General features: G+C 32.9%; 10 protein-coding genes, 1 non-coding gene and 1 pseudogene across 13 annotated transcripts in view; 3 read left to right on the top strand and 9 right to left on the bottom strand.

The window, feature by feature from the left end:
- Window positions 1-5,860: 5,860 nt before the first annotated feature.
- LOC113000439 (uncharacterized) lies at window positions 5,861-7,969 on the bottom strand. The gene is made up of 4 exons (XR_005890008.1): window positions 7,659-7,969; window positions 7,306-7,536; window positions 6,974-7,197; window positions 5,861-6,138 (listed from the first exon to the last, which is right to left on the bottom strand). It is a non-coding gene; the product is annotated as an uncharacterized protein (transcript).
- Window positions 7,970-15,517: 7,548 nt separating this feature from the next.
- Window positions 15,518-18,294, bottom strand: LOC100788276 (cytochrome P450 82A4-like; annotated as a pseudogene). The gene is made up of 2 exons (XR_419718.3): window positions 17,071-18,294; window positions 15,518-16,292 (listed from the first exon to the last, which is right to left on the bottom strand). The product of XR_419718.3 is annotated as a cytochrome P450 82A4-like (transcript).
- A 9,450-nt stretch (window positions 18,295-27,744) lies between these two features.
- LOC113000468 (uncharacterized) lies at window positions 27,745-28,914 on the bottom strand. Its single transcript, XM_026127186.1, has 2 exons — window positions 28,893-28,914; window positions 27,745-28,772 (listed from the first exon to the last, which is right to left on the bottom strand). Exons 1-2 carry the CDS (start codon window positions 28,912-28,914, stop codon window positions 27,745-27,747), a joined length of 1,050 nt encoding a protein of 349 aa, XP_025982971.1.
- Window positions 28,915-36,297: 7,383 nt separating this feature from the next.
- Window positions 36,298-38,561, bottom strand: LOC100803451 (cytochrome P450 82A4-like). Its single transcript, XM_014771725.3, has 2 exons — window positions 37,399-38,561; window positions 36,298-37,017 (listed from the first exon to the last, which is right to left on the bottom strand). Exons 1-2 carry the CDS (start codon window positions 38,341-38,343, stop codon window positions 36,394-36,396), a joined length of 1,569 nt encoding a protein of 522 aa, XP_014627211.1. The 5' UTR covers window positions 38,344-38,561; the 3' UTR covers window positions 36,298-36,393.
- Window positions 38,562-41,002: 2,441 nt separating this feature from the next.
- On the bottom strand, window positions 41,003-43,832 carry LOC100779366 (cytochrome P450 82A3). Its single transcript, XM_003554026.5, has 2 exons — window positions 42,703-43,832; window positions 41,003-42,160 (listed from the first exon to the last, which is right to left on the bottom strand). Exons 1-2 carry the CDS (start codon window positions 43,654-43,656, stop codon window positions 41,531-41,533), a joined length of 1,584 nt encoding a protein of 527 aa, XP_003554074.1. The 5' UTR covers window positions 43,657-43,832; the 3' UTR covers window positions 41,003-41,530.
- Window positions 43,833-59,227: 15,395 nt separating this feature from the next.
- LOC100776699 (metalloendoproteinase 1) lies at window positions 59,228-60,365 on the bottom strand. The gene has a single exon (XM_014771465.2). It carries the CDS (start codon window positions 60,301-60,303, stop codon window positions 59,410-59,412), a length of 894 nt encoding a protein of 297 aa, XP_014626951.1. The 5' UTR covers window positions 60,304-60,365; the 3' UTR covers window positions 59,228-59,409.
- A 15,669-nt stretch (window positions 60,366-76,034) lies between these two features.
- Window positions 76,035-77,147, bottom strand: LOC100802398 (metalloendoproteinase 5-MMP). The gene has a single exon (XM_014771432.3). The coding sequence runs from the start codon at window positions 77,098-77,100 to the stop codon at window positions 76,222-76,224; it is 879 nt and encodes a 292-aa protein (XP_014626918.1). The 5' UTR covers window positions 77,101-77,147; the 3' UTR covers window positions 76,035-76,221.
- A 12,931-nt stretch (window positions 77,148-90,078) lies between these two features.
- Window positions 90,079-91,003, bottom strand: LOC100801869 (metalloendoproteinase 5-MMP). The gene has a single exon (XM_003554808.3). It carries the CDS (start codon window positions 90,976-90,978, stop codon window positions 90,079-90,081), a length of 900 nt encoding a protein of 299 aa, XP_003554856.1. The 5' UTR covers window positions 90,979-91,003.
- Window positions 91,004-94,770: 3,767 nt separating this feature from the next.
- Window positions 94,771-96,061, bottom strand: LOC100801327 (metalloendoproteinase 1). Its single transcript, XM_006603775.4, has one exon. It carries the CDS (start codon window positions 96,022-96,024, stop codon window positions 95,038-95,040), a length of 987 nt encoding a protein of 328 aa, XP_006603838.1. The 5' UTR covers window positions 96,025-96,061; the 3' UTR covers window positions 94,771-95,037.
- An 11,941-nt stretch (window positions 96,062-108,002) lies between these two features.
- Window positions 108,003-115,896, top strand: LOC100800252 (CRM-domain containing factor CFM2, chloroplastic). Its single transcript, XM_003554806.5, has 12 exons — window positions 108,003-108,696; window positions 110,296-110,827; window positions 110,898-111,028; window positions 111,798-112,091; window positions 112,172-112,328; window positions 112,464-112,753; window positions 113,354-113,413; window positions 113,509-113,565; window positions 113,824-114,111; window positions 114,265-114,481; window positions 114,830-114,960; window positions 115,079-115,896. Exons 1-12 carry the CDS (start codon window positions 108,058-108,060, stop codon window positions 115,367-115,369), a joined length of 3,087 nt encoding a protein of 1,028 aa, XP_003554854.1. The 5' UTR covers window positions 108,003-108,057; the 3' UTR covers window positions 115,370-115,896.
- A 1,659-nt stretch (window positions 115,897-117,555) lies between these two features.
- LOC100799724 (CRM-domain containing factor CFM2, chloroplastic) lies at window positions 117,556-124,545 on the top strand. 2 transcript variants are annotated; one of them, XM_003554805.5, is made up of 11 exons: window positions 117,556-118,235; window positions 119,322-119,850; window positions 119,924-120,054; window positions 120,839-121,132; window positions 121,224-121,380; window positions 121,534-121,829; window positions 122,464-122,523; window positions 122,607-123,095; window positions 123,250-123,478; window positions 123,853-123,983; window positions 124,106-124,545. In XM_003554805.5, exons 1-11 carry the CDS (start codon window positions 117,654-117,656, stop codon window positions 124,289-124,291), a joined length of 3,084 nt encoding a protein of 1,027 aa, XP_003554853.1. In that variant the 5' UTR covers window positions 117,556-117,653; the 3' UTR covers window positions 124,292-124,545. The 2 variants fall into 2 exon arrangements, with proteins under 2 accessions (XP_003554853.1, XP_025982893.1); XM_026127108.2 differs by having other exon boundaries at window positions 118,071-118,235; window positions 119,300-119,850.
- A 19,433-nt stretch (window positions 124,546-143,978) lies between these two features.
- The window catches only part of LOC100499945 (ferredoxin-thioredoxin reductase catalytic chain, chloroplastic), a 4,388-nt gene continuing 4,187 nt past the window's right edge, over window positions 143,979-144,179 (top strand). Inside the window, exon 1 of the mRNA NM_001251465.2 lies at window positions 143,979-144,163. Within this exon, the coding sequence (NP_001238394.2) occupies window positions 144,070-144,163 (94 nt within the window). The 5' untranslated portion in view covers window positions 143,979-144,069. The remainder of the gene's footprint in view (window positions 144,164-144,179) is intronic.

Raw genomic sequence — 144,179 nt, 5'->3', positions numbered from 1 at the left:
GTACAAAAGCCAAATTGTTTTTAACTACCGAATTCATTGAACCCCAGAAATTCAATACATTGAACAGAACGTAAAAAAATACAAGTCACTCGACTAACATACATAAATCAACGATTTGAACAACTCCCACACTCAGATTGCATTGGACAGCGACGCCTGTTATGCCCTTCGGCTCCACATCTACTGCATTTTGTTCGGTGCTCAGATGGTTCGACCCAATCCATCTCATTTCTTATCCTTGTTGATTTTGGCCGACCTTTCGCACGAATTGTAGTTGGGTCAGGGATAAGTGTCCATGCGTCATCAGAAGGAGGAATAACCGCTTCATTCCCAAGAGGCCACCATTGTGCGGAGTAAGCTTTTAAGATGTGCTCGTTTGTATAAACAACATCTATATATTGGTAGTAGTTCATGCTCACGTAACCACAAGTTGCAATAATGTGTGAACATGGATAGTGAAGCGCAGAATACCTTCCGCATTGACAATGACGACCATTCAAGTTTACTGCCCACTTTTGTTGCCACGTTGCGTTATAGGGTTGAAGGTCTCCTCTACTTCAAACCTTGTGGAGTGGATATCATACACGCGAACGATGTGCGTACAAGCTTGTTCTTGATTTTTCCTCAGTTCTTTAACAAGCTTTGAACAATATACTTAGCCTTCATTTAACTGTCTTTGGGCTTGGCGACCACGCTCAACAAAGTACTTTCGACACCTACTGTACGTTGATTTCACCAATGCTGTTATGAGAATGTTGCGACAATCCTTTAAACCTTATTGATACATTCTGAGAGGTTCGTTGTCATGTGGCCATATCGACGTCCTTCTCTATCGTAAGCCATCGTCCATTTTTCCTTTGAGATGCGATCCATCCATGTGCTATGGCTGGACTCAGTTCACGAAATTTTTCTAAATTTTGATAAAAAAAATGTGCTTGCAAGGAGTGTAGGCTGCATAAAATTAGTTATGAATAACAATTTTAAGTATAAATGAAAGTAAAATAAACGTGACCATCAAATATGAAATCTTACCCAATTTCTTCAACATTTCTTTTTGTTTGGCATTATTGAATTTTCGATTGAAGTTACTTGCTATGTGTCGCACGCAGTATACATGATAACCGTGGGGAGGTTGCCAGCCAAGTGCTTCGTTAGCGACAGTGGACTTCATACTCGCGTGTCGATCAGATATCAGACAAATACCATTTTTATCTGTGACATGTTCACGCAAGTGTGCCAAAAACCATGACCACGCTGTCAACGTCTCACCTTCGACCATGGCGAATGCTAAAGGAAGGACACCACCATTTCCATCTTGTGATGTGGCCATTAAGAGGGTCCCATGGTATTTGCCGTACAAATGTGTGCCGTCAACTTGTATGATTGGCTTACAGTACTTGAAAGCATCTTTACATTGGCCAAAAGTCCAAAAAACTCTATGAAATTGGCGGTGTTCGCGACTAACCGTATTTCCAACGACAAAATCGTCATGTAGTATTTGAAAATACGATCCAGGAGAATGATTTTGCATGTGTGTTAGTCACGACGAAAGTTTCGCATATGACTCATCCCAATCACCATATTCAGTAGCAATGGCTTTCTGTTTCGCCAACCAAGCTTTTTTGTACGACACCTTGTACGCAAATTGACTGTTAATCCTCTCTTGAATCAATGAAACTTTTATGGATGGATCTTCTCTGATCATGCCTGTGAATAGAATAACAAAATTTAAATGACAATTAAGGCTAAACAATAAGATAATATGAACATAAAATACGTACCTACTACACAAGTGACAATTAAATCTGAATCAAGTTTCTCGTGATCTTGGGTCATGGTCATATTGAGACATGTGTGTGGTCCACCCCATTGAGTGACTTTCCATGAATCAGTTTTTTTAGATAGAATTTCCCTCATGTAGAAAGGGCAAGGACAATCTGCATATTTATTCACGCAACAAACCACATACTTGTCCCATTTGCTTTCAACCACTTTGATACTTTGATGCACCTTCATAACATATTGTTTGACCTCATTCTTTACCGCATCTTTACTATCAAATTCCATGCCAACATATAATTCTTGGCCAACATTAAAACTGGATGGCATCTCCAAACCATAAATGTCCTCCTCATCAAGATGACTCCAGTTGATATTATTATAATGCAAAGCATCATTCCAAAATGGATTCTGAATTCCTTGTACACCTTATAGTCCAAAAAAAAAAATTCAAATCATACTTATTTGGCCTTTAATACAATTGTCGTTAAATAATAAATGTATTGACGTATTTTTTAAGAGGAAATCACACCTTCTGCTGGATGAACAATTCTTACTGGTGGAATCATGTCGGGGACTTCATTGTCTGTATCTGATATACCATCAACACTGTCATCTTCGTCTAACGACTCTTCAACGTATGAGTTAGACACAAGATAATCATCATCATCATGATCATCATCTTCGTCAAGATTTAAATTGCTCATATTTGTTGGCGATTGTGTGTCATCATTAGATAAATAATTTCCACATGATGTAAGGGAATTTGCAGAATGAAACATTGAACCACTAGCCACATCCTTTTCTATGTACAATTCTAGAACTGACATTTCTTGTTGTTGTTTAAAACTTTCCAGCATCATATCAACGTCTTCGTCATCGCAAATTAGCAAGGCAATATATTTTCCTGACACTAAAAATCTACAACTGATAGCAGAAATAATTTCATTATTTTCTAACTTTACCTTGTCTCTAATTTTTTTTCTTCAAAGCATTGAAACTAATTCCACGTTTAATCTGAATCGCTTTTTTACTACCTTCAAATATTACACCATCGTTATCTTCATATACCCTTCCATTGAAATACAACACTGTTATAACCGAATTCATCGTGTACCTACAAAAACAATATTTTAATGAATTATTCATAATAAATTCAAAATAGTCAAATGTAATCACAAAAAGTCTTATGAAGCAAATTTCAACCTTATGCAGACAAATTTAAATCTCAAGAACGCTCACACTTTTTCAAAGCTGAAATCTAGTTTTTAATATACTCCAACACTAAAGAAATTTAATTAAAAAATTTGATGACACAAATCATTTTACTGAAAACTAGTTTTAATTAAAAATTACTTAAAAAAATTATAATACAAATTATTTTACTAGAAACTACTAAATAAAATAAATTACTTAAAAAAAATTACTTGAAAGCTTAAATCTAGTTTTATTAAAATTACTTAAAAAAATCATAATACCAATTATTTTACTGGAAACTAAGAAATAAAAAAAATTACTTAAAAAAAATTATCATATAAATTATTTTACTGGAAACTAAGAAATAAAAAAAGTTACTTAAAAAAATTACTTGAAAGCTGAAATTTACTTTTAGTTAAAAATTACTTCAAAAAAATTATCATACAAATTATTTTACTGGAAACTACAAAATAAAATATAAAACTAATTTAATTATAAAATTAATAAAAAATATACATTCAAACTGCTATAAAAAATTACTTACATAAAATTACAACACACATTATTAGTTTCCAAAAAGGAACGAATTATTTTTACTTCCAAAAAAGGAACGTATTATCAATTATAATTTTATTGAATATATATAAGAACATATTATTTTTACTTCCAAAAAATAAAAGTATTATTTTTTTAGTAATAATATAAATAATTTACACTAATAATGTTTTGATATTTAATTTATTAAAAAAACTTCAATAACCTATAAATAAAGTAGTATGTTTAAATTTAACATAACTTCAAAATGCATGTTTTTTTTCTAGTCAGACCTAACCTATATTAATGATACTAAAAAATTTGTTGTATGGTAAGTACTATTGTTTTTCTTTCCTCCTTGTCAATAACACATTAAACAAATTTATTATGACAATTTGAAAATAATGCAAACATGGATAGTAACGGTGTGAAGTTGAGCACAAAATCAAATAAGGCTATCTGCATGTGTAACAGGCATGGATTCAAATATTTAACCCTCAAATATCAAACCTTATGCAGATAAATCCCTAAACACTCACGGTTATGGAAAAAAAATTATAACAGAAATTATAGCAAATTCCATAACCTTATGCGGACAAATCTTAGCAAACAACAACATACTTAAAAACAAATTATAACATAAATTATTAATTTCGAAACTACAAACTTGATTAAAATATAGACTTAAGAAGCAAATAGAAAACCTTGCGGAATTCCTTAACACTCACAATTTTTAAAAACTGAAGTTTGAGTAAACAGGCAACAGCGTTGAGAAACTGAAATTTGAGTACACAGGCAACAACGTTGAGAAGTATTTCGTGTATTTATAGCCCTTAAATCGCCATTAGAAGTGGCTATTTTCTCTGCCCTAAATCGCCAGTGGGAGTTGCAACTTGCACTCAAATCGCCAATGACAGTTGCAACTCCCCTTTAGGCCTGCACCCCTGCAAAAGCAACCTGCAAACACTGCAAAAGCAAAACCCTACGTTTAGGCCTGCACCAGCCAACCCGCCAGTTTGACTGGCGGTTTCCAAAGCCATGACCAGACTCGCCAGTCATGGTGGCAACTTCCACCTGCAAGGCAACTCGCCACTACGAGTGGCGTTTTCCATGCCACGTGGCTTTGCACAACAAATTCGCCATTGGCAATGGCGGTTTGCTAAAAAACCCATGCAATTTACGTAGAAAACAGCCTCCCCATGTAAAATTTTTCAAAAGAACCTCATTTGGGGAAATACTTTTTAAAAGAATCCCAGATGGGGAAATTTGCCTAAAAATTTTATCATGTGATACATGAACGTACTATTTTCTAAGTGCATTAACTAATATTTCCAAAACTTCCCAAACAAAGGAACTGAATAATATTCAAGGCTTGACGAAAGGAAAATTGTCAATTCACACATTCACATAAATTTAAAGAAAAAAAGAGAGACAGCAAAGATAACTGTTAATGACAAAGAACGGTCATACAATTTCAAAAAAGTGAATGTATATGTCTAAATCATATTATGTCGTGAAATGCACCTCATTTTTGGCTTCCTGAATGACCAATTCAGAAGGTAAAAAAATATTCTGGGAACCGAAGTAACTTGGAGGTGTAGCAAGCAACAGCCACTAATTTACTATGATATGAAAATACTTGGGAATGGACCTATGTTCAATCCAAGTCGCAATTCAGGCCCACGACTCTTGGAAGTGGTTTTTAAAACTTCTACTATTCAACAATTTTATTATATATTTTTACATTTTCACTAATTTTTCCCCAACATGAGAAAAGTCTCATTTCATATTCCTCTTGGAAAGTTATTAACATGTACTATAAAGTATGCCATTAAGCATGTGAGCATAAAGAGAAGATTTCTTTCCAATATAAAAAAAAAGGAGAAGATTTCTTCTTTACAAAAGTAATGTAACTAAGCACGTGCATAAATACACGTTGAGACTTCAATCATATTCTTAATTTAAAATTGAAGAGTTATCTATACATGTTCGTAACATGTATTATTTGAAGACGTACTCAACGGATAACAAGGGTACCAATTTGCATTCCAAGAAAATTCCAATGTAACCATATGCTAGAGTACCTGTTACTCCAAGTATATATATTCCATATACTTTATGTTTATAGCTTCTAGATTTAATTCCTAAATTGAGGTGATGTATTATGAACTTTAATTCAAATAATCAATTAGAAATATTAACAATACACTCTTAAATATCATTTTTTGAATACAGACTCTATTACTGATTAAAATTTATTAAAAATAAAAAATAATCTAACTTATTTAATGAGTGTTTCTTCTAATTTTTTTAGTTTTTAATAAATTTTAAATAATAATAAAATGTGTGTTAGAGATAATGTTGCTAATACTCCTAGGTGAACAATATATTTTAGAAAAGTTTAATGGATAATTTCTATACCCCTTAAATGAGCTGCACAATATTAAAATGGAGACAAGTAACATTTTAGGAACTCAGTTGGTGTGGGAAATTAAGCAGAGAGGATCATAATGTAGGAAATTTCACTCTACAGATTTCTCTTGATCTCACTGTCTAGTATGGACGTACCTGTCTTATGCTTTCCAGTGCCATTTCAAAATTCTGCTTTGTCTTCTCCTGGCGTATGACCTTGGCATGAACCCCCAAATTAAAGCATTATGATACACCAAAATAATTAAGTAAAAGCATTATGATAAAAATAAAAAATAAAAACAAAGGGAAAATGGTTGAGAACCATCAGCTAGTCCAATTATTTGTATTGATTCTATATGTAAAAACATGTTTTTTTTTTTCTATATGAGCTTACCTGCCAAAAGTAGAAGAAAACAATTCCTTTGATGCACAAGAATTTAGCTAGAGGTTTGTGTGGTGCCAGTTCTTTAGCAAACACATGGTAAAAGACCACCAGAGAATACAAGGCTAAATAATATAAGTTTCACTATTTGGTGGACTGACTAAATAATATAAGTTTCACTATTTATTCAATAACACAAATCTTTCCGGTGTTCAATGATGATGATAATGAGATATAAATCTAAGAATTCAGGTAAATTACCAAAACTTCTTACTACTAAAATCAATTATATTCAGTCAAATGTGATTAGAGGTATACATGAGCAAAACAACTTATTTTCTATGTTAAAATAGCACCTAAAAGTAAGGGGTAAGCAGCTGCTTCAGTGCCATCAAAACAAATAGCACCTTAAAGTAATTACCCAAACAAATAGCAGCAGCTTCAGCCTTTGATTTTAATGTTATTCTTCTTTTTGATTTTTTATTTCTTTTTTGCAAAAGATAATTCAGCTTGAATAACATAACATATCTAGGTTCAGTGGGAAATTAATTGACAGGAACAAATTAGGATTTAATTACATAAATGACCAGCATTGAAGAATGAATACACAAAGCTATGAGCATTGAGCACAAACAGTGAAGCCATATATCAAGTACAGGGGCAACTCACCCAAATAATTTTATTGGAATTTGAAGATTCAGAGTCCTTGGCAATAACGCTGGATTGTAATCTCTGGTACAATGGCACAAGTGCTCCTTGACCAGCAATCTCAAGAATGCTGGAGCTCCCAATAACTAATCCCTTTGGCAAACCCTTCTTATTCATGTACTCTGTCAAATTATTGGCAATTGTCTCTGTTGGATTCTTTGAAACTCCATGCAATTTCTTAAATCCTGTCACATGAATTGTTGTCGTTGTTGTAGTAAAAACATAACAACTAGATAAAAGTGAAACACAAGGACATTTCATCGAACAGGTAGAAGGGAGTAAACAAAGCAAACCTGTGAAGATTTATTTTCATATCTCCTCATCTAAATGCTATTCAAAATAGAGCAAAGATGTTTAAGATGTGAACGGCCATCGGCTCGAACTCTTCCGGCAGCCAAATCGGAAAAATCCGCGGCAGCACTGCGGCCACATCGACGACGAAGATCCCAGAAGAAGGCAAAATGACACATAATTTTCCTCTCTGAGCGACGATTTGTTCGACTCCTTTGAGTCTTTGAGACGGACTGTGCATTTTCAGGTTGAGGAAAAACGATAAAAAAACAAACAAAAAAAGATGATTCACGTTTGGCGAATTAGAGAAAAATGGTGCGTTTTGGAGAAAAGAGCGCAAAAAAGGAAAACGCACCCAGGGTCATGATTGAGCATGTCGCAGATCTTGATGTTCATGGCCCAATCAGGCCCTATGAGCATGTCGCCCGTGGCGCGTTCCACCATGGAATTCACCATCTCCTCCGGTCACCGGTACGATTCGAAACTCTCAGTGAGATCGGCGATTCTCCGATGACCATAAATTGAACCAGCGGTGCAATCAGAGAACATGATTCCGACACCGCGTGCTCTTTCTCTCTCTCTCTCTAAAGAAACGAAGATTGATGCGAGAGTTTGGTGGATTCCGTTGCTGAGGGAAAGGTTTGGAATCGAGTTAGAATTAAAAGTTTGAAGTTGGAAAGACGAAAGAGGTTTATAAGCACTGAGCTTATGAGAAGGTGTCACGTGTCCGCTGAGGTGCGATTTGCATTTTCAGAGGAGAGAAAATATCTAAAGACAAGGATGATTCTTAAAAACCGTATTTGAAAGGTTGTTTTCAAGGCGGTTTTCTAAAAACCGGCGTTGAAAGGTTGCTGCATTTTTTACCAAAGTGGTTTTTTAAAACCGTCCTTGTTTTAGTGTCGTAAATTTACGCTTTTGCAGTAGTGCCTTTTAATTTCAATTTCTTTCTTTCTTCTATCTGTTGCAACTATTTTTCTATTGCTTACAAATTGGATATTCATCAACTCAAGTATAAACAAAGACCATGTGGATTCGACACTCAGTCTTACGTTTTAACTTTACTACTTGTGACAAATTGATACACTTGCCAATGAGTTAACAATTCATATTGGGAATTTGAATTTTATCACTAAGGTTTAGGTTGCTTAAATGCAAAGTGAAAGATTGTATTTTACTAGATGAACCTTAGTTGAATGGATGCATTGGAAGTTGTTTTTGTTTTAATTTCCAAGAGAGTTTATATATCATAGTTGGTAATAATCTTCACTATAAATAGAGAAGAGAATTAGTGGAAAAACACAACACATGAAGATAGAGTGTGTGAGAAAAGAGATTGTGAAACAAAGTCACTTTGTTAAAAGAAAAATGTCATTGTGTAAGAGTGTTATCATTTCTTGTAACCATTGAGTAAAGTACTCGGGTTTGTATAGTGATACACTATTTTGGGTGGGTTACAATCTTGTAATTATTTTTGTGATAGTGAAATATTTTTGAAACAGTTCTGTGGATGTACGCAAGAGGTACTGAACCACGTTAAATTCTTGTGTTTATTATTACTTTTCCTACAGTGTAATCTTTGTTGTGTTCTCACGATCCTTTGTGGGTGTGTGTAATTTTTTTTCCAGTTTAGTCTTTTATTTTTTAAAAAGTTTATTTTGATCATTTATCTTTTTAATCTAATTCAAAATTATTCTTCCGTCCATCTAATGTTGATTCCATTAATGAGAAAAATATTAATGGCTTTAAACTGCCACAAAGTGTAAACTTTTTCTTCCTTCTCTTCTTCTCCTTCTGCACCACTTTCACCCCTCACAACCACTCAACCACAATGCACCTAACTACCAAATCCTTTTGACCTGTGCAACCAAGGTAGATACCACCACCATCAACTGACCTGCTTCCCGAGAATGGTGATGTTGCCTTTATCACGACCCATGTTGACCTCCACACTGTTGTTTTAACTATGTTTAGTATGAATAGAAAATGGGAGATGTTTTAGATTTTATTTTACTCATTCTCAAACAATAAGAGTTTTTGAGCTTTGCATTGTGCAAAGGATAATTGGGGTTATAATCTGTATGATTTTTGACCTCTTTCATTTTTTATGCTATTTCATACATTTTTTTGTTGTATTATGACAATGCTTGGCTAAACTGTCAAGGCTCAAATTATAATGTAGTTTCACCCATGTAATCTGATTCTGAATTTTAATTAAGTTCTCAAATGTTATTCTGTAAATTGTATTGTTTTATTGTCTTACCTTTTACTTCTGGAAACAAAGTGGCTTTACTTGACAAAGTGGCTACTTTGTATCTCTGTATTGTGTTCCTTTAGCACTTCTTGTGCAATTTTGTATACACATATTACAATTACCTATTAAAAAAATTATGTGTTTGTGACCATCTACACATAAAGGACTGATCTATAGAACTATAGGATTCATAAAATTTACATGATTCAACTGGTTGCATGATATCTCATTTTGTGTGCCTCTCTAATTTATCCTTAACCCTAAATTAAATCTCAAATAACTAATTAAGGTTTGATTTTGGGGGAAGAGTATTTTTAGACCTTGAGCATAGGCTGACAATTAATTTAAGAGGTAATCAGAAATAAATCGTTTGATTTAGGGTTCTTAGTTATAATTGGGATTAGGGGAAAAGGGTGTATGCGAATTCATAATCCGAGGTTGTTTTTATCTGCACATTTCTCTATCAAAATTTTTTGTTTACTTTATTTATATTTCTCTGGTGCAATTGGTGAATAAGTTTCAAACTTAAGATAAAAATCCCTAAAATTATTTAGTTTATGTAAATTAAGTTAATCTAGGAACGCAATTGATCTCTAGGGTACAATATCCTGAATTTTAAAAATGAAGTTCTACTCACTTAAGCCTAGATTGTTGTGCGCTTAAGCAAGCGAAGATAGAATTAATTGGAGGAGTCACTGACTTGCCTTACTCAAGCGAGCTTCGATCCTTAGTGCTTGAGTAAGGGGAAATCAGAAGTTAAATGGTGGAGTCAAACTTGCTTGAGCGAGGGGAAATCAGAAGTTGAATGGTGGAGTCAAGCTTGCTTAAGCATGGCATCGCTTAAACGAGCTAAGTCAATGAGTAGCTATGGGATTATTGGAGGTACTCGCTTAAGCGTCATATTTTGTGCGCTTAAGTGAGGAGAGTCCGCAACTGAGAAATTTAGGACTAGTGGACCTCGCTTAAGTGAGCTTTTACTCATGCTTAAGCGAGCTAGGTAGTCACGTTAGGCCCAAGCCCACATCAAAATATAAAAACTAGGGCGCCATAAATGAGGGGATTCAGAGCGTTTTGGAAAACAACTTTCTCTGTGAGAGAGAACCATTTTTAGGGCTCTTAGCTTTAAATCTTTATATACTTTTTATGTTTGGGTTTGATTATTATAATCAAGCAACTAATCTCCTTCTCTGTCGAAGTTGGAAATGGCTGAATCCAATTTCATGTAATACTCTTCTTTTAATACTTCAATTTTATTATTCTTCTTCTTCCCTTAATGCATGTTCTAGATTGGTCATATATTACTTGATCTTAGGAATTGATAGTTTAGTCGATAAACATTCGTTTGATTCTCGAACTGAGAAGAGAAACTAATTGAGATTTATTCTAGACATAGGTCAATACCAATTAGGCTCCTTTAAATTCTTAAACGTTAATGTTGGTCATTTAGAATAATTTGCCAAAACATTGAAAATTAATCCAAAGGACTTAGACTCTTCTGCCTAAGACATCAAGGTTAGAAACTAAGATTAATTGATGTTGCTTCATTGAAAAAGGGAGAAATCAAGTCCTACCCTAATTGTTCAAACTACTCATTTTCACAACAATATTGCAAGTATGCTTCATTTACTCTCTTTCAATTACTTGTTTTTATTCTTATATTGTTCTTTTATTATTCAAACACAAACCATTGAGAAATACTCTTACAGAAACTTAGTCTTGTTATTGGAATTGCCTTGAAATTACTAGTCTTCTCGGAGACGATCTGGACCATGTGTTCACATGAAAATTCCCTAACAACATGCACACACATAAGTATTTCATCTAGTAAGTGATATTTTAACATGAGTATTACATAGGATAAAAATTGTTTTAAATAATTATAATTATAATTTAAGATAAATAGATATTTTTAAATTTATAAATTATATTATAAGAAAAATTGCTTCATAATAATTAAATTGGAATTGTGATATAATGTTATTTTAAAATTAAAATGCATCAATGGTTAAGAAAATCAATTATAAAAATAAAGAAAAATGAAAATAGTTTGAGTTGATATGATTGGAAGAGATATTTTGTAGTTTTTGTGGATGTGTACACAACTCCCACTAAGAAAAGAGAGTGTATTGGGAATATTTAATTAAGAGAGTAAGAAAAATGAGAGTATTAATTAAAAACATTTAAGAGTGTAAGGAAAATGCAAATTAAATATTTCAATTTATACTGTATGACTCATAAGAGTAGACGAAACATAAATATGAAAGATAATATAATGTGATAAAAAAATATAATAAAATAAAAGGAGAACAATATTAAGTGCTAGAAACAATTTTTTAATACCATTACCCAAACAAACAAAATTTCATTGGCAATTTATTAGGTATCTGTTTTCTTAGGCAATCATGTTTGTAGCCACTAAATATGGATACAAGTTCCAGTAGATAGTCAATCCGTGATTCATCACTACATTGTGGAAGGCTAGTCTATTTTGCTAGACTCAACTCATGTAGGTCATCACCATCATTACTCTCTTCAGTCTTGACCTTCTTTGATGGGTTATAATTAGTTTCTTCGTTCATGTTTTTTCTTTTAAGGCCCTTCTCACAGTTGATTAATTGATTACGCTGCTGTAAGGCCAGAAGCATCAACTAAGCAGCAGAGTTATCTGCATCCTTTACCTTAGATTTTTCATCTCCTGACATCTGAACGATACCATCTCCAGTCTCTATTTGAAGGACACGAATATATCTCCTATTATGAGCGGGACCTCAATTAATCTCAAAGCTGTACGTGAGCCATTGCAGAGGAGATATTAAAGAGTTAGTCAACAAGAAAGATCAAAAGTTATTATTCATTATCATTCATTTATAGTGAATAGATTGCAACAACACTAAACAATAATCTATAACTGTTATCATTTATTATCATCCCAATGGATTTACAATCATGGTGAGTGAGAGAAACACTCTCCATTAAGGAGGAGTGAAAAGGGCTTCTACTAGAAGCTCTTTCTTTCGGAATGTGTAACCTATTATGTTCTGCACTTGCTGAACCAAATTTAGTTCCATCTCCGCAGATGTAGTGGTGATACACTGGGGGAAATATTTTGACCCTTTGTCTTTGTTGTATTTTGTTATATGTGCCTTGGACACTGATGACATTGTATCACTGCAAGTGAGGAACAATGGTCTTTATAAGCCTCTCCAGATTCTGTATTAATTACCAGAATCCAATTCGACAAAAAATAATCAAAGTATGATTTGACAAAATTAAATAAGTTAATTCTGATAGAAGTCAAAAGTAAATATTTATTGAAACTGTGTATATTGCCACATTTAATCTAACCATCACAAAGGAGCAGTTTGATTTGAAGATATTTTTGTTGAGGACGATTCTGTAATAAAAGAATTTGGATTAAGGTTGAATTTTTTAATTCAACTCCAATTCATGTTTTGATGATCACCAACTTTTTTATTAATTTATTTTTATAATTGATATTTTGAACTGTAACTAATATGATTTATTTCAACAAATCAAAAATTTAAGTTCACAAACGACTCTTATTCCAAAACATGAAAAAGTTTATTAAATTACTATTTTTTTAACATTAATTTAGTCAAGTTGATTAATATGCTCATTTTTTAGACAAAAAATGGTGTTTTCCATCCTTTTGAGACACACTAGCTAGATACATGACACTTGTTTTTGCTAAAAAAAGAGAGTAGAAAATGTAACCTTAGGGCGTTAATTAAAAAGACTGAATATTTTAAATTTTTCATCAATTTCTTGTAGTTTTACATGAAAATTATTCTTGAAATAAAATATTGTGAGATATTTAAAATAAAAAAATATCCAAGTATCATTATCCAAGTTGTAATATGGTTTGTTATGTTATCAGTCAACACGTCGTATTAATAATTAGCGTGTCATAACAGCAACACTTTCATTAAAGAAAACAAATTTCAATGAATGGAGGAATTAAAACGAGTGATTGCTCGTTAAATGCTTAGCAAACATACTAACTCTCGCAAATAATATAAAGTGGGAAGTCTAAATATTATATCTATAGGGATTGGCATAATACTCGATAAAATAATAATATTTATCAATTATGGCTTTTGAAAATAACAATTGTAATGATTGGATTGTATAAATGTAAATAACAAGAGTATAAATAAATAAAAATTATTTTCAAAATTTTTATGAACATATGAAGTATGATAAAAAAAGTAAAATAACAAAGAATAATGAAGTTGAGATTGATTTACTAAATGACTTCCTCGCGTAACAAAATGTCACTAATATAATTCAAAATCTAACCCCTTGATCAAAATACTCAAATCATAGTCCTTCGGACGAAAAGAATTTAAATTTCTTGACCAAAATATTAATTCCTTAACTAGCCTAATCAAATGATTTTTTTAAGAGCAAGAATTAAAAGATGATTAACAAATTTTATTCCATCGCTAAATATAAAATCCATTAGATGTTTCTTTCCATTTCTAAGTTCAAAAATATTTTTCAATGACAATTTAAATCACAACATCAAATAAAGAATGATCAAGTCAAAGCAAACATTAATTCATAGAAGAGAACATTTAATAATGAACAATAAATATAGATTAGTAATCAAAATATAATCATAAGAATGGGTTCAACTACATCAACATCCAAAATAGATAAACCTAACTACATGATTGCAAGAAGAAAAAGAAGAAAATAAATGAAAAAATAAATAAAAAATGGTAAGAAAGCCATAGAGGACAAGAGAGAGCTTCCCAGCTGTAACCTAAAATTGTAGATAATTCCCCAACTAAATCTATCTTCTATTCACATCCATGTGCTTAAATAAAGCCAAATGTACTTCATTATTGTTTTTGTGTAATTGAGTTGTGCGCTTACTGCACACAAAAGTTGTACTGATTTAAGTAATAGTAATTAAAATAACATTAGACAATTATCAATGATGAATATAGTTTCAGGATTTTTTTTTTGTTTTGTTAGTTTTAGGAACTAAAGTAACAAACATCACAATTTTAAAAACTAAAATAATCCCTTATTCTTTAACTAATGTTTTGGTAAAGATTTGAATGGATTGAGTAAATTATCATTTTGGGTCTTGAATTGGAAGACATACTCACATTAGTCTTTGAATTGAACGAAACATTTAAAAAAATAATCATTTGAAACTGTAAATCAGCAAATAAATGGGTAATTAAAGTGATAATATTAATAATAAAATGATAATAAATAGTTAAATTTAAAATTTTAGTATTAACATTTTAATTTTTTTTAGGATTAATATGACTGTTTAATTACTCGGAAAAAAAAGGGATAAGTATGATTGTAATTATCACTTTCACATACCAACATAACTGGGATTAGGACAGGTTTTGTTGGGCGGTGCATGTGGTCAAATGAATGAAGCATCCGGCATATACAAGGGGCAATTGATTGATACGTGTCAATATGAGCAGTGCAGAATTTGTGGTCAAATAGGTTGGCACAGTTTATCAGAAAAAAAAAAACATAGAGCTGTGAAGCTCAATTGTTAGGAACAACACAACTTCAATGGATTTTGGGCAGCTTGATTAATACCATTACATGTGGTTTGGAGACAGCTGCATCGAATGTTATAGTAAAGGCTTTTGGTGGAGGCGATTAGGGATAGTTAATTTTAATTAAAAGACCAAATTGATATACTACTTTTACATCTTTTAGAAATCAAACTAATATTTTTTTATCATTTAAGAATCAAGTAATATTATCAATCTTAAATTATTAGTCAACAATCGAAATAATGTTTACTTGTATTTATTACAATTTAAAATATTGATGTACAATTAAAGTCAGAAAAAGTTGATAATATTAAAAACATAAATTTGGTTTAATTAAAAAATTCCAAACTTCATTCAAATTCTATTATAGCCGAATAATCCTCAACAAAAATCTTTAGATCAGACTTTCCCTTAACAATCCATGGTAGAATTAAATGAGAGACAATTATACATAGTTTCGACATAATTTATCAGGCAAACCTGATTTAACTAAAAGAAGATCACATAGTTTAACAATGAATTTTCCACAAACCGCTAAGACAAGAATCACATGCTTTCATACATAACAACTAGAAGATAATCGTGGCTTAATTAAAATCTCAAGTGGAGTAGCTTTAGTATTGGTTAATCCAAAGGTTTCAGTCATATCAATAGGTTCATTTGATGGATTTAAGAATGAAAAAGAATGACAAAGACTGGCAAGAGTCAAATGAACCATTTGAAGGCTAAAGGATATTCCAGGGCACACTCTTCTACCACCACCAAATGGTAATAGCTCAAAATGATGTCCCCTAACATCAATGTCTTTATGGGTGGTTAGAAACCTTTCTGGTTTGAACTCTAATGGATTTGACCAAACACTAAGATCTGTGTGGATCTTCCAAAGATTTGTAATTAGACGAGTTCCTTTTTTGACATTGTAGCCACCTAAAGTGCAATCCTCTATGAATTCACGAGGTGCTGAAAGAGGACCTGCAGGGTATAATCTTAAAGTTTCTTTGACCACAGCTTGAAGGTATGTTAACTTACTTATATCAGACTCAGTTATACATCTTTCTTTTCCAACTTGAAAGTCAAGTTCTGCTATAACTTTTTCCAATACAATAGGATTTCTCAATATCAAACATACTGCCCATGTAAGAGTAGTAATATTTGTTTCAGTTCCTCCTGAAATTACTGACTGCAAATCAAAATATAAAAAAAAAATGTTAAACAAAAGTAGAATGTCGTATAAATGAGAGCTTAAATAAGTCAAAGCAAATGGATATGATATTTGCATGCTTAAGATCTTGTAGTTACACATCCTTCGAATCTCTAGTACATGTCTCTCTCAAAATAGACATTTCCAATAAATCATAAGTAAATTAATAAACTGTGAACTCATCTACTATAGTCGAACTAATTAAAATTTATTTAAATCATTCAATTGATACCCTTAATTAAACGTAAATGTGTTTCTATAAGTGGTTTCTCACTTTGTGAAAAACTTAAACCTGTTTCACTATATTCATATTTCATAGCCCAATATTCTAATCATAAAATTATTAGTCAGGCTAAGAAGAATCTTCGATTCTTTAATCTTTACTTTAGCAAAATCACAGCTTACTTCTACAACATCAATAATTGAAATTGAAGATTTTATATAGTTAGTCCCATTTAAAGTCATCTGTGCTAACAACCTAATTATAACGTACAGTATAATGCATATTTGGATTAAAATTTACAAACTATAGTTTGAGTTAAATTTAAATTTACAAAGGCTATTCAATTCTTCCTTTTATAAAACTGAGTAGTACGTAAGACAAAATTTTCATTCCAAGCACATCTTTGGTAGTAACCAAACATGTTACCTAAATGAATTTATTTTCCAAAAATGTATTCACCATTTAAAAGTACTTCTTCAATTCAACTGTTATTCTGTTAACCAAAGATGTTCATAGTCGGTCCAGTATACGTACCAGTAAAGTGGATTTGATGATGGTATCTGCATCTATCCCATCAATTGTTTTTCCATCAAACAAGGAAAGCATGACGTCCATGAAGTCTTGAATTCCATCAACGTTGTTCTCACCAAAAGCCCTATTTTGTTTGTGCTCCTCTAACCACTCACCAAAAATCTCATCCAAATCCTTGGCAGTTTCCTTCATGGCCTTCTCATAGCCACCAAAATCAAACCATCTCAAGAAAGGAATAGCATCTGCCACCGTGAACACCCCCATCAGACGCATGAACTCCTTCACAGCCTTCACACATCTCTGAGCCTTCTCATCATCCATAGTTCTAGCACCGAAAAGTCGCTTTCCGACGACCATTCGAAGAACCGTGTTGAATGTCAAATGAGAAAACCATTGTTTCAGCTCCACCAACGCATAGCCAGACTCATTATTCTTGTTGCTTGACCAAACATTGAAGAGCCCTTTGATCAAACTTTGAACTTCGGAGACACGAACATTCTCTAGTTGCTCTACTCGGCGATTGGAGAGGATTTCTAAGTTTACAATCTTTCTTAGTTCGCGCCAATAAGGACCATAGGGTGCAAACCCAAACATGGCTTGGTTGTAGCACATGAGTTCAATGGCCAGAAGCTTGGGGCGAGACGAAACGACGATGTCGTTTGTGGTGAAGCATTCCTTAGCAATTTCTCAGTTGCTGATTACCAAAACCTTTTTGACACCATTGTTGATGGTGAATATGGGTCCATACTTATCAGCCAAAGCATCCAAAACCTTATGGGGTGTCTCTGAACCACTCAATAGTGGTAGGTGACCAAGTATTGGCCATGCACCTGCAACTTTGGGAGCCTCTTTTTTACCTAATGCAAATTTGAAGGGATTATACAAAAACAAAAAGAAGAGGGTTAGAGAAAGAACTCCAGTGACAGTGGCATTTAGGTAATTTAGAGCAAACTCCATTTTGGAGAGAGAAGATTATATTGTTTATTGTAGGGGCTGCTTCTACAGAGATGTGTGTATCATCCTCAAATAGATTATTCATTGTTAAATAGACCATTCATTGTTGGATGGAGAAAGGAGTGTGATAATTTTGGATAGATGACTTTATTTTCTATTATTCAGCAAATGCGGAAAATTTTGACCCACTAAATTTTGTCCTGAAGATAAATTTTGACAGAAACGAGATTACTATATTAAATGAATGAAGAAAGGGCGGTGCTTCGGGTTTTTTATTCAATATGCAGTAATTGGTTGTGCGAAAAGTAGTGATGTGTTGAATTTTGATTGAAATATAATTTTGTTTATTTATCTTCTTTGAATTAATAATCACGTTATCGTTGATCACAGTTGGATTCTAATTTGTGATGTGTCGTGGTGAGCTGTTTGGTAGCAACTAGCATTGTTCGTATAGTACAAAGTCAAAAATACTGCACTGAAATGTCAGATTGTGTCGTTGAAAAAAACAAAAGCTTCGCTGGTATTGTTTTAACTTTTGTACCTTGAAACGTGTGTTTCTGTTTAATATGAGCTTTAACATTTAACCAAATACACAGATTGTGTGAGATTTACTTAACAAAATTATATCTCTTTCTAAGATTTATCAAACACTAGATTAGAGTATAAGAGGTGCTCACTTAACAAAAGATGAAATTATTTATATTTTTAACGTTTAACTAAGTACACACAAGTCGTATGAGATTTACTTAATAAAATATATCTCTTTCTAAGATTTATCAAACACTAGGTTAAAGTATAAGAGGTGATCATTTAGCAAAAGATGAACATAATGCCCCACCCAAAACCATACACCCGACGAAACTCATCAACAGCAAGAGGGATTAAAATAAGACATACCCCATATAATGTACAAAATAGAAGATTTTCAATTCCCCAATAACATGTCAGAAGCTAATCTATCTTTTAAATTATTTCATGTAAATATTTGGGGGACCGGTTTCACTTCCTTTGTTTGTTTAGACAGAGATATTTTTTCTCATTATCATTGATGACTCAACTATACTTACACGTGGCTCTGGCTATTTATCAAATTTAAGACATTTGTTGGATCTCTTACCTTGACTAGTGATATGAGGTTAAAATAATACATATTAAGTAAAAAATAATTTTGAACTTGAAAGCCAATTTTATAGAGTTAATTTCATATTCATCATAGAATTTGTAGTAATTGCAGAATTTTAACGATCTAATTTGTGACATTACTCTAGGTTTTTTGATTTGCATATATATTTAGATACTTTTGAATTCATATATGTGTTAACCCAAATCATGTCATGGTTGATTTTATTATGATATTTTTCTTTTTTGCTGGTTTGGGATTATTTTGCAGCCTTCTTTGTTTTCTTCAAGATCTCAATTGACTGCAAAATGGCTCATATCATTTCATTTATAAGAAGAACATTGATACAATCAGGTGGATAATCAAAAAGTTGTAAGGTGTGTGATAATATACATGTGTAACTTGTTAATGGATAGAGCTTTCAACGAAAGTGGAAGGGGAAATACAAGAATCTTTCCCTAAGGTGTACCACCTCTATACAAAAAGAAATTATATTTTGGCCCTAAGTTGTCTTGCTTGTAGAGACAGGTTCCTTGGAGGGATTGTTGGTGAAAGTGATGGAGTTCGTGCACAATATTCATTGCTTAAAATAAATATAGCAACTACTTTCAAGAAGAAAATTCGTTGAATGCATTCAATCATGAATATACTCAACAGTTGTTTAAAATCACTTTCTCTTTGCCCATATTAGAATGGGAGTTTCGAAACCCTAAATGAGAAAATGGGGAAAAGAAGCACCCTTTTGTAGTTAATGGTGATCATTTTAAAGGAAGGGTCGAGGCTAGCAGTGTGGGGGAGTCCTTGCTCTAGCGGTAATGTGGCAAACAAAGTTGTAGTCGATGTGAATGCAGGAGATCTTGAATTCAGTGTTGTCTTAGATACATGCATAAGATGATCAACGATTTGAGGTCCTCATTTTGAGGGGCCATAACTTTTAAAAAATCTATAAAAAATTATTAACTTCATTTTGGTGAACTTTTTAATATACAAGGTTTTTATGTTTTATTTATTTATGATTAAATTTATAAATTTATGAAATTTTTTGTCAATAAATTATTTATGAAATACGTTTCGGTTGTTTAGGGATCCATTTTTTATTTTTTACTCTGAACCCCAAAAAAGTCCAATACAACACTGAATTAGTACTTGAGATCGAGGATGAATCATTCTTGGAGAATGCCTATGACGACCACAAACGATGGCATCAACCTCATCATGGGTCTCCCCTCCTCCATGAGCTTTGGCAAGGTGTAGCGGCAAAATCAAAATCTACCATTGACAAGTCACCTTCAAAATCTCATCCCCATCACATGTCAAACTTCTGGTAGTGTCAGTTTAGTTTAATCCTTCATCTTTTAGAAAGTTTATTTTGATCTTTTATTTTTTTAAAGTTGATTCAATATGGTCCTTTTGTGTATATAAAGTTAATGTCGTTAATGGCATAAAGGTATTAGTAGTTAAAAACTACCACAAAATATAATTTTTCCTTCGTCTTCCTCCTCTTCTTATCCCTTCTCCCCCCTCCTCTCTCTTGTCAATCCTCCCTTTCTTCCTTCCTTGGTGCATCCCATCAAGATTTGTCCCTTGGATAACACCCAAGAAGTTCACATTGACAGTGGTGATGGTGGTGCATTGGTGGTTTCATATCTGAGTTGTTTTGGATGGATTTGGCCTGTGATTTGTGTTTAGGGGGTGTTTGGGTTATAGTTGGTGGTGTTGGGCTTGGCAAAGATGGCACAATGGATTGGTTATGGATCTAAGTTGTTTTGGACAAATATGAGTGACTAAGGTTGATGGTGCACATGATATGGTGTGGTGGTTTGGATGGTACCTGGGATTATCGGTGTTTGGGTGGCTATGGTGGTCATTGGGTGCGCATCGACATTTTGGTAGGAGATGGTGACACACCAGTTGATGGTGGTATCTAACTTGGTTGCATGGATCATAAGACTTTGGTTGTGGGTGTACGGTGGTTGTGAGCGGTGGTGATGGGTGAGGGTGGTGCAGTGGGAGAAGAAGAGAAGAAATAAACTTACACTTTATGGTGATTTTTTTCCATTAATATTTTTATCTCATTAATGGAGTTAACATTAGATGGGCAAAAGAATAATTATGAATTAATTTAAAAGGATAAGGATAGAAATATTTTTTTTTAAAAGATAGAGGAATAAACTGAAAAAAAAAATATCATTTGACATTATTTTTATTACTTTTGGCTTTTGATTTACCTTCATGCTTTTGGAGTAGAATTGGACAGGGTATTTCTTGGCAAACTAAATGATTTTAGAATTTGAATTCATTATTTTAGTCATTATTGTTTGAAGAAATTGTCCAATGCTTATGTGCCTTCGTTATCATCCATTGGAGAGTCTAATATGTGATCTAAATTTTTAGTATAATACGCAAACCAACAACTCATCACCATCAACACTCTATGTGACAGCTATACTAGGAATGGATATGCGCAGTTTTGAAAGAAGAATGAGAGAACCATTACCATCCACTAAAAAAATAAAAGTTTTAGGGACCAAATACACAATAAATGTAACAAGATAAATGACTTATTATAACAAGTCATTTTTAATGACTTCCAGCAAACCAACTATATATGTGGTGGTTCACCCTAGCTGGAGCCACCAAAAAGCAAACAAAATGTAAGGATACACTGCCAAAAACAAACGTACTCAACAAAAACATGGCATTTACCTCAAATAAAGCAAGTACTATATTAAACATATCAACTAAAATTATATATATATTTAATATCAATATACAATAAGACAACTCAATGTCATAATCACCACCCACAACTTTTCAATGCACACCAATTATTGAGAGACCAACGAGACTATATCAACATGCATGTGTCAAAATCTATTTGATCGATTTTGGTCCCGATTATGGACTTTATATTAGTTAGGATATGCATAGATGGGGGGTTTCACCACAACAACGCGGGGTTGAAAAGTCATGACTTCTTGGGGAATTGTGCCATCCACATTATCTCAAGCTATTGATCTATTTATTTATTAGGAAATTCCTAAATTATTTATGTTAACTCAATATTTCATTAAAATTCTCAAAATTAATAAGGTAAGTGATCTTCTTAAGTAACATTCATTATTGTCAGTGGTAATATATATGTCAGCATGTAATATCTCTATTTTTTCTAGATTACAAAATTCAATATTGTTTATCTGCCTTAAAATAAATATTAAAAAAATTATTTAAAAATCAGAAATGAAAGGATAAAAACAAAAAGGAAATATAAGGAAAAAATCAAGATTTGCTTATATTGCAAGCACGAGAAATAAAAATTTCAAATTTAAATAATAAAATAAACAAAATACAACGATAAAAATCAAACCTCAAATTAAAAACAAAATTGTAAAGTCGAGTAGATTTTTTATGAAAAATGCATTGAATGTTTACCTGTGATTTTATTGCATTTTTTGTCCTTTTGCTACATGGATAGAGAATGAAAATGTCCTTTCATTTTGTTTTATAGTCATCTGATTTCTGTCAAACCTTTATCCTCAGAACAAAATTTAGTGGTGCTCGTTTGCGGGTATTGTTGTAAAATATAAGAAAAATATTATGTGGAATGAATTTAATATATATAAATTATTTTAATAATAATAAAAATATATAAATATATTAAAATATATATATATATATATATATATATATATATATATATATTTAAAATTCAAATTTTCAAAATGTTAAAATTTATGTTAATTAATAAAAATCTGTTTTAATGATTAATTGTAAACTATATTATATAACATGAAGCAAATAAATTTAAATATTAATTACAAAATATTAAACTTTTAGAAACTTCTATTGAGTTTTCAATAATGCTAAATTTTATATTAAAAAGTGATGCTAGTGTAAGATTTCAAGAATGACGTTATTATGCTACAAGAAAGTACCAATTGCTAAAGCAGCATCAAGAAACTAGTGAGTAACAAGCAATCAGCATTGAGACGTAGTTATCAGAGAATTAAAAATGAATTGATAATATGTAGCAAACAGTTAAGTGTCTGAGGGTTCGTTTAAATAGTGTTAACTTACAGAAAAGCTCCATATAAATTATTAAGAGGCTTCTCAAAATATTTTTAATTTTTTTTATTAAGTTTATTAACTTAAGAAAAACCAATTATCCAAGTGGAGGCCTGGAGGATTGATACCCGCGTAGTGTATGTACGCGTGCGTGCAGCTAGAAATTTGATTCGAGCGCGGTCAAGGAAAAGGAAAACATAATTTATTAAAAATTAAATTTTCACAAGCATAAAATATATATAAAATTTTAATATATTATCTATATTTAATATTTTAAAAATAAAATATATACAACTATATTGCGTAACAAATAATAATATATGAAAAAAAGATATAAATTAGATGAATAAAATAATTTTAGATAATTATACGTGAACTTCTTCTCAACATTATAAATACTTCATTAACACCTTTAGTTTTCATTACCTCTCTTATTTCTATTAAATTATGATACTTATTATATTTATATTTCTCTCTTTTTTCCTTTCTCAATGTTAACTAGTATAGTAATTTTTTATATAATTTCCAATACTTTTGTTATAAATTTTAGGGGGCTGTACTTTTTTATATACTAATTTAAGTACACTTAAATTTTTTGGAGAGATCATGCGCCTCGAAGTCCTCCTTTCCTCCTCCTTGCCTTCATATTATATATATATATATATATATATATTATGAAAGATAAATCTATTTGAGTTTAGCCATTACTATAAAATATAGATTTAACATCGTTATCTTAACATTGATTTTTGATAAAACCGATGTTAACAAAAACGTGATGACATAATTGGAAATAACGTGACTTTGTTAACATCGATTTTTTTAAAAATCGATGTTAACATGACTGAGTTAACATTGGTTTGTTGAAAACTCGATGTTAATGAAGTAATGGTAAAATCGGTTTTTTTGAAAAATCGATGTTAATAAATGATATGTTAACATCACTTAGTTAACATCAGTTTTTAGTAAAAATCGATGTTAAAATCTATATTTAAAAATATATGAACTGTCTCTATGAGCCCTATTTTCTCTCACACACTCTTCCTTACGTTCTTGTCTGTTCGCGTCTCTTTGCCTCTTCGCCGTGTTTGCTCCATCAGCAGGTAAGTCCGTGAGCAGGTAACTCCCCACGCCTCTTCTTCCTCGCATTCCAACATTTTGTCGTCACCACCTTAGCTGCGTTTTGTCTTTTCCATACCTCGTGACAAGTAAGTCCTATTTGGTTTCGAGAAGACGAAACACGCTTGAGGTGGTGACAGCATTGCAACGCGTTTGCTTCATGTCTGAAAATGTGTTCTCTGAAATTGATAATGGTGTAAATGTTGGTGTTGTTGTTATTGCGATTCTCTAATGAAGTTTGTATTCGTAAGTGTTAACTCGTTGGCAAGTATATCAAATCGTCACAAGTAGTAAAGTTCTCGGAAGTCCGAGTGTCGAATCCACGGGGACTTTGTTTGTACTTATATTAATGCAAATCCAATTTAAAAGCAAAAGATAAATTTAAAATAACAGATAAAGAAAGATAGAAGATAAGATAAAGAAAGGATAAAAGATGTAAAGATAAAATTAAAAGATAAAGAATTAAAGATAAAATTAGAAGATAAAAAAGATAGAAGATTAGAAAGATAAAAGGATTTAGATAAAAAAAAAAAAGATAAATTCAAGATAAAATAGTGTTAGGAACTGACTTGCCTTGTCTGCCTAGGATGTATGAGTTTATGATTTTTTTTTTTACCAATTCAGATGATTTTATCCTACCCACATCTATTCATTTACTTGCCCCTGATGTCTCACGATGACAAGCCTATTTTACCTATCTATCTCCCAAATGCCTTTGCAAAGACTCAATAAATAAAATGCATGAAGTTCTAATTCTAGATGTTTGCTTTGACGCATGGGCATAATGCAATCACTCTATGCCTAGCAATGATTTTATTATGATATCTTTTCTTCTTGTTCTATTAGAAGTTATCCTCTCCCGAGCGTCTAACCCTTAAAACTAATGCATGCATATGTTCTTTAAATCTTATTTAGAAGTTACCCTCTCCCGAGCATCTAACCCCTAACAAAATATAAAGATGAGTATGCAAGATAAAAACAGAAAAGAAAATAGGAAAGAAAAAACCTGGTATTACATTGATAAATAGTGAAGAGTACATCATACATCACATTGGCTTCTAGGCTTGCCAGACCCTAACTAAGGGTTTAACCACTCATGACCATTGAGGGCTTTACAATGAGAAAGGGGTGAAAGAAAGAAAGGGAATAAATGAAACCCCTAGGAGAGGGGGTTCTGTCGTGGTGTGTTCTGTCCCTTGGACTGACTCTCTATTTATAGCTGCTGAAGTGGGCTTTGGGCCTTCGTAGGCGCGCTCAGCGCGTGTAGATCGCGGGCTTAGCGCACGTGTTGCAGGCTTAGCGCGCACTTCTGTTGGATCATGGGCTTAGCGCGTGATGCGCGCTCAGCGCGCGTATTGGACTGGGCCTGCTTCAGATTTTCTTCTTTTCTTCAATTTTTCTGGCCTTTTTGCTTGTTACACCTCCAGTTTTTATATCTGTAGCCAAAATTCAACAAAACATTAATTCTTTAATATTTAAGCGCAAATAACTGTTAAATAATTATTTTTAAAGACAATTTTGCCTTATTTTCTATTATCAAAATACAATTATTTAACAGTTATCAAAATCCCCCAAATTAAAACTTTGCTTGTCCCCAAGCAAATCAAATTAAAAGCAGGCTCCGAATGCTTCAACACTTTCAATGGGTACAATTTCTCAGATTCCTCCAAGTGGTCCTTTCCGCATTTGTCATAATCCCACAATGGAAGCATGAATTACATTAAGATGAAATTGGTTAGTATCGGAAATCAATCAAGTTGGTTTGCCTCACTTTCCTCACAAGGTTAGTGTTTATCTCTACGCACAAGTGTCTGGGGTGAGTGTTTAAAATTTATACGACCTGCAACTAAGATTCCTAAATTTTGCACTTCATCTCAATTAAAGTTATTCTTACTTACATTTGGTGGATCACTAAGGACTTTTATTGGCTTGTAATGGGGCCAGGCTAGACAAGAAATCATGGTTTTTCTGGGATTTCAAACTTAAGGTTATAAGAGAGCATTCATCCTAGAAAAACTTATACTTAGCCTAGGCTTTATTTGTTTTTCAGCCTTAACACATATGCAATCTATTTTTCTTATTTCCAACCTTAGCACTTATGACACCTCTTTTTTTTTTTTCTGCCCTTATTTTCTTTTTTCTTTTTTTTTCTTTTTTTTTTTGGAAAGAGACTTTGGGCTTACAAGCTCTTTTTTTTTTTGGGTGCCTTATTATGTGCTACTTTTACATTCCCAAGACCATCTTCATTCTACCCATCCCCCAAATTAGGGGTTTATTATGACTAAAACCTTTATGCTCTCTTAGAACCCTAAAATAAGGTTAGAGATATCACAATTAGGCTCAGGGGTTTTTTTTTTAAAAAAAAAAAAAAAATTGCTAATTTTGGCTCAACAAGGGTGCAAGGGATAAATTTCATCACAGGTTGGCTTTTTGGCTATGTGGCTAAAATAAAAAAATAAAAAAAACATGGCCTTGATCATATCCACCTTATGTAAATAATCTAACAGTCTAAGAATGATGCAAAATTAGGAATTTAAAAACAGACGTTCTCTCATAATTAAGTTCACACAGCTCACCGGGACAAGATAAAGTTATTGGCTTACCGGACCATGATCTCTTTCCATCAAGCTAACCTTTTCTCTCTTTGTGATTCATGTCTCACTGTTTGACTGACTCTTGCTTCCAGGAAACCAGTATTTTCACAATTGTCATGTAGCATTTCAAGTGTTGAATCCTTCAGAAAAAACCTAAATAGTGACTTCACAAATATCATGCAATTTTTATTCAATGACTAAATTTAAACTACTGAAATTAAAATGCATAAAATCAAAATGCACAAATTCAAAATAAAGAAAAGAAATAACACAACTATCCTAAAAGAAACAAATTGCAATTAACTAAAAGAGATAAAGTTAGAAATCTTGGGTTGCCTCCCAATAAGCGCTTCTTTAACGTCATTAGCTTGACGGGTCAAATGCCTTCAAGGTGGCATGAAGGTCACAAAGAACACATCTTCCTTGCATTTTCGTCTCTTAGCTAGAGACGCCATGAAACTCATGTATGCTAGAAACACCTTCCATATTGTAGCAAGAAAAGTGCTGGTGGTCAAGGAGAGAAGGACACTTAAGGGTTTATCATGTTTTCCATGTCTTTCTTCCTTGACAATCAGTTGATGAGGAGTGGTATTGACTTGGAGAATACTTTCTTGTTGAATTTCTACTTGTGAGTACTTCTCCCATTGTTGTGCTTTCTCCTCATTTCTTTCTATCTCTTCCTTCTTTTCTTCTTCCACATCTTCCTCAGTTAAAATTACCTTGCACTCCTTTTTGGGCTTCATCTTAGTATTTACCGTAAAGGTTTCGGTGGGCCTTTCAGCAACTAGCTTAGCTAATTGTACTTCCAGATTTCTGATTGCTGCATCAGTGCTCTTCTGATGTGACCTTGTTTCCTGCATGAATTGCCCTTGTTTTTTGGATGAAGCTTAATAGCATTTCCTCTATACTGATAGGTTGCTTCTCTTGCTGACTCGAATCCTGGCTAGGATGCTGATAGGGTGAACCCCCTTGGTTGAAGTTATTACTTGGATAATATCTCCAATCGTGGTCCTGCAAAAAATTATCGCTCTGATAGAATCCTGGTGGTCCTCTTTGATGAAATCCTTGATGATTATGACTGCTCATGTAGTTAATTTCATTGGATGCTTCATCTTGGACCATGCATAAGCCTGACGCATGTGTTCCTCCACATATGTGACATCCCCTTACCTGCATAATAGAAGAGTGAGAATGACTTATCGCTTGTAGTTGCTGTGGAAGCTTGTTGAGGGTCTCTGTCAGGGCTTCTAATTGTTGGGACAACAACTTCTTTTGAGCCAAGATTGCATCTTGAGTGGTGAGTTCTAGAAGGCTTCTCTTTGTTGGTGCATATGTGTGATCACGAAGAATGGCGTGATCACTAGCTGCCATGTTTTCTATGAGTTCCATTGCCTCCTCCGGTGTCTTTAGCTTGATCTTCCCTCCTGCGGATGCATCTAGTAATTGCTTTGATTGTGGTCGCAGGCCATCTATGAAGATGTTTAGTTGCACCGGTTCACTGTAGCCATGTGTAGGCGTCTTCCTGAGTAACCCATGAAAGCGATCGAGTGCCTCGCTGAGGGATTCATCTGGAAATTGATGGAATGAAGAAATTTCCATCTTCCCTTCAGTGGTCTTTGACTCTGGGAAATATTTCTTCAAGAACTTCTCCACCACCTCGTCCCATGTCCGCAGGCTATTCCCCTTAAATGAGCGAAGCCATATTTTTGCTTCCCCTGCTAGTGAAAAAGAGAAAAGATTGAGGCGTGTTGCATTTTCAGGAACTCCGGCTATCTTCACCGTGTTGCAAATGTCGATGTATGTGGCCAGGTGTGCGTATGGATCTTCACTTGGTAGGCCGTGAAATAGATTCCCTTGAATCAGCTGGATCAAGGAATATGGATATGAGAAGTTGGCCGCCTACACCTCTGGTCTGGCTATGCTGGTGAAGTATTGAGGTATAATAGGACTAGAGTAATCATCTAGTGTCATACTCTTTGGACGATCTTCTGTCATGATGCGTTCTCTAGAGAAGGAATGTGCACTATTCACAAAAGAAATAACTACCGTGCACGTTATCACAGAATAAAAATTAAACTTAAATATCTTTTTATTTTTATTTTTTATTTTTTTATTTTTATTTTTTTAAAAAAAAGAATAAAGAGAAAAAATTGAAAAATAAAATGAAGCAACTAAAAAAATAATAGAAAAAAGAAAGTAAACTAAAAAATAAAAGTGAAAACTAATTGCTTTAAAATTGGAATATACAAATAATCAAGTACGAAAAACAAAGTCCCCGGCAACGGCGCCAAAAACTTGTTAACTCGTTGGCAAGTGTACCAAATCGTCACAAGTAGTAAAGTTCTCGGAAGTCCGAGTGTCGAATTCACAGGGACTTTGTTTGTACTTATATTAATGCAAATCCAATTTAAAAGCAAAAGATAAATTTAAAATAACAGATAAAGAAAGATAGAAGATAAGATAAAGAAAGGATAAAAGATGTAAAGATAAAATTAAAAGATAAAGAATTAAAGATAAAATTAAAAGATAAAAAAGATAGAAGATTGGAAAGATAAAAGGATTTAGATAAAAAAAAAGATAAATTCAAGATAAAATAGTGTTAGGAATTGACTTGCCTTGTCTGCCTAGGATGTATGAGTTTATGATTTTTTTTTACCAATTCAGGTGATTTTATCCTACCCACATCTATTCATTTACTTGCCCCTGATGCCTCACGATGACAAGCCTATTTTACCTATCTATCTCCCAAATGCCTTTGCAAAGACTCAATAGATAAAATGCATGAAGTTCTAATTCTAGATGTTTGCTTTGACGCATGGGCATAATGCAATCACTCTATACCTAACAATGATTTTATTATGATATCTTTTCTTCTTGTTCTATTAGAAGTTATCCCCTCCCGAGCGTCTAACCCCTAAAACTAATGCATGCATATGTTCTTTAAATCTTATTTAGAAGTTACCCTCTCCCGAGCATCTAACCCCTAACAGAATATAAAGATGAGTATGCAAGATAAAAACAGAAAAGAAAATAGGAAAGAAAAAACCTGGTATTACATTGATAAATAGTGAAGAGTACATCATACATCACATTGGCTTCTAGTCCTGTCAGACCCTAACTAAGGGTTTAGCCACTCATGGCCATTGAGGGCTTTACAATGAGAAAGGGGTGAAAGAAAGAAAGGGAATAAATGAAACCCCTAGGAGAGGGGGTTCTGTCGTGGTGTGTTCTGTCCCTTGGACTGGCTCTCTATTTATAGCTGCTGAAGTGGGCTTTGGGCCTTCGTAGGCGCGCTCAGCGCGTGTAGATCGCGGGCTTAGCGCGCATGTTGCAGGCTTAGCGCGTGCTTCTGTTAGATCGCGGGCTTAGCGCGCGTGTTGCAGGCTTAGCGCACACTTCTGTTGGATCATGGGCTTAGCGCGTGACGCGCGCTAAGCGCGCGTATTGGACTGGGCCTGCTTCAGATTTTCTTCTTTTCTTCAATTTTTCTGGCCTTTTTGCTTGTTACACCTTCAGTTTTTATATCTGTAGCCAAAATTCAACAAAACTTCAATTCTTTAATATTTAAGCGCAAATAACTGCTAAATAATTATTTTTAAAGACAATTTTGCCTTATTTTCTATTATCAAAATACAATTATTTAGCAGTTATCAGTAAGCTATGATAGTGTTGTTGTTTGTGTTTTATTTTTGCTTGGTTTGCGGTTATTACCGTGGATGTTAAATTATACATGTGTTTTTAAGCTATGATAGTGCATCGTGTTGTATATAGTTGTGGCCTTCTGGTTCATGTATATGGTAGTAGCTTCATGTACACACTGCTTGAAAATAGGCTTTGGTTGCACAACTTTGTTTCTGATTTGCATGGTTTTGTATGTATGTGCTTGTTAATAGGACTTTGTGTTGTTGTGACAATTCTTTCATAGCCTTAGGCCCCCAAAATAGGAATATCATATAGGTATGTCAAATGTATCATGCATATGAATGTCATGTTTATATTATAAATGGAGTTTAGAAACCATGGATGAACATCAACAAAATTGGAAGGAAATGGCTAACATAATGATAAAGATTAACAAAGAATCAGATGAAATGTTCAACACTATTCATGTTATTGATTAGGTTAGAAATTATTTCAAGACTATTCTAAAATAAACACGACTTGATATATAATAATACTTTTGCTTATATTAATTTATTTGTTAAATATAGTCTTACAGTGAAATGAATAGGTCATTTGCTATAAGATGAAAGGATGAACTAGAGCCTACGTGACATTTGCTACACTCTAGTGGTAGCATGCACTTTGTCATATATAACCAAGATTTAGTGAGTCCAACTCTAGCTACTTGTTGGATGGACAAAACTTAGAGAGTTTTATAGGCTCACTGAAAATCATCAGGTCACCTTGACCTACTATGGACAAAGTGTTTTATTCCTCACCATCTTCAAAAGCAACTCTGAATCAAAAGTTTTTCCTAAATGACATTCTTTGTACCATTAAGTTCCTAACTCAATCACTTTTAAATTCTTTCTCACTGAGTACAAAGTGACTTACAACAATTTAATGAGTAATTAAGTACTTCTTTTTGTATGTCAAATTTTGATATCATATAATTATCTAATATGAATTTCTTTTGCATTTCAGGATGTGCCAAATACCATTTACTCATTTATAAAAACTGCAAGATTCACTCATCTGAACTTGGAAGGGATAGAGTGTAGAATAATTTATAATCATCATAACAAGACCGCAAAAATTGAAAATGGATGAATGACTTTTTCACAAATACAAAATTTGCTTCTTAGAACTCAAATTATATTTGAGTTCCCAGATGTAATTTCTAATTTTGTTTTATGTTGGCTTTGTTTGTAATTAAATTATATTACTACTTTAATATATTATCAATTTGTAAATTTTTGTTTACAATATATTATTTTGTTTATAAATGTTTATAACTACCTTTGGTGCATGATATATTGATATACTTTATTTATAACTTTTGGTCCATGGCTGATTTTATGCGTTTTTATACAACTTTGAACGATAAGTGATATGAATTAATTACTATAAATTACTGATTAAAAAACAAATACAATATTTAAAAATAAATCATAAAACAACGTTGGTTTTTAGGATAACCGATATTGTTAGTAAAAAATATCAAATTTTTAAATAACCAATGTTATTTTCTTTATACCAACATCGATTTTTAGAAGAATTGTCATAGAATGTATTGTTCTTTATGTTATTTTTTGTTTTGATTATTACCTATATTACAATGATTCATACCAATACATTTTGATTAATTGTCACTTAATAATTGGTAAAAAATCTACCATTTTACTCATGTGTAACAATAGAAAGCCACACATACATATACATATATACATACACACACACATATATATATATAGTGGCTACAAACATGATTGCCTAAGAAAACAGATACCCAATAAATTGCCAATGAAATTTTGTTTGTTTGCGTAATGATATTAAAAAATTATTTTGTTTCTAGCACTTAATATTATACTTCTTTTATCTTATTATATTTTTTTATCACATTATATTATCTTTCATATTTATGTTTCGTATACTCCTATGAGTCGTATAATATAAATTGAAATATTTAATTTGCACTTTCCTTACACTCTTGAATAAATGTTTTTAATTAATACTCTCATTTTGCTTATTCTCTTAATTAAATATTCTCTATACTCTCTCTTTTCTCTTAATGCGAGGTGTGTTTACACATCTCCACAAAAACCATAAAACTATAAAATATGTCTTCTAATCATTTCAACTCAAATTATTTTTTTATTTTTATTTTTATACTTGATTTTCTTAATCATTGATGCATTTTAATTTTAAAATAACATTACATCACAATTGATTATGAATAAACTTTCTTATAATATAATTTATAAATTTAAAAATATTTATGTATCGTGAATTATAATTATAATTATTTAAAACAACATTTATCCTATGTAATACTCATGTTAAAATATCACTTATTAGATAAAATACTTGTGTAATGTGCATGTTGTTAGGGAATTTTCGTGTGGACACGTGAAATTAAGTTTCGAAGTAGTGTTTAGGACACATGGGTCTAGGTCGTCTCCCATAAGACTAGTAATTATTCAAGCAAGTCCAATCACAAGACTAAGGTTTTGTAAGAATATTTTTCAATAGTTTGTGTTTGAATAATAAAAGAATAATATAAGAATAAAAACAAGTAATAAAAAGAGAATAAATAAAGGATAGTCGCAATATTGTTGTGAGAATGAGTAGTTTGAACAATTAGGGTAAGACTTGATTTCTTCCTTTTTCAATGAAACAATATCAATTAATCTAGTTATTCATGTAATTAATTTATTTCACATTCAGAGTTATTTTCTAACCTTGATGTCTTAGGCAGAGGAGTCTAACTCCTTTAAATTAAGTCCCAATATTTTTGTAAATTATTATAAATGACCAACATCAACATTTAAGAATTTAAAAGAACCTAATTGATATTGACCTATGTCTATAATTAATCCCAATTAGGATCTCTTTTCAGTTCAGAAATTAAACGAATGTCTATCAACTAAACTATCAATTCCTAAGATCAAGCAATATCTGATCAATCTAGAACAGACATTAAGGGAAGAAGAATAATAATAAAATTGAATAGTATTAAAAGAAGAGTATTACATGAAATTAAATTCAGTCATTTTCAACTTCGATAGATAAAGAGATTAATTGTTCATAGATTGATTATAATAATCAAATCCAAACATAAAAAGTATATAATGATTTAAAGCTAAGAGCCCTAAAAATGGTTCTCTTTCACATAGAAAGTTGTTGTCCAAAACGCTCTGAATCCCCTCCTTTAGGTTTTTATAAAAGGAGATATGTTCGTGTCATTCAAATAGAGACTGGATATGGTATCCTTCAGATGTCAGGAGATGAAAAATCTAAGATAAAGGATGCAGATAACTCTACTGCTTCGTTCATGCTTCTGGCCTTACAGGAGTGTAAGAAATTAATCATTTGTGAGAAAGACCTTAAAAGAAAAACTTCGAGCATACAGAAAGGAAATGAAGTGGAACATTACCTACAGTATGCTTTTCTTTGGTAAAGTAAGAATGAAATTAAAAAGACAAAATTACAAAAGAAACAAAATCACGCATAAAAGCATCAAACAAACACTTGTATGAAATTTGGATCATGTAAAGCGAGCTTCGATCTCTTTTAGAGGGTAAACTGACCTTATAAATATAAACACCGTTTAATTGTTTATCAGTTTAGATGAGTTTTTATTTATTGTTTTTAAAATAAATCAACATTTGGATTAGTTTTTATTTTTAAGAATTAAAATTATTGTCAACAACATCTTTGTTTGTGAATAGCACCTCTAGAATCCGATGGAGTCTTTTTGACCTTCGAGTACTACGGTCATCGTTCATGGCTGTCCCGTCATGGTGAAGAGACCACAAAGGCCTCTTGCTGTTCTTCCAAAGCCAGGAGCAGCCATGGTAGCAGCCTCGATAAAAAGTCGTGCTTGTCGTCGATCTGGTTCTATCAAACCCTTTGTATTTTTTTGGAGAAGAAACCAATATACACCTCTTTTGAAAACACACCATCTGAGTTCACTCCTTTTCGTTCATTGCCACTTCTAGCATTCGGAAGATCTCGTTCATGAATCAGTATTCTCACATGCTGCTTGTGTCCAATTTGTCACCACCTTTGTCGCTTTCGGCGTTTGCCTTTGTTTAAGATTTTGTTGTTAGTATTGAATTGTTTTTAAACCGTAGTTTGCGTGTCTAAACTGCTAAAAATATATTTAAACCTTATTTTTCTTCAAAAATATTTCTCTATCCACCCTAATTTACACCCATTTTTTAGATGCACGTTTCTACCATCAGGTTCTTTGGCAAGAACAAGTATAAAGTAATACACAATAATGTAATTTATCAGACAACAGACAATAGTAAAGTGTGCGGCACTCAATTTTGTCCTGAATACAAGTGAGCTTGTTTGACAAATTCTCCAAGTAGCAAAATAAGGACAAAACACACCAATAATCACACATAAACAATCAATTTAATTTTTTAAAAAATTCGTTTGATTTAACTTGATGTTGAACTGGCAACCAGGCAAACTTCTTCTTTCCCTCTATAATTCCAAATATATTAATGGAAAGTCTTTTTTTTTTTTTACAGTCAAATTAATGGAAAGTCTTGTAGATGTTTAACTTGGCAAACACGTCAAGTTCTAAAGGCAATCTTTATAAGATTACAAATTGACTATACATGTTAGATATTTTTCCTGTATGAGTGTTATAAATATACACTTTGATCATTTAAACATTAAAAAGTTAACACCATGAGCAATATATCGTATGTAATTATCTATATATTTTATTTTTTTAATACTTTTAATGAACACATCTAAAAATATATCCTAAAATGAAAGGAATAACTCTTTGTTGTCCTATTTTTGTATTCAAAAATAATTTTCATGCATAAAATAGTAGCAACTAGCAATTGCTTGACAAGTAATTATATATTATCACACTCTTCTTATTGACTGAGGATTTTTCTAGTTTTTTTTCTTTACAAACACACTGAGGATTTTTCTACATTCTTAGCAAAAAAAACTAGTCATATGTCTTACGTGTCTCAAACATATTTGATAGAGTAAAATAGCTTTGTGATTTCCGAAAGATTAACAAACTGTCATATTATATTAAAAACTAATTGATATAAAAAGATTAATAAGTTATAAACTTTTTTCTTTTAAAAATAAAAATAGTGCTTTTATCATTTAAGAACTAATATTATCAATCTTAAATTTTGCAATAATGGAAATGAAGTGGAACATTTGCTGGCAAAGATATAAAAAGGATTATATTTGAGTGGGTTAAACAATAAGTTGGTTGCCCTTATCAATGTTGTATCCTACACACTGAAGATAACATACAAAAAGTTACATCAGCATCATTCGCAAGAGGATGGAAGGTGGTCATTGATAGAATACTAACAAAGGAGTACCTACTTAGAAAGGGGATTCTATCACACTTAGATCAATAACTTTGTAAGTGTGAACTAGAAATATCAATATAAATTATAAGAAATAAGAAAAAAAACTACAGTTTAAAATATCAATATACCAATGAAATAAGAAAAGGTTTGCAATCACAAGAACATGAATTTGGGTCGAAATAAATAATTAATTCAGCTTTAATATAAATGATATTGTGACCAAATAATCCTCAAAAAAAAATCTTCAAGCAGACTCCCTCCTTCATGATAGTTAATAGTTAAAAAAACTTGACAATTATACAGGCATATAAAATAGAAAGAAAGTAACAATTATACATTGTTGAAATAATTTGAGGCAAACCTTATTTAATATAGAAGTAGATCGAATAGTTCAACAATAAACTATACACCAATATCACTCAGCTAACACATGGATCGTATGCTTTCATACATAACAATTAGGAGATAAATATGGTTTAATAAGAATGTCAAGTGGGGTAGATATAGTGTTGGTTGATCCAAAGGTTTCAGTTATATCAAGAGGTTCAATTGACATATTTAGGATTTGAAAGGAATGCAAAAACCTAGCAAGAATTAAATGAACCATTTGAAGGCCAAAGGATATTCCAGGACAAATTCTTCTACCACCTCCAAATGGTAATAGCTCAAAATGATGACCCCTAACATCAACATCTTTGTGGGTGGTGAGAAACCTTTCTGGTTTGAACTCTAATGGATCTGACCAAACATTAATATCTGTGTGAATCTTCCAAAGATTTGTAATTAGACGTGTTCCTTTTTCAATGTTGTAGCCACCTAAAGTGCAATTCTCCGTGAATTCTCGAGGTACTGAGAGAGGACCTGCAGGGTATAATCTTAAAGTTTCTTTGACAACAGCTTGAAGGTATGTTAACTTACTTATATCAGATTCAGTTATACATCTTTCTTTTCCAACTTGGATGTCAAGTTCCGCTTTAACATTTTCCAACGCAAAAGGATTTCTCAACATCAAGCATATTGCCCACGTAAGAGTAGTACTGGTTGTGTCAGTTGCTCCTAAAATTACTGCCTGCAAATCAAACATATGTAATGAAAATGAAGAATGTCCCATAAGTGAGGAGTTTAATTAAATAAAACACAAAGCAAATGGACATGATATTTACATGCTAAAGATTTTTGTTTTTTTTTATTGTAGTTTCACTTCTTTTCGATCTCTGGTACATAAATTTAAAAGATATCCCTCTGATCAAAATACATTTCCAACGGATCTCAAATCAATTAATAAATTAGATTTTTACTCATCTACTATACTCCAACAAAAAACTAACCTCTTTTACTATATATATATATATATATATATATATACCATTCTAATCATAAAATTATACGTATTAGTCACGTTTTCTTGGCTTTAATCTTTAATTTTTCAAAATCATAGCTTACTACATACCAGTACAGTGGATTTGATGATGGTATCGGCATCAATCCCTTGAATTGTTTTTCCATCAAGCAAGGAAATCATCACATCCATGAAGTCTCGATCAATACTTTCACCCAAAGACCTGTTTTGTCGGTGCTCCTCTAACCACTCACCCAAAATATTATCCAGTTCTTTCCCAGTTTCTTTCATGGCCTTCTCATGGCCACCAAAATCAAACCTTCTCAAAAAAGGAATAGCATCTCCCACTGTAAACACCCCTATGAGACGCATGAACTCCTTCACAGCTTTCACACATCTTTGAGCCATCTCTTGATCATCCACAGTTGTAGCACTGAAATATCGCTTCCCAACGACCATTTGAAGAACCATGTTGAATGTCAAATGATAAAACCATTGTTTCAGCTCTACCAATGCATAACCAGACTCGTTCTTTTTGCTACACCAAACATTGAAGAGATCTTTAATCGAATGTTGAACTTCAGAGACACGAACATCTTGTAGTTGCTCCACTCGGCGATTAGAGAGGATCTCTAACGTTGCAACCTTTCGTAGTTCGCGCCAATAAGGACCATAGGGTGCAAAGCCTAACATGGCTTGGTTGTAGCCCATGTACTCAACGGCAACAAGCTTAGGGCGAGACGAAACAAAAATGTCATTTGTGGTGAAGCATTCCTTAGCTATTTCCCAATTGCTAATTACTAAAGCCTTTTTGACGCCAAGTTTGATGGTGAATATGGGTCCATACTTGTCAGCCAAATCACCCAAGGCTCTATGGGGTATATGTGAACCATTTAACAGTGGAAGGTGACCAAGTATTGGCCATGCACCTGCAACTGTGGGAGCCTCTTTTTTACCTCGAGCAAATTTGAAGGGATGATACAAAAACAAACAGAAGAGGATTAGCGAAAGAACTCCAATTGTATTGGCATTAAGGTAATTTAGAACAAAATCCATTTTTGCTAGTTAAGGTTGCTTCTTGTAGCTGGAGTCTGGAGATCGAGATGTGCAGTAATGCTTTTCATTATGCTTAAATAGATCAATCATTGCTATATAAAGAAAGAAGTCTGAAGAATCATGAGGGTGAAGAGAAGATTTACGATTGTGCCACCATTTTATAAAATGAGTGTTGATTTTGCTTTCTTTTTTAAAAAATATGATTTTCATATATATCCTACTCACTTCTCCTCAGGTTTAGAGTATATAAATGTATAATATGATGCCTTCAGGAGAAATTTTCTAACTGCATGCGTTATGGGCTCATAATTGCTTCACATTTAATTATTAGCAATTCTGTCCAAATCTTCTGGGAAATCTTAGACACCTCATGTCAATTATATTTTATTTTATGCTTTGGCATCTTTTTCATTGTTGATGTATCAAACATTGACTTGGCTTTCTCGTGCGTCATGTTATTGGGGATTTATTAGAAGCCGTTCACCAGCTAGCTGTTGTTAACTTGTTATGCTATTATTATGTACAATTCCTTTTTTCTTTTTTAGCTTTATGTTGGATTTGGAGGCAACGTATGTTCTTTGCTGGGGAGGAGTATTTTTGGATGGAGAACAACATCGTGCTTCCTGTACAACTCTCTTCTTAAAAATAAACCTTTTTGCTTATCTAATTTTATTATATTTTTTGAAATCACTGTTTTTATTCATGTAAAATGAGTGACTTTTAATTTTGATTCTTGTAAATCATTTTTTTCATTACTCCAAAATTTAAAATTATTATTTTTTGTCCCTAACAATTAATGACTTTTGACGTAAATAAATAATATATATTTTAGAGTTCTAAAAAAAATAGAGGTGTCACATGCTGACATCTTAAGCAGACACTATTGCACTTCTTCCTAAACTTATAAATATAATGTTTAAATCTCATTTCTCTTCGCTGCACTTCTTTTTTTTTTTTTTTTGAGGTGGGTTCTCTGTTCTAAGACATAACACATGCAAGTAATACACTACTATTTGACTTCTGAGATGCTACAGTTGGCAGACTTTTATGTTTTATATGTATGTATAAAGCTTTTGATAATGTCAAAAATGTTACTTGATGAACATGAATTGAATTAAGTTAAAAATCAAGTAAATCTAAGATAAGAACTTAATAAATTTGTTTAAAGAATTTTAATTTGATTGCTTTACTTTGGTCTCGACATCTTTAGTATCAAAGACTCTTTTATCAAAGATTAAATCAGTTCAAAAAAAATATTTTTGAATTCGTAATCGATTACCAGACTGTGTAATCGATTACTAGAGTTTGTGAAGATACTTTTGACTAACGACACAAAATTGTTTGAATTTTGATCTATGTAATCGATTAGCAGTGAAGAGATCTCAAAAAACTTTTGAAAAGTCATGATTCTTCAGAAATACAATTTTGTAATCGATTGTCAGAATCCTGTAATCGATTATTAGTGAAAATATTTCAGAAAAACTTTTTGAAAATACACATCTCTTCAAACCATTTTGAAAAGGCACAATAGGCCTATATATATGTGTGTCTGACTTCGAAAAATAAGAGAGATTTTAAAAGAGAACTTAATTGTCAAATACTCTCTAAACAACTATTGGCCAAACACTTGGAAATCAATTGAGTATTCTTCTAAGATCTTCAATTTGTATTATCATCTCTAAAAGAGAGAAATCCTTCTGTACATTCTAAAAATATTGTTGTGATCAAAAGATTATTCGTCTTTTGACTTGTGAGAATCCTGAACACAAGGGAGAGGAATTTCAAGGTGTGTTTAGAAGTTATAAAGAGTTTACAAAGATAGTGAAAAATCTGAAATGGATTGCTTAAGGACTGAACGTAGGCACGAGAAGTGACCGAACCATGATAAAACGACTTGGCAATTTTCTCTTCCCTTATCTCGGTTATTTTATTGCAGTTTACTTTGTCTTACCGTTAAAAGAACATTATTAAATTGATTACTTCTTTTTCTTCTTCTGCATTTTGAGCCTATCATATATCATTTAAAAGGGAGTTAAAATTTGTTAGTGGGATAATTTTGAAACTTAATTCACCCCCCCCTCTAAAGTTATTGAGGTCATTTGTCAAGTAAGATTCTTGTCTAAAGTTTAAAAACTTCAAGAATAATTATGGTCTCATCTAACTTTCCATTTCCTAAGGAAAATTTTATTAATAGGCCTCTTATTTTCAAGGGTGAGGGTTATCACTATTAGAAAATTCATATGCAGATCTTTATAGAAGTCATATATATATATATATATATATATATATATGAGAAACAATATAAATTGGTCCCTTCATTCCTACAATGATAGTGAGAAATACAATTATAGAAAAACCTAGAAAATAATGGGATGAAGATGAAAGAAGAAGGATTCAATATAATTTAAAAGTCAAGAATATAATTACTTCTGCATTAGGCATGAATGAATATTTTAGAGTCTCAAATTGTAAAAATACAAAGAAAATGTGAGATACATTACAAGTAACTTATGAAGGCACAACTGATGTAAAAAGATCTAAAATAAATACTCTCACGCATGAATATGAACTTTTCAGAATGAATCAAAATGAGACCATACAAGATATGCAAAAGAAATTTACACATATAGTTAATCATCTTGCGTCATTAGGGAAAATATTTCCTAATAAAGATCTTATTAACAAAATGTTGACAATGACAGCCAAAAGTAACAACAATTGCATAATTAAAAGATCTCACTAACATGTCTCTTGCTACTTTCTTTGGAAAACTTTAAGAACATGAAATAGAACTTATGAGACTCTATCAACATGAAGAGAATGACAAAAAGAAGAAAGGAATTGCACTCAAAGCCTTATCTTCTTCTATTCATGAGAAAAATGACAAAAAAGACTCAAATGAAAAGAACTTAGAAGAAGATCAATTATGATTTCAATCTCTTTATAAAGAGATTCAATAAATTTCTGAGGAACAAAGAAAATCAAAGGAGATTGAACTTCAATCCAAAAAAAAAATGAGAAGATTCCTTCTTAATTCCAAAACGTTATGCATGCGATCAAACCATAACATGCATGGTTACATAACCTTTTCGAAAGCAGACACAATTTAACTTAGAATAGACCTCAAACCATAACATGATATGAACAATGGGGATCACACAATCGGATCAAACGACTAACATAAGGATTACAAAGTTTCATAATAATTGGGAGACTGACGTGGTTTAACCAAAATCTCAAGTGGAGTAGCCTTGGTGTTGGTAAATCCAAAGAATTCAGTCATGTCAATAGGTTCAGCCGATGGATTCAAGATGTCAAAGGAATGCAATAAATTAGCCAAAGTGAAATGAACCATGTTTAAGCCAAGGGACATTCCAGCACAAACTCTTCTCCCACTTCCAAAGGGTAACAACTCAAAATTGTGACCCCTAAGATCAACATGTTTGTGAGTGGTAAGAAACCTTTCTGGTTTGAAATCTAGTGGATTTGACCAAACACTAGGGTCCCTGTGGATCTTCCACAAGTTATGGATAAGACGAGTTCCCTTTTTGATGTGGTAGCCACCTAGGATGCAATTCTCTGTGAATTCACGAGGTGATGAAAAAGGAGCTGGTGGATACAATCTTAGTGTCTCTTTAACTATAGCTTGAAGATACACAAGTTTGCTTATATCTGACTCACGTATATATTCATCTTTGCCAATTTGCATATCAATTTCTTCTTTGGCCTTTCCCAATGCAAGAGGATTTCGCAATAGAAGACTAAGTGCCCATGTAAGAGTAACAGCAGTTGTATCAGTTCCTCCCAAGATCAACTCCTGTAAATAAGTTTAAACTTATCATAAGAGTCGTCCAAAATTATCTAAGAAAAAGAAATACAATGAAAATTTATATTCAATCATTAGTATTTAATTGTTTAATATTTTATATATACATTATAGTTCAGAAAAGCCACTGTAGACCACCGCTTGAGATTCGAAGGTAATGCTTATCTTAAGCTTTTTAGAATTTAAAAATTACTGTAAAGCTACTGTTAAAAAATAATTAAAGTTAGTTATATAATATGTTTATGCTATAAATTACTGTAAAGCTTAAATCTTGGAATTTAAAATAGAGAAGAAAAAATAGTAAAAAAAATCAGAGACTATTTTTCTTGACATTTTCTTCGTTACAAAAAGTTTTTTTTTTAACTTGCTTATAATGTTGTTTCTTTATAAAAATACACTATAATTCCAAAATCAGTTCAACCAATACTCCTGGTGTTAATCATGCAGAGAAGTTTGAAACGTCATAAAAGTGTAATTTTACTGACTCATTAGAAATTAAAATAGAATTAATACTAATTTCATAAACTACTTACCAAGGTTGTCGCTTTGCATATGGTATCAGCATCAAACCCATCGATTTGTGAACCATTAAGTGCTGAAATCATCACGTCCATAAAGTCTCTATCACTTTCAACCTTTTCACCCAAAAGCTTCTTCTGAAGGTGCTCCTCCAACCACTCACTCAATAATTTATCAATTTCCTTAGCGGTTCCCTTCATGGCCTTCTCATAACCCCCCAAATCCAACCACCTCAAACAAGGAACCCCATCTGCCACCGTGAAAGTCCCCATCAAATTCATGAACTCTCTTATATTTTTCATAAACCTTTCTGCTTTGTCTTTGCCTTCAACGTGCATGACACCAAAATACCTCTTCCCAACGACCATTCGCACAACCATGTTGAAAGTTAAATACGCGAACCATTGCGTAATATCCACCAAAGTATAACTAGACTCGTTCTTATTTCCACTCGACCAAACGTGGAATAGCTCTCTAATCGAAGTTCGAACTTCGGAGACACGAATGTGGCTCCGTTGTTCGATTCTTCGATTGGAGAGAAACTCAAACGTAACAATTTTACGCAACTCGCGCCAATAGGGTCCATACGGTGCCAAGCCAACAAAGGCTTGGTTGTAAGACATGACTTCGACGGCAACGAGTTTAGGGCGAGACGAAACGGCAAGGTCGTTTGTGGTGAACAATTCCTTGGACATTTCCCAGTTGCTGAGTACCAAAGCCGGTTTCACACCAAGCTTGATGGTGAATAAGGGTCCATACTTGTCAGCCAAAGTACCCATCATTTTGTGGGGTGCTTGTGAGCCATTCAGCCATGAGAGGTGACCAAGTATTGGCCATGCACCAGCCACTACTGGAGCATCTTTCCCACGAGAATTTTTGCTATGTAGAAACAAACACACGAAAATTAGACAAATGAATGACGCAATAGCAATACTGTTTAGGTTTATGCAATTTAGGAGAAGGTCCATTTTTTGCTTGATATGGTGTAATATTGTTGCCTTGCTCTTCAAACTCTATCCTTTCTTCTTTTATAAGTAGAAGATGCGTCTAGGGTTTAAGGGCATGACCGGCTGCATGGTTGGACCAATATGATGTAAATTTTTATTATAATGTATTAATTTGAAATAGTCAGAGAATTATCGTAATGTGCATAAAGTATGAGATATTCTAAAATAGGCAATATCCTAACTTGATCGGCAAGGATTAGAATATTAGATGATACTGCATACTTGAGTCCAAAATCCGATGTATGATGAGTTTGAATGCGATTTGACTTCTTTTTTCTTTTTCAAACCCGGCTGCTGCTCACTTTTGTATTTGTTTCCGCTTGGTGTAGTATTATAAAATGCAAAGGATGACAGAATGGATAAAATATATATATATATATATATATATATATATATATATATTATTTTAAAAACAATTAATATTTTACATAGATAAATTATATAAAATATTTTTTAGTTAATACTTGCACGTTAGTATAGTACTTCTGACAAGTATTTCTGTATAAAGTATTACTAGTATAAAATCATTTGAACGGTCAATATCACAACCTTGGTAACCAAGGATTCTTGACGACCAAGGATTCCACTGTTGCGGCTGTCTCCATGTAATGAAAATAAGACAAACGCTAGCTTATGGAGTCGGTATCGGTATTCGGTAGTGACGGATACACTTTTTGGAAGAATCAATAGAAAATAAACTGGAACGATAAAAATAAAACAAATATAAAAAATAAAGTAAAAAAACTATTATTTAGATAGATAAAAATCAGAAGGAAAAGGTGGTGAAAATTTTCTTCTATCCTTTAAGATGAATGAAATATAGAATATAAGCGTTTGTTCAAGAGTCCAAACTCCAATATATGATGAGTTTGAATGTGACTCTTCTAGTTAAAATATCTTCCGAATGATCTCAGGGTATTTTTGGCTCAACTTTGGCCATGAAATCTTAATTTATCTTGGATAAGACATTTTTATCTTGACCTTGACTAGGGTATCTTTGGTTTCGTCTCAGACCAAGACATCTTTGGCTTGATCAAGGGTGGACCAATGTATAGAGGAGAGGGGGCCTTGGCTCCCTTGATTTATATATATATTAAATTAATTATTTTTATATGAAGATTTTGATTATAAAAAAACAAATCAAATATTATATTAAGTTGTACATTAATCAATTGTTGGTTTGAGTAATAGTAGGTTCAAGCAAGATTTTAGGTTTAAATCTTGTGATTGAAAGAAACAAAATGGAAGAAGAGATTCAATAAAGATTCATAGACAATTAGATTTTCTGATAAAAATTAATCATTGATAAAGTCAATAAGTATTTCATATCAATAACATGATATAATAAAAAGAAATATTAAGTTGTACAAGACATTCTTCAAAATTTATTTGAATAGATTTTGAATTTTTTTTCTTATAAATAAATAGTTAATATAGATTTTTATTATAAAATTATCTAGGTTATATTTGATCCCTAATTTTTTTCTGGATCCATCCCCTGGGGTTGACCTCAATTATGGAATCTTTAGTTTGACTTTGACTAGTGTGTCTTCAATTTAACATGGACCAAAGCATTTTTGGTTTGATTTCAACCAATGCATTTTAACTCAACTTCGACCAATGAATGTGTATCAACAACAACCAAGGGAATTTCAGCTTATAGCCTCAACCAATGCATGCATCTTAACCTCAGCTCCAGCAATAGCATCTTCACCTCAACCCATCTTCCATATGACCTAGGCCGAACATCTTTGCTAAGCCTTATGCCAATATTTTTTATTTTTTATTTAAAGCATATGGATTGGTCCTTAACCCACAGAATCTTGTGGGCTTTTCATGAGCTTTTTTATGTATGCCTCGTGGCCATTTGGGTGGCCTTAACCCACATGAGCTAAGGCTAAGTGGGGTTGGTCCAATCTAATGAACTATTTTTAAGATTTATTATATTTTAAGATATATTAACTTTAGACATACTGAGTTTTATATTTGAATTCCTACTTAAAAAAGAAAAAAAAAATACTTGATGACATTTTGCTTTAATTTCAAATTTGATTTAATAAATGATGTGAATTAAATAAATGTATCGAATCACACAACAAAAAGTAGAGTTGATAAAACTGTTATTTTAAAGGATTTATGAAAATAATTGGTGTAACTTAGTTGACAAACATGTTAAGCTTATAGAAAAAAAAATTGAATTTGATTTTTGCATAACATTTACATGGGGAGTGATAATGAACTTTAAATGTAACAATTAAGTCTCAACTTGAGAATTAATTTCATAGGCCATCTTTATTTGATTATTTTAGGATTCCATTCTTTTTCAGTTCTACAGATTTTATAGTCAATTATGTCAATGGTTATGTTTTAATATTTCTAAAAGAAAATAGGTTATGCACTAATGTAAAATAAATTATATTATTATTCAATCACATATTATCATAAAATAATAAGTTTATTGATTTTTATAATAATTAATTTAAAAATCATACAAATAATAATTTTTTTATTAGTAGAAAGTTTAAAAGTTTTTACACTTTTTTTACAAACAGCGAAAAATGATATATAACATGTACCAGAAGTACCAAAACAATACACGGAAGGGCTTCAAAGTTCCACAAGTAACAAGGGTTATGAAGTTGTTGGCAGCGTGAGATTTTTCTACTGTCATAAGTATCTTTGAAGATTTTGTGATTGCTTGTAAAATTGGTTAAATGTTACTTGTGCTTAGATAAAACAACTTGTAGTTGTAAGTCAATAATCTCTAATTTAAGGTAGCCATAATATGCTGTTTATTTCACCCAATGAGGGACTTGTTAGTTCTATATTTAAAGCCCTGTTGTAACAAGCTTAATGTGTGTGCAAATTTTGAGTTCAATTTTGGATCAGTTTTGCTTCACCCTTTTGTATGTTGCTGTCCCATATGAGAGCTCCATAATATATGAAAAACCAGGCTGCATGTCGTATATGACTGCAGTGATGCTGCTTCCACATGTTGTTGTTCTGTTTTCATGTTTTTTTCTTCTTCTTTTTTTCAACAGAAGTATATATATATTATTGTAATATAGATACCAGAGAGCATTAACCAAACTGTCCCAAAATACAACACATATAGAGGCAGCTCCCCCGAATTGAATAGAAAGCTGCCCAATACCAGACCATAAATAAAACATGATGCACAACACAGTTTAGCACTACATAGATTGATCCCATCAATATCTCCTCTTCAGCTCCACCAAAGTAAAGCTTGAGGCAGCAATGATGTAAATAAAGGGACTTTCCTCTTACACATGCTGACATGCTCTCGGGTTGCTTGCACATTGAACAAAAGATCAGCATTGAAAACAAAGGAATCCATTAGCTAGGTAACCATTGAAATCTTTTTACAGTGTATAACTATTAAACTCCTTTTTTAATAACTCTATAACTTGCCTGATTCATTATATGACAAGGAATCGATTTTGTTGTCAAGATTTGTTTGGCCAATATTGAGGCAACTGATAGTCTCTTCGAGTTTATGTGTGGTAACCTGGCACGTGTGGTGTTCAGGCATGGCGGATGTGGTGATTGTAATGGTGGCGATTGAATGGTGTGGTGGTGGTGATAGGTCGGACCAGTTGATTGAGGACTGGAGTTAGAGAGAGAGGAAACTACAATAAGAGCTAAGTTCGGATTTAAACTTCTCATCATTATTTCTTTGTTGCTTTTGCGAATTTATACAAAAAGGAATTCTAACTTGAAGCTTTTACAATTTGTTGCACAGGGGAGGGAACTAGCTGGGATTTCTTGGACTGGGATTCCTTATACAAGACTCACACATACTCCTGCAAGTAAGTGGATTTTCTTATGACTCTCCTTGGCCTGTTACTGCTGCTAGCTAATGCCCTGTTCCCCGTTGTCTGATCATCATCTAGCCTAGCATTGCTATCAGCTATGAGCAATTTGCCCTTAACAAGTTAATGTCAATCATGTTATCAATCTTACACGGTGAATTTTTTAATATTGCGAGCTTGATACTATGGTTGTGTCCAATTTCTTGGCTTAGTAAGATTTAATTTCTGTTACATTATGATGAAAGGAAAACAAATATAATGCATTGGTGAGTTTAAATTGAAGAGTGAGGTAGAGGTCTAAACCCCATTTGCAGTAAAACCCCGAAGTTATATTTGTTTTCCTGTGTATAGAAGCGTTGAGCATAACCCTAGTGCACTAACAGTAGACCTCTATCTAGAGACGTGGTCTGAAACCCCTGCCTAGGTTCACTAAGCAGTAAGTGCAGTTTGAGTGCTTTATGCATCGTGTTTGTAGCGCTAAGTGTGACCTTGCCAGCACATAGCATAAAACCCCGAAGTTGAATGTGAATGATTAAATTGTCATGATTATCTTATAAATTCCACATTCTTATTTATAAATACGTACGTATTGAATGATGAGAGGTCTCCTTTGGCAGGAAAGAGTAATAAACCCTTTCAGCCTCCAAAGGAACACAAAAGATAAATGTTAAAACTTAAAAGAAAGCATGCATAAGACTTATAGCATGCTCTCTTTGGGAAGATAAGGGTTCTATCCCTTTTGAACCCTAATGAGTACTGGTAAGAGTCATCGATCAATAAGGGAAGAATGTATGGCAAAAATAAAATGAAAGTCACATGAAGATTATAAGCTCAGATATGCCAATAGGATGGAAAGTTAAAATACATATTTAATGCATGCTAAATGTTATGATTTCTCGGACTGAGTGTTAATGGTCTATTTGAAAAGATAAAAGTGATGATTACATGTTAAGTATCTTGAGACTTTGTCTCATTAGTTTAAGTTTAAATATTTTGGACTAATTAAGTACGTCTTGGAGCAACAAGAAATGAACATTCTCTTATGCTTTATGGCTTTGCAAGGCTATTATATATATTTAGGGCATCATAGGTCATTGAATTTAATAACCTCCTGCACAAGGCTTAGTTCTTTATTGATGATTGTCTTCTAATATTATTTCAGAAAAGATTGTACAACACCTTAGTATACCCTTGTTCAAAGTTGTACGCTGAAGACAGGTTTTACTTTTATGTCTTATGGCATGAAGTTCTTTATATATATATATATATATATATATATATATATATATCCCTTTTGAGTCGGTTAAATTACACATTTTATGACGGTTTTGAACCGTCGTAAAATAAGGCGTCGTAAAAAGTAAAAAAGTTACAAAGACGGGTTATAAAACTGTCGTTATATAGGTTAATTTCTACGACGGTTGATACAAAACCATCGCAATATATCAAACCAATCTAAAACAGTTGTTGGCTTAACTGTTTTAATATGTCTATATTGTGACACTACTTTCTACGACGGTTATTGTATAACCGTCTTAGAATGTTTTAACTACTACGACGGCTTATGGGGAACCGTCTTTGTATGTGTCTGTAGATAATGGCTTTTTATGACGGTTATTGAACAACCATCGTAGTATGTCTAATATATTAAGACGGTCATCTAATAACCGTCATAGTATTCATTTACTTTTTTATTTTATTTCTTTTGGAATGGCCTTCTTCAAGTCTTCTGCTTCCTTCTTTGCAAGTCAAAGATATACCCGAAAATAATAATGTTTTATAGCATCAATATAACAACAAAATGCAGCTAATAAAGACATTTCATACAAGGCTAGCCTCTTTTAGTCCTCCTTAAACTTCTATCATCACTTGGCAGAAGATGTTCCATAAACAGCAGATTCAGCAGTAACTAGAAAACAAAATGTGAGCATAAAACCATGTAGGAATAAGTGGCTGCTAGTTATAATACTTAAACTGACAACTTAAACAACTAAAGTCTAACACTAACATTTAGATGCAAAAAAAATGGGCTAGCATGATGGTATTTGTGGATAAAATACAACACACCAATTATATTGCATATGTTAACATAGACATGCATTTTCTACAAGGTTGACCATAATATTGCATAAACAAGTAGTCAAGTACTAATGGTACAATAGTAATCAGCCACGTTATGCAATTGAATCACAAGTCAATGCAGGTTTTGCTTCCCGATGCCTTCCAAAAGCCAAAAGTGCTAACGTCAACCTTTGATGATCAACACTTGGAGAGAGAGACCCACCTTCAAAAATAGTGCAGCATGAAAAGAGATATGGATGCCAAAAAGTATTGAGTATTGATCTACATAAGGAGTTTTAATCATTGCAGTGCATAATCATCTCTAGAAGGAAAATTTAAAAGTAACTAATTCTTAAGTTATGGTCAATTTTTCTCTTGTTTAAGCTAAAGATAAATTAAATATAGCTTCAGAACTTGAAATTCTGTTTATGTTTTAACACTATAAAAAAAATGCAACTTTTCATCTATGGTCCCCTATCATAACTGTGGACCGTAATATGATTCAACAATGACAAAACAAAAATAGTAACTAGCATGCTTTGTCTTAATTTAATCCAACCTTAAATAAAAATTGTATTTGGTCATGATTCCCTCTCTTGATTTCCTATTTATAACAACAGATATCACCAATCAATTAATTTGTTTCTGCTGAGTCTCTTTGACAGATTTTTTTTAAACAAAAAATGACCCAAAATGTCACTAGTATTAATGCCCCAATTTGTCATATGGCCCATTAAGGTCAAGAGGCAGGTGTAACATAAACATGAAGCAAAAATTTCATAACAAATAACACTATTCTTGGAAATTGACTAGAGAAGAATCATAATAGAAGCAGAAAATGGAATTGTTCCTAAACTTCATTTGGCTTTGAAATTGCTTCAAAACATGCAGAGCAGACTGAATATATATATAATCTTAATTACCTAAAATCACATATAGGAAATAATATTATAAAAATATTATATTTATATATTATAATCTATTTGTTTCAAGATTAGATAAGAAAGCCACATAAATAAATGACACGTTGTGGTTAAGCAAGTATACAGAAATCATGTTGCGATTATTAACAATGAAATCCGATAATTTGTTAAGGAACAGATAGGAAATTTACTAATTTACTATAGACTAAATCAAAATATCAAAGAATAAAATTAAAATTATTGTTTTATTTAGAACTCAACACAAAATATGGGATGAATTGAATTGAAATGAAGAGAGAGAAAATAAGGAAAAAGAAAAATATAAAAAATGATTTAGCTAAAATAATGTTCATAGGTAGACTAGTTAATTATACTTTTTACCAAAAAAAAAAGCATTTTAAAATATTACTGCTCTACTAATACCTTGTAAGTCTAGACATACAAAGACAAGTCTATTGTCCCATTGTTCAGTCCCTTGATCTTCACACTAGTTAGTCCTGCCCCTACGAAGTCATAAAATGGTCCACGCGCTGTCTAAACATAAAGGAAAAAATAGTATGAGAGGGGAATGAGAAAAATAGTTTTAATATACTTTAATATTGAAATTGCCCATCATTAATTATAATGTAGTAATATAGCTCAATTCCTTCTAAGTTTTATCTTGAATAATAGGTAACTTCATGAAAAGTGTTTTAAATTGGAACTTAAATCCTGTGCGGTGCTTCCTTTTGGCAAAAACAAGGCTATCATTGACAATTTTTAGTATAATTATCTTACAAAAATATATTAATGATAATTGAACTTAAATCCTATGTGGTGCTTCCTTTTGGCAAAAACACTTAAATCCTGAACAACAATATATCCTAAATATTTCAGAATTTATAATCAATATATATTAATTTAAACTGCAGTAAAAAAAATATTATTTCAAATCACTATTGATATACATTAGAATTAATCTATAAATTTTGGGCATGTCTAAAAATTAAAATTTTAAATACCTGTACTTTAATTATCATTAAAATTAATCTATAAATTTATTTTACACATTTTTTATAAAATTATATTTTCATTAGATGAGATAACTAATTTCAAATAAAATTAATATTCTTTTAAAAAATGATCAAACAACTTTTAGCATAAAATGGGATTTTAAGTAAAAAAATAATAAAAATTGACATATTAAATAAAAAATTATGAATATTGGTAGGCGTAAACAATTGTATTATTGAAATAATGAATTCTGCATGCTTACCAATTACACGAGGAGGCGCCTATGCAAATGGAGTATTTTGAAGTTAGTACCATTGTTTCATGATTTATGGAAATAGAATGTTAATTCTAACATTTATCAAGAAAATGCAGGTCCAAATCCTGCAACCAGCAAACTTCAGTTCCTTGGAGATCACTAATCATATATATCTTGTAACAACAAATTAAAGCAAGAAAATGCAGGTCAAAAGCAGTACAGCTTCAGAAATTTCATAACCAATGTAATTCATATATTGGTACAAGAAAAATGAATGGCATTGACAGAATAAAACTATGTGAAGAGACATTAATATTACTACTTAAAATTGTGTGAATTAAATTAACCTTATCAGAATCATTGCAGTGAAGTGAAGACGTTGAAATTAATTGCATTACAACCCTTACCTTCTTAGGTGCCTTGTGGACAAAATTAACTTGCTGCTTCACATCACCAACCTATCATAGACAAGATACAGTAAGCAATCCAATTACCCAGTCTAAAAATAAATGGAATGCCATCAATAGTAAATACACATTTAAATTCTCAGTTCATGGTTTCAAGTACTTCCATGCTACCAGCCAAACATGGGGGCAAATTTACTTCTAATAACCTATAATCTATAATCCATTAAATTGTTATGATCTTGTAGTTTCTGAAACCTGAGGACAATGGAATAGTTGAGTTGTAGATATACAAGAAAAAACAGTTTTCTCGGCATCCAAGGATTAGAAAACTAGATACAACCATAAAACATCATAGCACCAAAGAGAAAAGTAGGGAATAAATGCAGTAATACTCCGACAATCCTACTTAATAACAATTCACGATTTCATAAAGAACAGAGTAACCATCCAAGAAAGAAAGCATTTAAATCAATGCACCATGCGGAGCAAACAAATATCTTATGGTAGAATGCAGTGACATGATTCAATTCAAAAAATGTTTGCCAACTAATCAAGCGTTGCAAGACTGTTTGATTTTCACTAATAATTCATGCCTTGAACCATGACAAAGGACAAGTTTCTCCAATAATCACCTTGAGCTAACAATTGGATGGGGCTGATTTTGCTTAGCCAACAGACTAGTAGTAGGTTTCATTAGTGTTGAACCCTTCATCACAGCAGATTTAACCTTAGAATTCAAATTGCCGCCAATTGTCTTACTGCTAAAGGTCATTCCTAAAAAGACATAATTACATATCAAGCTTAGGAAAAATAAGGTTTAGACAGAAGGTAAAAGGAAAAATACACAAAGAAAAATGCAAAAACATAATGTTATAAGTAATAGAAGCAAACTGCAATGAGTTATAAATTACGAAAAAATACTATAGTTCAGAACAAAAATGCTGCAGTCAACATCATCTATAATCACATTATCTATAAGATTGGTTACCTGAGGTTACCTGTAACAGTTGCATATTAACATCCCGCGGAACACCACTCAGCAAGGCAGAAATGTTCCCACTCCCACCCCCTCCTTTTGAACCTGCCAAGTCAAAAGCATCAATAAAGTAAGCCACGAGCCATGACCCTTCCAACATAACATATAATAGAAAATCAGAGTAAACTCTCATTCTAGTTCCGAGATTGCAAGTGTAGGTCATTTTAGTTCTTTACAAAATTCTCATATTAATCCCCTAATTTTTAGCATAAAAAATTAGATTAAAGTAAATGTTGTTTTGTAAAATCAGGATTATGATGAGCCTAAATCTAAGGATTGAGTTTAGACTGTGGGTTTAGCAGTGCGAGAGTAAAATCAATAAAACAGGGGAAGAAGATTGCATACCGTCATGGTGAAAAACGGGGCGAGAAAATCCAATCCCGGACAGAACATTAGAATTGGCAGCGTGAACAGTGGTTGCACATTCCCTAATGTCGTCCTCTCTCGCCACTGACTTCGCCACAAAAGCTGAAACCAAAAAAAGAAAGAAAGAAAACACAGTGATTACAAAACAATGAACATTTATGGAAAAGAAGGAAAGAATAGAAGAAAAAGAGGGTTAAATAGACGAGAAGGAGGATAAATGAGGTGCTTCTTGCCGCTATGCTGGCCGTCTTCTTGCTCGAACACGATGCTCCGAAGCCGCCTGGCGCGACGTTCCTTGGTGGAGATGTTCTTGTCGGAGGCGGCGCGGGGGATGGCAAGGATCGTCTCATCGTGGTTGGGATCAGGGTGGGGGAAGTCATCCAGGTAGGTGAAGGGCTCCGGCCCCGGAGCCCGGAGGATGATGACGGCGGAGTGGGTAAGTGGTTGCGGAACCTCACTTGCTCGCTCACTCACTTCACTAGCGTAAGCTAAGGCAGAAGAATGTCAAGCAACTAAGTGTTTAAAAGCAGGGCCAGAGTATGAGACGCAATTAAACTAAGACGGGCTTACGCAATAGCCGTCGTTGGCTTATTAATCTTAATTACAAAATTTTCATTACCTTACATTCTAAGACGGTCCTTTCTAACCGTCTTAGAATGTGCGACGTAAAAAATATTATTTCTTCTCCAAATTACAAAATTACCATCGCCTCCTATTCTAAGACGGTCCTTTAGAACCGTCTTAAAAACAGCGTCATAGATAATAGTTTTTCTAGTAGTGATATTATCCATCTTCGGTTTCCGAGAACTTTTAAAAAAATTAAAACAGAAAACCACCCGGAACAGGTGAATAGATTACTTTTATGTATTTTGAATTTTGTTCGAGGAAAAATAATAATTTGAAGGTCAAATTCTTTAATAGTTAATAGATATTTATAAATAAAAATCTAGTTCAAGGTATTCAATCTCATAATAAAACACGACTTGTCTAAATTAGGGAGAAGAGTGTATATTATACACTCATCAAATTATTTTACATTATTTTACACTTTTATTTAATCATAAATTATTATATAAGTTAAGTTTATTGACTTTCACATTAACAATTTTAAAAATCATATATTAACAATGATTTATCATTAAATAATATATAATATAAAATTATTTTATACAATCAATACATACTCATCAAATTAAAAAAAATTAATGTAATCCCAACTTTATATGTGAGAACATTGAATTGAGAAACTAATATATCTTTATCTTAGTAATTCAATTCGATTTAGTTTGATTTTGAAACATATGAATCCAAACTAAACCAAATAACAAAATGCATATTTTTTTTTTTGTTTTATAGGTACGTAGTTTTGGTTAACAAATTGTTTGGTTTTATTTTTTTAATAAAAGGCAGTGCTACAGTAGTTGACTTTTATTATTTTATCAATCCTAATTAAAATAAAATCTTTTGTTAATTAGTGTTGTAAATGTTGGAAATGTTCAATGTTACCAAAATATTGATGATCATCGGCGTTTTATTAGCTATTATACATAAATTACTTATGGAATAACAATGCCAGTAACATAGTTTAACATGCTCTTTCTGACACATATTCTAGTATTGATTAAAATCTATTAGAAATTATAAAATTAAGAGAAATACTCTTTAAGCGAGAATTGAAGTTTACAAAATTTTGTGATTATCAATAAATTTCAGTCATTAATAAAAAATGTGTTAAAAAATATATTTCATGTGTTGTTAGTATTTTCTTAATGAAGATTAAATAGATTAACTTTATTAATGTAAAATAACTATTAAATAAATTGACGACGATCAGTCAAAAAAAATGATGATGATGATTTATAGAGTATTTTATATATTAAAAACATTAAAAATAATCTTCAAATAAAATTTAAATTATTGTGATAAATCATTTTAATTCTTTGGACACATCTAGTAAAATTCATTTTTTTAAGTCTAGATATATAGGTTTGGCTAACCTTATTGCAATTGCTATTAACGTCATCGTCACTAAACTCATGTATTTAGCTATTGATTGGTTTTGATAAAGATTATCTTTAGCTAAACTAATATATCTAGCTTCTAGAAAAAAATAGAGATGTTCAAATTAATTGGTCTGAATAAATAATCATAACTTTGAAATCACTAAAATCAAAATTTACTAATTTCGTTCTATTTCAACCCAAACATATAAAAAAAACAAATCAACTTGGTTTGGTGTTTGGTGTATGATTGTTTGCAGTTCAGTTTAGTTTAATTTTGAGGTGATCTTTATGTTTTTTTTTTTAACTTTTTCTGCATTTAGAAGTTAGGCGAGTATAAATTTAGTTTGGGGTTCTCAAATTTTATTATTTATGTTTCTTTGGCTTTTAGCATTCCTTATGCTATAGGCTCAGATTTTTTCTAATGAAATTATTTTTTCCAATAAATTCTTTTTTCCTATGCCAAAAAAAAAAAACAAATGAGGCAAAAAACTGACTTGGTTGAATCATAAAATAAGACTTGCAATTTAGTTTAAATTATCAGTTTGAAAATAATATCAAATTCAAATCAATCCAAATATGATTTTTTGTTAAGTTGTTTGTATTGAATGGATTATATTTATGCATTTTTTTAATTCTTTAGGGGACAATTTTAAGAAATGATACTTTATTATGGTTTACAATAATTAGAAAGTAAACTAATATTTTAAAATTTTAAAAACATTAAATAAAATTATTGTTAGTTGAAAAATACCTTTTAAAACTCACTTTTAAGTCTTTATATAAGTTAGGCCAACCTTATTGGAATTGCTATTAAAGTTTTATTGTACTGTGAATTGACAGGTTTAGATAACCATTATTAATATTACCTAAAGTAAAGTTGTATTTAGTTTATAGGAGAAAAGAAATAGAGAAGAGGCTCAAATTAATTGGTTTTAGTTACGCCTCATTAAGATTCAAATCATTAAAATCACATTTTTACTAGATTGGTTAAATTTCAACCTAAGCATATAAACTGAAGTAAGTCAACTTGATTTGGGGTTTAGGGTTGTTCGCAGTTCAATTTAGTTTAACTTTGAATTTTTTTTAGGTAAAAATCATGTGGTCCCATCATAATATTAGACTTGTGATTTGGTTTAGATGAACAATTTGAAAAAAAAATATGAAATTAGTATCAATCCAATATGATCTTTTGTTTATTTGGAATGAATCGATTAATTTTATGTATTTTTAATTTTACTCAGGACCGACATTAATTGAATAAAAGATCAAATAATTATAGATGTAAAATATAAAACATTTTTAAGGTATTAAATCTCATCATAAAACACAACTTGGTCTAAATTACAAAATATAAATCAAATTAATCCCAAGTTTATTTAAGGGGACATAGAATAGGGAAACTAATATACGTTTATGTTAGTTAATTGATTCAATTTGGTTTGGTTTTAAACATAAGAATCCTATATGAACTAAACAACAAAATGTGGCTATTTATCTGTTTTTTTTGTTATTACCTATTATACATATGTTTTTTAGGAAATATTATTAGCATATGTTTCATTCTCCACTAAAATGTTTTTTTAGAGGGAATTCTATTTTAGGTCAAACCACAATGAATATTGAAACCCATTGGTATACAATATGAGCTACTATCCATTTTGCTAGACTCAACCAATTGGTATATTGTTAGAATTTTATATTTTTTTCCTACGAATAAACTATACATAAAATTATTTGTGGAATACTAATTTTATTATTAATAATAAAATATTAATTAAAATAATAATATCTTAATAAATATTAAATAGATCAATTTTATTATTAATTAAAAATATTAAATATTTTTATTAGAATAATTTATAAATTAATTTATATCTTAAAATTGAAAAAAAAACTTCAAATAAAATTATAATATTTATTTATACGTTTATGTTAATTAATTGATTCAATTTGGTTTTGTTTTAAACATAAAAATCCTATATGAACTAAATAACAAAATGTGGCTATTTAGCTGTTTTGGTTTTTTTTTTTTTTTGTTATTACCTACTACACATATGTTTCTTAGGAAATATTAATTAATTGTAGAGTATCTCCTAAAGTATGAAGGTCCAGTTCATTTATTTAGTAGCATAAATTTCGTGTATCTAAGTTTAATTTCTATGAATAAAATAAAGTATCTCGTACCTCTTAAAATTCACTTTTAAATCTAGATATAGGTTAGTTCACCATTATTAGAATTTATATTCAAGTAATTTCCTAGTGCACTGTAAATTGATTGGTACATATAACCAATATTAATTTGAAGTTGTTTTTTACTTAGATTTGAGACTATGAATCTTCTCTAATTTATTGGATTAAAAATTAATTTGACTTATGATACATAATTATTACTAGTCCAAAAATATTTTATATATAAATACAAGATCTTTCACTTATATAAATACAATAAAATTTTGTATTATTGTATCAACTCTTATTGATTCACTTAATCAATATTTAAAGCTAAACCAAAGTTATATTTAACTTAAAAGAGGACGAAAATAATATGCAAAGTAATTCGTGAAATTAAACTAACAATTAATTAAGTCATTGACTTTCAAACCACTAACACGGGGTATTATTAGTTTATATATATATATATATATATATGAAGAGAGATAAAAAAAGATTAATGATTCACTTTCTCTAAAAAAATAATTCTTTTAAAGTTATTTTTTATTCTCACCTTTCATTTTATGGTTAGTCAGTGATGTCCCCACCAAGTTACAAAAGGGTATGGTCCAAAAACAAGATCCCAATCCAAAAGAGGTTATGGTTTTACCATGCAAAGAATGATAATATTACATAGCCAATGTGATTAGAAACCCCACGTGCAGACCCCTACCAATTCCATTAATACACTTAAGTCAAACCCCAACCGCCACTCTTTAAAACGCTTAGCCATAGCTGATGCACCAACTTCCTTTTCGCAGATCAACCATCCATATTTATTGGCCAGCTCAACAACCACTAACACCGAATCTCAATGGTTTCACAATAAACACCCATGGAAGTTAGCTTGCCACTGAACCAAGGATGCGCAGAAAGCCTTATCAAACCCTCTTAACCATGCCCAGCTTCCAGCTATATGGAACAGACTTTGTTGTATAATATCCATCTTGAATTGTAAGACATGCTGGAACCAATGCGACTTTGCAATTTGAGGAAGCACCGAGATAACCGACAGCCTTGACAAAACCAATTTTCCAGATCCCATCTACCAACTTCCATGAGAATAAAATGTGATTCAAAGATTCCTCAAATTCATTACAAAAAGGGCATAGGTAATCACCATTCTGGACCTCAACATTTCTTCTCCTCAAATTATCCAAAGTAAGATAAAGTAAATCAACATGGTTTGGGGTTTAAGGTTGTTTGCAGTTTAATTTAGTTTAATTTCGATCACGAAAAAAAAAGTGTAAAACAAATAGAATGGCAAATATAATATACGTCTGTGTTAGTGATTGAATTTGAACCAAATAACAAAATGTGGCTTTTTAGATGTTCTTTGTTGATACTTCAGGTTATCAGTGTGTTTGATTTTTAGTTTTTTTATCAGGTTATCAGTATGTTTGATTTTTCGTTTATAGATGTATAATAATATCCACGTACACGTTTATTAAAGTATCTTATAATTATTGCAAGCATATTATCATCACAAGTGTAAGTGGTGGCTTATTTAGCTATTGATTAATACATTGCAACTCGCTACCATGTTCCAGCAGCCAAGTTAAACAACTAGCCAGCACACGTACTACACTTGATAATTAATTATCTCACACAACATTTATCAAGTTCTAGTTCTGTCCATATAGAGCTTGTATGCCATCAATATCATCCTGGCTCAGAGACCTTCTTTGTCCATCATAATTGGGTTGCATAACGGCGTCTGTATCGTTACTATGTCCAAGCCCTAGAGAGTGACCCAATTCATGCAAACCCACTGTTTGAAAATCAATGTCTGACCCGTTAGATCTCCACAGTTCGTCTGCATCAAAGTGAATCCTCCCATCTTCCGGCGCAAAAGCATGGGCTAGCACCCTTCCTGGCCCGTCAAATGGGTACAAATCAAGGTGGAGTCCTCTGTGAAATCCATAGGTTATGTCAGCTGAACGATCTGTAGTTTCATTGAATGTGAAGGGGCTGACGTTTGCCCAGGATTGAAAGGCATCCCGCATTGCTCGTCTCACAGCGGTTTCATTGATGGACACTGTAGCACCTGATGTGCGTCGATAGGTTAAAAAAAATTTGCTCCATTTTGGCGACCCAGGGAAGAAGGTGTAGTTTTCAGGAGCCCCCACCAACCCGTTAGGGTTAGGGTTAGGGTTGGTGATAATATCAGGCATTCCACAACGTGGGAGGCTCATTTTTTTTATAGTATCGTCATCCACCACACCAGTGTCGCGTAAGTGATGGAATGCTTGGTAGTGCTTTAGGGCGGACTCGACGTTTTCGTCGAAGTTGTCGTTGGAAGAACTACCCTTTGTTAGGTAGCCATATTTTTGAAGGTAGCCTCTGAGTTCGCCCACACCTTTTGCATTTTGTCCCCTGTGAACACCCCTCAGGTTTTGGAGAGTTTTGGAAAAAGGAGTTGTAGAGGCTTCTAAAGTTCTTGGCTCTGCAAAGGGAAACGGATTGATGATGTTGAGTAAAACGAACAAGATTGAAAGGTTTAGAAGATTAAGAGCCATAGTTGAAAAAGTGAAATTGGGGTTTTTGGTTTTGTAATAGTTTGGCGGCTATTCTATTGCATGGATGCATGGCTATTTATACACAATACCAAACGAGCAACTAGGCATGGGCATTGACTAGAAACATTCAATTTACATAAAATTTTATATATCTTATGATTTATTTATATAAACACAACCAGACGCAAACTGGCTCTCTAGTTGTACATATCAAATATGTTTTTAATCGCCCAAAATCATTTGAGATAAAAATAAAAAATTAAAGCTCTTATCCTGATTAATTGATTGAATTATTTTTAACATATCAAAATAAATTTTAAATAAAAATATTCCAACATAGTATATGTTTGCTAAAAAATTTATGTAGCTAGTTTACTAATAAGGTTTTTTTTTTCTTTACAAAAATAAAACAATAATAAGTCATACAAGAAGTGTTTGAATAGAAAGATTTTTCAAAAAAATATTATTAACATCAAAATTATGCTTCAAAAGTTATGTGCTACTCTTTTCTTTAAAAAAAAACTATTAACTTAATTAAAAGATAAAAAATTTGGACATAAAAATTATACAATTCGTCTTGAAAGTCATATGGTACTTTTTAAGTCGTACACTACTTTTCAAGATATTAAATAAAGATTGTATTTGAAATACTACTTTCGTCTATAAATATATTTATCTTAAAAAAATCCTACTATGAGACTCTCTTTATGTTTTTTCTTCATTAATTGTTTTTTACAAAAATATCATTAATTATTTTATAAAAATTCTATATATTAACAAAATAAATCCATTCTTAGTCAGAAGATTGAAAAAGATGACTAACACGTATCAATTAATTATTAAAAATATTTTTTTTACAAAATATTTTTTTATAGTTTTAATTGTGAAAATAAGGATATTTTTTTTAGACAATTATTCTATTTTTCCTTTTAGTTTTTATAGTCCTTTTTCATAGAGATTATTACATTCTTTTCTTTTCATAGCCAAAATATCTGAGTAACATTTATTTTTATTTTTGTTGGATCTAGAACATTAATCTAGCACACATCAAGCAATGTAAACTTGAATCACACACACAAACTCATCAAGAAACTCACCAAGAAAAATGGAGAAGATGAGCAAGAAAGAGATTGAAGAAAAACATAATAACGAAAATTGTGTATTTTGCGAAAACGGAAAAGTGTTTATCTCATAACAAAATGCTTCCCTTATTGTGAAATTACACTTATTCCCCTACTTATATCAGTAAAGACAGAATTATCCCTTTCTCTAATACTCTCCTTTAATTCTGTATCTATCATTTAAACTCAACATTACAATAACAGTAAAAGAAAACAACAAATCACAGATACAACACCCTCACAGCACTTAACAGAGATCTTCACTGCACTTCAATCACTCTCAATCTGCTCCTTAACTCTTTGAACTGATCAATCTTCAATGGTTTAGTGAATATTTATGCTACTTGCACAGTAGTTGGACAATACTTAACACTTAGCTTGCCTTTTGTCACTTGCTCTCTAAGGAAATGAAATCGTGTTTCAATGTGTTTGCTCCTCCCATGAGCAACTGGGTGTTTAGCTAGATTGATGGCAGATTTGTTGTCCACCATCAGTGTAATAGCACCCTTTTCCTTCATCTTCAATTCACCAAAAATATTATCAAGCCATTGAGCTTGACATGCTGCCATAGCAACTGCAATGTATTCTGCCTCACATGAGGAGAGAGCCACCACTTGTTCCTTCTTTGAACTCCACGAGATTGGGGCATCACCATAGAAGAACACATAACCTACTTTGCTCTTCCTATCACTCTTATCTCCACACCAATCAGAATCACTATATCCCAGAACATTACATTTTTTGGCAGCACTGGAAAATAGAATACCATAATCGAGAGTACCTTTCACATACCTCATTATTCTCTTGGCAGCACGGAAGTGAGAAAGTTTAGGATTCTCCATATATCTACTAATTAAGCCAACAACATACAATAAGTCAGGTCTAGTACAACAAAGATACCTCAGTGAGCCCACCATTTGTCTATACAAAGTTGCATCTACTTCTTCTTCATTAGGATCTTTCACCAAGTTCACACCAGTGGCAATGGGTGTGTTTGCAGAATTGCAGTCAACCATTTTGAACTTCTTCAGTACATCTCTTGCATACCTCCCTTGATGCATGATCACTCCCTCATCAGTTCTCTTGAATTCAATTCCAAGAAAATAAAAAATAAGGTTCAAATCAGTCATTTCGAATTTTCTTATCATCTCTCATTTAAAGTTGGCAATTTCAGTCTCATTATTTCCTGTCACAAGCAAGTCATCTACATACAGGCACACTACAGTCAAGTTAGTAGTATTGCTGCCCTTTATATAAACACCATGCTCAGTTGTACATTTGAGGAATCCAAGCTTCATTAGAAAGCCATCAATGCGCCTGTTCCAGGCTCTAGGCGCCTGCTTTAAGCCATACAAAGCCTTGTTCAATCTATACACTTTCTCTTCACTTCCTTTTATTTCAAACCCAGGTGGTTGACTCACATAAACCTCCTCCTCTAGAGGACCATTCAAGAAGGCTGATTTCACATCCATATGGTGCATATGCCACCCTTTTTGACTTGCTATAGCAGTAATAATTCTCACTGTCTCCATTCTTGCAACAGGTGCAAACACCTCCTTAAAATCAATGCCAGCCTTTTGCAAGAATCCCTTTGCCACTAGCCTGGCCTTATACTTGGAAATCTCTCCTTTCAGATTCTTTTTTACCTTATAAACCCACTTTACTGCAATAGGTTTTTTCTTAGCAGGCAAAGGCACAAGTTGCCATGTATTATTCTTTTCAATAGCTTTCAGCTCTTCTTTCATAGCATCAGTTCACTTTGTGTCATGTCATTCATTGCTTCGTCCAAGCTCACTGATTCAGATTCAGCAAATAGAGCTAAGTGTACTAGCTCACCTTCCTCCCCTATTGCTGAAATCATGTATCAATTCATAATCATGTAACTTGTTAGAGGGTTGTCTAGCTCTCTGTGATTTCCTTACTCCTCCTTGGTCACTGTCATCAATTACTGCAACAGAAGAATCACTTGGCTCATCAATAGAAGCTTCAATCACAACTTTTGTAGGCTCCTCTACCATCTCTTTATCCCAATTCCAGTCCTTGGATTCATCAACTACCACATCTCTACTCACGAGCACTTCTTTGGTTACTGGATTAAACAATTTGTAACCACCAGTGGCATGATAACCCTGCAGTATCATTATCTCACTTTTGCTATCTAACTTCTTTCTCAACTGATCAGGCACATGTTTATAACAAATAGAGCCAAAAATTTTAAAATGACTAACCACTGGTTTGCGTCTAGACCATGCTTCTTCAGGTGTGATTTTATTGAGCCTTTTTGTTGGGCTTCAGTTTAGCACATACACTGCAGTGGAGACAGCCTCTGCCCAAAGAAATTTTGGTAGCTTCTTTCCATTAAGCATGCATCTGACCATATTCATCATTGTTCGATTTCTTCTTTCTGCTGCACCGTTATGTTGGGGAGTGTAGGGAGGTGTCACATCATGCACAATACCTTCCAGTTCACAGAATTCATCAAATTCATTGCTAGTATACTCTCCTCCTCCATCAGTGACTATAGTTTTTATCAAGAAACCAGTTTGTCTCTCCACCATTCTCTTGAACTTCTTGAATACTCCTAGCACTTCACTCTTTCTCTTCAAGATATACACCCACATTTTCCTAGTGAAATCATCTAGGAATGATACAAAGTATCTACTCTCACCAAGAGATTCACACTGCATTGGGCCACACACATCAGAGTATATCACTTCAAGCTTTTCTCTTGCCTTAGTTTCAACAAATTTCTTAAAAGACTCTCTGTGCTGTTTAGACTCAACACAATTTTTACATAATTCTTTTGGTACATTTATCAATGGCAGCCCCCTAACCATGTTGTGAGTATTCAAGTCATGCAAGTCTCTAAAATTCAAGTGACCATATCTGTGATGCCACGCCCAATCATCTTCACTCACTACTGCAGCTAGGCATTTATGGCAAAGTGCTTCCAGATTGGCTCTAACTGTCCTGTTTCTAGACATAGAAACATCAAATATCAAACTGTTTTTACCACCTGAATCAAACAGTTTAAGTTTTTTATCTTCCATAATCACCTTATGGCCTTTCTCCACTAATTGTCCTAGACTGAGCAAATTGCTCTCTAGTCCAGGTACCTCTCTGCGACTGATCAGGTTTATTTTCAACATTATTCTGGCCTCTTCCACTACTAGAAACATAGCCACTTCTTCCTCTATTGCTCCTACCACGACCTCTTCCTCTAAAACCACTTCTTCCTCTGTTACTGTCGCCAGAATTCTTGTTACTAGATTGAGCCAATAAGGCTTGTTCAACAATTTTCTTCTTATTTCTCTCTAGCAATCTAAGTTCTCTAGCTTCTAGTGAACTTTGCAATTCTTCTAAACTCATTTCACTTACTTCCTTGGATTCCTCAATTGCACATACTATATAATCATATTTTTCCAGCAGAGATCGAGTAATTTTCTCACAAATTTTTCCATCAATTAGATCTCACCTTGTGTAGCCATCTGATTGGTGACTACCTTTACTCGTGCAAAGAAGTCAGCAATCTTCTCATTCTCTTCCATCGTCATTGAGTCAAACTGTCGCTGCAACACTTGAAGTTTCACCTTCTTGATTCGATCTCCACCAGCATAACATTTCTCAAGTTTATCCCAGGCCTGCTTCGCTGAGGTCGCCTTCGAGATCAGATTGAAATTCGCATCATCTACACTCTGATGCAGAAAGAATATTGCCTTCGCATCCTTCTTCTTGCTATCCTTGTATGCATTCCTCACCGCCTCAGTAGCGGGTTCTGCTGGTTCCGCCGCTACGCCATTCTTCACTACCTCCATCACGTCTTAAAATTCAAGCAACACCTTCATTTGAATATGTCACCGCTCCCAATTTTTTCCATCAAGAACCAGCAATTGCGCAGGGACATTTCCTCCATTTGTGCTTAACTTCATTTTCACTCAATTCGTGTTCAATTCACTGAATCGATGAAGAACACTCGCTCACACTCGTGTTTCCCAAATTGCAAATTGAAACCTCACTGATTTCACTCATGTTTCCCAATCCCAGACTCGATTAGGCTCTGGATACCAAAATGTTGGATCTAGAACATTAATCTAGCACGCATCAAGCAATGTAAACTTGAATCACACACACAAACTCACCAAGAAACTCACCAAGAAAAATGGAGAAGATGAGCAAGAAAGAGATTGAAGAAAAACAGAATAACGAAAATTACGTATTTTGTGGAAACGGAAAAGTGTTTATCTCATAACAAAAGTTTTTGATAGTCTTTACTTTTTTAATTTGCTATTGTTAATTTAATGGCTATAAATAATTTATTTTCAATCAAATGACTTTTAATTTTTAGTTTTGTATTTATGTTGATTTGGCTGCAATTGACTTTGGAATTAAATTTTATTTATTAAGCTTTGTCAATCGGGCAAGACTATGAACATTATATTTTTTTTCTAACCAAAAGATATCTAAGACTTTTTATTTAGCGCAACTATTTTTTTTCTCGACAGAAAAATATATACTAATAAAAAGTAAAAGGGTACATTGAACCATATACATGAGGGCTAAAAAAAAAAAAATTAAGTATCGCTCTACCGCAGGTTATATAATATTTTCACCAACCTCGGGTAAAAATATTTTATAACCCACGTTTCCTAACAAAAAATTCCCTCCCATCCAGGTAAATAGTGAATACGACAACTAACGTCCTTCCAACTTATCGGTCGACTCATTTTTTTATAAAATAATATGTTCAGTTGTGACTTGATATTTAAACAGGAGATCAAATCGGACTTAAGTATTAAATCATTTGGGTCTGACAATTTTTTTTATTACCAACACTACATAATCCATATGACATATTAAAAAACAAATTAATTATGATTAATGTACATATTCATTTTTACTATAAAATAAATTCACAAAGATTCTCGTACAAATTATGATTAATAGAAAATTTTTATATTAAGTACAAATCGGAGTATATGGAATGTAAGTTCAACAAAAGAAGGAGGGTTTCTAACTCAGAGGTGAAAATAGGAGACCATATTATCCCTCAAGTCACACGGTTTAAATATTTTGGGTCTGTAATACAGGATGATGGGGAAATTGAAGGGGATGTGAATCATCGCATTCAAGCAGGATGGATGAAATGGAGAAAAGCATCGGGGGTGTTATGTGATGCAAAGGTACCGATCAAGCTAAAGGGAAAGTTTTATCGGACTGCGGTAAGACCGGCGATTTTGTACGGAACAGAATGTTGGGCGGTCAAGAGCCAACATGAGAATAAAGTAGGTGTAGCGGAGATGAGGATGTTGCGGTGGATGTGTGGTAAGACTCGACAGGATAAAATTAGAAACGAAGCTATTAGAGAGAGAGTTGGAGTAGCGCCTATTGTAGAGAAGATGGTGGAAAATAGACTTAGGTGGTTTGGGCATGTAGAGAGAAGACCGGTAGACTCTGTAGTGAGGAGAGTAGACCAGATGGAGAGAAGACAAACAATTCGAGGCAGAGGAAGACCCAAAAAGACTATAAGAGAGGTTATCAAAAAAGATCTCGAAATTAATGGTTTGGATAGAAGTATGGTACTTGATAGAACATTATGGCGGAAGTTGATCCATGTAGCCGACCCCACCTAGTGGGATAAGGCGTTGTTGTTGTTGTATGTTTTTTTATTAAATTGGGAAAAGAAAGAAAGAAATTATCCTTGAACAAAAAAAAATGACATCCAAACTTTCTTTATTCTTTTTACTCAAAATTATTTTTAATATGTTGAAATAATGCTTATTATACTGATTTTTTGTTCAGAAAAATATTTATTTTGATAAGGAAACTGTTGAAAAGTTTAGTATAGATTCAATTTTAGATATTTTGTAATATACATTAGTGATGTTTAGATAAATTATCAATGTAGTGATTAAGGTTTGAAAATATTTAACTATATGAAAACATTTTGTATAGATTTTGATGGATATATATTTATTAGATTAACATTAATTTTTAAAGTTGGTCCCCTTGGGGTAGTGGTGAGGAATGAGAGAAATTGGTGTGAGCAAGTTGGAACACTATTTACAAGATAAAAAGGAGGAAGGAGGAGTTTAATAATATACTATTGACCAACGTTGGTCAATAGTGTATTATATATCTATCAAGGTTCTAAAGTCAAAGTATGGATCATTCTAAAGTTCAATGGTGTACAGTGCACATGGAATATTAGAAATGGTTGCATGTTCAATAATCGTGCCTTTAATAAAGCTAACTTGCTGCAGAATATTACATTCCCCGCTTGGTCCTGGCTCACGAGTTTATTGGCTTCTCTTTTACGCAGTTGAGCGTGTGTTATGATCTCAACAAAGATTATCCTAGAATTTGAGGATTAAGGACCTCCCAAAGAAAGAAAGAGAGAAGAAAATGAATTTTATATATTTTTGCTTGTATTTCCATTTCAATTATTGTCCATTTATAGGCACCAAATGCTAATACTAGTTCTTTCTACATGTCCTACGAAGATGCTAGCAATAACAGATTTTAAAAATATCCTAACAGAAAGATATATTCTAGCCAACAAAATATTCTAATTGTCAAATGCTAAGGTGCCAAGCATTCCTGGTCCAAGTTTGTTATGACATCCTCAAGTATTGAGGATGTGTGCTGTGCCTTTTGATCCTAGGTGAGTGCTTGTCTCCCCTTAATTTGATAACTTTGGCTAGTCCCATAACTTTGGCTGATTCATAACAGTGTGAACCTGGAATATGGTTTTAAATTGTGGTGGCGGTTATTGTTGCATTGCAGTAAATTAAAAAACTTTTATACTGCAAAAAAATGCGACTGGCATTGTAGCCGCAATTTCGGTTGCAGAACTCTATTTAAAACCAGTGTGCCTCATTGATTGTCCTATTCTAGGTTGAGCTAAAATGTGGAGATGTCTAGCTGGGGTGCGTGAGGTTATGTGGATAGTGTGATGTTCTTTGTAACCATGCACATGCATCCTTTTGGTATTGCAATATGTAAACGGGGGGTAGTAAAGTTTTGTTTGTTGGGATTGGTTTCTGGGCATTTAATGTTTAAGTCATTTAATGTTTAGTAACCAATTGATGGCAGTAAAACTTATGGATTCTGATTATGTGCTTGGATGGGTATCATTTGTACCTTATCCCATCAATACATATACATTTTTTGCTGACAAAAAAATTTGGATCATTTGAAGAGTTAATCCCCAACGTACTTATATGGACAAGATATCAACTTGGTGGAAGGATGCCATGAAAGCAAGTGGCGGATTGAATGAGGGTGGTTGGTTTGAGAATAATTCTAGTTGGAAAGTTGGAAATGGTAAAGTTGTTAGACTTTGGAACTACAAATGGGGGGGACAACAACCAATCTTTGTGTGAGAAATTTCCAAGAATCTTGTCTAACTAGGAAAATAAATGGTGTAAGATTAGTGAGTTGGGAAGATGGATTTGAAGGTGGTATCGTGGAGAAGGGAGTGGTTCGAGTGGGAGAGAACTATTGTTGAAAATTTTCTTGAATGATTTGAACCCTTTTCAGTTGTGTCAACATGTAGAGGGCTGGTTTGTGTGGACAGCTTGCAATTCTGGAGTTTTTTTCAGTAAATTGCTTATAAGGTGTTGATGTCCCTACAAAGGGAGATTCGTCTTCCCATCTTTAGGACCTTTTAGAAAATACCCATCCCTTTTTTATATATAAAGGCGATGATGCACAAAGCATCACAACAACAACAATGATCATCTTTGATTGTGTTAATTTTGTTCTTACAATCATATTTGTGTGTGCGAGTGTGTGGGGGGTATTTATCAGTAGCGAGCTGTTACTCTCTTTGGTTATTCAGTATTTATTTGAATCTTCTGCATAATTACCTTATAACCAGATTTTTTGTGTTCTGCTACTGATGGTTGCTGTGTATTATGGTTTTTGATATCTCTTATACCTGATCCTAGCTTGAGTAATATAATTTTATTTTCTGTCCACCAAAAAAAAACAGTTGATCCCCCTTTGCTTGTGTTCTGGCTTCGTAGGTGGCACCTCTTATTCCTCCAATGTGTAACCTCTTGAATATTAGGACCGGTTATTTTTTAATTTAAATTTAAATAGTAAATTACTGATATTTATTTGTTATAAATACACACTTTTATTTATTTAAGTTTTAGAAAATTGTTAAATAATTTGTAACTTAAATATAGCAGACAAAAAAAAATTCAAGACGATACCTATACAATGTCAGTGTAGGAAATTAAAATCTAAATATTCCAAAACTTTAAAAAAAAAAAAAAAAAAACCCTCTAGCAGGTATACGTAGTTCATAACTCCTAACTTTAAAACCACAAAACACCTCAATTAGAAAATTGGATTAATACAAATTTAGACATGTTAATCACTGATTAAGCGTCGTCAGTTAAAGACAAAAATCTTATTTAACTGTCTAAGTAGAATTTTTCTGCTGAATATTAATTAACGTAGGTTGACTACACTTAATATTAGTTAGTGAAATACTATGATTAGGGTTTTTCTTTTACAAAATGAATAGGGTTAATTAGTTAATTACAAAATAGAGGGGAGGTAGCAAAAGCAGATAACATTGTTGATAGGATTAAGTCCGTTTCATGGCAATGGCTTCTGTACAGGAATGGTACCAATACGGCTTTATTCTATTCTTCATGGTGTACGGATCTGTTCTTGTGCTCATGATGGATGGTAATATAGCCTTTTGATGCTTTTTGCAGAGGGGTTTTATGCTTTTTGGGAGGACTCGTACGTACAGTCACTTACTATACATTTTCTGTAAACCTGTTATTACCCTTATTAATATACATAATATCATCTTTTCCTTCCAAAAAAAAACTTAAGTCAGTAGTTTAGTACTTAATTAATCATTAAAGTAATATAATTATTCAGCCAGTATATGAAAAACGTGGGAATCGTGAATACTCATGTAAATGGATCAAATCTTTTATCTATTGTTTTGATTTTTAATAAAATTAAAAATGGTAATATATATATATATATATATATATATATATATATATATATATATATATATATATATATATATATATATTTTTTTTCTGCCTTAGACATATGGCACTGTCCCTTCCCTTATATATATATATGTATATAAAAAACTATATATCATGTTTATTTGAGGGAATGCGGAATAGGAAAACTAATATACATTTATGTTAGTGATTCAATTATATTTATTTTGGTCTTAAACATAGGAATCTTACCTACACCAAATGAAAATGTGCCTTTCTAGTTTTTTATTTTTCGGTATTTTTGGTTAATAATTTATTTTTTCATTGTATAATGGTTAACAATTTGTTTGCTTTGCAAATTTGGCCCCGTTAAACTCATATAGAATAGCTAGCAAAACTAATATAGAAGAGCAAAACATGTTACGCACTGATATATATATATATATATATATATATATATATATATATATATTACTGATGACTCACGTGGATTTAGTTTGGTATTAAAACCTACGAATTCAATATCTGAACCAAAACGTGATTTGAAACTTTGCATAAGGTGTAAAACATGCATAAGAAAAATGACAGAAACCAATATGTAAATTAATTTTTTGTACTTAGCATATATATTACCAGCATCTTACGGAAGAATATGTCAGCGAAATATATAAGAACAAAAAATGTTAAAGGGGTGAAGGGGCCAGCTACTACCCAAATTAGTTACCCCATTAACCACCTATTAGTGCAATCTTGTGTGAGTAATTAATAGACTAACTGCACCAATTAATCTGATCCGTGTGTACTTGTATCAGTTTTTATAAACTTCCATGTGATAAAATAAATAATTAATGTTGTGATTTAGCCAACTTAATTATTAAAGTATCTTATAATTATTATAAGGATATTATCACAAGTGTACATGGTGGGTTATTTAGTTATAGATTAATACATGCAACTCTGCCCTTAACATTTCAGCAGCCAAGTTAACAAGCAGCCAACACACGTGCTACACCCGAGCTTTCTTTTTTAACACAATATCAAGTTCTAGTTCTATAATCCATACAGGGCTCGTATGCCATTAATATCATCCTGGCTTAGAACCTTCCTTGTCCCTTGAATAGTGGGAAACATAACCGAAGTGTGAACGTCACTATGTCCAAGACCTAGAATGTGACCCATTTCATGCAAAACCACGGTTTTGAAATCAACACGGATGCTGATTTGTATGACTCATATGGATCATAAATTTTTTATTTATTTAATTTATTTACAAATTTTAATAATTAAAAAAAATTGATATTTAATTAAATGATATATTTATATGTTCATTATAATGATTAAAAATTAAATAAATATGATATTTAATTGAATGATGTATTTAGATGTTTTTTTATAGCTATTGATAATTAAATAAATTTGATATTTTTTTATATATGTAAATACTTATTAAACCTATAATTTTTATTTATAATTTATACATGTAAACAAATTAATTATTAGATAAAAAATAATTATCACAAAATTTATTATGTAAATTTACATGTATATTAAATATAAATTAAAAATTTTAGTGTTATATATAACGACATTATTTATTTATAACATATTATGTCTATTAGCTCAGTTGATTTGAGTGTTCTATTAATAATGCGGGAGACATAATCCTATGGATCATTTGATTAAGCGATTATACTTTTACAAGATAAAAACTAATATTCAAACGTGAGTTATATCAATAAAATACATGAAATAACATGAAAACTCACATAAAATATCACTCAAATTATGATTTATCATGATACTGTTATTTTATCCCACTTTCAATTTAGTGGGATCTCTACTATCATCTACTATCAACTACATTTTCTGTATTATTATAAAAATTTAGATATATTCCAAAAGTAATGATTTTATAAACATACGATTAAATTTTACACAAACTAAAAGATGATAAAAGACACCTTAGATATATAAATACTATGATAAGAGCATCTAATATGGCAAGATTATAAAAAGTTATATGTATTTTTAAAAAAATATTGATTTGTAAACATGTATTTAAATTTATTTTGGATAAAAAATATGTAATTAAATTTAAAGTAATTCCTAATATTTTATTTTTATTAATAATGAAGGATATAAACTTATACTAAAAGGTGCACATTGAAACGGTGCACAAGGAAGTCATGTACATCAGTACATGGACAAGGCCTATGGTGTTTAAAAAATTGATGATTCAACCATAATCGATAGGTCCTAAAATATTAAATTAGTACCTAACGATATTAAAAACATTAATATATAATGCATGAATGTATAATTGTTAAAAGTAAAAACCAATTCGGACACCCACAATTGTAACACAAATAGCCAGTAACTTGATTCCTTTAAACATATAGCATGGGTTTGATGGTTTGCCGATAAAATAAAATTAAAAGAAGCAACCAATGGAAATAAAACATTAAGAGATTTTCACTACATTAAAAACACCACACAAGTAAATTTGATATAACATTTAACCTAAAATCTTAAGACATCAAGATTATAAGTCTACTTAATTATCCTATTCAACTTACTCATTTATACTCAAGGTGAGACTCACCTTCATACTTATATTCTAATATAATATTTTGAGTGTAGGGTTGTTTGCAATTAAGTTTAGTCTAATTTTGAGGCTAAAAAATCATGTGGTCCATTGAGAGAGAGAGTGAAAGAGAGAGACTTGTAATGTGATTTAAATGAACAATTCGTCAATAATTAGAATTTTGAATTATTCAAAACTAATCTTTTATTTTTTGGACTTAATTATTATAAATAATTTTTTTAACTTGCAATGCACTAAATGAATTTTTATTTTAGTTGAAATTTTAATTAATCCAAACTAATCTTTTGTTCGCAATTCAAGTTCATAGCACCATCGATTATTATATAAGAATGGGAAAGACTAGCAAATGTATCCCTGACTCCCCCCCTTTTAGTATTATGATTTCTTATTTACTTTTAATGTATTCATTTACTGGGGGAGTAGTCATGTGGCTTGTATTGGTGGATGTTTGATGGGATCAGCTCGTGAAGATGAATATCTAGGAGGCTACGTGTTATTAGATATTGAGAATGGTAGGAGGTGTTTAATGTTATATTGTATGCCAGAAAATATATGTTGGGATCAGAATTTGATGATGGATATTGGTTGATAGGTAACTTTTTAGGACTCATAATTCTGTATGCAATCAGGGATAGGGAAGTTAGTTTGTTATCAATGCTGCGTTTAAGGTGGGGCGCCAGTGGGCGTTTATCTTGCCATAATTACCTCGTTTTGATTATGTTATATTCACGCATCAATGCATGATTGTCGTGTGAGGTGTTATAATACTTGTTAACCAGTTACCATGTATATGGATTTTGATTCATGTACCCATCCTTTGGTGTCACTAGCTAGTACCTATTTCATTAATATACATTCCCTCCATTCCTGTCTTATATTAGTATTATTTTATCAAAATTATCCTCAAGTTTATTGAGATTTATATTATATTTTTCACTTAATTACTTTATATTTAATTAATTAATGTGTTATAGTTTTCTTATCCAATTCTTATAAGAGATAATATATTTATCTTCTAAATATATATTATTTATTGTAAAATAATAAAGGATATTTAGGTAAAAAATAATTAATACAAAAATAACTTAAAAAGAATCTTATAAAAATGAATAAATAAAATTTTAAAAAATGTTATATTTAGTAACGGAGGGAGTCTTTATTTTTGCCAATTAAAAAAAACGTATTCATTAAATATTATTCTTTCTGTCTCATAATAATCATTATGTAAAAAGAAAAAAATTATTCTAAAATAATTTTTATTTTAGTTTTCATATATAATGCTAAACATTTTTTCACTTATATATTATATCCCTTATAAAATTAATGAATTAATAATGGTAAAAATTAATTTTATAAAAATATTATTAATGTATTGATGGAACATATGAAGTATTTTTTTATTTAGTTTTTAATTAATTTAAATACCAGAAAAATTATTCATTATATTTTAAACACTTTAATCAAACATTTTGTGGAAGTTCATTAAACAAGAAACTGAACCGTCACAAAATGTTTTAAAATAATTGTCACCTCAACACATAATGTTGATTTTAAACGGCAAGGATCAAACACGAAAACGGGACATTATAAACGTATAAACTAAAAATTTAAAATGCATAAATCAATATAAATGTATAAACTAGACTTGAATATACTTAAAAACTCAAAACCCAAATTATATGGACCACGTACGTACGTGATTCATGGGAAACAACATACTGTAGATATATTGATCAGTAAAGAAAAAATGTTATTTTTATGACTTAAAACCATTACGTGTGTACTGTTCATTGCTTCCCCCAACAATGGGTCATTAGGATATATGTTCCAGTGTTTTCGGGGCACTAGACCTACCACTTCTAGGCTCGTTTTCTCGATGATTTTGGAACTGATCATTATTAATTAAATAAGAATTATTAAATTAAATTGATTAAAATAATTTAAAATGTAATTTTATATCTTTAAAACTTTAAAATGAACATTACATAAACTCTCAATAATCTTAATAAAATATTATAAATAACAAAAAATTAGAGATAACCTATCAGTTGAGAGTTTGGCAGTTAAAAACATGATATTTGTGCTCCTGAGTCAAGATGTCTTTGGAGAACTAGGTAGTATGTCACATGTATTTTGTGAACTCTAGACAATACGATAGGTTAGGCAAAACTAATTGGAATTGTTATTAAAGTTTTTTAGAATGTTGTTGTGAATTGGCTGGTTTAGATAACCATTATTTTTAGCTAAAAAATTAAAATTGTATTTAGCCTCTTGATGGTGTTAAAAATAAAGAAAGGGGTTCAAATTAATTGGTTTGAATGATCACTTTCAAAAATTAATTGGTTTGAATGATCACTTTCAAATTACTAAAATCAGAATTTTACTAGCTTGGCTTGATTCCACATATAGAGGAAATCTAAGAATGAACTTGATGGTTTGGGGCTTAGGGTTGTTTGCTATGCAATTTAGTCTAATTTTGAGGCAAAAATAAAATCATGTGGTTCATCATAACAAAACAAAGTTTGTTTATGTGATGTGATTTTGTTGTCATGAGTCAAATATTAGGGATTGTATCCCACTCCATTTATCATAAACTAATTATATTCATACGGTAAGAATATCGTTGACTCAAATTTTTTTTACATATAAATGGAATTAAATATATTTTTTTGGTGTTAAATAGATTGTTATATTACATTTTGAACGCAATAGATCTTATATTATTACACCAACCTCATGAAAATCTTATGTAGTTTAGATGAACAATTTTAAAATAATACGATCTTTTGTTGTTTGGATTGAATAGATTAATTTTATGTATTTTAAATTTTTAGGGTACAATATTAAATAAAAGGTCAGATACTTAAAAAGACTTTTTTAAAGAGAAAACTTGTTGAAGGTATGAACTGATTGTGCCATTGTGATTCATTCGAACGAATTCACATTTGACCACCAATTTTCGTGTAAGGAATTAATTACGTCAATAACCTTGCATCAGTGTATCTTCTATCAGTTGCATCATAAGAAAAAGTAATGGTTGTGATATAACCAACTTAATTATTACAAGTGTACGTGGTGGCTTATTTAGTTAATGATTAATTAATACATTCAACTCGCCGCCATGTTCATGCAGCCAAGTTAACAACACTAGCCATCACACGTGCTACACCTGAAAATTATTTGGCATAACATCGAGTTCTAGCTCTAGCTAGAACTGATATAGAGCTCGTATGCCATCAATATCATCCTGCGTTAAACTCCTCCTTTGCCCTGCATAAGTGGCTTCCATAACCGAACCCCGAGTATTACTATGTCCAAGCCCTAAAAGGTGACCACATTCATGCAAAGCTACTGTTTCAAAATCAATGTTTTGCCCATTAAAATCCCATGGTTCATCTGCATCATAGTGGCACCTCCCATTTTGTGGCGCAAAAGCATGGGCTAGCACCCCATACGGCCCGTCAAATGGGTAGCCATCACCGTGGTCCCCACGATGGAACCCATAGACTATGTCAGCTGGTGGGGCCCTTTCTGTAAACGTGAAGTTGGTGACTCTAGCCCATGTTTGCAAGGCTCTCAATTTTGCTGCCCTCACAGAGCTGAAGAAGTTATTGGACAAGACAACACTTGACATGTGTCCATAGGTTAGTGCAAATTTTCTCCATTTAGGTTGCCCCGGGAAGAAGCTGTAGTTGTTAGGGGCCACCAACAACTGGTTAGCGTTAGGTTGGGTGACAATATCAGGCATTCCACAACGTGGGAGGCTCATTCTTTTGATAGTTTCGTCATCTACCACACCAGTGGAACGTAAGTGATTGAACTCTTGGTAGTGTTTGAGAGCAGACTCGACATTATTGTCGAAGTTGTCGTTCGAAGAATCACCGTTTGTTAGGTAGCCAAAATGTTGGAGGTAGCTTCTGAGTTCTCCCACACCGTTCGCCTTTTGTCCCTTGTGAACGCCCCTGAGGTTTTGGAGAGTTTTGGTGAACACAGGTAATTGTAAGGCTCTTGGCTCGACAAAGGGAAATGGATTCACAATAAAGAGTAAAAAGAACAAGATTGAAAGATTTAGAAGATTAAGAGCCATACTTGACAAAGGGAACTGGGAATATTCTAGTTTTGTAATGGTAATTGGTGAGTATGATGTTGCATGGATGCATGGCTATTTATACACAACCAAAGGTGCAACTGGGGGCATGGACATTGACTTAAAACATTCAATTTGCATGGATATTTTATCCATATACTCTAAGTTATAATACTTTTCAAAGTATTAGATGGAAATGGCTTTGTTTAGATGAGAATGAATAAATTAAAATAAAAGGTTAAAATTATAAGATTGACTTAAAATTACTCTCACCTATGTACATTAATGTCACTGCCTTATGGCAACAATGGTTATATTGATAATAATGACAAGGACAATTACAACTATAATAATAATAGTGATGAGATTGAAAATAATTAAGTATAATTAGACTCAGTGAATAATTAAGTCTAATCATTAATTATTATTGAAGTTTGTGATGACATCAATAATATCGATGATAATAATAATAATAACAATAATAATATTGATGATAATGATAATAATAATAATATGAATGATGATGACTATCCTCGTTATCTTAAATGAATTGTTAAGATTGATCATTTTGTGACTCTTTCTCACATATATTTACCATAAATTTAGATAGATAAAAAAATATTTAATTCAAAATTTAGTATATATTATGAGAAAAGATCATTCAACTCCATGAAACTTTACTCTCTTACAAATAAACATTCAAAATTTTAATTTTTCAATAATAGCTCCTTAAATTTTACCCGCCGCTTGCAAATAAATACAATGATTTATTTTTTTCAATTTTTCAATTGATCCTTAACGTTTAACCTCTTTACAAATAATTATTTCTATCATGTTAAAGTTACACTATATTTATCTTAAATGTAAGTCGTCATTCATTAATCTATATTTCTTCTTTAGTTATAATTTATTTTTTAAATATATTAAAATACAATAAAATATGAATTTAGAAAAGAAGAGAATAATAAAAAAAAACAATGAAATAGTTCTTATTCTTTATTTATAAAAGAAAACTAATAAATTGTTGAGATTAAAATAAATAAATGTTGACATTGCTTCTTTGTTAGTATTTTACCCCCAATTGAATATGAGAAAACAATTTATACATTGACATTTACAGTCTAAAACACTTTTACACATTTATTCAATTTTAAATTTTCATGTATGGTATAAGTTGGTTTAGTTTTTCAATAATCACTATAAAAGTGATATTTATCATAATTTCTAATTAATTAACAATAGATTTATTTATAGGGGAAATGTATAGAAATTAAATTCATTATGTACAAGAGACTATTTACAAGATGGATAAATTTTAAGAATTATTTGAGACAAAATTGAAATTGTGGTGTTTATATTAAAAAATATTAAAGATAAATTGGGATAAAAAATAAAGTTTAAGATATTTATTTTTAAAGGAGCAAAGTTTAACGATTATATAGAATGAAACTAATTTTTTTTTAAGGTGTCTTGCAAAAGAGATAAAGTTTAGGTAGTTTATTAATACTCCTTTTCCTATTATTATTGTTACAATATATGTAATTTTTTTATCAACGTTATAAATATGAAGTATTATTAATTATCAGTCTTCATAAAAAAATCTAATTAATTATTTTTAGTAAAATCTTTTCTTTTAATCATATTTTTTTTATTTAATGGACTCAAACAAAATCCTATTTAAGGAATTCATACTCAATTCCATCGGATTAACATAATGTTGGTATAATATATATATAAAACTTATTTAATAATTTTATTTAGTAAGTCTTTTTTTAAAAATGAGCGTATAAAACTTATTTTTAGAACAACTGGATTGCGTGAATATTTAATAGTATTTAAATTACATTAATCGTTCAATTAATTACTACGTCTACATACTGATTCAATGACTCACTTCACTTGAGACTGACGGCCAAGATTATAGTATAGGAAAATGTTAATCAATATAGTTAGTGAATTGGCTAAGATATTAAAAGAAATTATTATAAATTAAAATTCATAAAATTGTGTTGTTTATAATTTTTTATACTTTTTAGGATTTTCATATTAAATATTTTTTGGTCTATTTACTCCCTCATATCTCAAATATTAGAAGAAGAAAAAAATATGTCATACTAATTAAAAAAATTAATCAATTACATTTAATTATATTAATTTTAATTAAAAATATTTTTTTAACTTACCTTTTATTGGAACTTGGTATCCAAAATAAGAAATAATTATTGGAACTAACACCTTAAGTAAATGAAAATTATTTTAAAAATAGTAACATTAAATAAATTAAAATTAATTAAAATTTTATTATATTTGATACCGAAAATGTTTTTTTCTTATATTTGAAATTATGAGGAATATATCTCTTATAATATTAATAATAAATAATAAAATTTGTAAATAAATTAATGATAATATAAAATTAATTTTATAAAATAACTTATCTCTCATTTATTTATTATTTTTATTGTATGTATATAATAATCTACAACCACAATTATTTTGGAACAGTACAAGTATTAGTTAGTCAACATATTATTTAATTACCTTAACTACATAGTTATTGGTGCAAAGGAGCGCAGACCAAGAGGAATTTTAACCTGGCCAACAATTTTCTAAAATAAGTAGCTCAAAAGCCTTTGGATTTTTTACTAACATATGTAATGTTTTTATTAATATATAAGATGTTTTTTACTTTATAAATATTAATAGGATATGTTTTTTTATGGGCCTAATGTATGAGTTTTAATTGTTTTATTCTTAAATCAATCCTGGGTCGCAGTTGTGTTGCAGGTGACTGATGCAGTTGTAATTACAATCATAATATAATTGTGAAGTATCAAAATATCTTGGCGTTGCCGTTGTAGTTGTTGTTGTGAACTGTTATTTAGAATCATGATCTAGTATGATCGTTGGTCAGATAGGGGAATTATTTGTAAGCAACTTGGAGACGTAGAAGTCAACTTCAGGATGTAAATAATCTTAAAGAGATTTGTGGATAAATGATCAATGGTGTGGGATAAGTGTCTACTGTCGTTATAATTTGGCTGAAAGAGGAGGTTCAAAGCTTATGTCTGTTACAAGTCCAAGTTCCGAAGATGGGCCTATTGCTGCTAATGATATTGGACCTGCTAAGAAAAGACCCACACGTAACATGAGGATGCAAATAAGGTTCAATAATGATCACATAGTTTATAAATAGATTTCTATTTCATGCTGTTGTCTCTGGAACCACTGAGTCACCAATAGTTTGTTAGAATTGCTTTGCTGTCATATCCTTAGCTGAATCTTGTTTAGATCCTTTAGATATTTTTCCTTTATAATCGTTGTAATTTCTAGGTCTGAGAATTAATTAAATATTTTGCATTCCTTCTTCTTCTCTATACCCATTCTTAAGGAGGCAACTCAGGCCTTATAATACTGAGTATAACAATGTCTCAATAAAGATATTCCGTACATTATTATTTGGAAAAATTCATCGAATGACAGATACTCAACTAGCTCCGCTTTTCGTTGGTTTAACTCATCCTCTTCAATCTACTGCTAATTTAATCAGGACATGTTCAAGGATAAAATAACTATAGCATAAATTTTAGGTCCACCCAATAATAATATATTTTCTTTTCATTTTTATAAAAACAAAAAGATATTTGTTAGAAAAAAATGTCATATATATATATATATATATATATATATATATATATATATATATATGTTAACAAAAAGATTTTAGATCTTATTTGTCGTTGGATTGATCCTAAACTGAATGAGGAGAGACTCTTTGGGTCTGGTCTCTAAATTTATTAGTGAACAATAAACACTCCTTGTGGTTGATTGATCATTCAGAGTCTTCCCCCAAACCTTTTTAGTACTAAAAAACATATGTAGGTGTGAAGGCATCGATGAATCCATTTCCCATCTCTTTATAGACTACCCAAAGGTTGTTAAGATCTGGAATGTTATTTGGACGTTTGATAAACTTCAAAACGCAAATGAAGATGTTTTTATTTGGATCAAAAGACACATTGTATCTGTTCTTATTAGAATTTGGAACTAGCACATGTCAGGGTGGATGTGGCCAAGGATGACTCCTACACTTCATATGTCGGCTTTGAGAGGTGTCTTTGTCAAGAGGACAGGAAGGAAGACCTAAAAAACAAAGGACTTTGGCACTCAAATAAGAATATGAGTTAGGAGAAATAAGCAAATATATGGGTATAAGTGCAAGTATGCATAAGCTCGAGGGGTGAGCGATTGTGTGTGAGCTCAAGAAATGAGCAAATGTAATTGAGTATGTTTGATGGAACCTAATATTTATAGGAGTGGAGCATAGATGCGGGTCCTTATTTGTAAGAGTTGTTATAACCTTTGCAGATAAATCTCGACTTGTAGATAATAGTCGTGAATTTGTAAATAATGTTAGAGATAAACAATAGTTTATTGATAAAAGGTAAAAGATAATTGTACCTTGTAAATAATGTATGACTTTGTAGATAATTAATTATTTGTCAACAAATAAATATATTCAAATATATTTGAATATTAATAGGTTAGAGATAACCTATTAGTTGGGGAGTCCGACTACTAAGGGTCGAGTGTCCACACTTCAGTTACAAGGCTGACATGAAGAATTGACACATGTCTCAAAGTGTCATGTAGGATGTCACATGTATTTTATGGGTCCTGAACAGTACAATATCTATTTATAACAACCATCTTTGTTTTCACGTGTTGGGAGATTTGAAAGGCTAGAAACAATGAAATCATTGTCAATAAGGTGGTTTGTGATTTAACTCAAGATTTGGAGGATTGGTTCATGACACTCATGGTCATTGGGTAATTGGTTTTTATGGAACATGTGGCGTCTCAACCAATACTAATGTCGAGTTACAAGCAATCTATCATGGGATTGGTCTTGCTTAGCTTGAAGGCATCCACAACCTGGATTGTAAATCCAATTCTAAAATGGCTCTTCAGTTTATTTCGAATGGTGTGGTTCCAACTCACCCATATTACCCAATTGTTCACAAAATTCATTGTTTTATGTTGCTTGATTGGCAACTTTGGTTCACTTACACACTTCAAGAAGCTAACAGTTGTGCAACTGGCTTGCAAAGAAAGATGCTTCAGAGGATCACTAGTTTTTTATCTTAGAAGACTCTCCTATTAGCCTTAGACCTAGTTATTGGTTGATGCTCTTGGTGTTTTCTTCACCAGGAATAGTTAGTTTTGTTTGTTTTTTGTTGCTTTAATTTCTTTTGTATTTTTCTTATTGGGTTTGGCAAGTCCTTCTCATAGCAATGTTCCTTCGTGAACTCCTCCAAGAATAGTGGTGGAATATATCTATGAAGACACTCAAGTTAAAGACATAGAGATAAGTAAGCAACAATATGTTGGTTGAAATCATAATGGTTTATCTGGACAATAATGATGATAGCAATTCAGCAACTGAACACCACACAGACCACATTGCAGAAGCTACTAATAGGCCAAGAAGAGTGAGTAAGAAGCCCACTTACTTGTAGGACTTCGTTTGAGTTCCAATTGCGGGAAGGCTCCAAGTGTTTGTAGAATCTTCTTGAGTTTGTTACAGCATTCCACTAGTTTGTTGGTAATGATAATTCTGTTACAGCAATTTCAATTCTGTTAGCTATAGTAGTATAAATATGTAAAAGAAGTGGAATGAATAAGGAATCAAAACAATTATCTCCATTAGTGTTCCTTCTTAGTTTCTTAATAGTGTAGCAGTAGCATTAGAGTCGCGTTATTCGTATCAATTGGTCCGACCTGCCCTTCTCTACCGCTCTTCATTGGCAGATGCCGAACATGCCCCTTCTCTCATCGCCAACCTGGCTCGCCTCGACACCTCCATGGCCAACCTCGTCGTAGCCCAAACTTCCATGGATTCCGATCTCCATGCATCTCATCTTCGTTTAGACGCGCTCCAAGCCTCCATGCTCTCCAAACTCGATTTCATTATCCTCAAACTAGATACCATGATCTCCCGCCAAGGCTCCCTGTTTCCTTCTTCGGTACAACCACCACCGCCGCCGCCGCCACTGTTTTCTCCTTCAGCGCAACCACCACCGTCACCGCCAGCTCCTCCGTCGTACGCTTCTTCTTACCACCCCAGCCAATACCCTCCTCCGCCTCGCTATCACGTGCCTCCTCCCATGGCTGGACAACGAGATAATCCTGCTATTGGAATCGATTCCAGCACCATCGACTTCCCCGTCAGCGTGTGGCAGCACCATCGTGCCGACATCAATAGCCAATTCCAGTCCATCCAGTTGTGGCCTCTATCGCTCCGCACCAACCCCCATTGTTACCGCAAGATCCCTTATGACAATGGCATCTTCCTGCTCGGGGATGATGTCGTCGCGCACCGGATTCGTCCGTGTTGGATTTGGATTCTCTTCGCTACTGAGATTTTGCTTTGCTCCGTTCGTCATCGGCGTCAACGACCGCCACCACATACACCACCACCTCTGAAGCCACCGCATCCACCATCATCTCCGTAACCGTGTTTAACACCTTCCTTGACTGCTCCACGGCACGGGTCACACACAAACCATCCCACAAACAAAGCCACTTCACTTACGTACCTTTTATTTCCTAAACTCACCCTTGTTTTCCACTTGTTTTTTTATTGTCCAACCTTGGGGACAAGGTTATTTTTCGAGCGGTGGGTGTTGATAGTAATTCAACAACAGAACACCACACAGGCCACATTGCAGAAGCTACTAACAGACCAAGAAGAGTGAGTAAGAAGCCCACTTACTTGCAGGACTTCATTTGAGTTCCAATTGCGGGAAGGCTCCAAGTTCTTGTAAAATCTTCCTGAGTTTGTTACAGCATTCCACTAGTTTGTTGGTAGTGATAATTCTGTTACAGCAATTTGAATTCTGTTAGTTATAGTAGTATAAATATGTAAAAGAAGTGGAATAAATAAGGAATCAGAACAATTATCTCCATTAGTGTTCCTTCTTAGTTTCTTAGTAGTGTAGCAGTAACATTAGAATCGCATTATTTGTATCAAATGATCTCTATTTATAGAGATGAAATTGAATTATTTGATCTCAATCTCCCTGCAAAGATAATCTAAATAAAAAAATATATGATGTTATCATATATTTTCTCTAATAATAAATAGCTTATGGTAATAAGAATTTATCTTTATCTTTCTCCTAGAAAATAAAATTTTCAATCATTAATTTCTTATTTAAATTTGTTGGATATTTTGAATCTGAGTAATCTACTATGTCGGCCAGTTAAGTACAAGGACTCGCTGAGTCCGAGTAGTACATGTGGTTAGAGTTTGTAGCCGAGGCTAATGCCTTAGATCCTTTTATAAATAGATTAGTTCCTTTAATCTTTAACTTTTGTCCCTCACTATCATTCAGCTCCCTAATTGATTATATAACTAGTTATATATACAAAACTGGTTATGATACAGCTCATAATTTAATTATTTATTAGTTATGATTATCATTATTTGAATGAACAAACCATGAGCACCCCTATATACCACTTGTTAGAGGTTAGATAATTATCTATCCACATAGAAAATAGATATGCTTACTAACCAATAGAGAATGGCATCTTACATACTTGATACGTAGTGGAGATACACCATGCCCTGAGAGTTACAATTACACCACCATTCAATCCCACGTCAAATTCCAAAAAAAACCTGGCATCTAAATTCCAACTAAATCACCTCGAATCCGTTCCCATCTAATTTGAATTTTTAATGCCACCACCAAGATTTCTAACCGTCCCTGCATAACCCAGCAGAAATGCATTAGAGTAAGAGAAATTTTTGTTTTTCCCTTTTAACCAGGACCATGCCGTGAGTGAAATCGCTGCATCAAGTGTCTCTCAATTTGACCACTCTTTAATGTCTTAAACAAATTCATTTCATCGGTTACAAAGTTATCATTAAAAAAATTTCATATCATTCTCTCAAGCAAGGAGTTTAAAAACTGAAACAAATGCTATTTATTTGTTACTTAACTGTCATTTAACAAATGCTATTTATTTGTTACTAAAAATTATTTGTTAGTTTACACTTTGTCTGTAGTTACTTATGATTACGTCATGTTTACATACTATTGTTATTTCTCACCAATCAGGGGTTGCAAGAAAAATTTACTACAAGCCTTACAAAAATATACTAATAAAGAAGGAAAACATTGATATGTCAACTTTGCAAGTCTTATCTAATGCCACTAAAAACTTTCCATCTTTGTTTGGAGAATGTTGATTTGGACAGGTATCCAAGGTGATAAGAAAAACTGATATCCTAAACTAGCACATCAACTGATATCCTAAACTTCTTCAAGAAACAACACCACCGTCTGAGCTCCAAAAAATCAATCGGGTGTGAGCATAGAAAAATACGTATAACTAGTACACAAATTATATTTTCTCTTTTTTTATTCATTTTTTTCATCCTCATAATTTTAATTTTTTTTATCCAAACACAAAATTTTAAAAATAAAAGAATTTCAATTGAAGTATTTGAAATTCTTAAAATTTAAAATTTTTCAGAATTTAAAATTTCTCTATCCAAACAAAATATTCTAAGTTTCTAACTATAGTTGATAATTATTTTTCACGGCAAAATGATAAATGGGAAAGAGTTAGCCGCTAAAATAAAGCTCACTGGTTGCATTGATTTCAAAATTTCAGCACCATAATCACATTGAAGGAGAAGAAGAAAAAATGTTGTTTTATGAGTACATGCCCAACCACAACTTGGACTACTATGTTTTTTGGTTGGAGCCTTTATGATGTATTCTAAACATCTATTAATCTTTCTATTTCTTATTTATAGTTTAGGAAATTATAAAAACTGTAACTGCCATGCTAAATGTGTGTATTTGACTATAAGTAAATTTGGATAACAAAATATGAAACTTTGGCTTGACTCAATCCTTTTTGGGAGATCAAGTTGAGGCAAACACAAATAGGGAAGCTGCGACAAAGTTAGTTTCTATTTGATTAAGATTCTTTGATATTTTTCTGTCAAGATTTCATTCTTTTATTTTGAAAATTTAATTTTTAGTGGTTGCATGCCTCTGGAGTATGCTGCTGCGCGCGGGCATTTCTCGGTGAAATAATATGCCTTTAGTTATGGTGTGATAGTATTAGAGATTTTAAGTGGGAAGAAAAACAGTGAATTTTCAGACCCAGAACACTATAACAATCTAACAGGACATGTGTAAGCATATTAATCTGACTATGTTGCTAATTTGTATAAAGAAATATTTTTTTCCAACTAATTTAATTCTCACCACCTAGGCATGGAAATTATGAGCAGAAGGCAGGGAGGTTTACTGTTGGATGAAGTATTAGGAGAACAATGCACATCCTTGGAAGTCATATGATGCATACAAGTAGCCTTATTATACGTGCAACAAAGACCAGAAGATAGGTTAGACATGTCATCAATGTTTTTAAATTTTATTGTTGAATTATGATAAGTTATTGCCAAAGCCAAAAGTTACTGGTTTTTACACTGAAATAGATGTTACACCCGACTGAAGTTCTCTATTTGCAAATCCCATACTGTGATAAATTAATGAGCTTTCCATCACAACGTTAGATGCAAGATAGGAAATGGAGGCAAGAAAATGTTAGGGATTCGCCTTTTATTTGAGCATACATAATTAATAAAGGTTCTTGTGCGAGCTCCTACTTTATCTAAGTTTCATGCATCCAAACACTGAATGAGATAAGCAAAGAGTTTTATATGTGAAGACAAGAATTGTTCATTGCAATGTGTAATAGAATGTGATTGTGAAACTTTCCCAGTTCTTGATGATAAGATAAGGAATTGAAAGCAACTTTTTTTTAATCATTCAATCAATCTTATATCTTATATGATTAATCCAAATTCATTTTTATATTAAGTAGATTTGCAATATAGAATATGGAGAACCATATCCTTTACCTTTATGATGACTTTTGTAATACTATTTTGTTGTAATGTAACTTTTTTTTAAAAGAAAGACTTATATCATTTCATTAATGTAAAATATTTCAATACAACGAATAACATCATGGTCAAAGATATGGTGACTAGCAAATTAAATAATATCTAGATGCATTTATAAGAGAATGAACAACTTGATTAATTAACTTGTTGCCGAATAAAATGCACTGAAGTTTGGAAGGTGAAAAAGCAATTGTTTGGATTTGTGAATAAATTGGAACTATTACTATCTAAGCAACTACATATTTGCAATCGAGCTCTACTATAACACGCTGCATGTTACATTCATGAATCCAGGAGAGAGCACTTTCTACCTGTAAGACTTAGAATATAAAAGTTACTAAGCTAGGTAGGTTCCTTAGCTACAAAAATAAGACAAAGAGTATTAGATAAAACCCACCGTCCCAGCAAACTATTAATAATACTGCACCACGTATGGCCACCCCATCATAGGTTAGATGAAACAGAATTATTAAACTTCAAACCAGAGGATTTCATCCAACACCAACTAACTGAAGAACAAAATATCCTGTTTTATGTGATTGGATATCCAACCCAAGACCTCTGAACAGATAGGCATTCCTAAGCTTACAAATACACCAGACTATTGCACACCAAACCACCGGCCACCTAAGGTTTTAAAAAAGGGTTTGCGACCGTGATTTAGACCACAACGTTAAAGTTTTTTAAACAACTGCAACTGTAACGCAACCATAATTGGAACGACATCGATCGTATATGTTCGTAATTTGTCGTGATATCAACAAATGCCAAAAAATTACAACACAATCTATATTTAAAACCTTGCTGACCCAACAATCTCTATGAATACGATTATATCCTGCACTAGGAAAATGCTGCAATACCCGCCTGATAATACCGTCCATCCCAAATGCATTTTAGCTTACCACATGTAAAAAATAAATGGTAAGTTGTCTCCTCCTCCAAGCTGCAAAAAGGACAATTAAAATCACCCTCATTAACTTGGACATTTCTCTTCAGCAAGTTACTTTTTGTGGGCAATCTATCATCAAGAAACACCCTCCAGTCTTCACACAAGAAAAGCAACCTTATGTTAAACCTTGACCTGTCATAAAGCGGGTGTGGAACAATGTTAACTAGAAAGTCATCTACGGTATAGTTTCAAACCAAAAGATAAGGTGTATGTATATTAAGAATTGATTTTTATTATTAAGGTTTAGATGACTTAAATACAAAGTAAAAAATTGCATTTTATTAGATGAATCTTAGTTGAATGGATACATTGAAAATTATTTTTGTTTCAATTTTCAAGAGAGCTTATTTATTATAGTTGATGACAATCTTCACTATAAATAAAGTTACAATCTTATAATCATTTTTGTGATAGTGAAATACTTTTTGAGACTATTTCGTGGACGTAGAAAATAGGTTTTGAACCACATTAAATTTTTGTGTTTGTTATTATTTTTTTACGGTGTAATCTTTGTGTGTGTTCTCACGATCTTTTGTAGATATGTGTAATTTTATTTATGAGAGTATTGATTATTCAATAGTGATATCAAAGCGTTGATTTCTTAACAATAGATTTAATATTAAAAAAACTTGTTCAAAGACTTAAATCTCATCCTAAAACACAACCTTGTATATGTATTTATTAGTTTTTAAAAGCGTTTGTTAGTGATTCGATTTGATTTAGTTTGCTTTTTAACTTTGGAATCTGAACCAAATAATTAGCAAAACGTGTCTTTTTAGTTTTTCATGGTGTGTTTTGTTAACAATTTGTTTGATTTTGAATTTTTTATCAGTTTAATGATTTGAAGTTTGAACAATATATATGAATGGACTCATAACTAATTTCATGCAGCATGCTTGCTTGAGAGGGTGGAAGAAATTAGTCCATAGCTAATTTCATGTGTCGTGATCGATATTGTGTGGTGGTGATATTATATTGGAGGTAGCAGTGTTGTCACCGCAACATGCATGGTTTGTGTGGCTACGTATAAGGTGGTCAATTTTGAGCCGTGAATCATGTTTGGTTTTAAGGCAATTTATTGAAACAGAGGGGGCAGGTTTATTTATGAAGGCCGGTTGGTATTGGGTGGTGCTTAACAGTTAAAGGGATGGCATCTATAGTATTGTTAGTTTCTATTGAAGATGGTTGATTAAAGGGTGGGTAAAGACTATTGTATGGAAAGTATTGTTAGGCTCATTGTTGCAATAGGGTTGGGTTATTCTTGTAACCGGGGTTATTATACATTTTTACATGAGGATGGTAAAATAGTATATAACCTTGGTAAGTTTTTTGTTGGAATCAATATCCTCTTGTATATGGGTTTATGGCACTCCTTGTACCGTTTTAATATTATCTATTTTTCCGATTAAAAAAAAATGGATGGATTCAGGAACCCTTTATTTGAATTCATTTAGTTAGTCCAACTTTTTTTAAAATGAGCCCCTTTAATTGTCTTTTCTCTTTATTTATTGCTTAATTTAAAACTTTGCAAGAGAGGTAAATCAAGTATAGGAAAAATGATAGAAACTAGTTTTTTTTTTTACACAGTTAGTATATTACCTTGCAGAATTTTAAGGAATGGATTAACTAATAATTGACCAGTTAGTTATTTATCCTAACTGCTACCAGGTAGTTAACTAATAAGCTACAGCCCGAATTAGTTACTCCAATAACCTCGTATGAGTGTATCCTTGTATGAGTAATGGATTGATTGTACCAATATGATTCGTTTGACTGAATTTACATTTCATCACCAACTTTTGCGTGTTCTTCTATCAGTTTCATGATAAGAAAAAGTAATGTTGGGCTTTAACCAATTATTTATTAATTAAAGTAGCTGATCATTATTACAAGGATATTACCATAACAAGTGTACGTGGTGGCTTATTTAGTTATTGCTTAATACATGCAACTTGCTAGCAGCCAAGTTAATTAACAAATAGCCAATTAACACACGTGCTACAGTTAATTGGCAACAATTTATCCTGGCTTAAAAGCCATATAAGGCTCGTATGCCATCAATATCATCCTGGCTTAGAAACCTCCTTAACCCTGCATAAGTGGGAAACATAACCGCGCCAGTAACGTTGCTATGTCCAAGCCCAAAAATGTGACCCAATTCATGCAAAGTCACTGTTTCAAAATCAACGTTTGACCCATCGTTAGAATTCCACTGTTCGTCTGCATCATAGTGTAACCTACCATCTTGTGGCGAAAAAGCGTGGGCCAGCACTCGGCCCGGCCCATCAAATGGGTAGCCATCACCGTGGTTGCCACGGTGGAACCCATAGACTATATCAGCTGGGGTCCTTCCAATTTCAGTAAACGTGAAGTTGCTGACTTGAGCCCATTTTTGTAGGGCATTCTGCATTGCTTGCCTCACAGCATTTCCGCTGATGGTCGACACGGTAGCACCCGACAATAGTGCATAGGTTAGGGCCCATTTCCTCCATCTTGGTGACCCCGGGAAGAAGCTGTAGTTTTCAGGATCCGTCGACCCCCTTGGATTAGGGTTAGGGTTAGGGTTGGTGACAATATCAGGCACTCCACAACGTGGGAGGCTCAATGTTTTGATAGTTTCATCATCTACCACACCAGTGACGCGCAAGTGATGGAACCCTTGGTAATCTTTGATAGCAGACTCCAAGATTTCATCGAAGTTGTCGTTCGATGAATCGCCGTTTGCTATGTAGCCAAAATGTTGGAGGTAGCTTCTGAGTGTGCCCACGCCTTTCACCTTTTGTCCCTTGTGAACCCCCCTCAGGTTTTGAAGAGTTTTAGCGAATGCATTTGCAGGGGATTTTAAGGCTTGTGGCTCAACAAAGGGAAATAGAATCATGCTAGAGAGTAAAAGGAACAAGATGGGAAGTTTGGGAAGATTGAGAGCCATACTTGACAAAGTGTAATTAACTAGGGTTTTTAGGTTTTGTAATGGTTTGGTGGGTATTCTCTTGCATGGATGCATGGCTATTTATACACATACCATGGTGCAACTGTTGCCTTCAACATTGACTAAAAACATACATTTGCACAATTTTTTATATAATTGGAAATTTATTTAATAAAATAATTCTGTCTATAATGTTAGAGTTAAATTATTTGTCTTAAAAGTCAACTATTCGTTAATGTTCATGACTTCTTCTTTTTGTTACAATTCATTTTTTTCATATCTTAAAATATAATAAAAATATGAATTTGGAAAAGAATAAAATTAAAAAAATGAAATATTCTTTATTTTATTTTTAATTATAAATATTATTATGTTTTAGTGTTTGGAAAATTGATTAAGAGAAATAAAACCAAAAATTTCTTGTTATTAAAATAAATAAATGGTTGAGATTTCTTCTTTACTAGTAGTTTAAAGTTTAAACCTGCATGAATTTCGTATGAAAATATAGTTTTTACACATAATAACAATACATAGATATTATACTCGTTTCCTTGAAAAAACATTAAACTCGTTTGACATAAGAGACTATTTACAGAAAGGGTAAATATTAAGAATTAATTGAGATGACATTGAAATTAAATTGTTTATCTACAAAATGTTTTAAAGTTTAAATATCAATTTTTTCAAGGGCATAAAGTTTAATGATGAATTTGAATGGAAATATTTTCTCCATATTTGAAAATAAGTGTAATCCTAGATTATTTTACACCTACTTAAAAAATAATAAATAAATGAAAAAATTCATAACTTTACAAAATTCAAATTATTATTAATATTACATTAAAATATAAAGTGATATTTATTAGGTGTATTAGTGAAAAAAAATCAATATTTCATTGAAAAACTAACTTATTTTTGGATAAAATATTTTTTTTTCAAATACAACAATTATTTTGAGATCTAGGGAGTAATGTTTAAGGTATTTATTTGTAGAAGAGATCAATTTTAGCAAATTTAAGTACTCTATTATTATTATTATTATTATTATTATTATTATTATTATTATTATTATTATGTAACTTTTTGTTTTTATGTAATTTAAGTTCTTAATTGTCTAATTAGAAATTTTTTCTTAATCTTAATTAACTTAGATTAATAAAACTTAATCTTTATTGGTGAAATAATTAAGTACGATTAAGCTTAGTTAATTTCTAAATAGAGAATAAAATTATTAATTTACAATTCAAATACACTAATCTAGAATTAGGAGAATAAATCTAGAACAAAGTCATCACTTACATTTAATTTAGTACCTTTATCACTAAAATATTATAAAATAATACTTCGTCTCAAAATAAACATCAAATTTAAAGAAAAAAATATTATAAAACAATATCATATTAATTATTTTTTTCACTAACAACTATAATAAATTTTTCAATGTAATATTTATACTAAGATTAGAAATGCAAAATTATTTTTTTATTTATTCATTAGTTTTTCTTGATTTATAACAGATACTTATTTTAGTATATAAGAATCATAAGATATATAACATGGGAATTGTGCTCTAAAAAAACGTGGGAACCATGAAATATTCCCCCTAATGATAATAAATCTAACGAAAATTTGTTATAATATAAAACTATTTGTAAAAAGCCATAGAAAATGAAATAACCTGGGAACCGTGCTCTCAAAAAAAAAACGTGGGAATCATGAAATATTCCCTCTAATGGATAAAATTAAATCTAACGAGAATTTGTATTAATATAAAACTATTTGTAATTTTTTTTAAAAAAAATAATGGATAGGATACACGTACGTGAGTTTCGGTGAGCTAACTAAAATTTAATGCTCTTCTTTAATGCTCTTATCCTTTAGCAGATTAATGCACCGTTCAAACCTTGAGCAAAATATGGTTTTGATTAAAATTAATGTCTAAACAAGTTGTAAAGCAACTAAAAAGCCCAACTAAACATATCCTAGGAACTAAACTTATTATTACAAACCTATGTGCATGTCATGCCTTTTAATAAATTAAGTATAACCGTGTAGCAACTTGTGGTTCTCCTCCTTTCACGTAGGAAATAATGTAGTAATAAGGAGAAACTCGTACATTGATTTAATTAACTAAGATTAATTCCTTAGATCCTACTATAAATAATATTTCAATTCCTTCATTTCTTTATCTTTTGTCCCTCAGGAACTCTTCTCTGTTTCACACAAATTCTCAACAAGCTTAAATCACTAAACACGGCTCCAAGCTCCTATAATCTCATTTAATCTGAAAATAAATCAAGCAGTTTCTTTCATTTGTCAAGCTCTTTCAGCTACACAAAATAAGGTAGGGGAGGAGGCATCAATCATGGCTTCTAAAACAATAATATAACTGTTCTTGCGTTTGGCGAGGTGTTTCTAATCCCATCTTGCTTGATCTTGCGTAATCTCTGCTAGCTATTCATTCTGTCACAATAGAAGACCGTCAAAACTTTGCTTATTGTTCTACCTCTAAGACTTAAAATATATAAGTTACTAATAATCTAAACTAATCATTATAATTGATTTATAATCATCTATTAACACCTACTAATCCTTTAATTTCTTGCTACTAACTATTTTTATTTTATTTTTTGCTTTATTTACTTTTCGATCTGCTTCTAACTGTTTACATTTCGCCACCTAACTTTTACTATTCTATATATTATCTATTTACATTCTAGCATTTTCTTTTTATATATTCATGCAATTTATTAACTCATACTAACTATAATAAACCTTTATTTTATGTTTACTAAACATTTACATTCTTGTTACTAACTAAGTGACACTTGGTTGGGTTGGGGTTCTGTAACCACTCTGTTGCTTGTTCTACTGTATGTAACTCTTGGTTCAGGGGTATCTCTTGTGCCACTGAACCGTTTTCTAGCTATCGATGTACTTTTGTTTGCTTATAAAGAAAAACAAATTATTTTGCCGCAAATTAACTCATAAAATGTTAACTTCTATTATTTACCATTTTTATTTATGTATTTAAATTTCGAACCATTTACTTAATTTGCTTCCATAATTTGTTTTAAGTCATACAGTCATTTATCTAATTTTTGTCACTAATTGTTATTTATAACATTTATTTTCTATTTTGTAACTGATTTTAATTTTTAAAATTCATCACCTTAAAATTTTTTAATTCTATTATTGACTTATTCACTTTTTTGCTTAAATTTTTGTCACTAACGACTTGTTTTCAATTGTCTTAATATTTTTCCATTTTAAGCTTTTTCTTATCGCTTTATATTATTTTATAATATTTATATTCTTATGCTTGATTGTGTAATTTATCTAGTTTATTATCAGTTTTCTACTTTGTTTAGTTTTATGGTTTCATTGTACTTCCAAAGTATTACAATCTCATAAATTTTGTTCTCAACATTTTTTGTGTGTGAATTTTGCCTCTTAATTTACGATATATATTGAATATTGTCTCAAATCTCAATGTATAAAAATGATCATAATTAAGACAAATTGCGATTTTTTATAAATTGGGAGACAAGATTCATAAAAAAAATGTGAAACTTTGAAGGAAAAAACTATAATTAAATCTAGCTTTATTCTATTGTTCTTTTACCTACTTTGTGATTAGTTCTTGAAAACATCATATATATATATATATATATATATATATATATATATATATATATATATATATATATATATATATATATATATATATATATATATATATATATATATATATATATATATATATATATATATATATATATATATATTTTACACTAAGTTTTATAGTAAATTTGCTTTTAAGATAAAAACATTCAAGCATATAGCTAGTAAGACATTAGAAATCTACAGTCACTATAAGATAACAATAAAATCAACATAAAAGCACCTACTTATTGATTCAAGAAACCTCGATCAATGCAAATCAACTTGTTACGAAACACACTACTTAACCAATTTAAGTTAACAACCCACCAAGGCTTAGTTGTTACACTTGACAACTATTTCACAAAACTCAAGTGGAACAACATTTCTCAAGTTCTAGTTGGGCAATCTATATAGAGCCCGTATGCCATCCACATCATCCTGAGTTAGATCCCTCTTTACCCCTTCATAAGAGGGATACATAATGGAGCCGGGAACGTTACTATGCCCTAGCCCTAAAAGGTGACCTATTTCATGCAAAGCCACGGTTTGCAAATCAATGGTCCTTCGGCTTTGCCATCTAGGACGCACCCACCTCCTCCAATCCCAACCCACATTCCATCCTGGTCCTACATTCCAGCTTGTTGATTCAATGCTCCATGGTTCATCAGCATCAAAATGCAACCTACCATCTTGTGGTGCAAAAGTGTGGGCCAAAACCTGGCCCGGCCCATCAAATGGGTACCCATCACCATGGTCCCCACGATGAAACCCTAGGACTATGTTAGCTAGGTTATTATACTCACTTGGCATTTCCATAAATGTGAAGTTAGAGGCTCTTGCCCAACTTTGGAAGGCATTCCTTGTTGCTAGCCTCACATCATACATCCTCAACACGTTAGCACTTGATACGAATGTGTAGGTTAGTGCCCTTTTAGACTCTTCCCATTTTGGTGAACCCGAGAAGAAGCTATAGTTTGCAAGAATCACCAACCCCTTAAGCTTATGGTTTTGGGGGGTGATAATATCAGGCACACCACAACGTGGGAGGCCCATTCTTTTGATGGTTTCGGCATCCACACGACCCGTGGGACGTAAGTGATGGAACACTTGGTATTCTTTGAGAGCAAACTCAACGTTTTTGTCGAAGTGGTTGTTGTTTGAAGAATTGTCATTTGTTGTTAGGTAGCCAAATTTTTTTAGGTAGCTTTTGAGCTCGCCCACGCCTCTCACCCTTTGTCCCTTGTTGATGTCCTTGAGTTTTCGGAGAGTTCTGGTGAATGGATGCTCGGAGACTTCTAAGGTTCTTGGCTCAACAAAGTGAAATGGATTCACTACAAAGAGTAAAAAGAATGGGATTGAAATTAAGAGATTAAGAGCCATACTAGACAATGTGGTAGCTGGGTGTTTAGTTTTGTAATGGTTTGGCGGGTAGTAAATTACATGGATAGGTGACTATTTATACACAACACCAATTAGGTGCAACTGGCCATGGACGGTGACTAAAACATTCAATTTGTATAAAATTATAAATTTTACTGATATTTTATCACATACTCTAATTAAGCTATATCATATATATATATATATATATATATATATATATATATATATATATATAATATATATATATATATATATATATATATATATATATATATGATTATTTAACACTAAAATTACAGTACAGAAATTTTCAACGAGACATTAGACATTAGTTACCACATTTAGTGATCCGATTAATTTTGACGGCTAATTAGTCACTTAGACTCAGTATTCTTCGTCCAGCATCACCAATATTAATTACTAGTCTATATCTACATATATAGCCCACCATGCGTGACTGGATGAAATTAGGCTCAGGCAGTAGGACCTGCACAAACATTTAGAAACTAAAAAAAAAAAAAAAAAAAACTTAACAATAGTAATAAAATAATTTATATGTCATTTAAAAAAATCGTCAGTAAAAATTTAGTAACACAAGTATTAGTTATAAAAATAATCCTAGTGACAAAATCTTTGGCAGTAATACTTTAACTTTTTTTTAGTAAAATATGGATTATACGAGTTTAATTAGAATCGTTACATCTAAGTAAAATTCATTTGAAAAGAAACATTAATAACAATATTAAAATTAATTATAATTTTAAAATAAAAACATAACAATACATAATCAAATGATATACTATTAAATAGATAATTATTCAATAATAAAATAATTTAATAACAATATTAATTTATTATTTAATCTTATTTTAAAATATTTAGAAAACAAACAAATGATCACAAATATCATCTCACACCAAGAGAGTCTGCCTTAATTGATTGAGGAATGTTCACGAGTTGTTATAAATTCTTTGGTAATTATTATCATTTTTATGGATAAAAAATAAATAGCCTCTATGTTAGGGTTTACGGTGGCGGGGAGGGGAAGGCGCAATGAATATGGATGTAGACGAAGGTATATTCACCCTTATTCGAGGAAGGGAGGAAACTCCTGTGAGCAAAATGGCTTAATCTTTTCATTCCTTCCTTTATTATAGGTTTTACCAGTATTTATGGCCAATCATTGGCACAGTAACTGCCTAACAGAATGAGCTAACTGTCTAACAGAATGAGTTACTACAGTTCATACACGTGTCTATTCTTCTGACTCACACGTGCTCCTTCTTACTATGATTATTACATCATAAGCTAATATGGTAACCCATCTACGTGGTAATCTTGCAAGCGCAGTGGCCTAGCCCTAGTTCGTGCTGGTCTCGTGGGTTGTACCACCAGCGTCGATGAGGTTGAACGTGTCTTCTCTTCTTCTATCTGGTGGGTGGTGCTAACAATACCTCCCTCTCCAAAATCCACCTTGCCCTCAAGGTGGTAGGTGTCGCGTAGTTCAGACCACGACTCCCAAGAAGTATCCTCTGGTGGCTCGCCGACCCATTGTGTAAGGATCAACAGGGTGGGTGGTGTTGTCGACTGATCGAGTTTAACGTCGAGGAAACATAATGGTTGTCGGAGAGGTTGCTGATCCAGGAACTATAAGGGGCAAACATCATGTGCGGCTGGTTTCGGTCCATGATGAGCTCGAAGAAGAGAACAGTGGAAGACGGGATGGATTCAGGACTCAGGCGGGAGTTGGAGTCGATATGCCACCGCTCCGACGCGCTCCATGATCTGGAAGGGACCGAAGAAACGCTCGGATAGTTTCGGGTGGGGCTGTCCGATGACGGAGCTCTGGCGGCCTGGTCTGAGCTTCACGTAAACCCATTGCCCTACTTCGAAGGAGACGCTATCTCGTTTTGCATCAGCGTAGTGATTCATCGTTTCTTGGGCCTTCTTCAACCTTTGTTGAAGCTTAGAATGCAGTGCATGGTGGGACTCAAGTAAGGACTGGGCAGCTTCATTATTAGTCGTGCCAGCCACATAGTCAAGTACGGTTGGGGGTGGCTTGCCATAGATGATTTTGAATGGTGTTAGACCCGAACTAGAATGCAACGAAGTATTGTAACTCCATTCTGCAAGAGCCAAGTATCGGAACCACGCGGTAGGTTGGGAATGAACAAAGCAACGAAGGATATTGTTCGAGTTCATCACCTCGGTTTGGCCATCCGACTGGGGATAATAGGCAGTGCTCAGTCGCAACCGTGTCCCGCTCAACCAGAATAATTCGCTCCAAAACTTGCTCAGGAATATCGGGTCCCGATCAAACACTATGCTCTTGGGAAATCCATGCAGTTTGCAGATAATGTCCAGGAACAAGGTGGCGACCTTGAATGCAGTGAAACCAGTGGGCAAGGCACCCAGGTGCACCCCTTTTGAATATCGATCAACTACGATGAGTATAACCGTGAAGCCATTGGAAAGGGGTAGGTGTGTGATGAAGTCCATTGAGAGGTCTTCCCACACCCCAGTCGGTGGTGGCAATGGCTGCAGCAGGCCTGCTAAACGCCTGGTAATACTCTTAGTTTGCTGGCATGTCGAGCACTCTTTAACAAAACGTTTAACATCCTGTTTCAGGCTTGTCCAGAAGAAATTGGATTCGATGCGATGGGTGGTCTTAGCTACACCCAGATGACCACCTAACGGAGTTGCATGATATTCAGTTAACAATTTGGGAATGCATGGGTTGTCGTTGTTTAGCCATATTATACCCTTAAACAGGATCAAGCCATTGCAAAAGGTATGGTCAGGGTAGCTTGCTGGTTCAGTCTGGATCGATGTTAGTAGTTGTTGGAATTCCAAGGAAGCTTCTAATGAGTGCCTAACGTCAGTCATGAAATCAAGTCGAGGCACCGAAAGAATCAGCAATTGCCCTACAGGCGGTGGGGCTTACGAAAGTGCGTTCGCGACCACATTGGTTACGCCGACCTTGTACTGGATGCAATACTCATAACCCAATAATTTTGAGAGGTAGTAATGTTGCTCCGGGGTCTGGATGACCTGCGTCATCAACTCCCGGAGGCTCTTGTGATCAGTTAGAATGGTGAATGACCGACCCAAGAGGTATTGCCTCCACTTTCTTACCGCCGCGACGATAGCATGCAGTTCCCAAATATAGGTGGAGGCATGGAGGAGCCGAGGGCCGAGGCCTTTACTGAAGTAAGCCAGAGGGTGCCCATTCTGCAGAAGCAAGACACCAATGGCCGTCCTTGAAGCGTCAGTTTTGATAACGAATGGTTCAGAAAAGTTGAGCAGAGCTAGCACTGGGGCACTAGTCATTGCAGGCTTGAGCTATTCAAATGCTAACTGGGATTCCGGTGTCCAGGTGAACGCATCTTTGCACAACAAGCCTGTAAGTGGGGCTGCAATGGCGGCATAGCTCTTAACAAACTTTCTGTAGAATCCCGTGAGGCCAAGGAAGGCACGTAGTTCTTTGACTGACGTTGGTGGTGGCCAATTCACGATGGCCTGAACCTTGGATGGTTCAGGGGCAACTCCCTTACCGGAGATGATATGGCCAAGTTATTTTATGTTCTCCTATGCAAACAAACATTTAGAGCGTTTTAGGTAGAACTTACCTTGTTGTAGAGTTTGAAAGATGATCTCCAAATGTTGAACGTGGGATGACAAGGAGTTGTTATACACCAGGATGTCATCAAAGAACACAATGGCGAATCAGCGCAAGAATGGTTGTAGGAGCTGATTCATGGCGGACTGAAAAGTCGACGGTGCATTACACAGCCCGAAGGGCATTACCAAGTACTCGAAATGTCCATGATGAGTTCGAAAGGCCGTTTTCTCAATGTCATCATCGTTCATCAGTATTTGGTGGAACCCCTACCGGAGATCCAACTTAGAGAACCAGGAGGCGTGGCCCAATTCATTTAATAGCTCATCGATTGTTGGTATGGGGAAGCGATCGCGAACTGTGACTGAGTTAAGTGCGCGATAGTCCATGCATGGTCTCCACATTCCGTCCTTTTTCTTTACCAGAAGCACCGGAGAAGAGTAGGGGCTCGTACTTGGCCTTATCAACCCCGCAGAGAAGAGGTCAAAAATCTGCTTCTCTATCTCATTCTTCTGGAAATGGGGGTAGCGGTACGGCCGGACGTTCACCGGAGCGGTGGATGGGTTCAAGGTGATTCGATGAACCACATTGCATGGTGGCGGTAACTGAGATAGAGGCTGGAAGAGATGATCATATCGTAGAAGAAGGTTTGCGATAGAGGAGATGGGGTGTTGGGCCGTGGGTTGCTCGGGTCGACGTTCGGGTACGAGGCTCAAGTGATAAAACACTGACGTCGAACCCGTATGAATGAGGCATTTCAATTGGGCTACTGATGTTGGTTCAGGCCCAATTGTGACATCTGCTTTTAACGAAATATCTTGGCCCAGATGATTAAAGTGCATAACAAACGTAGTGTAATCTGTTGTTACTGGTCCAAGCTTCTTCAACCAATCGATCCCTAGTATGGCATCGGCACCGCTGATCTGGAGAAGATGGAATGTAACTGCAAAGGAGTGGCCTTGCATGGCGACCTGAATATCGGGGCAAACCTGATCGCATTCCAACATAGAACCATTTCCAACTAGTACGTGAAGGGGATGGGTAGCCTGGATTGGAAGTCAAAGAAACTGTGCTATTCGAGGTTGAAGAAAATTGTGGGTACTCCCACTATCAATGAGGATGGTAAGTCGCGCGTGTTTAGCCGTGCCAAATATTCTGAAGGTATCCGACGAGGGTAACCCAGATAACGCATGGAGGCTTATGTGAGAGCAGCCGGTATCAGACGGGGATTCTGTGTGTTCACTAACAACTGCAACCTGCTCCTCCTCAGGTCCTGGCTCGATAGTCTCTGGTAACGACAATTGCTCGTCGGCGATGAACAACATTACTCGCCCTTTGCAGTGATGATTAGCGTTCCACTTTTCATCGCAGTTATAGCATAAGCCTTTCTCTCGCCGGAAAGCCATTTCCTCTGGTGTTCGTTGAACGTAGGAAGGTTTAGCTTTGCTCGTTGTGTGAGTGATATGGCTAGCGGAGGGCGGAGGTGGGACGAAGTTGCGTGGTATTGGAGCTTGCTTGTCACGTAGTTTCTCCTCCTGAAGCTTGGCAAAGGCGGTGGCTTGCAAGAGTGAGATTGGCTGAAGCGCCAGTACCTCTCGTCGAATGTTTGGGTTTAATCCAGAGATGAAACAGCTTAAGAGAAATGGAGGTGGAAGGCCTACCACGCGGTTTGCTAGCCGTTCAAATTAGGTTAGATACTCATTCACTATTGCTCGTTGCATCAACTTGAATAGAGCGCCTTTTGGATCGTCGTAGAACGTCAGAGCAAACCATGATTCGAGAGCTTGGAGGAAACCGTTCCATGACGTGATAAAGCCATTGCTGAACATCCATTGATACCATCTCAATGCGGTGCCGTCAAGGTACAGGGACGCAACGGTGATCCTGTCTTCCTCCGGTGTGTTTTGGTATTGAAAAAGCTGTGTGATCTTGAAGATCCACCCTAACGGATCGTGTCCATCAAATCTCAGTATGTCAAGCTTGACCGCGTTGCGTTGATGGTTCTGGTGATTCGCAGTGGTGGTGGTGTTCTGGCCGGAATCGTGGAGGCAAAGGTGATCCAAAATCGAATCGACCTTGCTAGAAAGGTCTGCGTAACGTTCGTTAATGAAAGCCTGACTATTAGTGAGGCGTACGATGGCATCTTCGAGGCGATCAGTGGTCATCTTTCTGGTTCCGTGGTCAGCCATGGCGATGGCGACGACGCAGGTCGAACCAGTTGTTAGGGTTTACGGTGGCGGGGAGGGGAAGGCGCAATGAATATGGACGTAGACGAAGGTATATTCACCCTTATTCGAGGAAGGGATGAAACTCCTGTGAGCAAAATGGCTTAATCTTTTCATTCCTTCCCTTATTACAGGTTTTACCAGTATTTATGGCCAATCATTGGCACAGTAACTGCCTAACAGAATGAGCTAACTGCCTAACAAAATGAGTTACTACAGTTCATACACGTGTCTATTCTTCTTACTCACACGTGCTCTTTCTTACTATGATTATTTCATCAAAAGCTAATATGGTTACCCATCTACGTGGTAATCTTGCAAGCACAATGGCCTGGCCCTAGTTCGTGCTGGTCTCATGGGTTGTACCACCGGCGTCGACGGGATTGAACGTGTCTTCTCTTCTTCTATCTGGTGGGTGGTGCTAACAATCTAACATTAAATATTATAATTAATTTTTTATTTATCATATTTATAATTCAGTTATCTGATTTTAAAATTATTTGGCAATAATGATTTTTATCATTGTTGTGTGAAAATATTTTTAAAAGTGAGCAAATAATAATATAAATATAAAATAGTATTAACTATCTAATATATATTTTTACATAGCATTTTTTTTTATCAATCAGAAATTAAAAAAACAACAAAACGAACTAAGAGCGCACATGAACAGTCCCTGCAAAATCTGGTAATTAAGGTAGCCAGATTAAGGAAGGAAGGGCACTATAAACTATCTAAGGAAGAAGATCTTCTCTCTCCTAGCCAAAATGTCAGCAAAAACATTGGCTTCCCTACAAGTGTCATTAATAGAGAAACGTCAGTCTCTCTGTTAAATGTGACTGATAGAGAAACATATATGCATATTTAATATGATAGAATTTTTTATTTATTTATTTAAATCTATGTCTGAATTATATAAGTGAAATAGATTTCTGCGCAAATTTAACCATAATAGATCAATTTCATGCATGTTCTTAGTAACTTTTAACATCCTTTTTAGACTTCTCTAGTTAATGAGTTTTTTTCTTCTATTATTTTGTTTAAATTCTGTAATTGGACTATTTGGAATTTGGCATCTAGTGTGAAGAACAAAATTCTCTAGGTAAATATATAATGGACTTCTTGGACATCATCTCTGAGAGATCATATAGTGATATATAGTTAGTAGTCTATCATTATTAGGAATGTAAATGAGCTAAAATATTTGCAACCTAATCATTCAACAGGTTAAATGTTTGATAAAAATGAATTATTTAAATAAATAAATAAACTCAAACTTAAAATTAAATTCAATTATTTAAATAAATCAGCTTAAGTTTTATAAGCTGTCATTAAGGACTTTTGAAAAAAGTTACATTTTGTTAAAAGATATTTACTCGTGGTACTCAACATGTATTACACTTTCTATGATCATTAAATCTTTTGTTTTATTTTTTATTATTAAAATATAAAAATTAATATGATTGGAGAGGTAGTTTTATTGAATTTGAAGATTCATTGGATGAAATATTAAAAGATGGAAAATGCAAATCAGTGTTCTTAGTACACTGGTTAAAAAATTAAAAATAAAAATATTTTTGCTAAAATACATAAAAATGTATTATTCATAATGTTTTAGTTCTCCTATAATTTTTAAAATAAAAAATTTATTTTTGAATTTCTTAACATATATGCATTATCAATACCCTTAAAAGATTGATGTTCACGTCCAATGAAATTAAAGTGGTAAACTCTTTAGTTAGCAGTGCAAAGTCCACCCACTACTAATTAAGGATTTTTCATTGATAGTGCCCACAAAATCGAGTCAAACGAAATGCCCCCTCGAAATAAAAGTCCAATAATAAAACTATTGGCAAGTTTCGTATAAATACACAAAAGGTTAGGTCAAGCCAACATTCAAGTCAAGAAAATAAAAATAAAGAAAAAGCTACTTTATTAAATTTAGCCCAATAAACTAAAATCTATGCAACTTTCTTTGCCCCTCTTATAAAGGCATTTAGTGATGATATAACATTTGCAGCATCAATAGGATGGAAAAGGTCCGAAAACACATTCTGAGATCGGTCCCCACAAACTTCTAACATAGGACAATAGGGGATTAGAACTCCAAAGCCACAACCACATGATATCAAGCAGATCGAAGATGGATTATCAAAACCAGCCACACGTGCATAGACACAACAAAATAGTGCCCTGATTAGTTCAAAAATACCTTGCAAATTCAGAATTCAAATAGATTAATTGTCAAACTAGGTGGACACAAGCACATACCAAATGCTACATAATTCTAGAGAATATCTTCTAAAATGTGGTGGACATGTGCACAATTGCACAAACAAACACTGAAGCCGCCAAATTTGAGTTGAGCTCTAGAATGAGAAATTTAGTTAAACAAGGTGTTAAAAGATGTGGTAGTTGATATATTGTAAAAAGCGATACAATTGTTCCTGTAGCTAGGTTTGCATCCCTCTATTCAAACTTAAGTTTTCAATTTAAGCATGTTCATTACAAAAAAAAAAAATACTATACTAATGAAAATATAATAATATAATTGTTAAGCTTACATGTATTGATCGATATATATAGACTTAAATAATCTTGTGAAATAGGCATTAAATATCCATATTATTGATATAATATATCATGCTAACATATTATATGTATCGATAATATGCATCCCCATTATTTGTTAGACCTTCAATTTGATATACAACTAGAAATTGATTATTATTAGCAAACTTAAAATTTTAAAACTTTGCCTACAAAAATATATAAGTTATCACACCTTATTAGAGAAATCACTTTGTAAGTTAGTTATTGAAACTTGAAGCAGTGAATTCTTAGGCAATGAAACTTGATATCATTTTCAATTACCATCATATGACGTATTTTCTATCATGCATTGTTAGTTTCATTTTGTCATGTTATCTTTGTTTTCTAAAATTATATATCAAAGTTTGCTTTTTGAGGATTTATGTATGATTCACTGCCGCGAGACATGGCTTTCCAAAGAGCTATATGCATTGACAATCATAAGACTAGCTATCATGCATCTTTGTCAATGCAAAATGTCGAACCTGATTCATCTCCAATCTCTCATTCACAACCTCAAGCAACTCTCAACTATCCCATTTTCTTTACCATCGTCATCCCTCAAGGCCTGAATTTAATTACTCTCTTTCCTACAGCAATTCCTATGGCAACCGCTACAAATATATCAAAGTCCTTAGGGTATATAAGATTAGAAGTGTTTTTAGAGTTTTTAAGATTTTCTCTATTTAAAAAAAAAAAACTTTATATTTTCAGAGAGAAACTCTCCAAACACTTATGACTTGTATCAAACATATCCTTACTAGTGGTGCCTCAACTATTGATATGTAATAGTTATTTAAAACCAAAAATGTGTTATTGCAAAGAGAAAGTGCTAACAACTTACAAAGTTTTGTTGAGAAAAAAACAACTAGGAAGATAGTATAAAGCACAAAACTCTTTACCTTAACAAATACTACCGAAAAACCAGAAATCCATGGTTTTACAAGCATGAATCCTCATTTTCCTTCTTCAAAATACACATAGGCTATTTCCCACATCATTTGCTTTCCCATATCAAACAAGAAAGTCAGGGTCTACCTTGAAAAAATCTCTGCCCAAATGTTGAAACCATAGTATAATTAAGAGATCAAAAATATTTTTTTTGAAAGACAAATATAGGATTTGTATTGATGTGTCAAGCATAGTTACAAAAAGCAACCTGTACAAGGTGTACAGAGATTGACACCTTTGTAAGTTATGTTGAAATCATTAGATAGGTGTGACACCATGTTTTATGTAATTGTGATTAACTTGATTGATTTTACTTAAAGAAAAAAAATCTAATTTAAAATTTAATTAATGATTTTGTATGATTTTCTGTTAGAATTTATTCGACTGAAACTTAGACTGAATTGTGGATCAAACAGTGTTGAATTTCACTGTAATTGTGAGCAGAACAATATAATGCTTAAGCTCAAAGCTGAACAAATTCGACACAATAGTTTATAAATCGATATACCATGAGTTGTTTAATCTACAGAACCCTCAAGCTTCAAGCTCATGAATTGGTTCACCTCAAAGCCAAATTCATCTGGAAGCTCATAGCAAAACCTAAGATCACAATTCATAGAAAACTTAAAACTTAGCAGCTAACTAGGGTCTAATAATGCTACTTTTGGATAAGCTCTTATATTGGTCGATCAAAGTCTTGAAACAAAAGGAAAGATCAAGCATATATAAGTCTAAGTGAGGAAAAGTATATGTATGTATCGTTTTGAAAACTAATATAATCTAATAAGATTTTTTGTCTTATCCAGGACCTAGTTCAATTATAATGATTTTCCTTAGAATTCATGGACAGTTTATGATGATTATGCGTTTTTCCATCCAATTCATTTACCATTATTTTCTATGAAAGACTTGTTATGCCATTGTTTCCTAATCCTACTTTTTTTTTATACATGAGGAAAGATAAAAACAAGCACCACACTGCCTAAAACCAGAAACTAACGAAGTCTGGTCCTTAACAGCCCTATAGAATCAGCAAAAAAACCAATTATACAGGTCTTGAGGACAAACATCAAACAACATAAGATGATTCATAACAGAAGTTCCTAATCCTACCTTTAAATTGACCAAATGAAATTTCAAAATTTTCTCTACAAAGAATATATGAGAAGGATAACTTTTTTTTTATGAAGGGGAAAGATACAACAAAAAGCAGAAAAAAGAAAAAACTATTTCCTGACTGTAGCAACTCCTATAGCATCAACAAGCAAAGGAAGAATCAACAGTGCTGTATAACTTTCATTCTTACTTACTCAATATGTTGTTTTCTATTTTAATTTCTTTGTTTTAAGTTTTAGTTGGTTACTTGGTAGAAGTGTCTAGATGTATGGACTTTCTATAAGTTACCCTTCAAAAAGAATTGAGATATCATTTATAAATACTTGCTCAAACAACCAATCTCTAACTATTAGAATGGCGATTCACATGAACTTTATCTAAGATCTAATATCAAGTTAGATTTCTTAAAATTAATTAACATTAACTAAAGCTCTCCCACAAATAAAAAAAAAGTGATCGTGTTGAAACCCAATAATTGAGTTAGGTAATTTGAGAATTTTCAACAAATTTTATATTTTGTTTTGAATCACACCTTATATTTAAGGATGGATGGATATGTAATAATAAATAACACAAGAATAAATATATATTGTAAAATTTTCCCTCTCATACATCTTTTCTCTCAATTCTTACTATTTTCTATGTGAATTAATGGAATTGTAAAATTTCATTCCATTTTTTTATAGACTTAGGGTGAAAGAAGAAACAAATGAGAAAAAAGATTTTTAAAAAAATAGAGAAAAATTGATTAGCTAGATGACAGATAATATTATAAAAAATAAGAAGAAAGACAAAAATAAAATAAGATAAAAATGAGATTGAAGAGAATGTATACAACTGAAGGAATTTACTCTAATGAGTTGTGTGTCAATGTAGACCAATCAATTATTGATTAATAAGAAAACTAAATAATAAATAATAAGAAAAATAATCAAATACTAAACTGCTCTAATTAAAACATATCAAATGATATTTATATTTTTTCTCAAGTTGGAGTATATATATATATATATATATATATATATATATATATATATATATATATATATATATATATTATAAATCTTGTTACAAATGTGGTGAACTCACAATTTCAGTTGTTGTGACAAAAAATCTCAACAGCAACCAACAAATTGGTGTGCGTGAAATATGTGAATACCATTTTTTTTTCATTAGTTTTTCCTTGCTAGTTTTTTACCACTAATTTTATTTTATATATAATTCTTACACATTAATATGTGTATATATCTTTCTGATTTTCATATAAATACTATATAGATAATATTTTAAAGAATAAATATATTTATCCCTAGAATTTTAAAGAGTTTTACACTGTATAATTTTTTCTAAGAAATAGGCAATATTGGTTCGAATCCAAATTGGGGCAATTTTTAATACATACAATAATTTTCAATTATAGTTTTTTTCTTAAAAAAAATACCTTGGTGCCTCCTATTTTTATTCTTAGGTGCAAACATTGTACAGTGTTGTCATCCATGTTCCATGAAGTAACTAACTGCTACTGAAATGTTGCTTCCTGCAACTAATGTCCTCTTTCAATACACCTTTCCTTCTTCTTCTTCTTCTTCATTGAATTTTTTCCCTCTTCAATTCCCCAAATCCAAAACCAAATTCCACATTCGTTGCTCCACTCCCGAGATTCAAACCCGAACCCGTCGACGCTCCTCCGCCATTGAACAAATCGCCAAGAAGCTCCGCAGCCTCGGCATCACCGAACCCCCTACCTCCTCCTCCTCCGAAATTCACGTTCCGTTCCCGCATGAGCTCCCGAAGCGGCGCGTGGGGCACACCTTCGAGCCGAGCTGGAGCACGCCGCTGAACCCGGTGCCGGTCCCGGGGTCCGGCATCGCGGCGCTGAGCAAGAGCGAGGTGAGGAGGCAGAAGAAACTGCGGGCAGAGGAGTCGAGGAGGAGGAAAGAATTGGTGCCCACGCTGGCGGAGCTGAGCCTCCCGGACTCTGAGATTCGGCGCCTGACCACGCTAGGGTTTTCGACGACGAAGAAGAAGGTCAGGCTAGCCAAGGCCGGCATCACGGAGCAGATCGTGGACGTGATTCACGAGCGGTGGAAGCGTTCCGAGGTGGTGAGGGTCTTCTGTGAGGAGCTTTCTAGAGATGACATGAGAAGGACTCATGATTTGTTGGAGGTGAGTTAGCAAACATGAAACACCACTGCCACTTTTGTATCCAAAGTTCTGTTTGTTTAAGCTTTTTAAATTGTTGATATCGCGGACCAATGCAGTCGCAATTGCGGTTGCGGACGGTTAAAAAACCTTGATGTTGTGACCTAAATCATGGTGGCAGAGACTGTTTTTTAAAACCTTCATTTTGGCTTCCATGGATATTTAGGGGAATAGGAAATAAGAAGAAAAAATGAATTAAACTTTTTTCTTTTCTTTTTAAGTTAAAATCAACTTATTCACTTAACTTTTGTAGAAGCTATCTCATCTAGTTTCCTCTTAGGTGTATAAATTGATTTTAACTTGTGAAACAGGAACTAAGATTTCTTTTGTGTAAGTTAAAATCAACTTATACACTTATGTTTTGTAAAAGCTCTCTCATTTAACCTTTTTAAAAGATGAGATGCATAAATTGATTTTAACATAAGCAAATATTCAATTTTTGTGCACGTTTGGGTAGCCGTCCAAATTGTTGTAGCACACATTCTAATGCAGTTCTAATGCATAAGTAAGGCATGTGTTGCTTTGGCAAACGTGATTTTGATGGAAGAGGATGTTTACTAAAACATGCCCTTTATCTTCTTAAGACACTGTTTGGATAAACTTCTCTGTAAGCACCCCTAGTAAAGGAAAATAAGATGGTAAAATGAATTGACTTTGTCATATAAACCAAAATCAATTTATGCACTTAACTTTTATAAAAGCTCGTTTTATTTAACTTTTCCAAAAGTTATGGTGCATAAGTTGGTTTTAGACTTGCATATAGAAAAGTTCAACGTATTTTAGCTTCTTACTTTCTTCTTCTACAAGTGTTTATGGACAAGTTTATCTAAAAAATGACCTTATTTTCTTATCCTACAAGTAATGCATATGGAGAAATTTATCCAAATAGAACCTTAGTGTCCGGATAGAACCTTAGTGCTGTGAGAATGAGATATGGCTTTGTGGATGGCATTGTTATTTATTCTTTCTTCTGGGTTGAAATATAAGAAATCTTCTTCAGCCATAAGTAAATGTAGAAAAATCCCATGCGGTTCAAAATTCAACAATGCAGCTCTTGAAGTTGTTATACGATAAGTGTTCATATGTAAATATAGAAAATTCCCATGTGGTTCAAAACTCAGCAATGGAACTCTTCATGCTGTTAAACTGTAAGTGTTGCAAGTTTTCTGCCTGTGCACCAGCAAATAATTGACACTGATTGGCATGGTTTGACGAAGTTCAGAGTTCTAGTTGTTAATGTTGCATTTTTGTTTTCTTTCAACGCCAGTTGATATGTTTTAACTTATAATTACAGCAATGCTACTTTATTTTCAGGTTGTCTTGTTTCCAAGATATTGTTGAATAATTTTTAAAAAAAAATGATCTTTTTGTGAAAATAAAGCGTTGTATTTGCAATTATTAGTGAAAGCATATCAAGTGAAAATTAAAGCAGGAAATAAACCAAAGTTGGAGGGGCTATTTACATTTTAGCCTTTTTTTTCTCCGATGTGATATTATGATTATGGTGCCCTGTGTATAAAATGATTTGATTGTAGCTTCTTTTTTCTGTCCTTCCATTTTCAGAGAAAAACTGGAGGCCTTGTTGTTTGGAGATCTGGAACGAAGATAATATTGTACAGAGGAGCTGATTATAAGTATCCTTACTTCTTATCTGATAAAGTTACGAGACAAGACAACACTAGTAATGATGCTTTGCAACATGTCAATGCTGATGATAAATACTGTGATAAAAGTGAGAGCCACTTGTCTGAAAAAAATTCAGTGGCATGTGCTGTGGAAAATTCAAATGCTGAAACAGCAAAACCAGCTTTGATACTAGGTGTTGGTACTCCCAATAAAGTACGATTTCAACTGCCAGATGAAGCAGAGCTTGCAGAAGATACAGACTGTTTGCTAACAGGGCTTGGGCCTCGATTTACTGATTGGTGGGGAGGTGATCCTTTGCCTGTTGATGCTGATCTTCTGCCTGCTGTTATTCATGGTTATAGGAAGCCCTTTCGCCTTCTTCCATATGGTGTGAATCCTAAACTAACAGATGATGAAATGACCACATTGAAGAGACTTGGCAAACCTTTACCTTGCCATTTTGCATTAGGTAAGTTTGTCCTACTTTTCCTTACCTGACCAAAATTAGGTTTAATTTCTTTTTTTCTTTTATTTCACAGGGAGAAACAGGAAACTTCAAGGATTGGCTGCTGCAATTATTAAGCTTTGGGAAAGATGTGAGATTGTCAAGATTGCTGTAAAGAGAGGTGTGCAGAATACTAGCAGTAAGATAATGGCTAAAGAGCTAAAGGTTAGTTATTGTTTTCACTGAGAATTTTCAAATTTTATGAAATTTAGAACTTACAGTATAAATAATTAAATATAGTAAATGGAATTGTATAACCAGTCACAGTCTATGACTTCCCATTTCTTGTGCCATATGTTGTCTGAGAATGGCATTCTCTGCATATAACTGCGATTATTGACTGATCAACCAGGCGAGGCAATGCTTCTTTAGACAATGTCAATAAATTAATGTAGTGATAATATGGTGCTGACTGATTAACTGACATTGAAATTTTTACTAGTCATAAGTTGCAAATGGTGCTACTGGTACTTGTGATCACTGAAGATTGTAATCACCTTGTGATGTTTCTTTTATTTGGTGTGATTAAAATAAGTAAATTGTATCTTATGAGAACATTCTTATTGATTTGACCTCTGACATGACTTATGAGGGCAGGAACAGTAGACCTGAAGTCATGTTTAAAACTGATAAGGTTGGTTTTTGCTGTATCTCTTTTCTCTTTTTCCATCTCGAGAGATGAATAAAATGACACAAGGATCCACTATCAGTTTTAAGTTTAATTGCATTACTGATCTGGCACAACTGTCAGGGGAACTAATTAACTTAGGTTATGTAGCAATAGTAAACAAATAAATTTCATGTAAATATAATATTTGAGATGGTTGATTTGAAAGAACTTAAATACAACACAATCTTGTCTAAAAACCAAAATGATATATATGATACCATTATATCTCAGTTTCAGTTTAATAAAATATCTACTTCTCTGCAGCATTTAACTGGAGGAATTCTCCTTTCTCGGGATAGAGAATTCTTTGTTTTCTATAGAGGAAAGGACTACTTGCCAGCTGCAGTGTCTTCAGCCATTAAAAAGCAGAGGAATATTGGAATGTACAAACTGAAGTTTGGAAACAGTTTGTCAGCTACAGTCACTCCAAACCCGAAAGATGGAACCATAGAGTGTAATTCTGAAGTAAAGGGTATGAACTTCCAGAAAGATACTAAACAACGAATGTTGACTAAGGCTGAGGAAGCTATTAAAAGAACAAGCATCAAATTGTCAATGGTATGATTTCATTAAAAAGCTCCAATTTTCTGTTTTTACATTTTTTTTTTAGTTACGGATGGTATAGGTTTGGCATACAGGCATTAGAAAAGAAAGCAAAGGCTGAAAAACTTCTAGAAAAGCTGATAAATGCAGAGAGTCCCCAAGAACAAGAAATAGATAAAGAGGGTATTAGTAAAGAAGAGAAATACATGCTGCGGAGGATTGGCTTGATGATGAAGCCCTTCCTGTTACTAGGTGATTCTTGAAAATGATTTTTGATGTTCACAACCATAGATAGTTGATTATTCTAAATTTGGAATGAAACCTTTAAAGCTATTTAAAATACTTGACAACAACACCTTTTCCTGATAAGTCCTCTTTATTCTTCAGGTAGACGAGGGGTTTTTGATGGAACGGTTGAAAATATGCATCTTCATTGGAAGTATCGGGAACTTGTGAAGATAATATGTAATGGAAGCCTGGAAGAAGTCCATCAGATAGCTCTGACCTTAGAGGCAGAAAGTGGTGGAATATTAGTGGCAGTAGAGAGAGTGAGAAAGGGATTTGCAATCATTGTGTATCGTGGAAAGAATTATAGTGTCCCTGTTTGTTTGAGGCCTCAAACGCTTTTAAATAAAAGGCAAGCTTTGAAGCGTTCTATAGAGGCACAGCGCCGTGAGGTAAAACTGTCATCATCAACTTGTATTTGAGTAGGAGTGTAAGTTAACTTGTTTTCAACATTTCCTTTGTGAAAAATAAGGGTAGGGTGGGGCAGAGATTCTTTTTGCCTGTTACACCACATGTAAAATGATAACTATAGGTTGGTTTTGCATGAACTTTCAGAAAATGATCTTTTCTATATGATTTTTTTTAAATATCTTCATAAAAAAAAAAGGTTATTTTATGTTTGGATGTAAAATTTGAGAAGCACTTTTTTTAATGTTTGAATTGAACAGCATCTTTAATATGTAAAAATGATTTTTCTTCAGAAGCACAAATTCCTCGTTGGAAAAAAAAAACATTTTGTACTTTTTTCAGTGCTTCAGCTTCTTTTTTTATTTTTAAGTTCATATGATCACTTTAAAGTGTGTGTATATATATATATATATATTAAAAAAATCTTTCTTATCTTGGAAAAGCAAATTACATTTGATGTTTATTTGGTTGATTGATCGAGAGATGGTGTTAATTTTGTTACCAGTGGTCTCTATGGTGACCACTATATTGTGGCATGGGTTTTCATCCTCACCTCCTTATTCCTTTTATCTCATTTCCTGCAGTCATTGAAACTTCGTATTTTGACGCTAGATAAGGAAATAAATGAATTGAAGCTTCAAATTGTAAGTGGTCCACATTTTTATTATTATTTTGCATTTTTGCTGAAATACTTCTCCCCTTGATTTCAATTTGCAATATGGATTATTCACCTGACTAGGTTGAAGATGAGGAGGCTAACAGTAAGCAAATGGCTGAAGCGTCGAGACTTGACATGGTAAATTATCTCATGCTACTTCTTTAGCTCTATATTCTCCTTTCCTCATTACAAATACAATGCCTAGCATTTTTGTTACTTCAGAACAGACTATATGATCCATTGTAAATGTTGCAGTAATGAAGATGGGCAATATGAAAAGTGATAACAGTATGGTTGTATTTTACTAGTAGAAAATTAGTAAGAATTATTATTGCAATATAGTTACTAGTATGGTTCTCTATATAATATCTGAAATAGTTTGTGGCATGGTTCAAGGCTACAGACGAACATGAAGCTTGTTCAAATTTCATAAATTGGCATTCTCCTAAAGAAGCTTCTGGTGACAATCAACAAGCAATACAGGAGGAGCCAGTTGAGCTGATTGATAGTGGTGGAGCTCATCAAGGTGAACCAGAAAATTCCATAAGTTGGAATTCTTCTATAGAAGCTTCCATTGACAATCAACAAGCAATACAGGAGCATCCTGTTGAGCTGATTGATGGTGGTGCAACTCATCAAGATGAACCAGAATCCTGGCCTAGTTTGATTCATAAAGAAACACAGGTAAGCACATGGCTTTGATTGATGAAAATTGAACTGTTGACTGCAATCGTCTCCTGGATTATCATTTGGTTATGTCAAGGCTTCATTTGACTTGTTTTTGGCTTCGTATTTCGTTTTTCAATATTGATTTGGTAAAATTATCGTGGATTTCAGTCGGATGAAGTGAGTGATTCTGTGACTGATACCGAGCTTCACATCTCTAATAGAAAGGGAATGGAATCATCAAACTCATTGTCAAAAAATGATCGTGAACCATTAGCTCCAGTGATATATATGAGTTTGCCTTCTAGGTCTGTGCATCTTTCAACCAAAGAGAGACTTCTTCTGCGGAAGCAAGCCCTAAAGATAAAGCAACCTGTCCTTGCCATAGGTATTGTTTTCAGCTTTATTTTATTTTTTTTGCCAATATTGATTGTTCTAGGTTGTTTTAGCAGAGTAAAGATAGATAGCTAACTAGCACTCTAGGTTTTGGTCTTTGTTACTATAAAGAAATTGAAAAAACTGCTGTTGGCTTTTCTTATCTCACTTGTGCGGGGTAAATCTTCAATTGATGTCAACATCTTGAAAAATACTTTCTCTCCAGAAGGCTCTGGAACTGCTGTCTCCTGCTTTGTCTTGTGTTGTATTTCTTTTGTATTTTCCTGAAATTATGCTAATTGGGAGGAATCATCTCTCTCTCTCTTCCTTTCTCTTTTCTGTGGCCATACTATCTTTTCAGGAAAGAGCAATATTGTGTCCGGTGTTGTGCAAACAATTAAAGCTCACTTTGAAAAGCACCCTCTTGCTGTAGTTAATGTCAAAGGAAGGGCAAAAGGGACCTCAGTTCAGGAGTTGGTGTTCAAGCTAGAGGTGCACATGCAGAAAATTCCTTCCATTTTTCTCATCTCTTCCTCGTTGAACCTTTCTTGTTCTTGGGCAATAAATACTCCCTACATACTAATTTTCCTTTTCCCTGTTATTCTTGCAGCAAGAAACAGGTGCCCTTCTAGTCTCTCGGGAGCCTAGCAATATCATACTTTACAGGGGTTGGCCATCAGAGAGACGTAGCCGCCCTGCAATGCATGTTAATAAAGTGAGAAATGAGGAAGGGACAGAGCCCAGTGTCTCCCCTGCCTATGCACACAGGATCAGGATCAGGAACAGGAACAGGAAAATAAGAATAAGTATGATAGGGAAAAGAAGAATAGATAGAACAGGCTCAAGGCCAAATTTTAATTTTAGGAGAGATTCTACCCCCATCTTTAGCACTAGTTCGTAACATCATACTTCAGCACTGTGAACTCAGAGAGAAGTAATTTGGGGTGACATGGGAACATTGAAATTTTTTAGTGGGAAGAACACCAAACAGGAACTGGAAAAGAAAGAAGAAAGACAGCAAAGAGCCTTTACTAATTTTGAAGCCTTTCTTCACTCCTCAAGTGCCCAGTTTTTGTTTCTCTGGGACTGAACTTACATGTCTAGTAATATCTTCCTGGTACTTAAGACAAGGTCATCATGTTTTCCCTACCAAGCACCTTGTTTCTTAACACTCAAGGTTATCAACTCATCATGCACGATATGCTTGAATCATATTTGAGCAGAAAGTAATTTAGATACAGGCATACAGCATACGGATACCAGCGGAAGAAGAAGAAAAAATTGTATTACAACAAAACATTTAAATGGAAAAGAATACCACATGTTTGAATGTTTAGAAAGGAAAAAAATAAAATAATAAAGTTGTCTTTGTTGATTATAAATTTGGAACTCCATTACATCCATGTCTGGTATTCTCAGGTTTTCTCATCTAACTCTATACACTTCACAATATTGAAGTTCCAGTCCAGGGAACCTCAGTGGGGCATTGTTTGCCACTCCCACTTCATTATGTCTCCTTTTCTTTTTCCATTTTTATTTGTATTTCCTATTTTATCTTTATTTTAAAAAACGTTCAAGTACAATAAAATAAGTTTTAATCTTATATTTTTAGCATTATATGAAATTTAGCATATTAAAAAAATATATAATGTTAATATTTTGTTTTAGACATATTAAAAATAAGTAAAGATTCAGGAAATAAAAGTAAAAATTATTTTATTTAAATTAGGTCAAAAAATTGAAGAAAAAAATCTTTTCGATCAGGTGATAAGAGTAAAACAATTTTGGAAATATAAAATTATTATCTTCAGTTTGATTTACTTTTTACTATTATTTAATATTTTGTAACAAAAAGTGGCTTGAACATGTTTTTTAATCTTTGTATCCAACTATATTTAATTATTTTTTTTCATTTATACTTGAGAAATATTTAGTTCCTTAAATCACCTGCTAAGACATTGAAAGAACACTATTTTTTTGTTAAATATGAGATTTAGAAATCAAAAAATAAAAAATAAAAAGGAATTAGTTTTGAAAAATGTCATATATTTTTTTAACTTAAAAGGAACATATTTAAACTCTAAAATAATTATAACAATAGTAGTTTATGTCCAATAATGACGAGAAATGAAAGATTATGTTAAAAAATTGTAGTAAAAATAAAATAAGCGAAAACTAAATAATCAAATTAAAGAAGGGAAAGATGAAAATAGCTAGAAAGGAAAAGATAATGAGAAATTTTCCAAGTTATCTGGAATTGGATTAAGAAAAGGATTATTATAAATATATACTTATTTTTTCTTTTGTTTGATTTTCACTCTATTTTCTTTTTATCTCACTTTTCTTTTTCTCTTTATACCGTTTGTCATATTTATAACTTTATTTTTTATTTTTCTCTTTCTTTTGCCTAATTTCCTCCGTAATGAGTGAACATTTAGTATTTTTCTTGAGAAAAATAAGAAAAACTAGGTTATCTTTCTAATTATTTAATAATGGTGAGTTTGTGACAAAACGTACTAACTTTACTAACTTTACTAACTCACTTTTAATCTGTCTTAATGACGAATAGAAATAAATCATGAAAAAATGTTAGTAATAGAATAAAAATATTTTTTTTAATATAATTTGCTTGACATGTGAGTTTATCTTAACTTTTTTTCAACTCATTGAGTCATGCCGAACATATTAGAGGAGTTAATGACTTAAATCACCTAACTCATTGTATAATTTTCTATGAAAAATATGAGTTTTCTGGAGAATTCAACACTTTTTGTCACAACAAAAAGAGAATAAAAAGAAAAGGTGTAATTATATTAAATTATATTTAAATCCTTATTATATATTACCAAAAACTTGAAAGACAAAATATTCTAAAAGAATACTAAACACACTATGATATTTTCCCTTATAGACTTTCTTTATGATTTGTTAAAAACTATTATTTTATTGTAGGTTAAGCTTCTCATCTAATAAAAAATAGGAGAAAGAATTATCAAATAAGAAACAAAACTTTTTAAAAATATGTTTTTTTAATAAATTTTAATCAATTATAAAAAATATTTGAGAAAAAGTGTGTGAGAGTGTACATAACATTTCTCGATATTTTATCATTACAACAAACTTCTTAAACTGATGTATAGTCTCGTTCGTTATCCATGTCCATGAAGTAACCAACTTCTACAGCAATGCTGCTTCCTGCAACTCACTTTCACTACTTCCACACCTTTCCTTCTTCTTCTTCTTCTTCTTCTTCTTCTTCTTCTTCTTCTTCTACATTGCACATTTTCCCTCTTCAATTCCCCAAACCCAAACCCAAATTCCTCATTCGCTGCTCCGACACAGAAACCCTCCCGGACTCCGCCATTCAGCGAATCGCCGACAAGCTCCGCAGCCTCGGCATCGCCGACCAACCCTCCACCGCCACTCCTGGTCCCTCCGACTCCGATGCCGGTGAAATCTTCGTTCCCCTTCCGCAGCAACTCCCGACGCGGCGCGTGGGGCACACGATCGACCCGACCTGGGCGAAGCGGGAGAGGCGAGAGGACAAGGTTCCGACGCTGGCAGAGCTGAGCCTCTCGGATGCCGAGATTCGGCGGCTCACGACGGCTGGGCTGGCGATGAGGCAGAAGCTGCGTGTCGGGAAGGCGGGACTCACGGAAGGGATCGTGAACGGGATTCACGAACGGTGGAGGAGTTTCGAGGTGGTGAGGATTGTGTGTGAGGATCTCTCTAGGTTTAACATGAAAAGGACTCATGACTTGTTGGAGGTAAGTGAACAAAACCCAATTGCCATTGCTAATTTGCTACTACTTCAAAATGAATAAATGTATGCTTGGATTGAAGTAAGTTTGTTTTTTTTATGGGCACATGTTAGTTGTTAGAAGGTTAGTTTCTGTTAGCAGATGAGATGGAACCCGCGACCTTTCCTCTCTTTCCTTCTCCCTTAACCATCCAATTCACCTTATATCTCCTTTGGATTAAAGTTTGTAACCTTAAGTTTGCAGAAGCAACTCAAGTCTTACTTCTACAAAACTGAGTTTGTAGACGGAATTTATTACATGTTTGGATTAAAATATGCAAATTTAAGTTTGGATTAAACTTAAGTTTGCAAAAGCAACACAAGTCTTACAACTTAGCTTTCAGGAAAAATTTCATGTACAAACATACTTTTGGGGGTAACCAAACATGTCACCAAAATGAGTTCCCTCTCCAAACTGAGTTTGGAGCTCCCCCACCAGCAAACCAAACATAATGTGCAAATCTCTAAATGTACGTTCAGCACCCAAAAATACGTTTTGAATGGTTAAGCAAACATGCCCTAAGTTGTTATTGCTCTATGGAAATGGCACAGGGTATGGAAGCCTTGGACGTGTCACTTGGAATTGAGAATCATACTAGCTAGAATTTTGGCCATGTTTCAATAAATTTTTCCATGAGCATTTATAGGAAGGAAATAAGGAATTAAAATGAATTGAGTTTCTCCCACGAGTTATAGTAAAAAGTTATTAGATGTCTCTATAAGTATTTATAAGAGATGAAAATAAGAAGGTGAAATGAATTAAATTTCTCTTTTGAGTTAAAATTAGCTTACAATTAAACTAGTTTATAGAAGCTCTCTTGTTTAACTTTTTTGAAAGTTGATTTTAACTTATGCATGTGTTAATTTTAACTTTTAATAAAAGCCTAATTCATTTTGACTTACTATTTTCTTCTTCTACAAGTACTTATTGACAAGGTTTATCCAAACATGGCTTCTAATAAGAATGCACCTTTTACACCGTCATTCAATCAGGAATTAAGATTATTGAACTTTCTAATTATCTGATTGTAGCTTATTTCTCTGTCATTGTCAGAGAAAAACTGGAGGCCTTGTTGTTTGGAGATCTGGAAGTAAGATAATATTATACAGAGGGACTGATTATAAGTACCCTTACTTCCTATCTGATAAAGTGTCGAGAGATGACAACACTGGTGATGCTATGCAACATATGGATGAGGATGCTAAAAATTTTGATAAAAGAGAGAGTCACTCGTCTGAAAAGAATTCAGTGACATATGCTGGGAAAAGTTCAAATGTCAAAACAGCAAAACCAGCTTTGATACAAGGTGTTGGGAGTCCCAATAAAGTACGATTTCAACTGCCAGGTGAGGCAGAACTTGCAAAAGATGCAGACAGCTTGTTAACAGGTATCGGGCCACGATTCATTGATTGGTGGGGATATGACCCTCTGCCTGTTGACGCTGATCTTCTACCAGCTGTTATTCCTGGATATAGGAAGCCATTTCGCCTTCTTCCTTATGGTGTGAAGCCTAAACTAACAGATGATGAAATGACCACAATGAGGAGACTTGGCAAACATTTACCATGTCATTTTGCATTAGGTGAGTTTGTCCTACTCTTTCTTATCTAACCAAAATTAGATGTAGTCGTTTTTCATGTTCTTTTGTTTCACAGGTAGAAATAAAAAACTTCATGGATTGGCTGCTGCAATTATTAAGCTTTGGGAAAGATGTGAGATTGTCAAGATTGCCATAAAGAGAGGTGTGCTGAATACTAATGGCGAGTTGATGGCTGAAGAGATAAAGGTCAGTTTTTTTTTCACTTTTTTATGATATTTCAAGTTTTAAGGTATTTAGCACTTATGGTTTAAATATTATGGTAAATGGAAGTGTATAGCCTGTTCTGTGTGAAAGGCATTACTGCTGTCAACTATTATCATTCATCGATATCATTTTTTAAATTATTTGAGAAGATGATTAGCTAGTGTATTTCGCCATGGATGGTAATTAAATCACATATTTGCTGTCATTCTTATTTTTATGCTGGTGGCTGATCTGCAGGACCTTGAATACTGTCCTTAACTTATAAGTTTTCTACTTTTCTCATACTTAAACATATATTAAATAAGTGGACGCTAGATATGTTTGCACTATATCAATTTATTATTAGATGTTTCCAATCATCCCGTGGGTAAAATTGAATCTAATGATAAAATTCTATCACTTTTGACCCGTCATGATAACAGGAATGGCAGCCCTGAAATCTTGTTTAAAACTCACATAGTTGGCTTTTTACTTCAGTAATATTTTCTCCTCTTTAGTCCCGAGAGACAAATAGAAGAACTCAAAGATCAACTACCAGTTATATATTAATTGCACTACTGATCTGGCACAACTGTGAGGGGAGCTAGTTAAACACTGGTTTAATAGCAACATTGAACATATGTCATAATTATTTTGTAAATATAATAGTTGCGATAGTTGTTTTAAAGAACTTAACTAAAACACAATCTTGTATGAAGAGAAAAAATGATATATAATACCATTATATCTCAATTGCAATTCAATAAAAAGATATATTTCTCTGCAGTATCTGACTGGAGGTACTCTCATTGCTCGGGATAAAGAATTCATCGTTTTCTACAGAGGAAAAGACTTCTTGCCAACTGCAGTGTCATCCGCAATTGAACAGCGAAGGAGTATTGGAATGTACAAACTGAAGACTAGAAACAGTTTGTCAGTTACAGACGATCCAGACCTGAAAGATGGAACCATAGAGTGTGATTCTGAAGTCAAGGGTATGAACTTCAAGAAAGATACTAAACAAGGAATGTTGACTGAGGCTGAGGCAGCTATTAAAAGCACTAGCATCAAATTGTCAATGGTATGATTTCATTAACAAGCTCCAATTTTCTGTTTTTCAAATTTTGTTTTTTTTTTTGAGTTACAGATAGTATAGTAGCTTTCACATACAGGCACTAGAAGAGAAAGCAAAGGCTGAAAAACTTCTATCGGAGCTGGAAAATGCAGAGAGCCCCCAAGAAGAAGAAATCAATAAAGAGGGTATTACTGAAGAAGAGAAATACATGTTGCGGAGGATTGGCTTGAAGATGAGTCCCTTCCTGTTACTAGGTGATTCTTGAAGATGATGTCTGTAATTCACAATCATAAATATTTGATTGTTCTGAATTTTGAATGAAATGACTGAGATCCTTAAACATATTTAAAGTACTTGACTTTAAGATAACACCTTTTCCTGATAGATCCTCTTCTCTTCTTTCTCAGGTAGACGAGGGGTTTTTGATGGAACGGTGGAAAATATGCATCTTCATTGGAAGTATCGGGAACTTGTGAAGATAATATGTAATAAACAGATGAGCCTGGAAGATGTCCAACAGATAGCTCAAACCTTAGAGGCAGAAAGTGGCGGAATATTAATTGCAGTAGAAAGAGTGAACAAGAGCTATGCAATCATTGTGTATCGTGGAAAGAATTATAGTCGGCCTGCAAGTTTAAGGCCTCGTACACTTTTAAATAAAAAACAAGCATTGAAGCGCTCTATAGAAGCACAGCGCTGTGAGGTAAAGGTGTATTAACTTATGTTTGTATAGGAGTGTTAGCTGATTTTCTGCATTTCCTTGTGAAAAAGAGAAGTGGAAGGGTATGGTGGGAGAGATTTATTTTGCCGGGTATGCCACATGTAAAATGATGACTATAGATTGGATTTGAATCACCTTTAAAAAAAAGGATCTTTCTATATAATCCTTTCTCAAAAAAAAAAAAGAAGAAAAGTTATTTTAAGTTTTGATGTAAAATTTGAGAAGATTTGTTTTATTTTTTTCAATGTTTGAACAGTTTTTTCAATGTTGTAAACAAGATACTTTATTAGAAGCAGCAAACTCTGGCTTAAAAAAATCATTTGTCCTTGTTTCAATGCTTCAATTTTTAAAGAAGTGCTCATCTGAACTTTCTAAGACATAGAAACATGCATAAATAAGAATCTTATCTAGAAAAAAGACATTCAATATTTTATTTGGTACAGATAGTATTAATATTATGTTACTGGTGGTGCCCGACAAGTGACCACCACATGTGGCATGGGTCTTATACCTTATCACTCATTCACCCATTCATTTGAAGAGGGAATTGTCTGCTAACCTTATCTTATATGGCATAAATATCACAACCTTATTCCTTTCTCCTCACTTATTGCAGTCATTGAAGCTCCATGTTTTGAAACTAGATAGGAACATAAACGAATTGAAACATCAAATGGTGAGTGGTCCTTGCTTTCTTTATTATGTTCCTGACATACATTTTGATTTCAATTAAGGAATAGAGATTATTCACCTTATTAGGCTAAAGATATGGAGGCAAACAGTAAGCAGACTTCTGTTGACAATCAACAAGCAATACAGGAACAGCCAGTTGAGCTGATTGATAGTGGTGGAGCACATCAAGCTGAACCAGGAAATTCCATTAATTGGAATTATCCTAAAGAAGCTTCGGTTGACTATCAACAAACAATGCAGGAGCAATCAGTTGAGCTGTTTGATGGTGGTGGAGCTGTTCAAAGTGAACCACAAAACTCCATAAATTGGAACTCTCCCAAAGAAGCTTCTGTCGATAATCAACAGGCAATACAGGGGCAGTCATTTGAGCTCATTGATAGAAGTGAAGCTCATCATGGTGAACCAGAAAATTCCATAGATTGGAATTCTCCTGAAGAAGCTTCTGTTGACAATCAACAAGCTATACAAGGGCAGCCAGTTGAGCTGATTGATGGTGGTGGAGCTCATCAAGATGAACCAGAATCTTGGTCTGGTTTGATTCCTAAAGAAACAAAGGTAAACACATGACTTTGACTGATGAGAAATGAACTGTTGACCTCAATCCTCTCCTGGATTAACATCTGGTTATGTCAAGGCTTCCTTTGGCATTTTCTGGGTTCTTGTTTCTTTTCTAAAATGTTGATTTGGTAAAATTTATCTTGGACTTCAGTTGGACAGAGACAGTGATTCTGTTGTTGATACTCAGCATTGCGTCTCTATTAGCAAGGTAATGGAATCATCAATCGTAGCATCAGAGAGTGATCCTGACCTATCAGCTCTGGTGAGAGATATGAGTTCCAACGAGTTGCCTTCTAGATCTGTATATCTTTCCAATAGAGAAAGACTTCTTCTACGAAAGCAGGCATTAAAGATGAAAAAGCGGCCTGTCCTTTCCGTAGGTATTGTTTTTGGCTTTATTTTCCTTTTGCCAATATTATTTGCATGCTTATTCTAGGTTGTCTCTACACTTTGTAAGCCTACCTAAGTTTATGCTATGTAATCTTACTAAGTTTTTGTTTTGTAGCTTTCTCTTGTGTGATTTGCTATGTTTTTCTGCCCTTGGGGAGGGGGGGTCTTTAATATCTTCATTCTAGATGATGTAAATCTTCAATTAATATCAACATCTTGAAAGGTCTCCATTCTTAGATGATGTATTAAGTACTTTCTTTCCACGTGGCTCTGCAGCTTCTGTTTTCGGCTTTGCCTTATATCCCTTTTGTATTTTCCTGAATATCTTCATCTCATTATTGTTTTATGGCCATAATTTCTTCAGGAAAGAGCAACATTGTAACTGGTCTTGCGAAAGCAATCAAAGCTCACTTCCAGAAGCACCCTCTTGCCATAGTTAATGTCAAAGGAAGGGCAAAAGGGACCTCAATTCAGGAGGTGGTGTCCAAGCTAGAGGTGCACATGCTGAAAATTCCTTCCCTTTTTCTCATCTCTTCGTCGTTGAAGTTTTATTTCATATCTTGGGCAAATTTCTTTCTCTAAATCCCTGAAATTTGTTTTCCCTATTATTTTTGCAGCAAGAAACTGGTGCCGTTCTAGTCTCTCAAGAACTCAACAAAGTCATACTGTACAGGGGTTGGGGGGAAGGAGAGAAACCTAGCACTGCAATAAATTTTGATAAAGTGGGTAAAGAGGTAGCGGCAAAGCCTGGCGTCTCTCCTGAACTCTTGGAAGCAATCAGAGTTGAATGTGGATTGCAGTAACAAGCAGAACATTGCAGCTCTTTACTGATCAAAGTTTTTACAAGCATATTGCCATCATTTTTTTCCATCAACCCTAGGATTTAGACATGGAGCTACAAAGTCAAAAGAAAATTGGGGGTTGCTGGTGATGAATATTGAAATTTTAGTGTCAGGAACGTATGATTGTGCATTTGTACTTGGAGGAAGAAACACCAAACGAGAACTGAAAAAGAAATAAGAAATACACAAATGGCAGAGCTTCTGTTATTCTTGAAGCCGTTCTGAGTCCTCAAGTGCCTAAACTTTTGGTTTTTTTTTAATCCTGGGACTAACATGTAATGGCTCCCAGATCAATTCAACCAAGCATGGGTAAATGTTAAAGTCCACAATCAACAATCAAAGTCAATTATGGTGATGTGGCAAGTGATGTTTGGGTAGTTGATGTGGCCAGTGTTGACATGGTAGTAATGTGGTAGGTGACGTGGCAAAGCAGGTGCTGTGGTAGATGATTGGATGTGACTCAAGTTTTGACTTGCATGTGTAAGCATGTACGTGATCAAATTTTCGTAAAAATCTACGTACTCACGTATTAAAAAATTCTAAACTGTGTGTTTTTTGAGATAATGTCCGAATGTATGAGAACTTGTGTTGGGATGAATACAAATTCAAGATGGTGATCTGGCTCAATAGTCAATAACAATATCGAAACTAGACTCTAACCAAAATTGGTGGAGAACAGAATAGAAAACAAATTAAGGAGTTCTCCTTTTGAAGGGTACTTCCCTGATAAACTTAGTACTCTTCTAGGCGTAGTATTCTTTTGACTCGAATATTTGCTACTCTTTGAATATGAAGAGTATTATTCAATAGCCAAAACCTAGGTATGTGAAGTCTGGATACGAAATATGAGATGGATTAGATATGATCATTATAGTGAAAATTGGGTAGGACCGGTTGATTTGACTGGTCGGACCAAGAAACGGTATGCTATCCTGTCCGAGTGTCCCTTGAAATTGAATTGCATAAAAATTGGTCAGAAAATTGTTGAATTGATCCAAAATTATGAAGACCGAGCAAAAGTGATGGTTCACTGGCTTCAATGATCCAAAGTATTGTATTTCTATTTTTTAAAATTCTTCTAATCGGTGTCATTTTGCTTGTTATGCTCTTCGAGAAAGTGCAAGTGCAAAATACAAAGTGAATGAATCATTGCTTGTAGACGTAGTTCTCAGAACAGAAGCATGCGAGCCCTGGCTTCCAAGTTATTTTCTCCACCTTGTCTGAGGTTAGTTGCAGCTACAAGTGTAATAATGGACATGGCCCTATTAACCTGATGAATGGGTTGGGTTGGAGCTGTAAAAATTCAAGCTCAAACTTACTAAGGACCTTTACTTCTTGTACCCCTTTTTTTTGCGTCTACTCCCCCAACAAGATGCCAACCGACAAAAATACCACTCACCAAGCACCCCTGGCTCCCCCAAGAAACCCTAGCTATCAAAGACCACCACCATGTCCCACCTCCACCACTACCACCCAACACCACCACCACCACCATCGCAACCACTTAAACTAGCCCAAGCTCATTCGACACAGAGAAAGGAAGATGCAGAAGTTGTAGGGTGTGACGGGAACAAGGATGTTGTTGTTAACAAAGTTGTAGGGTGCAACAAGGACATTAGTGTTGTAGATGAATAGGGATCGCATATCCTCTTCCTTGTGACCTTGGTACGAGGGAGGGATTGAGGTGTAATATGAGGATACGCTAATATATATATTGTTGCTATATTTATCTGTGTGGTATCCAATCATATCAGCAAAGATTGAGATATGATTTGGGAGTTATTTTAGGAAGGTTGTTTAGATGATTTGTATATATCTTTGACTTTGTTATATTAGGAAATATGTAATCTGATAGCATAATTCTAGGAAAATTTCATGGGAAGTCAGTAGCTAATTCTTGTATATATTGTACACAGTGGTTCAATCAACGCATGCAATTCAAGATTTTGGCATGGTATCAGAGCCATGGCAGAAAATTAAAAGCCTCATACCGATGGTACCAAGAAAACACCTTCTCCTTATGATCTAAACTCAAACGACAACCCTGGGAACTTGATCACACAAGTGCAGCTGCAGGGTGAGAATTATGAAGAATGGGCCCGAGCAATGAAAATCTCGTTGCGTGCCCAGAGAAAGTGGGGTTTCATCGATGGAACCTATGAACAGCCTGACGACGGCTCACCAGAAATGGAAGATTGGTGGACTGTTCAATCCATGCTTGTGTCGTGGATATTGAATGCCATTGAACCTACCCTGCGTTCAACAGTGACATATGCGGAAAACGCAAAAGATTTGTGGGAGGACATTCGAGATCGTTTTTCAGTTGTAAATGGTCCGAGAATCCAGCATCTGAAAGCGGAATTAGTTGATTGCAAGCAACAATGGATGACCATGGTTTCCTATTATGGCAAATTAAAGACACTTTGGGACGAGCTCGCGAATTATGAGCAGATCCCTCGGTGTTCATGTGGAGGATGCAAATGTGATATTGCATCCAAACTCGAAAAACGAAGAGAGGAAGACCAGGTTCATCAGTTCTTGATGGGCTTGGATGATGCGAGTTATGGTACTATGCGGTCTAACATATTAGCTGTTGATCCTCTACCTTCATTAAATCGAGTATACGCAATTCTAGTGCAAGAAGAAAGGGTGAGAACAATCAGCAGAACAAAGGAAGAGAGAGGAGCAGTCATGGGTCTTGCAGTACAAGCAGGACATAAAAGTAAGTGGAGAGGAGAAATCAAAGACAAATCGATGGTGTGTTCTATTTGTAGGAAAGCAGGACATGATGATAAGAACTGCTTCCAAGTCGCCGAATATCCCGACTGGTGGGGTGATCGCCCACGAAGTGAAGGCGGATCTAGTGGCAAAAATCAGCAACGAAATGGGACTTCAGCTGGACGTGGCAGAGGAGGCATGGCCCGAGCTAACGCAACACACGTTGAGAAATTTGAGCTGCCTGGTTTAAGCAACGAACAGTGGCAAACTCTTGTTGAGATGTTGAACAACCGTAAGACAGATGAGATTGAGAAAATGATTGGTAAGCATCCTGATAATTTGTGGATAATAGACACTGGTGCTTCTAACCATATGACAGGGTATTTGAAGAATTTATGTCAACAAAGAACAATACAAGGATGTCCGGTGGGATTGCCTGATGGAGAAAAAGTAATTGCCACCAAAGAAGGGACGGCGATTCTTGATGGGGGTCTCAAACTTGAAAATGTCCTTTATGTACCAAAATTACAATGCAATCTTATCTCTGTGTCACAAATGATTGATGAAACAGATTGTGTAGTCCAATTTACAAAAAAATGATGTGCCATGCAGGACCGCACTTTGAAGACGCTGATTGGAGCGGGTGAGCGGAAAGATGGGCTTTATCTGTATCATGGTGTTCGAAATTCCAAGGCTTATCATACCAGTACAAAATATGACCTTGATATCTTGCATAAACGCATGGGGCATCCATCCTTTAAGGTTGTTAAATTGATCCCTAATGTAACTAGTAGTCGTAAGCATTCGAATAAAGTCTGTGAAATATGTGAAAGAGCAAAGCAGACAAGAGAAAAATTTCCCTTGAGTACTTATCGTGCATCAGGCATTTTTGATTTAATACATTGTGATCTATGGGGTCCTTATAGAACTCTTTCATCATGTGGTGCATCCTATTTTTTAACATTAGTAGATGATTATTCCCGTTCTGTTTGGATATATTTGTTGAGTGAAAAGAGGGAAGTGTCTCGAACAATGATAAATTTCTTTGCTCTAATTGAACGACAATTTGATAAACACGTTAAAGTGATTAGAAGTGATAATGGAACTGAATTCACTTGTTTGAAACAATACTTTCTTGAACATGGCATTCTCCATCAAAAATCATGTACTGGCACTCCGCAACAGAACGGAAGAGTCGAGCGGAAACATAGACATATTTTAAATGTAGCAAGGGCTCTAAGATTTCAAGGGAGACTTCCAATTCGTTTTTGGGGTGAGTGCATTTTAACCGCAGGTTACTTGATTAATTTGACACCATCGCCCATCCTTGATGGAAAAACTCCATATGAACTCGTCGATGGAACCTCTCCTTCCTATGACCACTTGCGCGTGTTTGGTTCGCTTTGCTATGCACACAATCAAGATAGAAAGAGAGACAAATTTGATAGTAGAAGCCGTAAGTGCATTTTTGTTGGCTATCCATATGGTCAAAGGGGATGGAAATTATATGATTTAGAGAGAGAGGTCTTCTTTGTCTCACGAGATGTAAAATTTGTTGAAACAGAATTTTCATTTGAAGAATCAATCAATAATCCTTCCCCAACATCACTGGTGCCCCTCATTAATCCATGTATGGATAAGGAATGTATGGTTGAAAATGGCCATGATAATGACACAAATGCTGACGTCAGGGGGGGTGCTAGTGAAGCAAGCAATGAACCCCAAAGCTTTGCACCACCACTAGAAAAACAAAATTGCATAGATGTTGTACAATGTAGTAGTGAAGGACCAGAAACAAGAAGCAACATTCCTCCCACCTCTCCACTTGGAAAAGGTCATCGGATCAAGCGACCGTCTGTGAAGTTAATTGATTATGTGACCTACACCATGATCAAGTTGAGCTCATCTACCTGTTCCTCTGCTTCATCACATGATTCAGGTGCGCGTTATCCTATAGCTCACTATGTAAATTGTGATAGATTTTCATATCAGCATCGTCAGTTTCTTGCAGCAGTAAGTGCAGGTCGAGAACCGATGCATTTTTCAGAGGCCGTACAAGATGAACGCTGGCGAGAAGCCATGGCAAGTGAAATTGAGGCACTACAAAATAACGGTACATGGGCCATTACTACCTTGCCTCCAAAGAAGAAAGCTCTTGGTTGCAAGTGGATTTACAAAATCAAGTATCACTCAGATGGAACCATTGAGAGATTCAAAGCAAGGCTAGTCATTTTGGGAAATCACCAAGTTGAAGGGCTAGACTACACTGAAACTTTTGCTCCAGTGGAAAAAATGGTTACTGTTCGTACAGTGTTGGTTGTGGCGGCTGCTAAAGCATGGGAACTTCATCAAATGGATGTTCACAATGCTTTCTTACATGGTGACCTTCAAGAAGATGTGTACATGAAACTACCTCCCAGTTTCATGACAGAACACAAAGGAATGGTATGCAAACTTCGTAAATCACTCTATGGTTTGAGGCAAGCTCCAAGGTGCTGGTTTGCTAAGCTTTCTACTGCATTGAAGAATTATGGATTTCGTCAATCTTGCTCTGACTATTCCCTCTTCACTTTATGGACTACAACTGTACATCTTGTGGTGCTCGTTTACGTGGATGATCTTATTGTTTCAGGTAATGATTCTGAAGCTATTCTTCGGTTTAAGCTTTATCTTCATAGATGCTTTCATATGAAGGATTTGGGAAGATTGAAATATTTTCTTGGAGTGGAAGTTGCTCGCTCACCCAAAGGAATTTACTTGTGTCAAAGAAAATACGCCACAGATATTATTCTTAAGACTGGGTTACTTGGAGCCAAACCAATGTCTCTTCCTCTTGAAGAAAATCATCGGTTAGCATTGGCTGAGGGTCCGTTGTTCTCTGATCCTGGTCGTTATCGTCGACTTGTTGGGCGACTCATCTACTTGTGTTTCACTAGGCCTGAACTCTCTTACTGTGTCCATACTCTATCTCAATTTATGCAGCAACCTCGCGAAGAACATTGGCATGCTGCCTTGCGTGTGGTTCGATACTTGAAAGGGAACCCCGGCCAAGGTATTCTCTTGCGCAGCGACAATGATCTGAAATTGTATGGGTGGTGTGACTCAGATTGGGCTGGTTGTCCACTTACTCGTAGATCATTTACAGGATGGTACATCTCTCTTGGTCACTTGCCTATTTCATGGAAGACCAAAAAGTAACATACGGTTTCCCGATCCTCTGCCGAAGCGGAATACCGATCCATGGCTAACACCATATGTGAATTGACGTGGCTGAAAGCTATTTTATCTAGTCTTGGTGTGCTTCACCCTCAACCAATTCAACTCTATTGCGATAACCAAGCAGTTTTTCACATCGCTAAGAACCTGGTTTTTCACGAACGAACAAAGCACATTGAGGTTGATTGTCATTTTGTACGGGATGAGGTTCTTAAGAATACTATCTAGCCGTCTTATGTTCCTAGTCGTACTCAGCTTGCTGATATATTCACCAAAGCTCTTGGGACAAAGCAATTTTTGTTCTTGTTAAGCAAGTTGGGCATCCAAAACTTGCATGCGCCACCTTGAGGGGGGGGTAATATGAGGATACGCTAATATATATATTGTTGCTATATTTATCTGTGTGGTATCCAATCATATCAGCAAAGATTGAGATATGATTTAGGAGTTATTTTAGGAAGGTTGTTTAGATGATTTGTATATATCTTTGACTTTGTTATATTAGGAAATATGTAATCTGATGGCATAATTCTAGGAAAATTTCGTGGGAAGTCAGTAGCTAATTCTTGTATATATTGTACACAGTGGTTCAATCAACGCAGGCAATTCAAGATTTTGGCAAGGTGCAAATGTCATCTATGATTGATGTTCCATTTTTGTTATGAAGAAGGAGGGAGAAACAAAGGGAGTCAAATTTTGTTATGGAGAAGGGGGAGAACAAAGGGAGTCGAATTTTGTGTTTATTTTCCTTGTGGAGATGTCACCCCCAATATGGGGCTAGGCTAGTTCAGTGGCTCATATTTTTTTATAGTTAGTCAAATTATAGATGATAAATTTAATAGTGCATGTATTGTCAAAGTTCATTTTAAGGCTAATTTTGTATTTGTTCAACCATTGTAATTAGGATCTTTGCTTTCTCAATGAAATTCTGAGATATTCGCAAGAGCTTTAATTCTTTCAACTTATTATAAGACTAATTTTTTATTTGAAGTTCAATCATACTTAAAATTCATCATTTCTATCAAAAAGTATATTACATGAGAATCAAATTTAGATTCTTCTCATAATTTCAACATTGTTATCAATTGGATTAATGTTAATTTTTTATGTACATTGAGTTTTGATTAACATTAGTTTATTGTTACAATTGATGTGTTTTATTTTATTTCTATTATTATGTATTAAATTTTGCTATTTTATAGTACAAATGATAATTTATATTTTTTTATTTTAGCCAATAATGGTTAAACACATATGTCTCAAAAATATTCTTTCTAAATAAATACAAAATAGAAAAACTATCTCCGTTTTATTATTGTGGAAAAAAAATCCTATTAACAAATGTACCACTTCACATTTCGCAATCTTGACTACTGTTATCCCAGTCACAGTACACTTCTTCTGGTCCAACTTTTTACTCTAGTCAAACTTGTCAGACAAAGAGCCAAGTAGAGGTCATAATGTGTACTAAAACCCATATGTTTTCGTGTGATAACATTTACATGCAGGTGTAACGTGAACAAGAAAGACTTTATTTTGTTGTCCCGATAAAAATAAAGTATTGTATTAACAAGTTTTTTTTAATAAATTTATAGCTTTCTAATTGATTTTGTATTATATAGAACTAGAAGAATATCAATATATAGTTTTTTTTTGTTTTTTATTTTATTTTATTGTCCCACTTTTATCTTTTCTTTTTCCTTAATTTTTTTCACACGCGTTTTTTATTGTCTTTCTTAGGTATAGTTTAAAGTGATTATTATAAAAATTATTAATAATTTTCAATGATACGCTAAAATAAGAATAAGATTGCTTAAGAGAGTAAATTATTACCCTATTAAGATATTATGATAAAATTTTTAAATCAATATTTACTAACGATTTATTATTGGACTAGTCTTTGAAATGAAAAAAATATTTAAAATTACAAACTTGGAAAAAAAATTATATGATTTTTATTAAATGTTACGAGGTTAAAAAGGAAAAAATAGAAACCAGTATCTTACGTACACATACAAGCATAAGTATAAGGTAATGTCAAAAAAAAAAAAAAGCATAAGTCTAAGGCGTGTGTAGGGAGTTAATTTGTGAGACGAGGTTATACTATCTATCGTCCAATCTTAAAATTTTTATCTGACACATTTTTTAAACTTGTTTTTATAACTATTTTGAAACTCGAATCTATCCTTAACAAATAACAATGGTTTACAAGTCTGATTAAAATAAAGTATAAATAAAACCAGAATATATATATATATATATATATATATATATATATATATATATATATATATATATATATATATATCATCTCAAATTGAGATTTTTAGTAGATACAAATAAATTGTAAGTGAATAAATTACGTAATTTCAACGTACAAATGCGAATAACATTACTGTTGCAAGTTTCCGTAAAAAAAAAAAACAGTATTGGCGCAAGTTTAGCTATGTCTATGAAAATAGAAGAAGAAAACAAGGGAAGGAAAGGTGAGAGGAGTACCCATATTTATTCGTCAAGGGTCGATAAGAAACCTCAAGACTCAATTAGTTTTCTCTATTTGAATAGTATTTTTTTTTAGATACAGTCTATTTGATAAGTAAATTTAATAATATAAAAAAGTGAATATTCTCTTCAGAAAAAAAAAACTAGTGAATATTATTTTATTAAAATAATATTAAAAATATATTTTTTCCTAAAATATAGTTTTTATGTCTAGGTCTGGTCAGGATAACGCAAATATTGGCTTGAATTTATCTTAACCCAATATAAATCTAAACGGGATTTAGGATAGGACTTCTTATTGTTTGAGAGATAGGTTCAAACTTGACTAGAGGCACCCAATATATATATAATTTATTTGTTTACTTTTATTATCAATTTTTTATTATGAAAAGGTTTTTTAATATATTAAATTTTTATTATTATATATAAAATCTTTTATATAACTTATTTGTTTATTTTTATTATCTTTTTTACTCATTTAAATAAGTAGATAATTTCTTTTTATAATTTTCTCTCTTAATTCTATATATAAAATCCAATCCTTCGTAGAATCAACAAACTGGAAATAGCCATGTCTTCAACATTCCTTCAATACTAAGCTGCCACAAACAGCCCAAAATCCCACAATGAAGCCAAGTCCTATGCTCAAATATAACCATAACTTATCATGGGAACTGTCTAGATCTTCATCTGTGGTGTTTTCATCATCATATTCTGAACACTTAATGGACAAGGGTGTCCCACAAAGGTGTGGATTACCCTCATAGATGGAGGGATCTGTCAAAGTATGAAACTGATTTGCTGTGGGTATTTCACCTGACAAGTTGTTATAGGACAAGTAGTTCAAATGTCCCAAGAAAGTCAAGGAAGCCATATTTGAAGGAATTGGACCTGAGATATGGTTGCTAGAAAGGTCAAGGCTTTCCAAATGATGTAGTGCTCCAATATTTGTTGGTATGCCTCTAGTGAATTGGCAATGAAAAGGATTAAGGAACATTTAGACTTTGTTTAAACTTAAGAAGGGCTTTCCTTGAGTGTTTGTTGCATCTTACACCCACCCATTTGCAGCAATCACTGCCAACCCATGAAGATAGGCAATGAAAAGGATCATTTAGACTTTGTTTAAACTTAAGAAGGGCTTTCCTTTCCATCTCAATGCACTCAAAACTATTATTCTTAACAGCACAATTAGGCCCAATAGCTCCCATGACATCAGATATCAGGATCAATAATGCTAAGGCAGCACACTCTAATATTTTCCACATGCAGTGCCCAAATCCACATTGTCTATAAACAACAAATATTTTGTTAATGAGACAGAATTATACCAAAACATTGAAAACTGCCAAATGACAAGTTCTACAAGATATCATCATATAGCTTACACAATTATCATCAATAAGTTAAATTACAATCCATTTGTTAGTGCAATAATTTATACTAGTTCAGAAACCAATATTGCATGTGCAACCATCAAAACACTAATAGCTATAAACTTGCATCGGCTACAATAAAATATAAATGCAGATCTTATAAATTCGTCAACAAAGGAAATTAATCACCAAATGCTTATAATCCAAGTTCAAGGAAACCAGTTTACAAGTTTTAATACAGGACATTCAAGTCATATGACTGACTCAAACATTATGTTGATTTCTCTGAAACCGAGTTAAATTCATACGGGGCAGATTTCAAAAACTATAAAATAAATCAGAAACTGAAGATTTTTCCACCTATCATATAATTCATATTAACGTTAAAAAAGAATGAGAATGAAAGAAAAACATAAGATTAAGAACTTGCTCCCATTGTAATGATGAACTCCAACATTTGCCAACATAGCATAGTATTCAATCTCCCACTTCCTCAAAGGGGAACAGTTGTTAGCAATGATAATCAATTTCCCTGCAACGAAACAATAATATGGTTTTATATCCGCATTAATTAAAAACAAAATTACAACTGCGACCTAAACACGATTAATGAGAAGTCACTGAACACTATTAATGAGAAGTCACTAAAGGGCTACAAAACTCGCTTATAACCAGTAAAGTTTTTTTTCGTGAAATGTTTTGAAGAGGAACATAAACTCCATGGCCACAAAAGCCTTCAGGGAAATGTTGGAGTTTTGAGGATACGTACCCTAGTGGAGGCTTTTTAACATCCTCAAAAGTGATGCTTCTTCGTTCAATATCAACAACCCTTGAAGGCACAGTAATGTAACAATCAAATAGGGGAAATGAGAGACTGACCTAGCTACGACAATGACGACGATAATTGAACAATGGTCGAAGATGTTCGACGATGGGGCGAGGTGATGTCGAAGATAGCTACAATGGAGACGGTGAGCTCAGGGAGGGTCGAATGTAATGTACGTAGTCCAATAGTGAGTGAGGGCACGAGCCTAGTTTCACATGACTAAATCACGGGCAAATCTAAGACGGTGCTTTCCAAAAACGTGGTGGAAAAAGGGGAAAGCAATGTTCAAAGACGGTCTTTTGTAGCACCATCTTTGTTGGCCAAGTTCCTAATTACAAAAATGTCACCGCTTTAGTAACTACGACGTGTTCTGAAGACTGATGCAGAAGATGCGTCGTAAATTGTTGTTTTTGTAGTAGTGAACCTTAGCTCTGCTAAGACGTTCATGTTGTATCTGGGAGGTTTGCGTGGGATACCTCGGATAAACCTTTTATGTCAATAACTATCACGCCTCATGAAGTTCAACCGTGTTCATGATTTTTTACTTCAACAACAACAATATAAAAGATTTATATCATGGTTGAAGCAACAAAACCTATCAACAATGTTGATGCTTCCAACCCCACATTATCATTAAAGATACAAGTAGGAAAGAAAGTGTTGCAACAAGTACCAAAGCAATGTTTGTCAAGGCAAACACGATACAAGACAAATCATCTCATAAGAGGTATGCCAACAAAACTAACAAAACCGATCACAATAACAAGAATATGTACAAATATAATAACCTACGTGTTGCTCCTTCTAATCCCATGTTCTCTCTATCAGAGTTAACCTTATTTTTGTAGCATTGTTGGAAAAGGTTGGGGTAAAGATATCCTTTGAGTTTGATAAGACAATTATGACTAAGAATAATGTATTTGTGGGGAAGGGTTATTATGATCAGGGTTTCTTTATGCTCAATGTTTATGAAGTGATTAATGATAATGCATCTTCTTCTTCTTCTATTTTGTTGATTGATTCTTATGATATATGACATGCTAGATTAGGACATGTGAATCCAACGTATGCTATGAAATTGCAATGACTAGGTTTAATTAATATGCATGATAAGCAAAGAAATGTGAAACATGTGTTGAATCAAAATTAACTAAGAAAACATGTTCTTCTGTATAACGTGAAATTGATCTTGCTGATTTAAAACAAACTATGATAAATGAGGTAGTAAATTGCTACAGAGGCAAGTGATTGAATATTTTATATTTCAATTTTGCTATTACTATGAAAAAAATGGATATTTCGTAATGTTTCATCATAGCATTTGAAATGCAGGTACTCTGATTTGTGATCATTTTCCATTGTATAGTTCATCGTAAGTATCAAAATATAAAAAGTAAAATGAATGTAGCGACAGGCACCGCTGAAGATTACCAGCCCAATTATCTTGCTTTTATGGGGTAATGTCTAATGCTATCAATGTTTTGTCTTTACAAACTTTCGGGGTTCTATCTTCATATTCTATTACTTTACTACATAGCCTAATGAAACGAATTATATATATTTTGTTATAGTAAATCTGATTTTGGTTTGGGCATAAAAAAAATTGGTGTACGAGAAAAGTAGGTGTTGTGTTGCAACTTATTGTAGTATTGTTTGTTTTGCCCCACCATTATTACTCTTTTGCATGACTGGCTTTATTCTTTCACCTGATTACTTGATCAATTTGGTTTAACATGTAGAGTTAAAGGCTGCTTGTTAAAGTATAAAATATTATGGAGAAAATATAGAGTGATATGATTTGATGCCTTGTTGATTGATTGGTTCTATGTAGATTAATTCAAAATTAAATGTGTATTTAATTAAAATTAAAATTTAATGTTATATCAACTCATTCATTTTGAATATTATATTTGAACGTTTTTGTTATTTAATTATTTACAATTATCATTCAATTGTTACTTTTTAATTTTTATATATTTATTTATATTAATATTTATTTAAAAACAATTTTCTTTAAAAAATATTTAATTAAATGGACAAGTTATGACATTTAAATTTAAATTTAAAATTTAAATTTTCTATTATTGACAATAAAAGTTAAAATCAAAATGGGGACAATGGCATTATAAGCTCATAATTGGTGATAAAAGAAAAAAAAATGTTGGTTGAAGTTTTTTTTTTTTTGAAAAATGATTTTAAAAGGAAATGAGATCATTGATTTTTGTTTGACTTCTTCTTTCTTACTTTTTTGTTTCTTCTTTGCTTCTCTTTATTTTTTCTTTGTCTCTATTAAATCTTCTCTCTCTTTACTCTGGGTCAATTTTATTTTTTTTGTTAATTTTGTAATCTTAGCTCTGCTAAGACATTCTTGAGAGATTTGTGTAGAATATAACAGATAAACTTTGTAGACAAGTATTACACATTAAGAAATTCAATCATATTCGTGATTTTCGACTTGAAGAGTAACAAAATGTTGTCTAAAATTATAAATTTTTTCCTGCCAAAAACAACATTTGAAAATCCATTGCTTATCACTACCTAATGCAAGGGTTTTTTTTTTTGTTGCCTCCAGGGAAAGCCATAGGCCATAAATGTTGTAGTGCATTATGAAGAAGATAAAGTTCTCCTTGGTATGTAAAATTGTCTACGGCAGACCCACGTTAGCAAAGAGACAAGCAAGCAGCATATAATAGTATTTTATTGACTTTACAGCGGTATAGATGATAGATTACTACTGTGTAGAAAGAGAGAGAGGGTAGACCTGACCTAGGCAATACCATAGGTTTCATAAATGGATGGAGTGTTTACCATGTCAGAGATAAAGCGAGGGTGCACAAAATCCTTGAACCTCTTCTGCCTCTGTTTCAACGCCAGAAATCATCATGTCCCTCTGCTTTGTTCTCTATCGCCATCATTGTGCCCACATCATCCTCCTCCTCCTCCTCTTACTTTTCTCTTTCAACCACCCCCTCAAACCTAAACCCACCAACATCATTACTACTACTCACATCTCACTACACCAAAAAGAAAAAAAAAATTAAGAAGAAGATGAACAAGAGCTCAATATTTCCACCACTCCCATCTTGTGTTGTTGTTGTTGTTGGTTGAAGAAAGAAAAAAAATACAAACACAAAAAAAAAGCTAGCCAACATCATCGATATCACTTTCTTCTCTCTGAGACCATTGTTCCTAGTTTCTCACCGAACAAGGGTATGGTACTGTCTCTCTCTCTCTTCATTCTTTCTGGGGGAATCAAGCGTTGTGGTCCGATCATTAATTAACTTTGCTTCATCCAGCAAGTTTGTTAATTTGACTAGTCGATCTACTTTATTAATAGCTTTTTAGTGCATGCTCTTTTTGTAAACTTTTTTCCTTAATTGATGTGGGTTTCTTTTCTCGATCTCTTTTGAGTGTTTACATATCTAGGGTTTATTTATATGTTGTATCTGAAAAGTTAAAAAGTTTGCAAGCTTGTTATCTTATGTTATTGGTGTATTCCTGTCTTCGTGTTAGTTATAAGAGAGTATTGATCTTTGTTGCTTTCAGCAAGCTGTACAATTCTGGTTTTTGGTTTTCCTTCTTTTTGTATGAACCTCTCTTTTATATATGTATCTGGGTTTAGTGATTCTTATATTTATTTATGTTTATCCCATCAAGGTTTTAAGCTTGTGAGAGAAAATGAATTAAATTTGAATTTTCTGTTAGATCTATATGTCATGGTTTTGCTTACAGTTTTCTCCTTTCACATCTGGGAGACTTCTCTGGAGAATTACTTAAAGAGCGATATAGTATTATAATTACACGGATATGCAGAATAATATTGAATACATAACATTAATTATTACATGTTCTTGAGGTTCTGGGAAAGTTGAACCCATCTGAAAGCATTCAAAAGCATTTTCATAATGAACAATTTGGTTTTTGCCTTTTTTTTTTCCTCCTATTGTTTTTTTTTTCTCACCCAGGTTTGAATGTGGATTAACGCTTGGAATTCCACGAGGTACCTTAAAAGTTGAACACAGATCCTTCCACTGCATAAGTGTATGATTACAAAAATTTTCGAGTGTGTTTGATTGTGCTTTCTGCTACCCTAGGTTTTATTTGTTCGTGATCTATATTTTCCAAATTTGGAAGGATTTATTTTCTGAAAATTAAATAGGACCTGCGCGTGCAAATTAAAATATCAGTTTAAAAGGTATTGAAATGAAGATCTATGATATATATTTTGACTGATAACACACGATATAAAGCAGATCCATTGATTGATGGCTTTTTGTTTGTTCTTTTTTGGATGATATCAATATCAAACATCCAATATATGTTATTTTTATGCGGGACTGTAAATATTATAATATAGTACTAGTATATTGCAATATTATAATTAATGTAGCAGGATATATACTTATTTAATGATATCCACCTTATAATAATTAGTTATATATTGCATGCTTCATAACGAGATCTGTGAAATTGAATAATCCTCATGATTTCCTTGGTCTTGAAATTCGTTAAGATCATTAATTCTGATGCATTCGTAAATTAACTAGTTCATCATTAACAGTTCTTATTTTACATTCATCTTCATTATATTTTTAATTCATTTATTTCTTTCTTCTTTTTCTTACTTGATTATTGATCACATGTGTTACTGTTTTCCTATCTTTCTTAGTATTCCTTTTTAGTATAATTAAAATGGTCATTTTATTAATATTTTTGTAGCTTTTTAATTAAACAAAATATAAAATAGAGTCTTAATTACATCTCTTTAGTTTATTTGAATGAGAGAGAAAAGGTTTTGAAATTTAAAGTGTGAAGAAAAAAAATACTTTGTTTTTGTTTTTCTTTTTTTAAATATCATGTTCTAGTTAATCAACCAAACAAAAATATATTTATAGAACCCGTATTCTCTTTTTTTTAATCTTTTTGTTATCACAAGGACAAGGTGAGAAGTTCAAATTTTAATTTTTTTAGCACGTTATGCGTTCGAATATTAGCCACTTACCGACAAAGTGAACACCCTATATATTAAATATATATAGAGTAGTTTTTTTTTTTTTAAAGATCTAACTATAATAGTTCACAAAAATAACGTATATAATTGACTATATATTGAACCGTTTTAGTATCCCACTGTCATACATATATTCTACGTACTACGTACGATCAGGGTTCACACAGGTCATCTTCATGAATTGCGATCAAAACGCGTTCTATATATAGACATTAATCTTTTGACTTTGTGGCCTTTTTTCCTTTGTGCATGAAGATAATAATTTCTGTCACAAATTTAGAAGCACAACTACGAACTTGTTAATGATAATATGCCCTATATGGCTAAACGAAACAAGGCAATAAATTCACATGTTAGCGAAAAGGGTGTCATAAAAAACATGCTAATAATCAATAATATACAAATAGTTAAATAATAGCTTTTTCAAACATAATGATCTTGTACAACTAATATTTTGAATTAACCAAATGCACCAAGAGCTACAAGCCACGTTAGTTTTGTCAGTTCTGAAACAACAATCATCTCGCTAGCTGTTTACCCCCCAAAAAAATAACGTGTCTTGGTCTCACTGTTTGATTGTTTTTCAATCTTCGACTTAAGTCAATTAAGCTTTCTGATTTTTACGTCGAAGTGACAATGGCACGATGATTTGGAAAGTAAAGTAAAGCACGAGAGAGCGTGTGGAACACGAAAAGTGAATTACAGTGCTTTGCTACCTTGAGCTAATTGAAATTAGTACTGAAGATGTTTCTAAATCCAGTGCTGAAGCAGTTAAGATCAGAAAGTTAATGAAAATGCATGGAACCTATATAATAAAAAGTGTGACATAAGATTCAATAGAATGTAATAAAATTATCATCAAACACGTTCAGTTAATGTCAAATTATTTTAACTTCATCTGTGATTTTGATTTTAAATGTATGCTTTTTTTAAATACTCAAAAGTCAAAAAGAGTCTTGTAATGGTCCAACTTGGCAGAAATGTCTCCATACTCCAATAAATAATGACGGAGCTTGATAAATATTAATAAAAAAACTACCGAATAAAAAATAGAAAATTCATTTGTAAATTTTTTGTGTGAAAAATCAATAAGACATATTAATTTATTTTATATATATAAATATATCACATGCCTCTATTCGATTATTAAACGCTGAATTAAAATTATAGAAACATAGTGACGGTTTGGCAAAAAAAATGATATAATTCGTATGTTTAAATAATTTTTCATAATAAAGAGAAAGACAAGAGAGAGAGAGAAAAAAAAAAGAGCGACAAAATAATTAAGTTGATGCAAAAAATAAAATAAAAAATAGTATATTACGGTGGTTGCCTGCTACCTTCACTGGTGTCACTCACAATTGGGATGCACGAAGACCTCTCATAGAGAGCTGAGGACATTTTTGGCCTTTTGCTTAGATTTAATTTTCAATATAGGGTGTACTTTGAAAAACATTGAGTGGAAGAAGCAATTGTCTTGTTTTGCTAAAAAGAAGTTAATTCACCCAAAATATAAACTATAAAGTATGCCTAACCTAACACATTTAGATTATTGCTATATCCACTTCCCAGTTCTGCTAAGTACACTCCTCTTTTCATTTTTTACAATCAAAATGACTTAAATAACCTTATTGCTGCACAACTTTTTCTTCTTTGCATACTCCCATTTTCAGAGCAAATAAACACTCCCTTTTTTCAGAGCAACAACATATTCCCTTTTCTTTCATCAGATATTCACAGCTCTCCTCTCTTGCACTCCTTTCACCCCCTTCAATCTCTTTGCCAAGTCTCTCTTTGTTCCTTTCTTTCTTAGTCTCTTGCCCTAGTGTTAGGATTTTTTCATCCTCTAAACATTGAGTTGTTGCAGCAGAATGTCTCTTGAAATCGTTCATATTGAAGGACCAATATCAATTATGTGCATGATTGGATTGAAGTTTGCAAAAGTAACAAACATAATTTCCAAGCATAATTCTAGTCACAAACATAATTTTGGGGAGTAATCAAATACGATCTCAAACTTATTATTCTCAAACATAATTTTGGATGTTCCTAGGGTAAAACCAAACACGCCCTATATAAATATACTTTCTCCACTTCAATTGTTTCACTATTGTACAACTTTTCCGTTTTATACGAGATTTGTAAAGGGTCAGTGTTATGCTTGAATTTTTTTGGATATTTTTCTTAACATTTTGGAAATAATTTTTGGAACACAATTTTTTTTTTTTTAATATTCCCAAAAAATACTTTCTAGAACACAAAACAATATTATGAATATATTTTCTAAAATGTTAAAATAAATTTTTGTTTCAAAAAGTACTTTTTAGAATGTTAAAATCAAAACATTGTTCTAGGTACATTCCATAATAATGGTTTTGTATGAATGTTATGGGTTTAAAGGGTATACATATGATAATAAAAATAGAAAAACACTTTGCAAAAAGGAAAGTGGATATAGCAAAAGCTCAAATTTAAACACGTTAGTCATTTGATTCACAGTTGGCCCAATTAGTTTTAACACCAACCATTCTCACACTTTTTTATTAGATGCACATGTTGTGAGTAAATTAATTATGCTTCCATCTCAAATAAAGAAAACAATATAAATTGTATTAATTCTGTTTTACTGAGAAAAAAAGAGATAATGAAACTTAAATTTAAGATCTCATATAGATTTCCCAATTCCCTTATAAAAACCAATAAGTTAAAAAAATGTATGAATTCTTCCTAAACTTGCAAAATGAAGTAAAAAGTTAATATCTATAAAACTATTTAAAAATACATTAACTTAAAAAATAAACTAACTAACTAGTGCTAAATAAATAAATAAAAATAAGAGAAAAAATTCATATATTAATAATGTAAAAAAATTTACATAATCATCAAATTATAATTTATTATATATAATAAATTTATCAACTTTTACAATAAATATTTTAAAAGTTTTATAACGATAAATTATGATTGAATAATTATCGTTGCAAGAGGATTAAACTCAAGAAATAAACTAAAAAAACAAGCACAATGCATATTTCATTTAAATTTGGGGTAATCCAAAATCCAAATCTGAAGTTGATGGATGAGGAGGTGGAATATAATGTGGATAAGAAGATGAAGAGAGCCAAAGAATGATGGCATTGCCTGGAACCTGAAACCTCAACGTCAACAACCACCTAGATATTTTAACAACGAGTGGCTGTTGCAACTTATATTATTATTCCATAATAATAATAATAATAATAATAATAATAATAATAATAATAATAATAATAATAATAATAATAATAATAATAATAATAATAATAATAATAATAATAACTCCTTATATTTTTTTAAGAAAACATGATAGCCCCAATTTTATATTCCTTTTCGTTTTCTAACAAATTGCAAAAAACCAAGCTACTGTAGATCACAACATTTTTTTTTAAAAAAATATTTTTTTGTAAGAGATCATCCTGATTTTTTATATAGGACTTATTGATAATAAAAATTCTCTCTCTATATTTAAAAAAGTTTTTAGAACAAATCACAGATATCCTTATTTAAAGAAGAACAGATTTATGCTTAAATAGTTCATGTTTGTGTTTATTTAATTTTGACGCTTGTAATTTTTTTTTGTTTATTTTTAATTCGAGTGAGTTTTCTTTTTTTTTTCAATTTTACAATAAAAAGAAAAAATAATAAACAAAAAATATTAAAAACCAACATTAAAAAATAATTTACAAAAATTAAATTTATATTTTAAAATAATATTATAAACAATAGAATTCTCCTATAAAATATTTCACTATTTAACACAATTTCGTATACATACAATAAAATCCCACGCCATTTAATTCAAGGAGAATAAAATTTAAAAACAATAATTAAACTAAAATAACCTATCTACTTCACCAATTAATTTATGTACTAATGGTTTCCATGGTCATAAATAATATATATATATATATATATATATTTATGGTTTACCAAAAATAACGAAGATAAGAACATATAAAACCCAGAGCACACAAGTGTTGTTTTGTTTCGGTCTTTCTTTCTCACACAATCTGGGAACAACACACACAAACCATTCCCTTTTCTCGCTCCGGCAATGACCACCCAAGCTTCCACCTTCGCCGTCGCCGTTCCCTCCGTCACAACCCCCTTCCGCAGCCACCGGAATCCCTTCGTTGTTCGAGCCCAAGGTACACTTCATTCCAA

The sequence above is a fragment of the Glycine max genome, chromosome 19 (genome assembly GCF_000004515.6).
Source record: "Glycine max cultivar Williams 82 chromosome 19, Glycine_max_v4.0, whole genome shotgun sequence".
In the NCBI taxonomy this organism is placed as follows: Eukaryota; Viridiplantae; Streptophyta; class Magnoliopsida; order Fabales; family Fabaceae; genus Glycine; species Glycine max.
Note: the sequence above shows the minus strand (reverse complement) of the source record. Positions and strands in the feature narration are given on the sequence as shown.

What these genes read in the sequence shown, in the direction of transcription:
- LOC100801869 (XM_003554808.3), bottom strand. Translation starts at nt 90,978, where the DNA reads ATGGCTCTCAATCTTCCCAAACTTCCCATCTTGTTCCTTTTACTCTCT.
- LOC100803451 (XM_014771725.3), bottom strand. Translation starts at nt 38,343, where the DNA reads ATGGATTTTGTTCTAAATTACCTTAATGCCAATACAATTGGAGTTCTT. An exon ending in TCATCAAATCCACTGTACTG is followed by an intron (nt 37,018 to 37,398) that starts GTATGTAGTAAG and finishes TTTGATTTGCAG; the next exon opens with GCAGTAATTTTAGGAGCAAC.
- LOC100776699 (XM_014771465.2), bottom strand. Translation starts at nt 60,303, where the DNA reads ATGGCTCTTAATCTTCTAAACCTTTCAATCTTGTTCGTTTTACTCAAC.
- LOC100802398 (XM_014771432.3), bottom strand. Translation starts at nt 77,100, where the DNA reads ATGGCTCTTAATCTTCTAAATCTTTCAATCTTGTTCTTTTTACTCTTT.
- LOC100779366 (XM_003554026.5), bottom strand. Translation starts at nt 43,656, where the DNA reads ATGGACCTTCTCCTAAATTGCATAAACCTAAACAGTATTGCTATTGCG. An exon ending in TATGCAAAGCGACAACCTTG is followed by an intron (nt 42,161 to 42,702) that starts GTAAGTAGTTTA and finishes ACTTATTTACAG; the next exon opens with GAGTTGATCTTGGGAGGAAC.
- LOC100800252 (XM_003554806.5), top strand. Translation starts at nt 108,058, where the DNA reads ATGTTGCTTCCTGCAACTAATGTCCTCTTTCAATACACCTTTCCTTCT. An exon ending in ATGAATTGAAGCTTCAAATT is followed by an intron (nt 113,414 to 113,508) that starts GTAAGTGGTCCA and finishes TCACCTGACTAG; the next exon opens with GTTGAAGATGAGGAGGCTAA. An exon ending in TGATTCATAAAGAAACACAG is followed by an intron (nt 114,112 to 114,264) that starts GTAAGCACATGG and finishes CGTGGATTTCAG; the next exon opens with TCGGATGAAGTGAGTGATTC.
- LOC100799724 (XM_003554805.5), top strand. Translation starts at nt 117,654, where the DNA reads ATGCTGCTTCCTGCAACTCACTTTCACTACTTCCACACCTTTCCTTCT. An exon ending in GAGTCCCTTCCTGTTACTAG is followed by an intron (nt 121,381 to 121,533) that starts GTGATTCTTGAA and finishes CTTCTTTCTCAG; the next exon opens with GTAGACGAGGGGTTTTTGAT. An exon ending in TGATTCCTAAAGAAACAAAG is followed by an intron (nt 123,096 to 123,249) that starts GTAAACACATGA and finishes CTTGGACTTCAG; the next exon opens with TTGGACAGAGACAGTGATTC.
- LOC100801327 (XM_006603775.4), bottom strand. Translation starts at nt 96,024, where the DNA reads ATGGCTCTTAATCTCTTAATTTCAATCCCATTCTTTTTACTCTTTGTA.
- LOC113000468 (XM_026127186.1), bottom strand. Translation starts at nt 28,914, where the DNA reads ATGACAGAAGATCGTCCAAAGA. An exon ending in GACAGAAGATCGTCCAAAGA is followed by an intron (nt 28,773 to 28,892) that starts GTATGACACTAG and finishes AGCTGATTCAAG; the next exon opens with GGAATCTATTTCACGGCCTA.